Source organism: Coptis chinensis, chromosome 8 (assembly GCF_015680905.1).
Source record: "Coptis chinensis isolate HL-2020 chromosome 8, ASM1568090v1, whole genome shotgun sequence".
Lineage (NCBI taxonomy): Eukaryota > Viridiplantae > Streptophyta > Magnoliopsida > Ranunculales > Ranunculaceae > Coptis > Coptis chinensis.
In genome coordinates, this window is record NC_141463.1 from 73,154,323 (window position 1) to 73,297,834 (window position 143,512).

Below are 143,512 nucleotides of genomic sequence, written 5' to 3' on the forward strand. Positions count from 1 at the left end.
ACTCCCTTTAGAAGTTGTGTTTTTTTCGTTGTCTTGCAGATCATTTGATAAAAAGTTGTTTTGAAGATTGGATTGAATGTATCTACTAAAAGGGATTATGGAGAAGTTGGAAGAATATTAGGAAATGCATAGTAAATTACGTCATGTAAAAATTTTCAATGTATAACTCGTCTCGGATAAGTTTTCTGAAAAGCTTATGCATGCTGATATTGTCATCTACAATATTAACAAAGCTTCCTTTTGAATACGTACTTCTCAACATTTAGGATGAACTAATTTTGCGCCACTACTTTGTGCTATTACCTCTTCTTGGTCGTGTGTTACTTCATGCCTTCACTAATAGATTCACTATACCCTTCAATGAAAAAACTCCTTCATTCCTGATATTGCCTCCAATACCTAAAGAACCTGGTTTTCCCTTAAAAATCCCAACTCCATTCAAGACAACCCATCCACCAGAAGGTGCTTCCTCTTGAACAATAACTCTCGTAAGCATATTTTGATTATGCCTTAGTAAAAAAATTCAAATGAACAACATATGTATGTCACATTGTCAACTTGATGGTTCAACCACAAAATGTCAAAGCTTCTGTTGGTATTTACTCTTTTGCTTGCTTTACTTTCAGCTAGCTAGTCTTGAACTGTATATGTTGAGACATATTTGTTGTTCACCTGATCTTTTGATAACCCAGGACTCAAAATGGGATTTTATGTTGTTGGTAACTGTTGAAGTTATTCTATTTTATATCTCTATTACAACTATATGTGGAATTATATGACCAAACAATTTACTTAGAAGTTTCCCTCACATGGTTGTTTTAGAAGAATCAAGCTTTTCAGTATCTCACCAAATTCAAATATGTAATTCTTGATTACAAATTCAAATATGTAATTTTGATTTTCTAATTTCAGTAAGAGATTTCTTGTGGTCCTATCAGGAAAATATGAATGGAAATAGAGAAATATTGAATTTTACATATTAAATGTAGTAAAAGTACGTTGATTGTTTTCTGCTAAAGTTCGTGTACATGAACCTCTTATGGTGTCTAGTGCTTCATAACTCATAAAATGTAACAGTGTATCACATATGATACCCAACTCGTTGCCTATGATTGTTGCGACCTTGTGAGTGTCCAAATTACCTAATCTTTTGGAAAGTGATTCCTACAGGGTGTTTTGAATCATTTGAGCGTAGCAGACAAACTATCAAATGACATGACTAACTTCGTATTTAATTGAAAGTTGGATTCGCAAGTGTATAGCACCATACCGCCTGCTAACCTCTTCTCATAAGTCATAAATGTGGTGGCTCAAAGGATATATTCAATATATGATATTTGTGGTAGTTATCACAATGACCAAGGGTCGTCAATTAACGGTACCAGGGTGTCTGATGAACAAGAGAATGGGCTAGGAGCATCTTAGGGTTACCAACCTATACATAAATTTCTATCAGTTTGATGGTCAATGTTATGATAAGAGCCCAAAACTGTAGTTTTAACCCTTTTAACAATATCGCTTCTGACCAATTATGTGATTAATATGTAAGAGTTAGTACTGTTATCGTGTTCTTATGTATTTCAAGCATTGGAATCAAATATGTATGCAAATGCCCTTTTTAGATAAAGGAGCAAGCGAGGGTTGGTTCTTAAGAAGTTCTATGATTAAAGGCCAAGATTCAAGGAGAAAAGGCCTTTTTAAAGCCCGGTCAAAGCTGAAAAGTCAAAGTCAACGCGGGCAGAAATAACGCACAAAAGTTAATAGAACTTTCTGAAGCCGTATCTTTGGACTCAGACCTCAGAATTGGGCCTACCTTATGTCAAAACGACCGGCTCAGAACGAGCTTTCTAATTGTCTAAGCCTTTACCCAATCAGAGGAGAAGAAGTAGATGAAAAGGTTATTGAAGTCAAATCTAATTGAAAATCCCTTTGTGGACTGAAATAATAAGGTTTTGGGCTCGATTTTCCGACCCAAAACATGTCTCCTCGGCCCATGCACAAAATTGTGGATCTTGTCTCCTCCATATGGGAGACAAAGACTTAGCTCTTAAGTATCTAGTTTTTTAAGTTAGCAATTATCCAAGAACTTAGTTTGGGATCTAGTTTTTTTTACATTCAATAGAATTAGTTGCTATTGGAATAGAATTAGTGTTAGAACAAAGAAGATATATTATTTAGAATCAGATTTAGTTTTATAATAAATTATTAGTTTTCATTTCAATTTAGTTTATTGATTCAATTCTTATTTAGTTTTAGTTGTCTTAAATTCATAATTAGGTTGTCTTAATTTGATAATTAGTTAATCATCATCTTAGTTCTAGATTAGTTTTAATTTCAGTTGTAATCCATTTCAAATCATTAGATTATTATTCATTAGATCAATAAAGTTAGTTGGTTATTAATTATTACTTAGTTGTGAATTCAGTTTGAATCCTTGATTAGATCAATATATTAAACTTATAATCTTTTTACCATGTCTTGTTATTATTTATATATTAATGATAGTATAATGATTCAAGACTAAAACCTCCATTAGAGGGGTTTGAAGAAGCCTTGATGAAACTTGATTGTTGTTAACGTAGAATAGTTCGTAATATTCTATTCCATTCAAGAAATCAATTAGTTCACCATGAGAATGGGTTTGATTGTTTCACATGATAGTTGTTAGTTGGTAGAGATTACCATGAACAATTAGGGATTAAGAAGACCCAATTGCTATGCGAAAGCATTGCAATTCGGATTACGACAATTCCTCGCTAGTTGATTAAGTCGAATTAAGGTGGAATCAAATCCCCCTAATTCCTCCTCATATTGTCAAATTAGTAATTCCGTAGTTTGAATTATTGTATCTTGTTTAATATAATTTCCATCGTTACTTTCATCGACTTTGATAGAACTGATAATCTTAGTTAACGTGAATTCTAAAGAACTAGGAGTGGAACGAATTCTCTTAACTTATTGCAATAGCATCGAGAGTAGAAAACTTTGATAACATAAGCTGAAATTAGTTTTAGTTTTACTTGCATTTGAGTCTCGTTACTTATGCGTAGGTAAAACTATCGTTTTTACATTTTATCAAATGGCACCACTGCCATCTTAGTTCTGTTTAGAATTGTTTTCATAAGTATTGTTAGTCTTCTCAAAGTTCCATTAAACTCACCCACCCTTGTTTGGTTCTAACAGTGATTGTCTGGTTCATAAACTAAAAAAAAAAAATACCAGAAAAAGAATGAGCACGCACTGCGCCCATACAAGGCTACTTCAGAAGACGCTTATTTGAAGCACTGAACTCGAGTTGGACTGAAGCGACCACAGCCTATCAAGGCAAAGTTCGAAATGTTTGAAGTCGCCTAGAACTCGAAGTTGGACCTCGAAATACAACCCGCCTCTATCTAGGCTACTTGTGAAATTACCCGCATACCGACCTAAACACCCTAATTTTCATTTTCACGGTTAGTACAAACTTCCATTTCTTCAAGTTATTTAGTGTTTCTAACTTGTTAAATACACTGAGCTCGCATAAACAAGACATTATTCATAAGCGAAGCAAGGAGGCATTTAGGTACTTCTTTCTTCCACTCCTCGAATCTTCTGTCAGAGGAGTTCTTATACTAGCATACCAGGTTTGTTTTGATTGTTGTTGTGTTTCTTCAATATTGGACGTAGCCTTGCATGATATTAAGGTCAAGTAGAGAAAAAACGACTAACGTAATCTATCGTGAACGTCAACACACACACCTATCTAGTATACCCCACACTACACCTGAAATAATAGCTGAAGAAAGAGAGTCTCCTCTCTCTGACTTTTACAAAGCCTTGAACGATAGCCTGAAATCTTGCATTGTTCTTGCAGACCCAGTGGGGGATTTCCGAATCCCCCTAAATATATTTAATTTGTTACCCGTTTTTCATGGGTTAGACCATGAAAAGCTTATCAACATATATCTGTAGGATTGAACAAGTCCTTACCACATTCTATCATCCTACTTTTGGTGCAGAACAAATTAAACTGAGGGTGTTTCCTTTCACCCTAGCCAACAAAGCGGCGTCTTGCTTAACTGCCCAAGTGCCTAATTCTGTGGACTCATGGGCCAAACTTGTTCAACTATTTATGGAACATTTTTATCCACCACTGAAGACAGATGAAATGCTTTCCAAAATTCATTTTTTTAGACAAAATCCTCATGAATCCTTTTCAGAGGCTTGGAATCATTTCATTGACCTTCTTATAGAGTGTCCACATCATAACCTTGCGAAAGACACGTTAGTCTGTGCATTTTTCAAGGGACTTTTACACCACCATAAAGAGGTCCTAGATATAATGAATGGGGGTAGTTTCCTCAGTAAAAGAGCCTCATAGGCTTATAAATTTTTAGAAGATCAAACAAAGTGTAATAATAACTGGGGGGTAGTGACGATATCTCCCGCTCCGCTAGTTCTTTTTCAACAGTTAAGGCTACCAGCATGTTTGAGGTTAAATCCAATCCTGAGCTTAAAACTCTAATTGAATCCCTCACTAAAAAGTTAGAAGCTATTTCTATTCAACAAAAGCCTACCCCTGTCATGAATATCAACTCTATTCCATGTAATTTTTGTTTGAGTCCTGCGCATCCCGACTCCTATTGTCCTCTAGTCTATGAATAACAATCCGCACAGCCGAACAATATTTATTCCATTAATAGCGAACCTAACGCACCTTGGCGACAAAACCCCAACTACGGTTGACGAAATAATCAACAAGTTACACCTCCAGCGTATAATAATCAAAACGTTAGGCCAACAAACAATTACAATCAAGCTCCACCGAGACAAGGACAAGGACAAGGTAATTATAATAATTATAAAACTAATAATTATAATGCAAATAAAGGTATCATTCCAGTTAATCATAACTATCACAACCCATCTGTTAATAATCAACGTGACATAGTTCTTGTCACACAACCTATAGCAAACACTCCTCCACAACCGGATCGTTTTGACCCCTTTATGCAAACCCAACAACATATTTTGCAGTCCATCCAAGTTTCCTTACAGCAGTTAGCCCAAGAGAAAGTACAACCCAAAAGTGTGTTTTCAGGTCAAGCGATACCTAATCCTAAAACAACAAACACAGCCTTTGAGGTAAACGGTAATACTTGTAATGAAAATGGAAACGTAGGTGAGCTAAATGCCATCACCACTCTCCGTTCTGGCAGAGTGGTTGATAACGCTGTAACTATGCCTGTAGTTACCCCACCAGTAGTCCCTACACCGGATATTATACTAGATAATCAAGTAATAATCAAGATCCTACCCCAAAGAGGGTACCCGGTTAAACCACAACCTAAGAAACAAAAAGCCAAGGTTAGACATCATGTTGATCCATACGCTAAATATAGAGAGAAACCACTATTTCCCCAGAGATTAGCCATGTTAACCAAGGATATGAATTTCAATGAGATTAGGGAAGTTTTCAAAAATCTAACGATAAACCTTCCCTTTCTTGAAGCGATTAAAAAGTTACCTCACCATGCTAAGTTTCTTAAAGAGTTGTGCACTACTAGGCGTAAGACAAATATTCCTAAAGACGCCTTTTTAACTGAACAATTTCCAACCTTATCCGAACATAATGGAATCGTTAAGTACAAGGACCCTGGTCGTCCTACTATACAATGCACCTTAGGAGATTCTCACACGACGACCACGCTATTAGACTTGGGGGCAAATGTTAACTTACTCCTATATTATTTATATAAACAAATAGGTCTACAGGAGATACAACCTACTAAAATGACGTTGCAATTAGCGGATCGGTCTATTAAGTATCCTAAGGGTGTGGTTGAAAATGTGCTTGTTAAGGTTCAGGATTTCTACTATCCTGCTGATTTTATTATCCTCGATACATAAGTCGCTAACGAATCTGTTCCGATCATTTTAGGGCGTCCTTTCTTGGCTACTGCCAACGCGCTCATAAACTGCCGCAATGGTTCGATGTCCATGTCTTTTGGCCATCTTTCTGTTGAGGTAAATGTTTTTAAAATGATGAAACAATTCCCAGATACGACTTTGGATGGAGAGGTTAGCATGATCGAGAGCTTAGCTCAAGATTATTTCAAAACCACGTTTCCTGATAATCAGATGCACAAATTCCTTTCCTTTGGAAGTTCCAACTTCGACGATAACTCCCTGGAAGTTGAGGAAGATTTCCTTCGACTCTTTTGCAACTCTTCCTTGCCACCTCGTGAGTCCATCCCTGTCAACATCCATTCATCCCTTGACGCTATGACAGAAGATTAATTTTTCATCTTCTATCCCAGTGATTCTTTTGACCCACCTATTGAGGAATATCTTGCATATCTCAAGGCTTCTGATGATCTAGACCTGAGAGCTCTAGCTGAGCCCTATTCATCCACCTTACATCATCATGTCACTCATTCATCTTCCATCACCAATTTTTCCCACATTCCACCTTTTCGAAGGAACCTTGAGTTTGCACTTGACCCTCTTGTTTCTCCTGTGTTTCATGATTTTCTAAATCCTCCTAATACGGAAATAATTTACAAGGAAAAGGCACTTGACACCTTCATTTTCAGAATTGAGACAGTTCTTACCTACACCATGAATGAGTTTTGTGCTAAACCCACATTCCCATTTTTTCCATTCTTTTCTTCTAAAACTTATACATATCCAACAGATCTTCCACAAACATCCATTTTCTCACTATCTTTTACTTCGACACCCTTTCGTTCAATGATGAAGAAGAAGGTGTATGCTCGGTTACATTCTATGTCTATCAGACTTCGCTTTCATTTTATTAAGTTGTGTCATAGAAAATCTTGGTGCTTGATTCTATTTGGGGGTGCATTCCATGTTATTTATTTATGGAAAGATCCACAACTATTTCAATTGTTGATATATGGTAAACTGCATGTTCATTATATACATATGTTTTAGATATAGTCTTGAGTATCTGACTATAAAAGACTCACTTTGTTGTTTTGATGTTGTTTTTATTGTTTTTAGTAGATTGGATGTTAAGTTGTTAAATTCAATAGTTAAATTTGAATTCTGTAGCTAATTGTTATTTGAATTTCTATTTTAATTTAAATCAGGTTTTGTCTAAGCATGTGATGATTTTTGTGTAAATCCCACCTTTCCAAATTGTTTGGGGGTGGTATTATTATTTTTAGCATTGCTTTTATTTGATCCACCATTTTAGAAGTAATTTTGCAATAAATTGGTTGAGAATGTTGCCAATATTGGTGTGGCTAGGATTAGATATTGTGGTAGGATGACATTTCAATGAGTTAGGAAGTTGATATTCTAAATTCAATCTAAAAGATATTAGGTTTGTTTTGGAATAATGAATATGGGTTGTTTCCGTTTTAGGTTTTGGAAATATTTTGTTTTTGGCAATTGCCTTAAAAAATTTGGACAACTTGTTAATTCGGTTTAGAAACTAAAACCCTATATATACTTGGTTCATTCTACACTCACAACCCACACATCTCACGTGCATCTCTCACCTTGAATCTCTAAATTTTTCCTTTTGTTTTTCACTTCATCCTACTCAGAGCACACCTGAGCCTCTTGGGAAAAGGCCTGAACTCGAGTTAGAAAGGAGCGACCACGCCTCTTCAAAACGCCATTTCGAGCCGCATGCCCCCATGCCCCGCCTCGTAGCCATTGAAATTTTTGATTTTTTGTGAGTTGTTATAGGGTTGTTTGCAGCACTTCTAGAGTATTTATTGTGATGACATCTCCTACAATCATACCGGAGCAGTCTTTTGAAGATTTGTTCCAAATCGACACCTATGGCGCTTGGTTTCGCGAGGTGATCATACACGTAGGCTGGGAACCGCTAATGGTAAGACCTGATGAACATTATTCTGCGGCACTTACATCTTATTTTTATGATAATTGTAAGTTCTTTGATAGACCGGATGGAGAACAAGTGTTCTCCATCACCATTGAGGATGAACCAATGGAAATTATCAGGTTCTTGCTATCCTTTGTTCTTGGACTTGCTATGCCCATTGAAATACAAGACCCATGGGGCTATTGGGTAGATAATATGTATATCTACACCTATGAGTTTTTGCATGAGGTTTATGGGGGCAGAATTTTTCCGTGACGGACCACCGGGGAATATAACGCCGCCTTTGGTAGCCTTTGTCCATGAATGTGGCACTACTTTATGTTTTGGATCATGCTAAACATATTAGGGGAATGGCATTTTTCTTCTATGCTCTATGACCTTCCCCGAACCTTAGTTTCTAGTTTAGCGTGAGCCCATAACATGAGGCATAAGTACCTTCTTATGCCTATTTTAGTTTGCTGTATTATGTTGTGTTTCTTCCCTGTTTTTTGTACCCATTTCACGGATTGGGTTGGGGTCGACATTGTGAGACCCACCAATTGTATTATTCGACCTTTTCGTACAATGACTTGGCAAGGGTCGAGGATATAACCTCATCAGGTTGCACCTTACACCCCATCCGACCAAGTAGCGCTTAACAGGTTAGCGATCATAGATGATAAATGGCGTGGAAGCCTGGCAAATCATCATGGCGTGGCAGGATGCGAGGGAACCTCATTTCTTTATATGAAGAGGAGGAGGATGACGCTTAAACGCTGGAGAGGAGGTAAGTTTTTATTTTTGTTCGTGTCTTCTTATGTCCCAATCAATTTACTTCTTGTAACCCCATAACGGGTGGAACTCATATAAAGTTGCGTCCATTTTTATTTTTCTATATTACTATGTTTTAACCTTGTTTTGCATATATTCCAAAATTTCACGTGTTTCCATGGTATTTTTCTACCCTTTTTATTTCAATACTTTGATAACAAAGCATGCTTTTTGTTTGGGGGTGGCATAGAAACACGCGTAAATTAAGGCACCTGTTAGGATATAGATATGTACAATGCACTTGTTTTCTAGTAAAAAGTTCAAAAAAAATCAAAATAAATAAATAAAAAATAAATAAATAAAAAGTTATGCTATACACTTAGAAATATTGGTATTGTTTTCTTTCTCTATGCTTTTAATAATCTAGAAGTCTCACGTTAGCTTTTGCAATAGAATAGTTTTTAGAAACTTAGGTTAATATATAGGTAATAATCTTTGTATTTTTCTATAAATATATTACATGAGTATCTATCTATGATTGTTTGGCAATAAGTTTTCAAATCTAAAGCCAGAGTACTTATTCTACAAATCCTGTTAGAATATAGCCTAAAGCCTTATATAAGTGAAATATTTGAGAAATGACACAAGGAAGAAGTAAATTCGACGAGAAATCACACGTCCACTTGCTTGATCACTATACCATATCCTAAAAAGCGAGAATTTAGGCCTCTTTTTGATCGATATAGCCAAAAATTCAAACCTATGAATTATTTTCCGCTAGTCACCCCTCTGAGCCTTTCTTTAGCCTTTCATAAACCACAATTCCTTTACCCTTTTACAAAAACAAAACAAAATAAAAAATCAACATACCCATTTAAGAACGAGTCTGAGAATAGGATGAGTGAAGAAAAGAGAAGAGAAAAACCTGTGTAAACAAAAATTAATTAGTTACTTCTGAAAAGAGAAAGAAAATAAAAGAAAAAGAAAAAGAAAAATAGAAACAAAATAAAAACTCCAAAACTAGAATAAAATGGGTCAAAAAGCCAAAATAAAAAGGCTAAGGATGGAAACAAAGTGTAGAAGTAAAAGAACAAAGTTTCTCTAGTTACAGAATATGAAGATTCTATTATCTCATACTGGTTCTTTTTGAATATCCATTTCCTTCATTCTTAAACCATCACATAATTCCCGCAACACCTAATAAAGATCTCTAGCTCAATTAGGAATAGGTTAGTGTGATAGTAAGTGACAGATGTGTTTGATCGACTTCGGCTTTCTTGTGTGTCATTAAGATTGTAAGATAACGCAGCCCACCGCATTAATCGGAGTAGCAAAACTTGAGCGAAAAATCGAGTGTTTTTTGTCTTGACATTTATGTGAGGACCTACTTAAAGGCGTTATTCCAAAGTTTCAGAAACAGACCTGTTAGTGCATTCCATAGCTTTACTTATTGTATATATGTTTATTCGTAGATGATTGATTATTATACATATATTAGCTTAGGTTTCAACTTGATTATTCTGTATTCATTGCTAGTGAGGTGTATAGATAATTGAGACATAAATAAGGAAACAATAGTTATTTCTTAGTCGTTGTAGCATAGATGAAATTTATGAGTATTTTCACTGGAAAACTCTCACGAGGCTACAACTCATCTACTAGGGAATTCCTAGTGGTTTAAGGCATTGTTACATATGGTCAATGCAATCGCACTCGGCGAAACGAGATTAGTTAGAACTCCATTTTTGGTCACTTATTCTAATTTCTCATATTTGCTTGAGGACAAGCAAAATACTGTTTGGGGGTGGTTTGATAAGAGCCTAAAACTGTAGTTTTAACCCTTTTAACAATATCGCTTTTGACCAATTATGTGATTAATAAATAAGAATTAGTACTGTTATCGTGTTCTTATGTATTTCAGGCATTGGAGTCAAATATGTGCAGAAATGCGCCCCTTTTGCGAGATAAAGGAGCAAGGGTTGGTTGCTAAGAAGTTCTATGATTAAAGGCCAAGATTCAAGGAGAAAAAAACCTTTTTAAAGCCCGGTCAAAGCTAAAAAGTCAAAGTCAACACGGGTAGAAATAGCGCACAAAAGTCAGCAGAACTTCTGGAAGGCATATCTTTGGACTCAGACCTCAGAATTGGGCCTACCTTATGTCAAAACGACCGGCTCGGAACGAGATTTCTAATGGTCCAAGCCTTTACCCAATCAAAGGAGGCAAAGTGGATGAAAAGTCTGTTGAAGTCAAATCCAACTGAAAACCCCTTTGTGGACTGAAGTAATAAGGTTTTGGGCTAGATTTTCTGGCCCAAAACATGGCTCCTCAGCCCATGCACAAAATTGTGAATCTTGTCTCCTCCATATGGGAGACAAAGACTTAGCTCTTAAGCATCTAGTTTTTTTAGTTAGCAATTATCCAAGAACTTAGTTTGGGATCTAGTTTTTTTTTACATTCAATAGAATTAGTTGCTATTAGAATAGAATTAGTGTTAGAACAAAGAAGATATATTATTTAGAATCAGATTTAGTTTTATAATAAATTATTAGTTTTTCATTTCAATTTAGTTTATTGATTCAATTCTTATTTAGTTTTAGTTGTCTTAAATTCATAATTAGGTTATCTTAATTTGATAATTAGTTAATCATCATCTTAGTTCTAGATTAGTTTTAATTTCAGTTGTAATCCATTTCGAATCATTAGATTATTATTCATTAGATCAATAAAGTTAGTTGGTTATTAATCATTACTTAGTTGTGAATTCAGTTTGACTCCTTGATTAGATCAATATATTAAATTTATAATCTTTTTATCATGTCTTGTTATTATTTATATATTAATAATAGTATAATGATTTAAGGCTAAAACCTCCATTAGAGGGGTTTGAAGAAGCCTTGATGAAACTTGATTGTTGTTAACGTAGAATAGTTCGTAATATTCTATTCCATTCTAGAAAGCAATTAGTTTACTATGAGAATGGGTTTGATTGTTTCACATGCTAATTGTTAGTTGGTAGAGATTACCATGAACAATTAGGGATTAAGAAGACCCAATTGCTATGTGAAAGCATTGCAATTCGGATTACGACAATTTCTCACTAGTTGATTAAGTCGAATTAAGGTGGAATTAAATCCCCCTAATTCCTCCTCATATTGTCAATTTAGTAATTCCGAGTTTGAATTATCGTATTTTGTTTAGTATAATTTCCATCGTTACTCTCATCGACTTTGATAGAACTGATAATCTTAGTTAACGTGAATTCTAAAGAACTAGGAGTGGAACGAATTCTCTACTCCAACTTATTGCAATAGCATCGAGAGTAGAAAACTTTGTTAATATATAATAGGAAAATAGTTTTAGTTTTACTTGCGTTTGAGTCTCGTTACTTATACGTAGGTAAAACTATCATTTTTACATTTTATTATGTTATAAAAGATATAAATAAGTCTAGACTAACCATTTACTACTGGGTTCTCATTTTAGTTTCTTTGTATTAACCAACTGAAATGATTGTCCTCTTTTCTTGGTAAAGTTAGGATACAAAGAGCACATATTGCTGAATATGAATGCTTTGTTTTGCTCAGAAATATATTAGCTCATGGCCCAACTTACTTTCTGTGTTCAAGTGTCAACATGTCGACTGTGTCACTCCCATCTGCTTGCATGATCAAGAATGGAAGCCAGAGCAGAATCGTTGGTGCCTTGGTTAAGCATCCATCTTCATTGGGCTCCATCAAGTGTGTCTCAAAGGGATTCGGCTTGAAGATTTCATCCTTCAGGGTGTCCGCAATGGCAGTGTACAAGGTCAAGCTCATCCGCCCAGATGGCGAGGAGAATGAGTTTGAAGCTCCGGATGACTGTTATATTCTAGACTCAATTGAGAATGCGGGATTGGAGCTCCCTTACTCTTGCAAGGAAAGGGCATGCTCTACCTGTGTTGGGCAGATGGTTAAAAGTGTTGTTAATCAATCGGATGGATCTTTCCTTGATGATAATCAGATGGAAAAAAGGTATGTGCTGACTTGCGTCTCATACCCCACCTCTGACTGTGTGATTCACACACACAATGAAGGTGACCTCTACTAAGTTTGTTTTTCTGAACTATGTCCTTTGATCAAATGGGTATTGTTGTTGAAGTTGTGAACCAGATGTTTTTTAGAGTAGGTTTGGTTATCATTTTTCTCTCAATCTACCGCTAATGTGTTTGGTTTATCTTGAGTTATTCTGAGCCTCAAAACCAGTCTTGATAAGGCATGCAATCAAAAATATTTGGCATACAAATGCCCAAAGTAAGTGAATAAAAAGACAAAAACATGTCAGAAGAAATGGTTCATTGTAGATCATCGTCATCGAAAATAGAAAATAGAAAATAGAAAATAGAAAAAATTGAAAAGTGAAAATTGATGAAAAAGTTATATCTACAGTTATTTGTTAGAGGTTTAGACATATTTGCAGTCCTGTTTGGTTTATGCTTTATACGCTTTAAAGAAAAACTCTTTCAACTTATCTTTGGACTTTATTCTTTCAAAGTGACACAATCATCCTGGACCGGGAGTTCCTTAACAATGTCTCTTGGATAACCTTATCATGAAGAAAGTGGTGGAAACTGCTTTGTTTCCAGTAGTATGAATCGGTTGCTCCCACATATAAAGTACACATCTGACCTGTTTACACTTTACACTACTTTTTTCAGATCTTAATTATTATGATTATCTCTTACCTTTTAGCGTCTATAGGAGGCACTGTAACCTTGTTGGATATCTTTGTTAATCCATTATGCCTTTTCTTGATAAGAAACTATGCAACTTTGCTATGTAGCGGGAATGTTGTGTTATTGGGGTGCAAACCTAGCTGGCTTGTTAGCTGCCATAGTAATGCTCCATGAGCGTGACTGCGTGAGCTGTATTCCATGGCGAACACAAACTCCAGGAACTCTGTGTGTTTGGTTTCACTGCAAAACAATGAAAACTTACTTTCTACAATAACAAAACTTTGTGCAAAACTCAAATTACTGCAAAGAATGATTTGGCATCATTCTGATCTTTGTCCTCCTATACAATGGCGGAGCTAGGGGGGCCCAGGGTACGCCCTGGCTCACCCTCAATTTCTTCCAAAAAAGTGACTACTATATATATGAAAATGATTTTGTTACTAAACCCTCACCGTAACTGACCAAAAACTAAAAAGCCCCTTCCCCACATAAGAAAACTCTCCATTTCTAATTTTATGTATTTTGAGAAACAATACTTTTGGCAAGTGTTTTTCCTTGTTTGGAAAAACAAAAAAGATGAAAGAGAAAAAAAGAGTAATAACATTCTCAAGTCTCGAGTCCCAATAAGTCATATGTATGTTTATTGGTATGTTTTCTAAACCTTAATTCCCCAATCTCTTATTTTTTTAGTTTGTTTATAATGAATTTTATTAGTTATAATTCAATTTGTATGTAATGAATTCAATCCATCGGTTACTTGAGTCCATTATAATTTTAATTTGTTGCATAAAATTGTAGTAAATTTACTTTTGAATCTACTTAAGGCATTAATTGGAATTTCGGGATTTAATGAAAACGAAAACAATCTCTACTACTAGTATAGCCTATAATGATCGTGGCCTCTTAAATTCATCTGGGACTTTTTTTGACGCATAATAACCTTGATGAATAATAAAATCAGATGCCTACCTATTTATTAATGAGAACTACTTTGTCTTTTTATGTGTTTATAAATTTTCAGTACCAATATTGTCCTTAAATAAAACAAATGTTTAACACCTTTAAATAGGGCCAATCAGTCTTTTCATGTGGGAGTATATTAGAAAACCAAATCCACCCCATTCTCAATTGTACGCATTACTATAAATGCAATTTATTAATTATTAGTAATAATTGGGTTATGGTTATTTAATAAGAGGTTCATTTAATCAGAGAATACGAACCGATTCATTTCCCTTCTCTCCCATCTCTTCTCCCATCTCTTCTGTTTATCATCATTTTTTTTGCTCATAATGAAACTACTACAACCAAAAAAAATTCCAAAACTTCAAAACAATCCCAATTCTAGGAGGAAAACTGTTCGGTCTGCATTTTCTGCAAAACCCAACTTCTCCTTCTCGACTAATATAACTAGGACTTCTACATCTATCTCTCTTTGTTCTAATATTAATACCACAGGACCTAACGCCAACAGAAAGACATATTTTCTGTAAAGAGACAAAATTTAGTTCGTTTGGCTGCTAAGACTATATCTCTTGACATTAACGAGATCTGCACAAAGGGGTCAGATACTTTCCTAGAAATGAACTCCTTTCTATTTGTCTGATTTCAGTTATTGATTGGATTGAAAATTTTCAGGTATGATTTGGTCTCAATTCTTCTTGAGCGTTTGGTCCCTTGCTTCAATTGAATTGACACACTTGCTTCGATTGAAATTGCATTCTTCTGATAATGGCGTAGGTAACATGAAATGTACTGTAAACATGTAGGACCCTGGCCTGGGGTCTGCTGAGTGGGAATGACATTTGGGCCTAAACTGATACATTAAACGAAATATGGGGTTTTATGTGGAGGATACTACCTTTGTTTTATAATCCATTTATTATTGTTTATTATGCTTTTTTATGGTTACATTTTCAGCAAGAAAGGTGTGTGTCTAAGATTGTAGAAACTTTACTATGTGAGTTAATTTCTCTTATTCGAAGCTTCATTTTTATTCGTTGGCACAGTAGGTCATATGTCGAACTTGATATATTTTTGATAACTGCATGTTCCATTGGCAGGGAATTCGAAGGTTTTGATGATGACTCCGTCATTTTCTACATCAAATATTCAGTAAGGATGAACGCATACTTGCTTTATTGGCTATAATTGTGTTGTGCTCATTGTTCATTGTTTGTACTTTAGATATTCCGTGCAAGTGCAAACACCTATGAAATTGGAAGTAAACCGCATCGTTATTGTTTTGTGCTTGATTTTGCATAGGCCTTACTATGGAATGGAGTATCTTGATATAGCTATTGTTTTTTATGGATCCCAATGCTCACTTTTTCTAATAGGTATCATCGTATCGGCAGCTAAAGTGCTACCTCAAACAACACACAACACTATAACAACTAACGTCGTTATGGAATAGAAATCACCATTACTCGAGGCTACACCAATCCCGTCCCCATTGCTACTCTAATAGTGGTCGGCTAGCTGTCCCTGACTGATAGGGTAATCGTAACATGGGGCACTTAAGGAAATAAGGATGGTTTTGCTCCGGATTCTTTCTACAATACGTCAATACCATATGTAATTTTTAATGTTGGTTATGATTTTGCTTAGTGTGCATATGAACAACACAGATGCAATGTTTCAAAAATATAGTCTGCCCCTTGGAGTCATCCGCTCCTTATTTATTAGATCCATATCGTAAGGATAAGTGACTTCCCTTCTAGGATTCCTAAAGTCGTTTGCTAAAGTGAACCACAGTCAGTCGCATATCAGTGTGGCCTTCTTTAACTCATATTCTTATGGGATTTTCAAGCTATTTTTCATCATCTTATATTCTTATTATTGTCAAAATTATTTTAATTATCATTTATAGTATATGGTGATAACCCAAGAAGAAGGTTGGGGTGTTAAATTAGATTACATCTGTCTAATGAAGTAATGAACTGATAGAGTTCATTTAAGTAGTAATGTTCTATATAGTATGCCCGGCCAGTAACTTCAGTTAAAGGTGAAACCGCGAATCCCTTCTATAACTTCATCAACACAAGTACACAACAATGTAACGTCACTAAACCTTTCATAGTATTTAAGTGACTTATAAGCTTCATCTTAACAGGCAGATGTCCCATTTATACCCTTATTTGTTACGTTTGATAGTCGATAATTGCCTACTGCTGGAAAATAGTATGAACTGTGGAGTTATAAGCATATGGTTCCAAATCACAAAAGGGTTCAAAACCTCATATCTTTTCATATATCATAAATAGTATCTTTATTGTGTTGTTCTTTATATTGTTGTTATACGGTACTAGCAGATGGTAGGATGCCCCAAAACTGAATGTACTGGGAATTTAACTCTTTGTTGAAAATGACTCCGTCACAACACCTATTTTAAATAATTTGGGAATTTTAGGTTTGTTTTAGCATTAGACAGATCTTACCCTTAAGTGAGCCAGGAGGGTGTTCTAAGGACTATTTGAATTCATCCTGATATTTCAAGGAAAAGGTCTTTATGTGAAAAACTAATTAGCTGAGCCCTCAAAACTTGAATTCCGTCTTATACATGCTCTTATGTAATATTATAAATTGCATACTAAGTTTTTTTTTTTTTTGCGCATTGCCATTAAGATTTTTCAGCAAATATCTAAAAATGGCTCGAGGAGTTTAATACTTAGCCGGATGGTAGGGTGGGTTGATGGATGGATCGGTTTAAGTTTACGATCATTCATATCTGTAAGAAGGTTGGCCAAAGTTAAGTGGAAACAACCTTGAAGAAGGGGATATTTATGAATTTGAACCCGATTGAGGATGCAATCTGAAAGTTCACATCGTCTCAAAATATGAAGATGTGTCACCAACAACAAAAAACATGAAAGTTCTGCCCATTCATGAACAACATTTACGTGCTAATGCTTCTGTGCCTCCCAAAGAAAAAGATATAGCAATGGAAGCATCAAGAGCCTTGAAGCTTAAACATCCTTCCTTCGAAGTTGCTATGAAATTTCAATATGTGAAGCATGGTTTTTTGGTGAGCGTTCTCTTATCACAAAAACAGAAAAACAAAAACTCTATAGTAATACAAAGTACTCCACCAGGCATGATTGTTAGAAATTTATGTGTTCTATCATGTTGTGTTCTCTGTTTGGTTCTACTTTAGGAAATGTGTTTTGGAGACGCCAAGTATCCTCGGTCACACACACGAGTCTTCACTAAGTAGAAACCAAATTAAACCCACTATCTATACACAATCCAAATAAAGTAAAGACAACTACTCTGCCGTGAGATAGAATTATTTATAACAGTTCATAGATTCAGGGGAGTGAGGGATTGTGGAAATAGTCGGGATGGTGGGAATGGTGGGGATGGTAGGGATAGTATGGATTGTGGGGATGGTTAGGATGGTAGGGATTGTGGGCGTAGTTGCCAAGGATGAGTCTGAAGGAGGAGGAGTAGAGAGATCAGGCAATTCGGTTCCTGGAAGGGGCCTCAATGAACCCCCTAGCGTCATTGAACCTCCTGGCAACGTAGGAAATGGAGATGAACCCACTGGCGTCATTGAACCTCATGGCAACGTAGGAAATGGAGATGAACCCACTGGCATTATAGGAAATGAAGTGGAAGGAAATGGAAATGTGGGCATGGTGAAACCAGGAATTGTTGGAAACGTGGGCAATGTTGGCACTGTTGGAGCCAAAAGACGACATGCCGCAAGGCTGACATCGATGCTTGAACAGGACAGAGTGACTATGAAAATGACGATGAACCAATTGCGTGGTGCCATGGCTTGGTGGAATTCAAAGATAAGGTAAATGGTCTACAGATATAAAATGATATCTAAGGCAGAAGTCGAATTCTTTTTACTGAGGATGAAGACAGTACTCCTGGATTCTTATAGACTTCTGATTGGAGGCGTGGGAGGTATGTGAGTGGCATCAATATGCAGAGCCAAAGTTGTTGGAGTGATATTAATGTGTTTTTTGGCACAAACAAGAAAGCATTATGAGTCTGAATTGTTAGCTCAGCTTCTCATGTATTGAATCCAATGGCCTTAGTAAATGGTTGGGCATTTGGTGTCAGATATAACAGTTTTATGACCTCCAATGCCTTCATGATTTTAGCAAGACAATTCGAGTGAACGTTTTGAACACGTAATTTTATAAAATCGAATAGCAAACAGGCCGGCTTGCTAAGTTGACAGTTTTATTACCTGTTTTATAGTAAACAGTTTTATGACCTCTGATGCTCAATTGACTTGATTTGATGTATCAATATTAAAACTACTTGCTAAGGCACCTACACTCTCCAAGGCAACTGGAAGTCCAAGTTCTCATATAGTGTGTGATATATTAATTGTTTTCATCATGCATTAAAGTAACTATGGTTTCTCTTTATACTGAAATAGAGATTGGGTCTGTATCACTTTTGTGGAGAAATGCATTGATATTGACAGTTCCTCAATATCCTAGGTTGCACCAGTTTGCCACAGAATTTGCCGCAGAATGACTAAATCAATCAAAATATGGTCGAAAAATAGTGGTTATTATCCTGCCACTTTAGATGCAACTTAAAGACTATCACAGCATGTACATCTCATCATCGACCTTTGTTTTCATTCTAGATTGGAAGAGTATGAAAGTGACGCATAAGTCATCTTCAATTGTTCTTTCTTGATCGGATTGGAATGAGAATACTTTTTTTTATCTTGCTTTCACTTCTTTTGGATTTTCAGTTTGTCATTTGATTTATTAGTTGCAATGTACTCATTTTCTTCCATTGAATGAAAACCAATAGCTAAATACCTTTTCAATTATATTTTTACTTTTGTTCCTGTATAACTTTTTAAGCCATGTGGTTAACTCTTCATCTTTTATATCCCCCATCTCATTCTTAATTAAACTAATTCTATTGTTTACATATCATGTTCCAGCATTCAAACTCATTTCCAAACAAAGCATTTTTATGTAAAGGCTCAAATTTTTTTACTGAACTATTCTGCCTTTCTGTTTGCTAGCCCAATTATTGACATTGAATCTCTCAAATAAAAAAATTAACTATTTTCATAACACGTGCATCACACGTGCCCATTTACTAGTTAAAATAAATGCTAAAGTGACCACAAAAAAAATGTACTGGTGTCTAAACATGTTCCGTTTAAAACAATTGTGGGATTATAAACCATGTTGGCGCAACAAGCTAGTTTGAAAATCCAAATTTTGCTTACCCACTATGGATTTTTGAGAAAGCGTAAACATGAGAATTATATTCCCAATCCAGAATTTGTAAATGCTTTGTAAGTATGTAACACCATTTTTTGCTATTAATATTAATTGCCCTTTAGCCAAAAAAAAAAAAAAATCTAAACATTGTATAATATTCTTTGTTGCGCCTAAGTGCTTATTTTTTTTCCCCAATGCCTTTTGGACTATTTTCCTTACAATTCTAAAGAATTCATTGCTTTTTTCATTTGTGGAATTTTAAAGTGGTTTCCATAAGCATATATATTTGTAAGAAGCATATATTTGTAGGCACTTTCTTCTTAAGTTCCTAATTTTCTAAAGCTAAATGTCCGTGTATTTTTATTTTTATTTTTCTCCTAAATCGATCTATTAAGCAATCTAGTCTTTTGTAATTCCAAAATTTACATGTCTTTTGTGATGGGATTCGAATTGTGTTTTTTTCTTTTTTACTTTTAAAAAATATGCAAGGGAAAACAAAAATTCAACAAATTGGGTGTTATCTTATTTTAGTTTTTATATAGTGACTAGTTGTGACTCACCTTCACCCAATTTTCTGGCTCCGCCACTGCTCCTATATGGAAAGTTTTTTTGTGGAACTCTTCAAACTTTTAGGCAGCCTAAGCTAGACGTTTGCATCTAGTCAGGGATTTACCAATGGATCCTATTTCTTCTTGATTCCCATAATAAAAGTTTGGCGTCCTTCTAGTTTATACTTGTTATTCCTATCGGCATTTGAGTGGGTAATACAAATGTATGCAGATACTATCGTTATCCAAAGTAGGCATGGTTATGTTCAACCCCTTACCAACATGGTTTCTGCTATCAGAAATGCAGTGTCATTCCTTACATGTGTATGTGTTTTTGGTTTAAGTGAAACTGAGGTACTGTATATAGTGAAACGTCCGACATTTGAACTCTCAATTATCCAAAATTGTGGAATTATGACAACTAGATAAACATATTGTACGACTCTGATACTGAACTTACAAACAATGCCCGACTACTGAATAGTGCTGGTCATCGAGTCGAGCTGTTTGTGAGTAACTCGAGCTCAACTCGTCGAAGGCTCGACTCAAACTCGTCCGCACAAAGTATAAGTCGAGCTTGAGCTTAATTTAAAGCTCATTCTAGATAACGAGTAGTTCGAGTAGCTCGTGAGTTACTCGTGAGCTACTCAAGTCGACCGAGCTACTCGTTTTATAAGCCCATACGTAGTATATAATTTATAATTTATACGTCATTTTATATTTTATACCCAACTATAATTTACAATTTATACTAATTTTAATGTTTTATATACATTTTTTTCGAGTTTGAGCTCGAGTTCGAGTTCAAACGAGCATAAATGAACTCGAGTCGAGCTCGAACTATTAGTATAACTAGATGAGTCGAGCTTGAGCTTCAATATTAAGTTCGAATGCGAGATCGAATCGAGGTTCTACATGTGCAAGTCCAGTTCGAATATAGCAAAACTCGACTCGGATAGCTCGATGACCAGCCCTACTACTGAATACTTGAATTCTTTTTAAAACAATTCGTATATAGGGAAAATTTGACATAGTTATGTGGTTATTGCTTACTAGTTACTACAAAGCTTTTGTACAATTGTACTAGAACTAGCTAGGCCGGTAATGCAGTATATCATCGGTCTGCATGGTATAATACAAAAGTCATTGGGCAAACTTCCATGTAAGAGGCCACAGTTCCAGATTGTGAAAGAGATGAAGTGTAAATATTTGATTGATTGTTGAATGCTTGGCTAAAGCTAGGACTCTAGGAAGATTAACTCTTTGACTAATTCTGTTTACTCAAGTAACCGCTGCTAATCTGCTATTAGTGCTTTTGATCAATGCAACAATTGTTTTTTTTTTTGTGTTTGATGGTCCAAATTACTATTAATGTTGTTCTATGTTAGTTCTTGGACAGATCTGATGTCCAACCTTTAGTGATGTAAGTTATTTCTTATCACATCTAGTGGAGTCTAATCAGTGAACGCTTAGCAATATTTTCGCCATACCGTTCTTTTACTATATTAAATAAAATAATATAGAAAATGAGAAAAGTTTGTTGCTCTTTGGTTTATTCCGGATATTTTTCCACAATCAAACTTTATTAATTTATTAATGTTGTTGTTATCGTAGAAAAATATCCCAAATAAGCCAATAAGTGAAAAAAGCCAAAAAGTGCAAAAATAAAAATTCAGGACTTCATCGACATTGTTTTCGCGATAGTAAATTAAGAAATAAGAATAAGACTGATCAATAAAATGCACATGAATTAATTGATACCTTGATGATGTTGGCTCCTTAATCAGAGAAATCATTTAAAATGACTCCATAATAGCGACGCAGCCGTATTTTGGCTGATAAGGGCCTTTTCGAAAGGCCCGCAGCTTCAATTATACAAGCAATACTCCAGAGAAAATGACAAAGCGTCGGACTGGAGGATTTAGCAACTTTAAACAAGAGGACGGATTCTAAGGACGTGTGAAGCATAAAGTGCCCTTTCTACGAGAAAGTAGTAGTATAAAATAAATAAATAAATAATTGGAAGTAGCAGACAGAACAAATGAACATTCAGAGTATTGTTTAAGCAAAATCAGTGAGAACGCGAATTTTGGCCAATAATAAAATAATGAATAAGACTAGACTAAACCGTGTGTGCCAGAAAAGAAAATGGGGGTGTTTCATGTAGATTTACAAAATTGCAAGTATATAAAGCAAAATGGTTTTGCAAGTGTTTATATAAAACAATCTAGTATTTAGACGTGAATCAAACGCATACCATCAAATGATTCCATCCTTTAGCATTAAAACATATAAAATTTTTAGTTAAAAATGAAAGCATGCCCCATGCAATTATGCAAATTTTTAAATTTGCAAGTGTCATATGCATATACGCAAAGCCTTTTTTTTTTATAGGCAAATCCTTGAATGCATTACTTGACATAACCTAATTAAATAGTTACCATTGGCGTAGATAGACCATAGTTTGTGATTTTGATGAAATATTTGGAATTTCATTGAATATTTTGATTTTTGAAAAAATTGGAATTCTGGATCAAGAATCGAAAAATTCTAAATTTTAGAATGTTCTCCGAATATAACGGAATAAAAACCGAAATTCTAATTTTTAGATTTATCGGAATTTTAGAAATTCCAAAATCTTGAACTATGAGATAGACAGATAATACTATAATATTGGGTACTACATTATCGAAAAAATAAAAAAGAAAGACAGATAATACTTTAACATTATAAATTAGTATATATATGTTCTTCACAGTTTTACTCATTATTAGCAGATTGATGCGAAACTATAGTATATATTCGTGTAACTATGAACACCTCGAGATGGTGTCAAAAGAAAGATATTTAATCATTTTATTTGATCCCATTGTTAACCTACAAATTTTATTGGAAAAATAAAAATAAAAATGTCGACGAAAACAAGACCTTTTTCCTTTTGTAAAAGCCAGATCAAGTCGAGCAAAAATAAAACATTGTTTAAATCCTTCAAATCAAAAGGCAGCGAAAAAAAGAACAAATAATTCAATAGAAGAGATAATATCAGACATCCACAAGTCGGCACTTATATGAAAATGCTTCATTATCATTTCTCAAAAGACGGAATTAATAAATAACAAGCTTGGCTAACAAGAGGAAGATAATGTCCGGTTTGAGATTTCCACTCCAAACGGATTGCATTTGCAACAAAATGATGTGTTTACCTTATTTCTTGAAATGTGTATGGACAATAATACTAAAACATACATTATCATCAAAATTCATAAAAAACATTATTTTGCAAAGAAAATCAAATAACAACGAAATCAAATTTGTGCAAGTTGGGTATTAGGTGTATCAAGACTCGAGCAGCACATGTGTTCAAAGTCCAAACTAAGAGGATTGTATCAAAAAAAAATGTGACTTAAATTGAGATCAGTTCTGTCTGAACTCAAATCTTGAGTGTCAAAAGCAGAAACGTAACTGCGGTTGACCTCCGTGTTGATTAACTAAGAGTAAGGATGCTATTTGGGGGGTAGTATTTTAGAACCGCCACGCCGTATAACTGCTCAGCAATCAGGGGTTAGCCGACTTTTGGAGAAAGTCGGTTATCTACAGGTGGGTTTATTGGGTACACATGACATCACAACACCACTCCTACTGGTCTGCTTTTTGACCCTGCTTGTTCAAGTACCGAGGATGATACCGACCTATACTTGTAGCTCACGCAACGCTTGCCAGTGCACTAGGAAATTCGAATGAGGCCTAAATTTGGACAATGTGGATAGAAATCTATCTTTATCGCCCAATATATTTCTCATATTAGGCCAAGTCCCTGGCAGGCCAAAACACCAAATTTGATAGAAGTTGTGATTCAACATTGCGTCAAAACCTAGGCCCGCCAACACTATTATTATAAGTTTACCTATTTATACCGCTAATTTTAATGATATATATAGCGTATGGTCTGCACACTGATAAAAACGACAGCCAGAAAATTTGTTAGACAAAATTTATTTCAAAAATTTTAGTTTTGGTGAATTAATTTTGTATCTCTATTATTTTGTATTTGTACAACTAAAAAAATAAAGAACAAAATAAAAAAGAAAGAAAAAATTATTTCCCATACACCTTTGGGAGGGCCGACTAGAGAGTTGTAATATATATATATATATATATATATATATATATATATATATATATATATTGTCAAATTGTAAAGAAGAGTTTTTTGTGGGGGTTTTTGTACGCCATTGGAGAAAACCATTAGGTCTTCAAACGCTATCCCACTAATTCTATATACTATTCTCTCGTGGTTTGGTGCGATAGTGCACCAAACCATTGGACTTACCTTTAAGAAGTTAAGATATTATTCTTTATTCTTTATTTATTTTTGGTTGAACGCCCTAAAAATATTATCAGTGTATTATTGACTTACTTTTCAGCATTTTATGCACATCACATTTTGTATTCTTGACTTAGTATTTAAAATTTTGTGCACATCACATTTTCCTGATAATGCGATGAAGCCAAGATTTTCTCGTTGAAACAGGGACAGAAGCAGGACTGAGTATATGGACCCATAATTGAATTAGGAGGTAATGTGGAATTCTTGAGGGGGTGTGAATCCGGCCTTATAGTTTGGACTTGTTTTTCTTTTCTTACAAGACAATTTCCATAAGAATTTGCGAGATACTATTATATTTTTGTTTTTCTTTTCTTTCAAAGCAATTTCCATTAGAACCTAACATAAATATAAGAATTTTAAATAGGTTTATTTACTATTACTAAGAAAACATTTCCAAGTGAGATACAAGGTAGGCGGTAGCCATTGCTGTTTAAAATACTACTCTAGTTCAACTACTTAAGTGCGTTGCCAGCAAGCATCTCCCACTGTCTTCATGTTCAAGAAATTACCAATTAACTGTTTTAAAACTTAAAAGTGAAGCAGGAACGAAGTCAAAAACAAAACAGTCACACAGAAACCAACAAAACCAGTTGGTAAATCTCACATAAGAAGTTAGGAACTTAGGATCAGAAATCCACGTGGCGGCTAAACATTAGAGAATCTTCTGCTCTCCCATACTCTATTATAAGGTGCTCTGGGCATTTCATTCTATCACTTACTTTTCTTAAGTCGGTGAATGGTGAGCCAGATCAAGAAGAAGAGCAGAATATAATAAGTGCTACCTTCTGATGACAAGTTTTCTTGAATTACGCGCGCTTTTTCTCGTTCTTCTTCTTTCAGGTTTGCTATTCTCCATGCTTCTTTCTTGGGGATGCTCTGTTTTAAATCCACATTGATGGCTTTAGGAGTGGTTTCGTTATGATCTGTTTTCTTCGAGCTGAAAATGGTCTAGATTTCGATGTAGAATGTCAACTTGCTATAGTAGGAGTTACTTGGTTTTTGAGTATGTTCTGTTTATGTGATGATTTCAAGGATTTGCATGCATCAATTGTTATACTTTCTTGGCTTGTATATATAATAACTAGCTCATGTTTCACATTCCGTACGTATATTTGAGCTGCAGTAGTTATCTTAATCTACTTGTCAGCAAGCAAGCAAGCTGAATTTGTTGAATGGCTTTTTTTTTTTTGGAATTCTTTAAAAACTAAATATTTTTTCCTTGATCCACTTCTTTTGTGATCTGAAATTTTAAATATACAACTTTTTATTTCTTTTTTGGAATATCGTCTAGTGTCCTTTTCGTGTTTTCAAACTATGAAATAGAAGCAACTGAAAGTTTTTGATATGCTCTAGACAGTTGTTTAATTTGATGTCGCTTTGGTGTAATTTTTTCATAATTCAAGGCCAGATACGACTGAATACACATTTTTTGCTTTTTTTTTTTGGAAATGATTTGGGTTGAGGCAAGACCCTAACCTGTATTAATGAACATGTTACATATCTCCCTAATATTGAAATGTGATTCATTTTCAATGTGGATTTTGCCTATGATCTACTCAATTTTTCTCACGGTTTTTGGCACATAGATCTATGGGAAGGGAAACAAGCTCTGTCCTTCGGCAAACCAGAGCTAGCATTATTTTGGCCTTAGAGAGAATTTTCAGCAATTTATTGTACAAACCATTTCAGTTCCTATCTTTGTGAGAACTAATTCTGTTTACTCTTGGTTTCTTAGGTTCATTCGACCAAACTCATAGTCTTGGAGTTGGAATCAACTATGGTCAAATTGCGAATAATCTCCCATCTCCCTCCCGTGTCGCTGCCCTCCTTCAATCCGTTAGCATCAGTAGAGTTAAACTCTACGACGCTGATCCAAATGTCCTTACAGCTTTCTCCAATTCAGATGTGGAGTTCATTGTAGGAGTTGGAAATGAGAATATCTTGAATATGACTAACCCTACAAATGCTCAATCCTGGATTCAACAAAATGTTGTGCCACATCTTCCTGGGACCAAGATCACATGCATCACTGTTGGTAATGAGGTGTTTTCTAATAATGATACTCAGGCGATGTCCAATCTTCTTCCTGCGATGCAAACCATTTACAATGCTCTTGATTCCTTAGGATTGAAGGGACAAGTGAACGTATCGACTGCACATTCTCTTAACATTTTAGCAAACTCATTTCCGCCCTCTTCAGGCCTTTTTAGACAAGATCTTACGCAATATATCCAACCCCTAGTCGATTTCCATTCACAAACCAAGTCCCCTTTTCTCATAAATGCATATCCCTTCTTTGCCTACAAAAGTAACCCAAATGACGTTCCACTGGATTATGTTCTTTTTCAGCCTAACCCAGGGCAGATTGATCCTGTTACAAACTTAAATTATGATAACATGTTATATGCTCAAATTGATGCTGCTTACTCTGCAATCGAGGCAATGGGACACACCGATGTTGAATTAAAAATATCAGAGACTGGATGGCCCTCTATGGGTGATTCTGATGAAGTAGGAGCTACACCAGAGAATGCACGTATTTACAATGGTAACATACTACAACGGATAAAGGACAAACAAGGTACTCCAATGAAACCATCCGTTCCGATCGACGTTTTTGTTTTTGCACTTTTTAATGAGGATTTGAAGCGTGGACCAGCTTCAGAGCGTAATTACGGTCTGTTCTATCCCAATTGCCAACCGGTTTATAACATTGGCCTAGGTGGATATCTTCCATTGATAGCTTCAGCTTATAAGACTCAGGTTAGAGATAGAACACATCAATAAATGCTTTTGTTCAATACAATTTACCATCATAGCATTCTTGTTGTTGATTGAGTTATCAAGAACTGATGTATGGTTCATCCACAATATTTGTGTTATTCTTTTGTGTAGGTGGAATGCATCATTGCCATTTTGATCTCTATAACAACATTTCTACTTCATACCTGAGGACTACGTGTAATTTCAGAGATGAACTGCTGAGAATCTAACAAAAGCCCCTGAAGGCCATAGAGATATCCTAGTTTCTTCATACAAGTGAGTGATTCAAACTCCATTACACTCCAATACTTACAAGTGAGTGATTCAAAATCCATTACACTCCAATACTTTGTTGAGGAATTTAAATTTCAAACCTAGGAACAGACGAGTAATTTTCCAAGGATTTGCTTGTTCAATTCGTAGTCCTGCCTCCATCTATTTAATTTTGATGAACGAAATCACTCATGTTTTATAGGTCATTTCGCATGTTGCTTGAAAATTAGAGTGAAATCTATAAACCTCGAGTTGAGTTACAGTTTCAATTCGTCTATGTGTCACACATTGTACATGTAAAAAATGAATATTCATGAACGCATTTTAGGTGTAAAGATAGTCTACTGGTAGTATATATTCCTGTGTTTCCCCTTTTTTAGATATCTACCTCCCTCAATGCAAGAGTTCCCTGTTGTATAACTAGAGGAGTGTATCTGCTGATGATCTTATCGCTTAGCTCAATCATGCAGTGAATATTTCCTTCAACAGAGTCCAAGTTGTTTGTAACCAGACAAAAAAAATTCTTTCTAAACCACAAACCAACCATTAGGGATTCATCTTTTGTCTATCCTCATACCTTTATCTTTTGCTGAAATTGTCAAAGCTCAATTGTCGCTGTATTTTATTTTGTCTACTACATAAAAGAAATGTTCCATATCTCCTACAGTGACCTCTTGATCATCTTTCGGCTTTTCTTCTGTTCTCAAAAGAGAATTTACAACATCAGCTTTCATGGACTGATTCCGCATTTCGCTTTCCCTTGTCCCTCTAAAAGAGAATCTGGAACATCAGCATTGCGTAGATCGATTCCAATTCCACATCATAATGTCGCCTTCTTTCCCTTTCCGCTTGTGGAGAACCTTTTCAACCTTGGCATGAGTGTGACACCCACCGGAAATAAGATAAAGTTAGGACCGGGTTCTGTGAGAATGATTACTTGCTATGGGGATCATTGCAGAAAATGATGTCTGATTTGAAAGAATGAGCAGCTCATTATTGCAACAAAAAGTAGCCATAAAATTCAGGCGCACTTGGTCCTATAATATGCTGAGAGCGAAGGAGAAAAGGACCTGGGAACAAACTGTCAACATAAGTTGCTTATTTTACATCCTCACAGTTGATCACCTCATAAAAGATCCTCGGATTATCTGTTGCCTTTCTGCCTTTCGTTAATATGAAAACCCTCTCGTATCGTTGTTACTAGAGAAACATTTTCAAGTGAAACCAGTCACTTCAGAATCTGAAACTCAACCTCTGTAGACACAGATTTTAGAGTATAGTCAACACTAATGTCTTGCTGCCTCCGCTTTTTGCAGGAAATAGGAGCAAAAGGTGCTACTCTGCCCTCTTATATTGTTTGGCCGGAGTTTCAGACTGAAGCAATTTTCTAAGCTAACAACTTGAGTTTATTTGCCACAACCAATATTCTTATTAGCAGACCATTCAGAAAGGTTAACTGATCAAGTATAGATACGACTTCAGTATTAGTAGACAATGAGATTCAGCTGCTGGTATAATATAAATGTTCCATTCATACATTCAACATGTAATAAAAAGAGCTTCAGAATATAGAGATCGAGCATAACATGTACATCATACCTTGACGGCTTATAGGATATTTTGTTATTTTAGAATTTTAAGGCCTATGTGCACTTCGAGATTATCTGCATTTGTCAGTGTTTCTAATTGAAATGAAAATCAGTATGAATCGAAATTGTCAACAATTATAGAATTAATAACCACCTCATTGCTTTATATTATCAAGAGTCAAGGAATAACTGAAATCCTAGTTGATTTTTTCCTTTCTGGACAATTCATTAAGAATAAAAAATTGAGAACGTTTTCCTTGTCTGTCATTTTTTTCATCCCCATATTTTATGGATCAATGATCTCCCAAAACTTTGTCTCGTAAGCCCTGACTAGGAGCGACGTGGACAGAAGAATAGCTTTCACTTCTTTCATGATGGGAAATGTATAACAACTGCATCCTCTGTGATTTGATGGTGATGTTGTGGGCAGAAAATCTTCACGGCATCCTCACTACCTTTGTAGGGGAGTGATATTCTCTATCCAGCACACGCTTAATATGGTGGAACTAATACACCGACCTATGGTCTCAGGTCGCATCCATGAGCCAACATCGGCTTACGGGACGGTCGCAACATCATGCGCGAACTACGCCAGTAAAGTGCCGATACGCACCCCCTATCCATAAGCAATCATCATGGTGAAGGTGTACTTGCACTCATCCCCGACCACAATCCATCGGTCACGGCCGCAAGCTACTTGCCCAGACTGCCACTCCTCATCATCACAGCAGACCTATGTAGATATTTCTCACGTGCTCCCATGATCCACACCCCACGTTGGTGACATCCTTTACACGTGGAGGGTTAGGATACACTTTCAATCTCTATAAATACCTCTCCTATGAACTACGCCAGACCTGATTCTACTCTGACCCCAAGAACCCAGAGTAAGATAATGAGGCGGTTAAGCTCTCAAAGCCGAACTTCGGTCTCACCTATCCATCCATACCCCCCCCGAGAGACCGCTTTGTAAGGAATATCACACCACACCTTTACATTGGCCGTCTGTGGTCTCGATTACTTGAGAAACCAAACCACTTTACAATCAGTAGCCAAAAATCAAAACAAAAGATTTTCAAGCCCACGAAGCATGGTAAGCCTCGAAGCTCAATTCCACACTTTGGCAAGCCAGCTAGGAACAATGAATGAACAAATTGCCCAACTCAGGCAAAAAAACGTCACATTACGCGCACAAGTTGATACACAAAGCCCACTAGCTGGCACCGCAAAAGACGACGTCATCAACGTCAGTCAACAGATCACCGAGCTAAACCAAAGGCTCGACAAGAATGCGGTCAAGAAAGATTCCACCCGGATAGTGCGAAAATGCCGAAAACCTATCGCGATCTCCATTTGTCGTTGAAGTACTTCACAAGGTCTCCCCTCCGGACTTTGTCCAACCACGGTTCCCACTATTATATGACGGTCGCGACATGCACAAAGCCAAAGATATAGCACGATATGCTCAAAGCCTTGCACTCTACAAGTTCGACCATCTCCGATGCAGCTCTTTCCAAAGAAGCTTAAAGGACGCCCACTCGATTGGTTCTTCTCCCTCGAGCCGACTCCATAAGAAGCTTTGAACGGCTTTACCGACATTGTTCATGAGCCAAGATTACCTGACAACAGGTGATCTCAATTCACTCTTCCAAATTTCCGCCTGGGCAAGGAGGAAACCTACACTCTTCTTAAGCCGGTTCAAAACGTAACTCTTGGACATGGAAAGCGGCCTCAAGGAATCATTTGCTCATGGCTTTTCACAACCGCCTTGCCGCGACCCCAAAACACCGACCTAACCAACGGTTGCTCTTGAAAGACCAACCCGAACGTTGGCGAAATGACGCCGAGTGGATAAATACATCAAGTTGCAAGAGGCTTTGCTAAAGCAGAAATGAAGAAGAAGAAGAAAAACGTAAGAGGGAGAGGTTTTACGGCGAGCATCATCCTCTAGGAAACGACCCGACAACAAGGGCAACCCTCCGCATCCAAACCAAGAAATGATCGAATTACCAGGCTCACTAGATCTCCTAGTTACATACTAGAAAAGATCAAGCGAAGTTGCATTCTACCGACCGTAGATAAGGCGACCAGAACGAATCGCCCGCACCCTATTACTTGCGCTTTTCATCGCCAATTGCCACGACCGACGTATCTTTGGGGCTCAAACATTATTTGCGGGATCCGGTCAAGCCGGGCACATCAAGCAAGACACCAATATACCGGACGGCGAATTTGGCCACAAACCGATGGCCCGCCAATACGCAGTTGTCCCCCCGGCGAGCGCTCGAGGCCTCAAAGCCGCCTCGGCCGGTGATCGTTCCAGAGAACGCCAACCGGCCAAGATCGCCGCCAACCATCAAGAGGCGCGAAAGTACGCATGTAACCATCCACATGATCACACTACAGATTCGATTCCGCCTCCGAGTTCGCTAAAAAAAGAAGCGTGGGTGCCCCTCCATGAAGTGTACAACTTCTCTTCACAAGCCGCGACCCGCCATGCAGCTCAAGGCGTAGAACGAGAGACATCATTTTTCGCTCGAGGCCGACCTCAACAAGGTCCGCCTCCCGCGATAACGACGCGACTCGTGGTCCACGCCAAAATCGGTGATCGGACCGGCAAGCGAAGTTTTGATCGATCCCCGGTAGCTCTTGTGATATTTTGTTCTACCACACGCATCCAAGAGATGAACTTGCCAAAGTCGGTCTTCATAGACCCCATCGCACCCCTCTTTCGATTCAACGGCTCCGAGCCGATCCAATAGGAGACATCATCCTCCCAGCCTCGGTGATCCCGAAGACAAAGTCGCCTTTCAACACGCGCCAAATGTCCCTAGATACCAAGTCGCCCTACAACGCCATTCTAGGACGACGGTGGATACATCGATGCGCGGGCGCATCGGCCCACGCCGCACCAAGTCATCCGCTTTCCCGGCCCAAGGGAATGATGGAACTTCGAAGCAACCACCGAGGCCCATCATTGTAACCGTATCATCGCAAAAACAAGACCATTTAACCTCCCATCCGCCGAGAACGAGCCTACCAAAGCTATCTGATGGCCAAAGATTTAGTGGTCGAGGTGAGAGCTAAGCCTTGAACAAAACGAGCGGCTGGGCTCCAACAAGAGTTTCCACTCACCACCGATCTCAATTTTACTACCAAAGCAAAGAAGCGCATTAACAAGATAAATCCCGAGGTCGCCCCATTGAAAGCATCACTTAACAAGCAAAGTCTCGCGGATACCACCACCACCTCCCTCCAACCGAAGAATGGCGGGGAACTACCCCAGCTTCTTGTTGTCACAACAACAAAGAAGCATTTCGACTTCGTTGTCGCGACCACGCTGGGCGTTCAGTTCCTCCCTCCGCTACTCGGCTAGCCGAACCAACACCGAAGTCCGCAAAGAGTAATCCTCCGTGAGAACGCCAAAACGCACAAGACCAAGCATCGGCTCGGAAAACAGCGAAGTGAACTCGGGAACGTAAGACGACCCCAAACTCGCTTCTGCGCCGGCTAACCTCGACCCCACGCTTTAAAGCTCATCTTGTAAATTTTCTCGTCCATGAATAAAGATGTGTTCGCTTGGTCGATATCGATGTGCACGGTATAGACCCTAAGTTGCATGCCACCGGTTAAACGTCCAACCCCGGTGCCAAACCACCGACAAATGACCTAGAAGATTGTCTCTACGCTTTCAAAAAGCAAATAACGATGAGGTTGATAAGCTCAAACAAGTAGGGTTCATCCGCAAGGTTGACTACCCAGTGGGTCGCAAACATAGTGGCCGCTCCAAAGAAGAATGGTAATACCACCGCCCAGGCCGACTTCACCAACGCCAACCAAGAAACTCCAAATGACAAACTTCCCCGCCTTAATCGACCAACTTGTTGACCGGACCGCGGACACGAAATGTTATCATTCATGGACGCCGATAGTGGGTACAATCGATACCACTAGTCAAGAAGATCGAGAAGACATCGCTCATCAATCGAAAGCAAGGAATTTATTGTTACAACGTTCTCCCGCTTCGACTAAAGAACGCAGGAGCCGACCTATCAGCGGCTAGTAACTAACATGTTCCAGGACATGTTAGGGGACACCATGGAGGTCTACATCGACGATATGGTTGTCAAAAGCAAGAAAGCAGGCGACCACCTTACTCACCTCGAGCAAGCGTTCTCCAGACTACGACGAACCGGAATGAAGCTGAACCCAGAGAAGTGTCTTTTCGGAGCATCCTCCGGAAAATTTCTGGATATCGTCTCGCAACGAGGTATCGGCAAATCCAGATCGATTCGGGCGTTCTTAGACATGCCCGACCAGCAAAACAAAGAAACAGATACGGTTTGTCGCATGGTCGCGGCACTCAACCGGTTCATATCAAGAGCATCCGATAAGTGCCGACCGCTCCTACAGATACTAAAGAAAGGCGAAAGCAATTCTCATGGAACGATCAATGCCACCAAGCATTCGCCACCCTTAAGGAGTACCTCATTAACACCTCCCGGCCCTAGCCAAACCAACAGACGGAGAAACTCTCGGGGCTCTATCCGGCGGTATCCGATTTCGCCATCGGGGTCCTATTCAAGGACGAAGCAATCAGAAAAAGCCGATCTACTTCACAAGCAAGACACTCACTCCAAAAGAAAGAACTACTCTTACATAGAAAGAGCGGTCCTTGCTTTGTTATACTCGGCAAGGAAATTCGATCGATTTCCGTGCTCATCCAATCAAAGTACTTAGCGACCTCCCTTTGAAGAGGATTCTCCACAAAAAAACAAGACTACTAGGATGGCAATATGGGTCGAAGAGTCGGCGAAGCACCACATGGACTTCGGCCCGCCGCGATATCGCGAAGGGGTCGTCGCTTCTTGACTTCCTAGCAGATTTCCCAAATGCGACTAATTGGGAGGTCAAAACAGAGGTCGCGACCCAAGAAAGCGAGCATGCAAAACAAATTGGTCTCTACGCCGATGGTTCCAAAGAACCCCGAGGCGTTGGTATGGAATCGCTTTAGTCTCCCCGAGGGAGCTATGGTAGAGAAGGCGCCAGATAGACTTCGCAACGCCCAACAACGGCAGAGTAGTACCTAAGCACTAATAATGGGAATGCTACGATCCGATCCAAAATGGAGTAAAGGAGATCCAAATCTTTAGTGACTTCCTGCGAATCGGGTCGCTCGCCAAAGTTGCAAAAGAGTACACTACCGTAATGTAACCTCTCCAAATACCTTCAAGTTGTTAACGATTTGCTTCCGCCATTTAGCGAGCGACGATACACCATTTTTGCGTGGACGAAACCGCCACGCAGATAGCTTGGCATACTTAGCCACTCGGACACCGAATCGCGGCTCCCCTAGACAACCGATTATCGGCGTAGTCGATCGACCGGCTTTACCGCGGACCAAGTCTTAACAATTAGCGACTGCTCCCACTCTCTCAAGATCGACGAGTCAAACCTCGATGCGACCTATTATACAAGATCCAAGACGCACACTCCCGTGATGAGCGCCAAAGCCAAGAAGGTTCCACACCAAGCACGTAGCTATTGTTTGGTGAACGGCAGATTATTCCGCAACTACGGGGGACCTCATCCGAGATGTATCGGTCGAGCAAGGCCGGCTAATTTTTGCTGAAATTCACGGCGAGAGTCACGGCAACCATGCCGGAGGTCGATCATTAGCCCACAAAGCGATCTCCCAAAGGGTACTTCGGCCTCAGATGCGATTGATGCTAAAGCGTATGTCATCAAGTGTGTCAAATGCCAAACATTTGGTCACAACATCATACAACCCTTTCGCGAATTGATTAACATCGCGAGCCCTCGCCGCTCCACATGTGGGGCATGGACATTATGGGACCATTCGTCCCTCAGAAGAGCACCGGCTTCCGCTTCGTCCTTGTTGCCACAGATTACTTCACTAAGTGGGTTGAAGCAATTCCATTAGCACACGTCAAAGAATCACACGTCAGAAATTTCATTTGGACTCATATCATCACCCGGTTTGGCTTACCACATACACTGGTGATGGACAATGGCTCCCAGTTCAAGGGAAAAATAGTCAAAGAGTTTCTGGCCAAATGGAAGATCGTTCATGCATTCTCTACACTACAGTACGCTCAAAGCAATGGACAAGCAGAGGCCAGCAACAAAGCCATTCTGGAGAATTTGAAGAAGAAAATTGAAAAGAACAAGAGCCGCTGGCCAAATCACCGGAGAACATACTATGGGCTCATCGCGACTACAAACTTCGCCAAACCGGGCGAAGTCACCATTTTCCCCGTATATGGCATTAAATCCATCCCCACCGAAATGACAATCACGACAACCCGATCCGAACTTGTCGAATCAGGGCCTTAATGACTCGGGTTCTAGCTCGAGATCGATCGACCTCCTCGAGGAACGCGCCGACCTAGCGACCATCGGTGGTGGCAAAATTTCTACCAACAGTCCTCAAGAGATCTTACAACAAACGAAGTACATCCACGGTCTTTTTCAACCGGGGATCTCGCTTTGAAGAAAACTCAAGATGACGCTTAAGCTAGCACCAACGTGGAAGGCCCTTACATATGGAACGCGCCGGGTAACGCCACATATTGATTAAAACCCAAGAAGGAAAGTTGTCGCCCACGACCATGGAACACATACTTGCTAAAGCAATTTTACCAATAGTTGTATTACGATTGTAATTCCCGCTCCTGTGCACTACAAAGTTCATAAGAAAGAAACTCAAGATTATTATCATAAATGGCGGATCTACTCACATCTCCAAACCATACCTCTCACACGAAAGCTCCATACCAAACACGCCTCATGCGAAAGCAGACGCCTTCTCGAGCTTACAGCTTATCGCTTCTCGAAGTCTCGCCACCGAGGACCTATACTTCTAGGATCAACTCAGTTAATGCCCTCGGGGCTAAACACGCCTCGAAGCGTAACGCCCTCGTGGGCTAAACACGCCTCATGCGAAAGCAGACGCCTCGAGGAGCTTACAGCTTATCGCCTCTCCGAAGTCTCGCCATTGAGGACCTATACTTCTAGGATCAACTCGGCGAACGCTCTTCGGAGCTTACAGGCTCATAGCCTCTTTGATCCTCACTAGACGAGGACCGATACTCCTGGGTTAACCAAAGAAGAACGCCCCTCGAAAAAAACATAACCCACGAACTTCGCGGGGGCACGGCCCCTTTCGTCCAAAAAAGATCAAACATTTACATGTCGCGTTCCCGCATTATTATCATACCAAATTTTAACATATAACGAGAATACATCTCGTAAGCAAAATCCATAGACGTAATCAAAGCCATGAACAATCGGACCAAAAAGTATATACCATTAATCAAGTACTCACCAAAAGGAACACACATTTCGATCCAGGGAAATCAGTTTTAAAGCACCGACCTGCTGGTCTACCCGTAAAATCCGTGTCGGCTACCAAATTACAAAACCAAAAGTTAACGAATCGCCACTTTCGTGGAAACCAGCCCAAATTCAAAAGAAGCGAACCGCCGCAAGCCCAAAAACGCAGCTCTAGTGTTTAACCCTCGTAGGGGCAAAGAAGACACACGCTCAGATCAAACACAAAACAAATTCTCACCGGAAGATGTAATCGGCATCACGGAGCAAAGAACCACATGTTTATCCTCGGGAGCGGCGGTTGAGGGAACATGCCCGGCGTACCGCAGCCTTAGCACCAAACAAGGGAAACGGGTTCAAAAATAGCAGAGAACTAACCTGAAGATTGATGCGCTAATGAAGTTCTCTCTACCGCATCAAGTGAAGTCTCAAAAGCAAGTAAAAATTTTTGAACAACCGCCCCTCCAGTTTCCAAGGCATTATGATTACATCCTAGCCCTAGCCGCCCACGACTTCCAAACAACTGTCTTGTCTTTTCACATCCCGAAAAAACGGTGCGCCACATTTTCTTCTCTGCGAATCGCCAGATCCTCGCGTCTTTTGCCGCACACGTCACACGATCGCACCAACTAGCTCACGCGGTTAACACTAGTCGTTTCTACACCGATCGTGGGCGATTCCCACCTATCACATAGTACGCCAGCGTGCCGTTTCTCTCGCCAGGTCGTTATCACAACCTACCGAGAGGGCCGTAGGGGAGTGATATTCTCTATCCAAAGACGCTTAACATGGTGGAACTAATACACCGACCTATGGTCTCGTGTCGCATCCATGAACCAACATCGCGCCACGACATCGCAACATCATGCGAACTACGCCGCCGCGGGACCACCCACTCCATCCATAAGCAATCATGACCGGGGTGTACTTGCACTCATCCCCGATTTGTCCATCGGGTCACGCCGCACATTACTTTGCCCGCATCGCCACTTCTCATCATCACGCCGGACCTATGTAGATATTTCTCACGTGCTCCCATGATCCACACCCCACATTGGTGACATCCTTTACACGTGGAGGGTTAGGATACACTTTCAATCTCTATAAATACCTCTCCTATGAACTACGCCAGACCTGATTCTACTCTGACCCCAAGAACCCGTTAAGATCGTAAAATAGCTTTAAGCTCTCAAAGCCGAACTCGGTCTCACCCATCCATCCATACCAGTCCCCCAGAGACTCTTTGTAAGGGAATATCACACCACACCTTTACAACCTTCATGTAATTGCTTGAAATACTATGATTATTCCCCATTGTGGACTGTGGGCCAACTGATGTTTCATGTTCATCACGTTTCTAATTCAAGTTTTCAAGGAACACATTACACATGGAAAGTTTTACAAGGAACACTAGCGCAGTAGTACAGACATGAAGACAAATGACTAATCACGTCCAGGTACTCGGCAACAAGTAACAAAGTCAGTTTTTTTCTCACTTGTTTACTTTTACTTTACAGATTCAAGTTCAACACAGTGAGAATCAGAACAGACGGAAAAATAGATGAGGTTCAACGAGAAAGTAGGCCTAATGTCATCTTCTTTTGTCTCATCACTTTTCATTACGTTACTTAACCAAACACATCTACAACTACTTTCACTGAAAAAATGAAACTCCATCACGACAACCTGCATCTGATATCCATTTTGGGGACTTCTTTTCTTTCCCACATGCCACCTGTAATCCAAGACATAGTATGCATGAAAACAACGACAATTTGGAATAATAACAAAGCCTTCCAAGAGTAAGGGTGGAATTCGAGCTAAACAAGCCGAGCTTTACCATGCTCAAGCTCGGCTCGCTAATTACACGAGCTTTAAATTGAGCTCGAGCTCGGCTCATATAGTTAAACGAGTGAGCTTGAGCCGAGCTTAAACGAGCCGAGCCCAAGCCGAGCTCCGAGCCCAAGGTTATTTTACACTATAAATATGCTATTTGAACTAAACGAGCCGAGCTTCATCAAGCTCATTTGTCACACGAGCTTTTATTTGAGCTTGAGCTCGGCTCATATAGTAAACGAGCGAGCTCGAGCCGAGATTAAACGAGCCAAGCCCAAGCCGAGCTCCAAACCCTCGGCTCAAATTCCACCCTTATCCAAGAGACACCAATCTCAGACTCAATCAACAATAACGTGCACCTTCAATATGTACATATATTTCACAGAGCTTCATTGCGTCTTTAAGCCATATAGCATAAAATTAGCCATAGCATCTCCCGTTTTTCCCACAGCAATTAACTTCCAAAACGCAAAGCGTCACACATGTTGAACTCTTATCTTATTTTCCCTAAACTGAAGAAGTGAATAGCTTCCAAGAGAATTAGACATGTTTAACATCGATCACTACTACCTTAGGCGACGCAGGTAAAAACCTATAATAGTAGGCTGCGGCTGAATTCCTTGACAATTTTATCCTAAACAAAATCAATTATCAAGACAATATTCTATAATTCCACAAGTTCTGTAGCTTAAGCCCTTGAGAGTTAATTGAGTAGCTCTTTCCGCAGCATGATTATATTGGTCTTTCAAATATAGTTCGGAGTTAAATTCTATCTAAATTACGACCCTGAACAAAATCTGTTCTATAGGCTTGTACCTCTATCTACTTGAGTAATATCGATAAAAAAAATAAAAAAATATACATTACGTTTATATAATTGCTAGCTGAAAAGAACCTAGGCAATGGAGTTCCCAGAACAGACTTGGGAGCACATTGATGATTTATCTTAAAGCTTTCCTATATATTCGCTATTCGTGACTAGCAAGCTACATAAAAATGACAAAAGAGTCAACAATGTCAATCATAACAATAACAGTACAATTTTTTTTTAACGATTTTCTTGCGACTCTAATTTGGTTATGCCTCTATAGGAGCACACTAGAGATACAAAAGATGTAGTAATATGATGAAGTACACTTAGCTCAGGCCTGTAAAAAATTTACATGGTGATCATTATGGCTGATTGGGTTCACAATGAAAATTCCTGTGTTACCCTTTTCTCAATAATCAAATCATGACCACAAATCCTCATTTTGGATCCGGTTTTCCTTTAATTTGTGCAAGGAAATAACATTACTCAGATTACAGCTGGGTATTCTCACCTCCTAGTCCCTATTCCTGTAGCAGGTTGTATTGCAATTTGGTAAAATCTATAATACACTAACAGAAATCAGTATAATTGTTATAATACAGTATACCTTTTGAGAGGAAATCACACTTTAACTCTCTGATATGCTTCTATATCTCCATTTGAATGCACTTGTTAATTTTATCTCATCAGACAAATGTCAGTTGCTTAAGAGATTGTGGCTTATTCTCAATCCGATTTCTCTAGCTCCCGAAACCTCTGATCCCACTCGCGAGCATCATAGTCTTGATCGTACAAGTCTTTTTCCGTACTGTACACAATTCGGTCTTGCCCAATGACTGTCTTTTGGGCCATGTCTCGAGCACTTAGAAGCTGAATCCATTTAAAAAGTATAAGCTAATTAGGGCCACAAAAATGTATGCATATGGAATAACATCAGGTGCAATGAACATATGAAACAATTATGGTTGTTGCCGATAGGCTTCTTTTCTTTCTTCCTAAACTGTTATCATTATGACACTCAAATACAGGACGGAAATGAGTTTGATCTGACTAGATCTATATCATTTAAACAGGTATGGATCCAACTCTGACCCTAGAGTCCTAGACTACAACCATCATTAACTACTTTCATTTGGGGTCAGGATTCGATTGAATCACATAACAAATAATACTTACTGTTTGTTTGCACAAAAAAATATAAAACAAATGGAAATTAATCAAATTATAATTTTTGAAGGGCTGCAAGAAAAGGAATTAAGAGAGAGCTAAGATGAGTGATATTATAGTTACAATTCGATATCTTTACAAAAGGTATTTTTAGAATATAACAGAAAACCTCCGAGATAATTAGTTCATTGGAATCTAATTTTCTCTTTACCCCTTTTTCTATCCTATTCACTTGAGGAATCGTAACCTGTTAAGATTAGATTCTGATTGGGTTGAATCTCAGGTCAAACCTGACCTTTTCCATCCCTCCACCATAACTAAGGGACCAGACCTTGGGGATTTGAAAAGGGAAATAAAGAGTGCAACGTTTTTTTTTTCAGATAAATACCTTCTTTCTCAAAGACAGATCTGGTGATTCAAGTAATTGAGCTCGCTGTTGTCTTGCCTTGTTCCTCTTTTCAATTTCAGCATTTGACTTCTGAAGAAGGAACCATCGGACTAGAGGAAAAGCGAAGAAGGAGCCAGCATAAATCTGCATTCACTTTCTATATTTAGATTTGTAAAAGGAAAAGGCTAAACCAAACACAAAATGAAATATATTTTTTTAGATTTCTACATGTTCAGATATATCCAATTTCACCTGTAGCAGAGGAAATATGTCGGCAACAAATGAAATAAATCCACTTGGCGCAATTGCAGTACTACTTCAGATGGAAGATAATGAAGATGTGTTAGAGCCTAGATGTAGCATAAAGTTGAGCCAGTAAGAAAAGTTAACGCAGCAGAACCATACTTTAACATGGTCCCAAGAATAATAACCCCAAAGAGATTGAGCCCTCCCAAACCAATAACCATCGCTTTCTCTGTGTTCTTTGTTTTACTGTCAAATTGCAAAAACGGTTTAGAAGAGCTAACGAGCTACACTACATTATTTAAACACTGATCATTCTGGGACATGCAAAACCTGAATTGCCATTTGTTCTCCTTGAAAATTTTATCAACTCCTCCAACGAAATCAGTCCATCTTTTCCCAACATATTCTTTCCTTCGACTCCTCTGAGATGAAGCTGTTCTCTGTAGCGAAGGAAAACGATACAGAATATTTCCCTGTCATACAGCATATGTAATTTGTAAGAATGTGGTTCGTCATGTGCAGTGTAATCCAGATTAAAACAATTCCATGATCACACTTTTTTGTCGTTAACTAAAAGATACATCAATGAGAGCTAGCATAGCATTAGGAGTAAGAGAGGGGGTGTCCAGGCATCGACATGGAAAGTAAGAGCATCTTTAATGGAGACACCAATTCCTGTCCAAACACCAAATTCTTGAAAATTTGGTTAAAAACCATCTTTAGTGGAGACACCAATTCATTTCAACATCAAACCAATTCATTTGGTGTTTGGTTTGATGCTTAACCAAATGTCCCAGGCGGTTTTTAAAAAACCCGTGCAGCTTTTCGAACACTGCGTGTGCTTTGGGCTCCTCTGTGGGCTTATGTGCGCGGTTTTAAGAAAGCTGTGTGGGCTTAAAGTTCAGGCCCACATGGTTTTTCACGTGGCTTACTAAAAGCAGAGTGGGCTTGGGCCTTCCAGTTTGGGATTAATGGCACGGTTTTCCAAAAACAGCATGGGATTGGACGCGCAGTTTATCCAAAGCAGTGTGGTTTGGTGTTGAATCTTTGATGCTTGGACTGAAGATGTTTGGTGTTTGAGTGATTTGGTATTTGGTTTGATAAAAAAATTAGGTGTTTTTTAGCTTGCACCATTAAAGATGCTCTAAGGCATCCAAACTAGATAGGGACCTATATCTCACTTATCAATTGCCATCTCACCACTCATGATGAAATGTCCCCTTAAGAAGGCACTAGAGGAAGATTTCTATCTAAAAGTGGATTGGCAATCAAATACATTATCATGAAACAGATCCCTCTAAACAAGTCCATGTTCTCCCTCAATTAGTTTGAGGGTATAACAGAAATCTTGCTGGAGATATGGTTCAAACAACCATTAAGGTCTGACATCATAATTTGGTAAATGTAAGACGTGGTTAGTGAATGTGATATTTCACTATACTGCCCAAAAAAATATGTGGTTGGTTGAACGTGACAAGTTTCACCTGACATATTTCTTGGACGAGTATATCAATCGTTAAAGAAAAAAAAAAGAGCAATTATAGAAAGAAATCCAGATAAAAATACTAGAAGCTTACAACAAAGAAAGAAATATTAAACATGTTAACAAAATGCAACAAATCTGGGACTGTTCATCAAAATATGTGGAGATCAAATGTGTGTGTCAAAGTGTTTATGGTTAGTAATCTAGGATGACTGCGATGATAGTAATGGTAAAATTAATTTTTGGGTTTTGAAAGCAAGTTTAGGATTCTAAGATTCTTTTTGCAATATTGTAGTTGGAGGTGGTGGTAGTTGAAATGAAGATGGTGGTAGTTGAAACGAAGATGGAGTAAAGATGGTGATGGTGGTGGAGATGGTGGTGTTGGTAATGAATGTGGTGATGGTGGTGAAGACTGAGAAGACTAAGAGCTGATGGGGGAAGAAGCATGTGCTTCCCACATGCCTGCTGGTTTGATTTGGATAACTTACTTCCAACTAAAAATATTTCTAACCGTGTAATAAGCAGATTTTTTTTTGAAAAATATGAAAATGTTGCACTTGTGAGTCCCTCACTCTATTCCTTGGTTAGGAATGGTAGGAAGTTAGCTGCTCAGTTTTATGAGAAGTCAGACCTTACTCTACTCCTTCCTCACATCTGGAATAAAGTTGCCAGGGCTATTTTATGTCCACGGCATCTTAACGGATTCCTTGATTGAGGAAAGGAAATCAAAAGCACGTATATCGGATTGACGTGAAAAAAGTTTGTATACCATTTCAAAACTATGTGAGATACGCTGTTCTTTTTTATAATATACCACGTAACTAAGAGAACACACATTATTTCCTTCAAGCGGGGAACCTTATAAAATTGTACTACAGCTTGTTCCTGATCATAGCATGACTAACATTATCATAAAGAATAAAGTTCTACTAAGAAGAGAAAGAATAAATGACAGTGCTAATTCAATGTATGAGATATAAACTAAGACAAAGCACCCTGTTCATGGAAAAACATGGACGGCTAGAGTTGTATGTTCAGTACCACATGTCATATTATCCAGAAGTACTAAAAATCTAAACACACCTCTTCATCTACTTCTGGTTGCCCATCAAACCGTAACAGCACGGGTAAAATATATGATTCATCGTCCTGCTGTAACATCAGATGTAAAAGTTGAAGAAAAACAAAAAAATGACGAAATTATTTGCAGTATAATCATAAGAAAAAACATTTTCAAAAGAGTTCAAAGGGATATTTCCGAGGGCGCCTAAGGGCCTTGGCCCAGCCCAACATTACTTCCCCATGTTGCTTGCCGTGGTCGCCCCCGATCTGAGATTCCTTTTAGGATAAGCCCTATCATTTTCCTATATAATATATAGATGTGTAAGAGAAGGCTGAAACAAATTAAGGGCGTATATTCTCTTCTCTCTTCTTCAGATTTCCTCCTCCTCTTACTCAATAGATAAAATATAATTTAACTAGAGTCTTCAGTATGCCACATCAAAGCCTTGCTTTGGATGTTGACTTCTCAGCATAATGAAAGGAGGGTATATTCCTTGCAAGGACTTAAGGTAGATGTCTGGTGTAACCTAGTTTCTCTTTCTTCTTTTTCTTTTCCATTTCTAGCTTGTACCTGCAAGTCTCTCTCCACACTTTTTTAACCAATAAGACACAGATTAATTTTGAAAAAAAGAAAAAAAGAAGACTTTCAGATGTGTGTGTGTGAGATGAGGGATGAGTGATATACATGATTAACAAATGCTTTAAGAAAAAAAGAAACATTACGACCTTACGAACTGAAAATTTGATTATATATATGTTACTGCAGTACGAAACATTGATCAAGATCACATACCATAGTTTCATCTTTTGACGGTACATCAAGATAGGGAGCAAGCTCTTCTGCAGAGACAACACCCCCATTCGAAGCTATGTATTCACCAATCTGCAAAGAAGTTAAAAAAACAATAGTTATTAATACTTGACTACTGTACAGTTTAGTGTATGGACTATTATAGAATTCTGCCACGAGCACTTAAGTCTCAATAATATACTATAGTTTTGAGTATGGGGCAGCCAAAGTCAAGGGAGGTGGACCACCCAAAAATATTAAAAATCATTTACTAGGTCTACAACTTTGGGCCTATGGGTTGTGACTTATACCAAAATATGACCATTAACGCCCACAGACTATACTCAGCTTTAACTAATCCGAAAAATTATTGGACAGAGACTTAACATTGTCTGGGTGTGGAAGAATCATTCTAGATCCGGTGTTTCTCTAATTGCAGTTATTTCCTTTTGGATTTTAGTTTTGTGTTAAAGAGTTTAAATTTTAACCAATAGAAAATTTTGGGCTTAAATTTCAATCAAACAGAACCCTTGTAGTATTTGCTTCATCATTGATTCATTGAGTTTTAATGGAGATTCAATATTTTTCTTTTTCTTTTTTGTTTTCTGTGGATTGTTCTTGTTAGTTATCTTCAATGTGTTTGTCTATGTTTCTGTATTAAGTTCTGTGATTCATTGAGACTGTTATACTACTAGAGTCCACGTACCAAAATCCGTTATCTCAGTTAATACTCGGAATCTTAAAGCTGTGTGCTTATTAAATGGTGGAAATAAAGACACTAAGTTTTAGATAGTACACAGAAGAGGCTACAATAAGCAATAACACGGAGTAGAGCTATTTACCAATTTCCACCTCTCTTCTTCTATTCCTTGGTTTGGATCCCCATCACCAAATACAAATGAGAAAACCTACAAACAGCATAGGCATTACTAATTGAAAAAAAGGATTTACAACTTTGGAAACATAGACCTGAAGGTAAACGGACAAGTGAACTTTGTCACGTACTGATTCAATAAAATTCATCCCATTGTCATCACTTTTTGTCTGCCGCCTTTTATAATAGTAGGGATCCCAAAACCTAAACAGTGTACACATTCGTAAGGCAAAACAATATGAAAAGTAAAAATCCTTCCATGTCCAGTGATGTTGCGCATTTGAGAGGAGATGCCAGTTTTCAAAGTTAGACAAGATTATTCACTCCCAGAGTTGGGTTCCAAGTCTAACTTCTTTTTTACATTTCAATCGTCTCTAACAAGCTAATGGTGGTCAGTATACCAACAATTAAAATTCATTGCTGAATGGTCCACGTGAGTGCAGTTTTTCACCAATAGGTAAAAAGAAGGTGGTACTTTTTTGGTAACCAATAAATTAAGGGTACTGGAAAAAAGAAGAAGAAAATAAAGAAGATAAGGATATGGTTTTTCAGCCAGTTCCATTTCTTGTTGAATAGACAAAAGAGAAAAAGACCAAAGGACTGGTGATGTCTGATACTTAGTTACTGATAATAAGATCCAAAAATAAAAATGACCAGACATGACTCAGCATCTCATTAAATAATCCCATTTTTTTATGGCATGCCACAAATGGTGATAGAGTCTAGGAAATGAATCACATACTAAAGAGCAAGGCAATGACTACAGATTCAAGACAGGACCAACCAGATCTTATATATTTATTAAATTGCTTTCCACTCTGCAATGATGTGTGTGTGGGGCGGGGGTATTACGTACAAAGATCATTGATTGAGCCATTGAGGTGCTTGTAGGGTGGATTTTTTGAGGATGTCCTTTTCATTTTGGTTTTCCCTTATTTCTTGCACTTTAAGTTTTCCTCGGCCTATTTGTTCTAATGAAAATCGTAACTTAACTGGGTTTTTTTTTAACAAAGAAATAAATAAGTATCTAAACAAAGTTGTTACCAAAACAAATCAGTTGGACGGAAGAAGAAAGTAAACCCAGAATCATATGATCTGCCTCCACGCCTTCCACGATTGTCTTCGTCACTGTTACAAGGGAGAAAAAGCCAAGTAAGGTCATATAATTACTGTCAAAATTGGATCTAGTATAGGTCATGTACTGTAACAAAACGTCGTGAAAATAGAAGTGTCAAATCTACTATTCTTTCTATGATACGTTAGGTAGTAAATATTAATTTGTCAGAAGAATATATAATTATCATGCACAATAAGAAAAGTAGATAGAGTGCTGAAGAAACAACATCGAAAAAGAAGTACCTTCTACTACTACTTGAAAGAAGAGCAATAATTGTGGTGTAAACAATAACGATTGAAGCAATAAGTGCTGTTCCAAAAGAGACTCTTATTACATACTCAGCTGCAGACTGTAAAACATAGTATTAGCATCTATACATCTCCTTACATAAATGTGATGAAGTTTTGGATGGAATAGAAATTTCATAGCAAATCAACAAGTATAATACCTTAGACTTCTCTAGCAAAGGCTCAATCTTCATCCTAAAAGATTTCGCTGCAAGCCTAGAGCGATAATCCTTCGGAAACACATATAGAACATCGCCTTCATCTGAAACCTGTAAATACCATCTTAAAAAAGATTGCAGTCACGAAATCAAGAGAGAGTACATAATTGCTAAAAAAAACAAAAATTGGAAAAAAACATATTGTGCATTATAAAAAATATCAAGTTGTAAACATATGAAGCGCAAAAGATTTAGGTACCGCAAGATAGCTATAATCCGTGAGCGTGAGCGAACTCTTGAGGTGGGTTTGGAAAGGGGGGTGAAATGACGTTTGGTCACTGTCTGTCTGTATACCCCCCTCTCTCACAACTTTTTTTGCTCTTTCCTCTCTTCCGCCACTCATTTCACTGCTCTCCTCTTCCTTATTTTCTCATCTACCCCACTCTCTCTCTCTCTCTTTCACCCAAAACTAGAAATCACCCCACGCAATAATCTCTACAGAACTAGAAATTGGCACAAGGAAGAAGCTGATTGCCCCACTGCAATGCAGTATACTAGTAGTATAATGACAGGAAAGAGTGTTGTTACCATATGTAAAACAAGTGATAACTATTCTTTTCTTTGTTTACTTTGTCCTTATTGCGATTTTTTTTTTTTGAAGGACGAAAACAAGATCAAAATCAGTGAAAAGTGGCTTCTTAATCATTCAAATCCTTCCAGAAAATCAATCTTAGGGAGTTCAAAATTATTACTCACACAATCCAATGTGAAATTGTAATATGAAAGATGCAAAGAGGAGAAAATGCCCCAGGGAGGAAGTTTTAAACATGTAGATATATGACAGAATGAGTAGCGTTAAACAAGCTGTATATTTCACTGAATCATTATAAGTTTAGTGCAATGAAAGGTTACATTGTCTACCTCTAGAAAGCCAGCAGTATCAGAAGCAAGAGCCTGTAAAGCTTTTTGAGACTGGTCTAATTTTAAACCAGCTTTACTAGAAACATCACCAATAGTAACTCTCCCACCAAAAGAATCAACAGCATCCATCGCACGTGTCCTAACATCCGTAGGTAAACTATCTGTTTCAACTCGGCTACCTGGTTTTATTGCTGTTCCAATATCTACACCTGCTGCTCTTATACTAGGTACTGAAACTCGTTTTAGCCGGTTTCGTAAGTGGATTGGAGATGAGGGTTTTTTTAAAGTGTGGTAAAATTTTGGGGTTATAGAGAAACAGGTGGCCATTGAAGCCATCATGACTGGAGGGGTAGTTTAGGTATTCGACATTTGACGCTCTTCTTCTGTTCTGTTTGTTTTTCGTATGTGGCTTGCATTCAAGATTTGTCGTTCAGGATTGCAGTGATGACTCAAATAGCGAAATGAGTTTGACATTTTGACAGTTTGACATTTTCAATTGCACCGATATATATCGGAAGTTTACAACGGTCTGGGCCTTGGACCCAATGAGTTTACAATAAATTGGGCTAGAAACCTTTATTCACATATTTTTTGAATTTGCCTAAGCTCACGTACTGATTGTCTGAGTGTAGTGAATTTGAATTTTGTCAAATTAAGCTCAAGTTTGTGTTCGATGTTTGACATCTCAAGTTACCAGAGCCTCAAGCGCTAAAAATGTAAGAATCCAAAAAATGTAAAAAATGAGATATTGGATCCTGATTTTCCAATTGCTATCATATCAGGCCCCTGGTTTTGTCGTGCTAAAGACTAGAGAACATACGTTTAAGAAGGCATTTTATTTTCACATCATTAACACAAAATAGTCTGTTTTTTGGTGACGTATGTAATGTTTATGCAAGTAATTTGTATCCAAAAGAAAATTGGTAAGAACTCAGTAGAATTGTTGAAACCTGGTATTCAGAACTACACTCAAACTCAAAGTAGAGCTTATAATTTGGAAAGGTAGCAAGAAAATTAATGTAAAATTTTGAACCAACAATAATGGTTCAGGTCTCAAAAACTCCAGATGTGAAATGAAACCAATTCATGTACCTGAGTTGCAATAGCAACATCAAACATGTCAGCACTAAACACAACAACAGTTGGGACATAAAACATTGAAATTGCAATTGGTGCAACTCTTTGACTCTTTCCCTCCTCTAGTAAACGAGTGGCCTACATTTCTTCTGTGTGCAGAGTTTCCAGAAGCACAACTTCAGATAGCAAATCTCTCTGACATACAGTCAGTCCTGTAATCATAATTAACTTCCACTAAACAAGAGAGAGAGAGAGAAGCAATGCTTCTGTGCAAAACTTGGACAACTTCTCAATCAGTATTCAAGGGTACGACATTCTTGGTCCCCAGAAAAACTTCTACTATTACAGCAATGGCCACGAACAGAAGTGTTGTGGCTTCTAAGAGAAAGATATCAGCGGATGAAGCTAGAATCTCTCTTGTATTTGCCTTAGCTTCTCAAGCTTCATCTGTTTCGCAGAGACGTAAATGTTCATATAATAAAACCCAAGCATTTTTGCTTGTGACTCTTTAAATTTGCTTATGAAGCTTTTCTGAATGATGTTATGTGTTTCTTTATGCAGTTTTATTAGAGTTGGCTAATGAATCTGCGAAGTATCTTTTTCCGCGGAGATTTCAAAGTTCTAATTTGGAGGAAGCCTTGATGTCAGGTAGTTTCTAGCATTTGATCTGTGTTCAATTATCTGTATGCGTTTTTCGTAATACTGTTTTTGTTTATGTAGTACCTGATCTTGAAACTGTGAAGTTTACTGTATTGAGGCGAACAGAACAGTACGAAATTAGAGAAGTTGAGGTATCATATATTTATCTTCTTTCCACTTAATCAAGAGTTCCTCTTGCATATTTGCTCCTCTTAAACCTGATAACAAGGCGATCATGTTGGGAAGACGGGAACATGAATGCATTCAATATGTTTGAGGTGCGACTAGTTTGCAGCCCCATTTTATTGAGCCTGTTGACATATATGAGCCTCTAATATATTAATAGAATTGACCATTCACATAACTTCGAGCTTATGGAGAAATTGGCAATTTAACATGGTATCAGAACCACTTGGTTTCTGAGAGGTGTCTCGGGTTCAACTCCTACCAGTGAAGATGTCCAGTCTTTCTACATGTGTATTTACAGCGTATCCCGCTGAAGGGGAGTGTTAACATATATGAGTTCCTTGTAGTGCCGCCTAGTGTGGGGTTCTGAACTCTTAATAAAAAAATCTGCTTTCTTGTTCCACCAATGACCAATGGTTCACTCCTCTTGGTAGTGTAGCTCCTGTCTTGGCACAGTGGTCGGTGCCAGAATTCACTTCTCTCCGAGTACTTGCGAAGATGATCCAGTCAGTTTTGCTTTGATTGCCACCCACTGAGTCTTGACCTTCTAGTGAACCAAGTTTGTCTGAAATGCTCTTACAGCTGGTCTGGAGTCAGACTCTACCCATATTTTCGTCCATACCATCTCTATAGCTTTTGTTATAGGCCCCCAATATATGTCCCTAGAGTATGTAGTTCCATTGTGAACCCTCATTAGTACCCCCAACCTGCAATTCTGGGATTTCCTCTTGAACGTGCAACATTGTTAAGCTTGATTATACCAGCCGGTAGAGAGTTCCAATGACACTTGATAATCTTTCGGATTCTTTTGATATTGTTTAAAGTCCTGCAGCCTTCAAAGTAGAAAAGTCTTGCATTGTGTAATCCATGTTTGCTCAGCGTGATTGTTTGTAGGCTCAAAATCCTAACAACTCAATCCTCTTGAGATTTTCTTCTTGTTTGTTGTTTGACAATATTTTGATTCAAGTTTGAAGTTCCAATATTCATGAACAAACACTCAACAGTGGATTGCATTATTGAACAGCCTTACTTTGTAGCGGAAACAACAATGCCTGGGCAGGATGGATTTGATTTCGGTGGCTCATCTCAAGGTTTCAATGTCTTAGCTGAATATCTTTTCGGTAAGGTATGATAACAATTCCCCGAAGAGAAAAACAAAGTTGAATTATATCATTAGAGGTGTACTGTGTACATCACAACTTTATGCTGAATCTGAACCTTGTGATATTCACAGAATAATGCAAGCGACAAAATGGAGATGACTACTCCTGTCATTACTCGGAAAGCTGAGTTGAATGGCGAGAAAATGGAGATGACAACACCTGTGATAACAAAGCAGGTATTGACTTATTGCCTGGCATTATGAATTTTAGGGAAGATCCTAATTTCTTTGCAGTAGTTAAATAAATACTTTCCCTGCTCATACATACTCTTAATAGCATTGTCTAACATATGGATAATTCAACTGTCTGCTTTTGTTGTACTACATTCTACTCATTATCTGTTTTGGTTTTGTTATTAAGTCGGGAGATCAAAAAAAACTGGAAGATGTCATTTGTCATGCCTTCCAAGTATGGCGCCATCTTGCCGCTACCCAAGGATCCCTCTGTGAGGATTCAAGAAGTCCCCAAGAAAATTGTTGCAGTTGCTGCATTTTCGGGTTTGTTGTTATTCTTTTCCATAAATAGCACCCTGGAAACAGATCTACATCCTAACCCTTCATGCTCAGTATCTACGAGAAACATTATCCTCTGTCTTTCCATTTAATTGATAAAAGAACCAGAATATATATAAGAGAAATAAAGGTTGTTTCATGTAATTACTGCCACAAGTTTTTAGTGTGCAGCTTCTGACAAATGTTTGTTCTTATCGAAACTTACAATTCAAATGCTTGATTTAATCTGATTCATTGTAAGGTCATTAGTGTGCAGCAGAACTTGGACATTATAAATTCAGAATATATATCCAATGATATTTACCTATCTTCATGTCTAGTTCCTGTATAATTTATAATTTAGATATGCATAGAGAACACTAACATTTTCTTATGATGACACTATGTTGTCTTCAAGAATCAAAAACCACTCTGAAGAATTTTGTACTCAACACATGAGAAACATTCCATGCAAGATACGCCAAGAAGTAAAGTTAGGAAATGCTATTTTGAATTACTGTAATTTTAGAGTGTGACAGATCTCCTTTTCCGATTGCTACAGGTTTTGTTACAGATAGAGAAGTTAAAAGTCGAGAAGTAAAGTTAAGGGATGCTTTAAGAAGTGATATGCAATTCGAAGTAAAAGAGGGTGCCCTGGTGGAGGTTGCACAGGTGAGATCACACGTCCTACTGTCAAATTGTATATTATCATATGTATGACAGAATGCCATTTTGCAGTACAATCCTCCATTTACACTTCCATTTACACGTCGCAATGAGATTGCACTGGAAGTTGAACGGAAGCAAGACTAGGGGCCTCACCTGTACAAATATCAAGTGCCTCATCCCCAATTTGATACACTAAAGATACATAAGAAAATGCATACAACACACTTAGACTCAATAAGTTGGGATGTATCTATGTACATAAGTACCATGCCCAGGGCAGGGGGTGAACTGAAGGAGCTCTTTACTGTAGCTGGCGTGCTTATGTTCTTATATGTTGATTTGTATTCAATATAATCTACGTGAAAACTGAAAATCCAAAATAGTTCGATAATTTTTAATGTATTAATGTTGCAGAGTCATGATAATGGCTAGAATTTATCAATTCTATGGATCTACCAACATTTCGTTTGTAACTCTATATATAGATTGAAAGATGAAAAATGTCAAAAGATCCAATAACATCCTTCCACTAGGACCATTTAGTAGGCCACAATTATTGGGAATCAGTCCACGACAACAGAGACCAATTTGATTTCCTTTTTCCAGTTTCTATAACAGCCGTAAATAGGATGTACACGCGGCTAATAATGCGGCCGACACGGTTACGTGGACCAATAAATCTGTTCTTACTGTTTCTTATATAGTTATATCATCAGCAAAAAAAAAAAAAGGTAACATTTGAAACTGACACCTGAGGAACGGTTTCTTCAGTAATACCACCTCTCAAAAGTCAAAACCCCCCCAATTCTAGATTCCATCTCCAAAAAAATTTATATCAATCAATGGATTCTTTCAATAGATACACCTCTCAAAACTACGCACCATCAGCACCCACGTTACCCGATAATTACGGACAAGAACCACTTTCTCCTCCAACCCACCAACCCTCTTCTTCTCCTTACAAGTCTCACGGGTCGGGAAAGCCCAATTACTCCCAGCCACAAGCGGGTCATGGGCCACCATCGTCTTCATATGGATCCACTTACGGGCAAGAACCCACATCCTCTTCTCTGTACAAGTCTCATGGGCCGGGACAGCCCAATTACTCACAGTCCCAACCACCACCGTCGGTGTATGGGTATTCTTCTGGGCCAAGTTATGGAGGGAATTTTGCAGCTGGAACAGATCCAGAAGTTATTAGGAGTTTTCAAATGGTTGATAAGGATAGGAGTGGGTTTATTGATGAGAGAGAGTTGCAAGAAGCACTTTCTTTTGGGTATCAGAAGTTTAGTATTAGAACTGTTCAGTTACTTATGTTTCTTTTTAGAAATCCAATGGAGCCTTCTAAAATGGGTGAGTTTAGTCTTCTTGATTTGTTTATGGTAATGTTTTTTCCCCCTATGTTTAATGGCTTTGTTTTCAGGACCTAAGGAATTTTCTGCATTGTGGAAGTGTCTTGGAGAATGGCGTGTAAGTGCTTATACTTGGTTGTTTTAGTATTGAGTTCAAAAACCAATGTTAGGGTAGTGGTGTCAATCTGGACTTTTTGTGAAAGGTGTACTAGTTCATACAGTGACGGACGACATGAGAGACAAACAAGCCAGCTCGTGAATTGTGAGCAAATTTCCCGCAGGTCAACACCCAAAAATAATAAAAAAGAGGGGGGGAAAATCTAGTCAGTAAAAATGTAAAATACGATATTTGAAATTCTTCTCCAACACACTTTGGCAGTTTGTCTTCCAGCTTTCTTCCCTAACACTGTTTTCTCCCCAAAAAATATATATTCATGCTCTCATTTTAAACTTGCAATTTTCTCTCGTGGCGATCTTTTCTTTATTATGGACTCAATTTCTTTCTCTCTATCTCTTTTTATTATTGGTTTTTTTTCCTAGCCTAACCTTTAGGTATCCTCGCAATTGTTTGGTATTCAAATGGAAAATGAGGAAGTTAGTGGGGTAAATACTGAGGTCTATATTCCCCAAGTGTTGTAATGTCATGCCCATAAAAGGTCAAGATTTTGAGTCACTAGTTGATTCTAATTTTTTTTTTTGCAATGGTTATGCAAAAGAAACTGGATTTAGTATTCAATGTTGGTCGGAGAGGAAAAAAGATGACGATATCATAAGAATATAATGAGAAATGAGTACGTTTGTTACAAGCAAAGAAAATGTTTACTAATAGCGGATAGTGACACAAAAAAACATCGAGACAATTCAAAAAGATATTGTAGCAAAAAATTGCAGTACGGAAGTAAGCATCTGGTGTGTTTGTAGTCAGTGTATTCATTGGATTCATTGAGGGGCATAGCCACCAGTTGGCAACCCCACAAGAATTCACCTTCTAATATCTCATCGTGGAGTTTCTGGTGCACAAATATGCTTAAGTCAACAACTTAAATTGGTATTAATAGCATCACATCAACAATTCAGTCTTGGAGTGCATTTTGGGGAATTCTACATAAAGAGATTTAAATTACATTCGTAGGGATGAGTGTAATGAGATGAAGAGGCATGAAGGAGCTATGTTTCATGAGTATTTAAAATAGGGGCAAAGTAAAAATCTTTCATATCCCCTTTAAGATTGTAGATGATGAACGAAGAATTACCCATTGTAAGTGTTTTTGGACCGATATGACGTCTAACGAGCTTACAATTATTTATTCTTCGTTCATCATTTCATCTTCTGCCTCAATCTTAAAAGTGAATGAAAGACTTTTAGTTTCTTCCAATTTTAAATACTTGTGAAACATATCTCCATCATACCCTTTCATCTCATTACGTTTATCCATACGAAGGCTATGTAAATCTTTTCGTATAAAACCAATATGCTCTACTCTTGCACTCCAGTAAAATTGAATTGTTCAATAAATACACTGACCACAAACGCACTAGATGCTAACCTCCGTACTACAATTTTTGTTATATAATCTTCTTTTGAGTTACCTCGACGCCTTTTTGTGTCAATGTCTGCTGTTAGTGAATATGTTCCTTACTTGTAATAAATGTATTCCTATCTTTCTTCTTTTCCAACCAACTTCGAATACTAAACCCAGCTTCTTTCGCTTAAGCGTTGTAAAAAAATTTAGAATCAACTAGCGTCTCTTTTTCAACTAGTATCCCTATTTTTAGGTTAGATATTAAAGATACTTGGAGAATATAACCTTAAGTATTTTCCCAACACCACTCACTATGTAGTACTTTGAATTCCTCATTTTCCATTTGAATACCAGAGTGCAAAGATACCCAAAGGTTGGGCTAGGGAAAAAAAAATAAAGAATACAAAGAAAGTGAGAGAGAAAGAGATTGAGTCCGTAATAGATATCGAGAGAGACAATTGTTAGTTTAAAATGAGTGCATGATTTTTTTATTTTTTTTTGGGAGAAACTATTACTGGGAAGAAAGGTGGGAGACGGCGAAATACCGAAGTGTGTTAGAGAAGAATTGTAAATCCCATATGTTACTAGATATTTTTCTTTCCATATATTTTTTTTCTCTTTTTTTTTTCCTTATTTTTGGGTGTTGACCTGCGGGACCTACCACCTATGAAAATTACTCACAATTCACTGAAATTGCTTGGTTCTCTCCCATGTCCGTTTAGGAACAGTCCATCCTTGGACAGGACTTCTAGTTCATAACTTCATATGGTTGGTAAACTCTAAGTATATTGATTTAGAATGATTGTTTCTGAAAAGCATTTTGTTATCATGTGTGAATCTTTATTGATTGACGTTTTTATAAGACTACATATTAGAAAAAAGAATTAACTGTGCTAAGGTGGTAGCCTTGAGTAGTCATGTTAATTACTAAGGACAAAGTGCTGTATAAAAAGTTGGAGAATGGGATTTCTTGAGTCGCCCCTTGACTATTAGTAAATTGGAACAAGGGTAAACGTCATGTTTATTGTAGTGTGTTGGACTGTCGGTGATCGGTATAATGAGTGTTTTTTTTTAATTTACTTAAAGGATGTGTGCTAAGAGAAGTTACTAGTATATACTGTTAGCTTCTGAGCAGTTTTTAGACTTTAGACTATAGATGGACTGTCAAATATCTATATATTGCACACTAGGAGGGCAACAATAGGTGGTGAATGGTTGTTGACTCGGATTAAGGCATTATATTAACTCCAAAACAGCTGAGAAAAAAATATCATGCGGTGGTAAATGATATACATTACATTTTAAGGTAGTCTCTACTTGGTTGAAAGCTGGGTGTCATGGCTATTGTGGACTGATATTCCTAATCCAAGGTATCTTTATTTGCAAACGGTAACGTGATCGTTATCCTTCTGAATTCTGATTAGATAGATATCTGAACTTTTCCAACTAAAAGAAGTTTTAAGAGCAATTCTATCTTGAACATCTTAATATAGGGTTATAACATAAATTATAAACTGATGTGTGCAACCTCCTCGCCACCCTTTCTATTAATGTGCTCTGTTGAAAGTGTACTCTTATGATATTTGGTATTCACTATTTTAATTTGTTCACTTTCTTAGGCCATATTCGAGAGATTTGACAAAGACCGCAGTGGAAAAATCGACACAACGGAACTGCGGGATGCTCTTTACAGTCTAGGATATGCAGTACCACATTCTGTCCTCCAAGTTCTGATATCAAAGTACGATGATGGAAGTGGCAGGAGGGGTGAACTAAATTTTGACAGCTTTGTAGAGTAAGTTATTGTTATCCTGTTCTTGTAGTGCATAAAATTTAGCGACACTTTTTATGTGACTGCTTTGCTGATATATTTTGTTTGGATGTACAGGTGTGGGATGATTGTAAAGGTGAAACAATAAATTTGTATAAACAACAACTTTTTGAAAGGAGTGTTAGGGACTATATTTCTTACATATGTGGGGCTACTGTACAACTGTTAACGGTTGTTACCTTCTTGTGTTCTTACAGGGTTTGACAGAGAAGTTTAAGGAGAAAGATACGCGTTACACTGGATCAGCAACACTCGATTATAATACTTTCATGACCATAGTCATCCCATTTATTGTACCGTGAATTCTTTTGACAACCTTTTCTTTGTGCACTATTGGTCCTGTCATCTTTTCTTTCGTGTTTCTTTGACGGATTAGGTTTTTGCTCTTTTCTTTTGGTGAAGAGTTAAAATATAGGGGCTTTGTGTAAATTAGTGAAAGTTACTGTTGATGATTGTTGTATATGTTTATGAAATACCTAAACTAATTGATATTCTTGTATTCTGAACAAAACTATTCGAAGGACAATGATTTAGATTGCAGGTTATTTCTGCGATTTACATATTTGGGAATTAATTAGAATTTCGAATCTTGGGTAATGGTGGGTGTTGATTTAAAACAATCCAAACATGATGAATGTCAATCATATGATTGCTCATGTATTTCCTCGCAAGTAGAGCAGATAACCACGGTATAAGGCCTGGAAGATAGCAGGAGTCTTTCAGTGAAAGACAAATTACTGTATCTGTTCTAAACCTGCTGAATTTGATATGCTGCTGAGTGCTGGCTAAGTTGCTCTCCCTAGTGAACCTTGTATGGTATTTGCCTTGTATATATGCGCATCCTTTACATTTCGTTGTATGTTCTCTGGATTGATGTGTTTTAATGTTTCATAAAGGAGTACCTGAGTTCTCGAGACCGTTTCCAAAGACTAGAACTCACAAATGGCATTTACAGGACATCTCTTAATTGCTGCACAAGAGCTGGCCGAGTGGCCGGCCTAGCACTCAGTTGATTGAAAAAACAACCATAAGGTTTAGGTTATACGATAACAGCCAATTTGAGTACTATAATCAAATTTCTGATTCTTAGACAGTTGGACCCAACTACTGTTTTTTTTGGTAACAAGACCCAACCATTGTTACTCCATTTTTTAGCTGGCAGTGATATGTTGACTACACAATGCTAATATCTTCGCAGTCATGTCTAGTCTTCCAAAGTTGCTTAGAGTCCTAGACAAGAAGCTGCAGTTTGGTGCGGTTAAACATCATTAAGAATATGGAATGCTGAAGATTATACATAACACAAAAGGCAATGTTACAATTTTAAATTGGGTACCCTTTTAAATTCGTGTTTTCTTTTATCAGGTGTTACTGGCCTAGAGAAACAAGGTTATCTCTCTTTTTTTTTTTTATGGTGGGGACCGTGGAATACACGGGTTACCTAGAGAAACAAGGTTATCGGCCCTATTGGAAAAGTGGAGTTCTAGCAGGCAATGGTAAGTTAATACTAGTAAAACTACTGCAGTTTCAATAAATTTTCATGAAACCTAGACCAGATCAGCCCGAGCTGTGCTTGGCCTAAATAGGCAGAATGTTGGTTGGATCCTGTTTTTGTAGCTTGACAAAACAGGAGTTGCTAGGGCTAATTGAGGGATAGGAACAATATTTTGACGAGTAAATCGGCAGACGATCTCCTATCTTGATCTGAATAGGGAAAAAACGGGGAACATTTCCCGATTGATCCTGTAATTCACTTTAAAGAGGACTTTGAAATCATTGCTCGATTACACAGCAATAGTCATTTTGCATGAAAAGATGGTTGTATTTGCAGTTTTGCACTAAGAACTCCTTTGCAGCGCCTTTGTAGAGCGACTGAGTGACTAGGCTATATGCCTGTATTATCAAATATTTTTAGCCATTGACTGACATAGTAGCATTCAACAATAACACTCTGTTTTCGACTACTTCACGTTCAACAATCACAATTGATACATATTTAGGATATATAAATTAATTACAAAAAAAAAAGTACAAAACAAAAATGGTCCATTGAACGGGCAGAAAAATAATATAGATTAAGTATGAAAAAGTAGCATGGGAGTGATTTCCATATGAAAGAACACCACTTTCTAGTCTAAAATTCAAGAAATATGAGCATCCATGGGGAATTTCAATCAGCAAATGCAATAAAGAAAAACTGTCTCGCTTGATTGCGTGATTGCTTACTATAAACGTGAAAGTGATGATCCAATTGGGAAGTAGGACACCAGAATGGGAGCTTTACTTTTGACCTTCTTCAATCCATTTGTGGAATTTACAACTTCACTTCCATTTGATTTATTCACCTGAGTGCTAACTTTCTCTTCTGACGAGACTCGGCTAGAACCAATAAAGCAGCTCAATAAACTAGAGGAAATGGCCATTGAGATTAGCTTGAGAGAGCTGAGAAAGATTAGTTTATTTACTAATTAAGTATGATCAACTGTGTTCTTGCCCTTTCAATACAGACACAAAAGTCTATATTTATAGCACTACATTTCTATGTTTTCTTGGTTGCCAAGTAAAATTTGGAATAGAGAGTGGCTTTTATTGACTAAATTTTCGTCAGTTGGTGGTCTATTATTCAGTCACATGAGTTTCCTCAACATTTCTTCTTTTACGTCGCATTAAGTGAGGAGCAGATCCTAGGCAATATTAGTAGCCATCAATGAAGGACAATTTCGGATTTGCATAGGCTTGAGCTAATTTCTAATATAATAGAACTCTTGACGAAAAGTGACCAAAGATGTTCCCCATCACTATCAAGAAGTGTGGATGATTTTGATGAAGTCACCGTACCAATTAGAAATTGCCGTGTGCGGCAGTCAACCTTTGTGGACAGATATGACGAGCCTCTCATAGAACTTCTGAATGAAATGACCAATAAGGATATATATATATATATATATATAAACCCCATAAAAGTTACTAAAATAAGGAGGTTTTAAGTGTTTATAAGTTGTTCTAGTAATCAACCCGAACATGTCGAAGCATTTGGCATATATGAGACATAACCAGCTTGACAGGAGAGGCTCAAGATATTTGGGGGCCCTAAACAAAATCCGAATACTAATGGATGGGAAGAGTTTTTTGGTTGGAGAAGGGCGATGAAAACGTAGAATAGAACGAGGAAACGAAGGGTTTTAGAACTAATTTAATTTTCTAATTTCCATTTTAAAACGTTATAAACCGTTAAAATAATGGGCTGAAAAATAATAGTGAGCTAAATTATATTGGGGGCCTTGGGCTGCGGGCCCTAAACAGTTGCTTATTTGGCTATAGGATAGAGCGGTCCCTGCAGCGTTGATCAAACCATGGTGAGGACCTGATTAACCTTGAATTATGTTAATATAAAACTTTGACGTAACTTTTATATCGGGCACTTCTACATTCTCCAACCATTTCTAACAATTTCATTATTGCTTATTTTCTTTCTTTTTTTTCGTAATAGTTTAACAAAGTCTTCTTGATGATAATATGGTCCAAGGTGAAGTCATAAAAATATATAATCCTTTTTTTTGCTAAGTAAGTTAAAAATTCTATTAAAGAAAAGGATTATACAAGTACATTAACAGGACATCACTCCCCCTAATCTACTTGGTTCAAGCAAATCGCGTAAAGGTTTGATAAGGCACCTCCCATTTATGAATCCATGGGGGTTTCTCATTACAAACAATTAACTGATCTTTCTCTAGGTTTGAGGCTTTTTTGGCTATGGCATCCACCACGGTATTCCCTTCCCTCCATATGTGAGAGAGGTAAAAGAAATGTAGTCTCTTCATGCAATTACGCCATCCGTATTCATCATCGCCACGGCATTGAATTGAAGTGTAAGCGAAACCGCAGAGTCGCGATCCGATTCCACCCACACATTCACCATCCTTTCTCAATAGCGATTTCCACACTTTCCAAGATACCAATGCTCTCGCCTAATAACTTGTAGCTTCGCCCGACCCCTTTTCCACTTAATTAGCGTAAAAATTCCCATCCCCGATCCCTAAAGGTCGACTCATACCCCACCCGCGACTGGATTACCTTTTAGCGGCACCATCGGTATTAATTTTGATCGACCATAGGCGGGGCGAAAAAATGCCCTCATGGACCCTCTGGCTACTTGTGGGTCTCATGCTCAATCCCCAAGTTCGGTAATCTCCAGTTCTTGTAAAGAGTTATGGGTGTGAGTCGTCGAGAGTAGCCGCAATATGGATCTCTTTTCAATCCGATTGAAACAATCTTGAAGTGTGGGAGTTCTTCCTTCAAAGTCGCTCTATTTCTAACTTTCCAAATAGCAACCATGCCACCACTAAATCGCCACCGTCCCACAACCGTTTCAGAAAGGGACTCACTTGTTGGGACCGACTTATTGCATCTCTGCCTGTTTCTAAAGCTTGCTCAATTTGAACTTTCCCCGCCACCAATTCCAAGTCTTATCGGCAAAATCACATTGCCACAAGAGATGGTTCAGTCCTCTTCTTTTGTCCACATAGCTTACATTTTGACGCTTAGCCGATGCCCTTCTTCTTAGTTGCTAAATCTGTCATTTGCTCTTCCACTATAAAGTTTCAAAGCGTTAGCCGCTAGCTTGGGATGAGTAAAGCGATTCCAAACAACTCCATGCCAATGAACCCTTACTCCTTTATTTCTAATAGCTTCAAAAGCCGAGGCTGTAGAAAATCACCCTTTAACTTCGGTAGCCATATTAGTGTATCCTCCTCACCTCTTCATGTCGTTAATGCTTAGACCCGACTTTTTGTATCACTCTAGGATAGCAGGTGGGCAATATATGTGACCGTTACCAATGATAGCGCTTTTACTCTAGAGGAGCGACTCTCGAAGTTCCTTTGTCGGTAAGATGGAGTGCTTCCTGGATCGAGCGTGTGCCTGCCCATCTGTCCCTCCAAAAATCAATCCTACTGCCTGACCCCACTACCCATTGGCTTCTTGAATCGATATCATTCAGGGCTCTCCTGATCCCAGGCCAAATGGAAGAGTACTTGTGGTAACCAATTTGGGCTCCATCCGTCGTTAGGTACTTGAGTCGCATGAACTTTGCAAAATCATCCGAACCACATTTAAAGTTCCAGGCAAGTTTCATCAACATGGCAAGGTTAATTTCTTTAAGCTTTTTTATCCCCAAGCCTCCTTCCTCAACTGGTTTACAAACCTGTTCCCATTTCACTGTGATTGCCATCTTTTTACTCGAATCCCCTGACCACAAGAAGTTTCTCATAGCTCACTCCGCTTCTTTAATGATACTCGCTGGCCATTTGTACAAAGCCATGTTATGTATAGGTATACTGGAAAGCACTGCCTTGATCATGATGCTTCTCCCTTGAAAGGATAGTAGCCTTCCCCTCCAATTGGCCATTTTCGATCTGATTTTATCAAGCAGTATGTGAACCCCTGCTCTAGTAACTCTTCCTTTCGACAACGGTACACCCAAATATTTCTCTGGAAGAGCCCCTTCTGCTATACCAAACTCCTCAGATATAGCCCTTCTCCGCGCAAGTGTGATGCCACCCAAGATGAGCTTGCATTTAGCCTTGTTGAGAAACCGCCTGCTTGTTTGTTGGTATCTAAAAAGCAAATCTGAAATATGTCTCAAAATTTCTCGGATCTTACCATTCGCAAAGATGATTATGTCGTCCGCCAAAAGAGTAGGTGTGAAGGCCCCATCGCCCCTCGTTAATCACCATCGATCCTACCAGGTCTCTTGTTTCTCAATTCTAGGATATTTCTACTCGGAACCTCTTCACTAATGCAAAGAGGAGCGGTGATAAGGGATCTCCTTGCCTTTAGACCCTTTCCACCTGAAAAGAAGCCGCAAGGCCCACCATTGATAAGGACCGACATTTTAGGCCGACTTTTAGAATACAAGTGAATCCAGTTGATGAATCTAATTGGGAAACCAAATCAAGCGAGAACTTGAAATAAGAATTCCCAACTTAGAGTATCGAAGGCTTGAGAGATATCAATCTTCATCACCACATTCCTCCAAATCTGCTTATATCCACTCATTCACCATTTTCGATGCAAGCCCTATATTGGAGTGCACACTTCTCCCCGAATAAAACCTGCTTGCTGTGGAGATATGATCCCCCCAATGAACTTATTTAGTCTAACTTGGAGGATCTTAGAAATAATCTTCATGTTGAAGTTACTCAAACATATTGGCCTGAAATGGATCAGTTTGACCGCGTTTCTCTCCTTCGGGATGAGTGACAAGAAGTTAGAGTTGAAACCTTGTGGGATTCTTGGATCAACAAAAAAGGACTGTATAGCAAAACACACATCGATCCTAATAATAGACCAACAAGCATGGTAGAAGCCCCCTGAGAATCCATCTGGCCCTGGAGAGCTGTCCGGGTTCATCATAAACACCACTTATTGAATTTCTTCGTAAGTGGGGGTTTGGGACAAGAGCATTGCATCCATAGCCGAAAGAGAAGGCTGGATGGGACAAGAGCATTGCATCCATAAAAATATATAATCCACGCAATGAGACAGCGCGCAATATCATGTTAAAATTCATGTATATATGCCAATTAGAAACAAGGAAGTCTCGATCTCCACTATGTCCATATGATAGTTACTAATATTGTCTAAAATCAGGTCGACTATATACACGTATAACGAAAAGAAATGTGGAGGAAAGTAATAAAAATAGTTGCGGTCTTTATTTATCTAGTCAAGAAACTTCAACCTTTATTTTGAAAATTCAACTCCATTTTACTTGGCAGCCCTGCAAGGAACATACTTCCTTTGGACATAGTATATATATATATATATACTAGTTACTGTGCACATGGTACCCACGTGGGATCCACAATTTTTTTTTTTTTTTTTTTTTTTATAAACACTAAATTACTATTTTGCCCCTAAAATGTTAAAATAATAATAATAAAATATAAAATGACCAAAATGTCCCTACGTCCACGCACATTCACTATTTATTCGACCCCTCGTTTTTCTATATATTAAAAATATATAAAAAAAAATAGCACAGAAAATTAGAAGTAAAAATACTCATTTGTTTACTTTTTTATTTTTATTTTTTTTAGTCTTCATGACTCAAAACCCCATAAAAGTTACTAAAATAAGCAGGTTTTAAGTGTTTATAAGTTGTTCTAGTACTCAACCCGAACATGTCAAAGCATTTGGCATATATGAGACATAACCAGCTTGACAGGGGCGGCTCAAGATATTTGGGGCCCTAAACAAAATCTGAATACTAATGGATGGGAAGAGTTTTTTTGTTGGAGAAGGGCGATAAAAACGTAGAATAGAGCGAGGGAAACGAAGGGTTTTAGAACTAATTTAATTTTCTAATTTCCATTTTAAAACATTATAAACCGTTAAAATAATGGGCTGAAAAATAATAGTGGGCTAAATTATATTGGGGGCCTTGGGTTGCGGGGCCCTAAACAGTTGCTTATTTGGCTATAGGGTAGAACGGAGGGTTGATCAAATCATGGTGAGGACCTGATTAACCTTGAATTATGTTAATATAAAACTTTGACATAACTTTTATATCGGGCACTTCTGCATTCTCGAACCATTTCTAACAATTTCATTATTGCTTATTTTCTTTTTTTTTTCGTAATAGTTTAACAAAGTCTTCTTGATGATAATATGGTCCAGAGTGAAGTCATAAAAATATATAATCCACGCAATAAGATAGCGCGCAATATCATGTTAAAATTCATGTATATATGCCAATTAGAAACAAGGAAGTCTCCATCTCCACTACGTCCATATGATAGTTACTGATATTGTCTAAAATCAGGTCGACCATATAGACACGTATAACGAAAAGAAATGTGGAGGAAAGTAATAAAAATAGTTGTGGTCTTTATTGATCTAGTCAAGAAACTTCAGCTTTCATTTTGAAAATTCAACTCCATTTTCTTGGACATATATATATATATAGGAAGTATGGGCTTGCAAAACATATATGAACTAGCGCAGTTGATCTTGTTAAGCTAAACCTGCTCTTTGTTCTCAACCTTTTCAGCTTAAAAAAAGTATATATACATGGCCTTCTCATTTAGCTTCTTCAGTTGTTTGGGTGGTTCTAATCGAGTCTCGTCCGAGGAGAAGGTTAGCTCCAAAATTAGTAAATCAAACTCAAAAAAATCAGTTAATTTGAAAATGTCCAAGAGTAGAGCTCCCATTACGGTGTCCTACTTCCCAGTCGGATCATCGATTTCTCGGTTATAAAAGCAGCTTGTTAGTTAAACATTTATCTTCGATCTGTATTGTTTAGATTTTGATCACATTTCTCTTTGTACACATTCTTTTGTTCTTCATGTGAGAAAATACTCTAGCTAATTAACGCTTCATACTGAACTTGTGTAATCTCTTTGTACACAATCTTTGTAATCTCGTCTTAATACAATACATTTAATTTGTTCATTACTATATGAATCAAGTTCTTCCCAGATGTTCTATCCCCCCGCCCCTTCACTGAAAAAAGAAAACACACACACAAACACACGGTCATCCCAATTAGACTATTTTTTTTATGTGTATTTTAGGGGGAGACCCGAATTTCCCATCTAAGGGGGGATGGGATGGGGATGGGATGGGGATTGGGATTGGGATTCTAGTGTGTGTATGGGTGGTGGTACTAGTTAATAACCCAACCTTAATTATTTTAGCTGTTTGATGGTGGATAATGAAGATATAGACCAAAGCTATGAAAAACCTTGCACCCATGAAAGTCTCGAGAAGATACAGATTAACCTTGATCAAAAGCCCTCTGCTTCTGCTTATCAATTAACTGCATCTTTTGGGCAACAAATCAAGTACTTTTTGTGATAATCATATCACGTCATTAGAGATTTCAACAATCATTTCAGCAAGTCGAAGCATAATCCAAACTTGCAGTGTCTGAAGGAATTTTCGGAAAGAACCACAAAAAGTAAGGAATAAAGAGAATTCACAATAAACGATACGACCAGCCAGTAATCAGGTCTAGTAGAAAAATCATGAATACTGTAGGAGAGTGATATTCTCTATCCAGCACGCGCTTAACATGGTGGAAATAACACATCGACCTATGGAGACAGGTCGCATCCATGAGCCAGTAGAACGCTACAGCCAGATCGCAATATCAGGCGAACCACGCTAGGAAGTGACACAGATCCCCTATCCATAAGCAATCATGACTAAAGAGTACTTGTACATATCTTGACCGTCAGCCACTGATCACCGCCGCAAGCTACTTGTACAGACTGCCACTCCACATCATTACATCAGACCTATGAGAACAGTTCTCACATGCCATCCTAATCTCCACCTCACGTTTAGGACACCCTTTACACGTGGAGAGCAAGGATATACGCTCAATCTCTATAAATACCTCTCCTATGAACTACGCCAGACCTGATTCTACTCTCCCCCTTGGAATCCAGAGTAAGATACGTAGGCAGTTCGCTCTCAAGTCGAACTCGGTCTCATCCAATTATCTATTTCCAGTCCCCTAAAGACTGTTTGTAAGGGAAAACCATATCACACCTTTACAAATACTATTCCAAAATAACGGAAAAAAGAGTGAAAGGCATATCAGCCGAACAATATGTGAAGGTTCAAGACACAGCTTAACATAAACATCCCCTGAGACCAAACAGTGAGCAGTAAATAAATGAATTTTTACACTCACAAAATGACAAGCCTACATTGCCAAGATAGTATATCAGTTTTCTTTCTGACATAACATACATATCCTAACTTATTGCCACCATTAATTTAAGCAACTCCGAGACTGGCGATCATTCTGAAGTAAGAGCGTTGTTTTCGACAATCCCGTTGCATTCTGATCTTTATAATAACTGTGAAAGAAAGAATCCTCCATAAGAATACTTCCGTAAGAGCTAGATTTTCCATCATTTTAAATAAAGGACCACATCGAATACCTAGGCTTACATGCCATAGGTTTACAAAAAATTTAAGGGATAAGATCTGACAATCAGAGTGGCCTAGTGGAGTTTTAGGAAAATGCGCGCTCTTCGATTTCTGACCATCTATCTTAGGAAAAAAATCACACCACCAAATGGTTATCTAATTTGGTAAGCTGACAGCAAGCAAGCTCAAAGTGGTAGCTAACACCACAATGCATCCCAAGTGAAATTCACATTTCAGTGAGGATGAACGTATCTAAAAAGTAAGGCAGGAGTTCTTTAGATAAGAACTAAGCAGCAAAGGTAGAAAACTGACATGAAAAGAAATAATGAAGGAAGGAAAACTGGATAAGAGATTCGATTTGGCAGTTGGTACTTACGGCAGAAACTTGATAATCTTCAGAAATTGTTAGACTACAAGCCACTAGCAAGCATTTGAAACTCTTCAGAATTTGTTTCCTCTCTATGTTTCACATTTTGTCGTTATTTTCACAGTCATCAGCTTATTATCAATGACTGTTGCATTTTGTATCAAAAACTTAACGAACTGTCCATGAAAAGTTCTTGATGTCAACTACCTTCAGGTGTGACAAAAACCAGTCAGGAGTTGTTCCAATTATTTCACCGTGTTTACTGATTACAAACAAACCAATCCCCTGTGTAGGAAAAATAAAAACAACTTTATAATGGAATGTGAAGCCACAATCAAGGGGAACAATTTATCATCTTTGAAGAGACGAGCGAGACTTTCTGCATAAATCTTAAACAGACATTTAGCGGAAAGAGTATTCAACTTTTCGTGTATTACTAACATCTGAAGTGTGGGAGCAGAAATGTTGACGGCCTTGATTTTCCACCATGCACAATTATTCATAACAAATTAATTCTTCTAAGACACGTAAATAAAAGTGGCTTTCCCCCTTTCCTGATCTTCCTCGATACCTGAAACACTCATATTTTTAAGATCCAAGATCTTCAGGCTTGACAAATAAACTGAAGCAGGAATTTTCATCGGTATCCATTCAAATTTCAATACCCTGAACGAGTCACAAGTAAAGAGGCTAGATGGAATAGGTGGTACTGGTACGTGACTTGTAGAACAAGTTGTTGAACTTTACATCTTATTGTTGGGAGATTTCACTAGAAGGTCACACCTCAATCTAGCTACTTTCTATCCCAAATGATTTCAACTTGGAGATCACACCAAGGAAATCACCCACCCAAGACTTTGGTAGTTATCACAACAACCTCAACCAAGCAAAACCACTACTGTATCATTACAATTCATAGCAACAATAATAATGGAAGTAAATATGCAAAGAGACACAAAGATTTAGGTGGTTCAGTAAATGTTACCTACATCCACACACAAGAGCCGAGTTTCCTTTATAACAAAGATTGGAGAGTTTACAAGAGATCAAGAATCAATAAGAAGAGGCCTCACTCAAACCCTAGCTCAATAGAGCTCCCACAATACCCTAGAAATGAATCTCTCAAAGTTGTACTTCAAAACCCTAATCTATTTCCTTTATATAGGTGTACATAGACAAAGGGGAAGTAAAATGGGCTTGGGCCGCAATTCTGGAGCTTGAGCGTGGGCGCGCCCATAGGTGAGCGCGAGCGCCCTCTTCATCAGAGCATGAGCCGAGTCCGCCTTAAAGTGGTGGCCCAGCCTTCTTCTTCGTGACATCAGTTAGCTTGCACGACGAGCGAAGGCGCCATGGACGACGACGATGGCAGCCTCTTCATCGTTCGTAATCGTAGAGTGGTGAACGGACACCGGAGCAAAGCTCGACGGTTCCAACAACCCAACAATCTCCCACTTGGAACCTTCGAGATTCTTCATGCACATCACATCTCAATTGTAACCACTCAATCCAAATCCAATATACTAAAGAAACACTCGGCTCATCCATCATGGTCTTCAAGCAAGAAGACCAACCCGGGTTGAACACAACTTCAACTTCTCGAGAGGGCACGGCCTTGGTCAACATATCCGGATTCTCACCCCTTGGATCTTCTCAAGTGCCAAGACCTCATCCTCCAACAGAGATCGGATAAAATGATACCGAGACCAATGTGCTTGGTCCTAGAATGAAAGGCGGAATTCTTGGCAAGATGTATAGCACTCACCGTATCACGTGTAACACACTTCTCTCTTGCTTCATCCCAAGCTCTTCCATCAATCCACAGAAACCGGATCATCTCTTTGCTTGCCTCCTCAGAACGCCACATACTCGCCTCGTGGTAGACAAAGCAACAATCTTCAGAATCGAAAATCCAACTCATCGCGGTAGCACCCCACCGTAAAGACATAACCAAGAGTGCTTCTTCGCGATCTACTTCTCCCCGCAAAATCGCATCCACATACCCTTGCGTTCACAACACCCTTCCATAACATAGGCATTTCTCAGAGTACCTCCGATATCTCAATATCCACTTCACGGCTTCCCAATGTTGCTTGCCAGATTAGACATAAATCTATCGACAACTCCCAATCGCTGGGCTATATCCCGACGTGTGCAAACCATGGCATACATAAGACTTCCAATGGCGGGCGTGATGGTACCTTGGCCATGAAGTTTCTTTCCTCAACAATCTTGGGAGAAGTGTTCCTTGACAACTTGAAGTGAATCGCCAAAGGTGTGCAAACCGGTTTCGCGACTACCCATACTTGAACCTCTTCAATACCTTCTCAATATACTCACCGGTGACAACCCGAAATACCTTTCTCGCCTATCTCTTCCGATCCTCATCCCTATAACTGCTTTCACACCCCAAATCCTTCATAGAGAACTCACTTGCTAACTTCTTTTCAATCTCCCAATTTCGACATATCGTAACTCGCTACTAACATATCATCAACATATAGCAACAGATGATGTAGCCGAGTCGAACCTCTTGAAGTAGCAACAATGGTCACGTTGCACTTATAGTAGCCATTTCCTTGCATGAAGTTATCAAACTTCCCGTACCCACGCCTAGGGGCTTGTTTCAAACCATACAAGCTCTTTTCGAGCCCGCAAGCATACCATATTCTCTTTACCCTTCTTGATGAAACCCTCCGGTTGCTACATATAAATTTCCTCAACTAGGTCACCATGGAGGGAAGGCGGTTTTAACATCCAACCGCCAAGATATAAATCTTCCACGCAACAATACTCAACACCGATCGAATAGTATTCGGTTTCACCACCGGGAGAGAATATCTCTGTGAAGTCAATGCCCGCTTTCTGCTGAAAACCCTTGACTACTAGCCTTGCCTTGTATCTCTCGAACCATCATGTTCCTCTTTGACTCTAAACACCCATTTGTTCTCAGAGCCTTCTTGCCCACGGGTAGTTTGGCTAACTCCCACGTGCCACAAGAGATGAGGGACTTCATCTCATCTTGCATAGCAAGCTCCCACTTGCTTGCATCACTCACCTCCAATGCTTCATCATAGCATTGGTGGCTCGCCACCATCGATAAGTAGCAAGTAATTCACATAGGTTGAGGGCGGATATCTCAAACTTCGGTACATGTAGCCTGATGTCTTCCTTGGGGCACGAGGGTGGAGATGGACTCGGTGGTGGTGTGGTATCCTCATTATTCTCTCGAGTCACTACTACCGTCCTCCTCCGACCGTGGAGCTCCCACTATACCACGACTTACATCAAAGTCTTCCAACTCAACATACTCGTGGCTCTCTCTCACTGCCCGATTCCTTGGTTTGTGGCTTCATCTCGTCCTTGTACATCACCTTTTCATTAAACACAACATCTCTACTACTTTATGATTTTCTGATTTTGATCATCCCAAAAGCGATACCCAAAATCATCACCGCCATAGCCAATGAAGGTGCACTTTAGTGACTTAGCATCAAGCTTGCTTCTAGCTTGGTCACTAATGTGGACATAGGACACACAACCAAACACCTTCAAATGGGAAAGGTTCACATCCTTCCCCGCTCCACACTTCCTCCCGAATCTTAAAATCCAAAGGTACCGATGGTCCTCTATTGATCGGGGTAAGCGTTGCTAACACTTTCTCGCCTAAACTGTTTGGGCAAGCCTCGCTAGTGTACGATACACCTAGCTCTCTCTCTCGGGTTGTTCTATTCATTCGCTTCTGCAACCCCATTCTCACTGAGGTGTCCCCGCAAAGTCTTTTCCATCTTGATGCCATTGTCAAGACAAGATTTTAAAACCTGAATCCTCATACTTCCACCGTTGTCGGATCTCAAATTTTTACTTTCAAGCTTGTCTCATTCTCAACCATGGCCTTCCAAGTCTTGAACACTTCAAATACTTCCGACTTGTGTCTCAAGAAATAGACCCACACCTTCTTAGTATGGTCATCAATGAAAGTCACAAAATATGACTTTCCGCCAAGTGAAGAGACATTAGCTGGCCCCGGACATCCTCAGATGTATCAACTCGAGCCTTCTAGCTTTCGAGTCGACCCATTCTCTCAAAAACTCACCCGCTTCGCTTTCCAAATACACAGCTCACGAAGTCAATTTCATCGACTATAACTTTGGGAGTTTACCGTAAGAGTGAAGGATTTTCATTCCTTTCTCACTCATGTGACCAAGTCTCATGGTGCCAAACATTCGGATCCTCTTTGCCATGTGCCCGCGGCAATTGACTCACAACCATGTGCGATCATGTAGAGAGTACCATCTTTCTTACCATTTGCAACAATCAATGAACCCTTCGAGACCTTCCAAGTATCACCGTAAAGATCAGAACAAATCCTTCACTTGCCAATTGCCCCACGAAATCAAATTCTTCCTCAACCCGAACATGTCCGACGTCCCTCAATAACCATGACGAGCCATTCATCTTGATATGCACATCACCCTTGCCGACAATGTCACAAGGTTGGTCATCATCACCGAGAAAGACCGTTCCAAGGTCACCTTCGTGTAGTTCTCAAGGAACTCTCGATGTGAGGTAGCATGGAAAGATGCGCCGAATCAAGTACCCAAGACTCCTTCAGGCTCCATCGAACATATCAAAGCGTCATCTACCATCTCAACAACATTAGCTTCTTGATTCTTTTTCTTGTTCTTATTAATGTTGTTGTTGTTTCTTGGTGCCGGCAATTGGGGCTATAGTGGCCGTGCCTACCACAATTATAGCACACCACTTCACTCATGTCTCGAGGTTTGTGTTCAACGCTTTGCAATTGGGAGGCTTGAGATTTCGATCTCCCCCTCCACTTCTTCTTACTACGACTCCTGTTTGACTTTCTTCCCCTACTTTCAGTGCTCAATGCCGACCACGGTTGATCCCGAAGATGACGGACAATCCTGTCTCCGGATTTCCTCAGTTAGTACCATACTAACAACGTGCTCAAACTTCAACTTGGTCATTCCCGCAGAGCCACTAATAGCCGCCATAGTCGCATTCCAACTTGGAGGCAATTGTCCAAGTATCGCCAAAGCTAGCACCTCATCACTAAATGTAATCTCAACCGACTCCAATTGGTCCTTAGTTTGGTTGAATTCATTTAGGTGATCCTCAAGGAGGTCCCTCCAACATTTTCATACTAAATAGCTTGGTGATCAAATAGACTTTGTTTGCGGCCGAGGGTTGTTCATACATCGTAGTAAGTGCCTCCATGAGAGACTTCGCCGTCTTCTCAGTCTTAATATTGAAGGCTACCGACTTCGAAAGACTCAATCGGATTGTGGCCAAGGCCTTTCTATCTTGCAAATCCCATTTATCTTGCGGAATCTCATCGGGCTTCTCACATATCAATGTTTCCATCAAATCCTTTTGATAGAGAACATCCTCAATTTGCATCTTCCAATAGCCGAAGTTTGTTCCGTCAAACTTCTCTATCTTGTAGCTTTCCTTTTCGGTCGTCATGACTTCCACTTGAACCAACACAACGGTGGAGACTCTCTCAGAGGAATTTCTTCAAACACCTAGCCTCAAATGCTAAAGGTGGAAACTTTCCTCACACACCTTGTTCCAATGATTCAAAACCGTGCTCCGATACCACTTGTTGGGAGATTTCACTAGAAGGTCACACCTCAATCTAGCTACTTTCTATCCCAAATGATTTCAACTTGGAGATCACACCAAGGAAATCACCCACCCAAGACTTTGGTAGTTATCACAACAACCTCAACCAAGCAAAACCACTACTGTATCATTACAATTCATAGCAACAATAATAATGGAAGTAAATATGCAAAGAGACACAAAGATTTAGGTGGTTCGGTAAATGTTACCTACATCCACACACAAGAGCCGAGTTTCCTTTATAACAAAGATTGGAGAGTTTACAAGAGATCAAGAATCAATAAGAAGAGGCCTCACTCAAACCCTAGCTCAATAGAGCTCCCACAATACCCTAGAAATGAATCTCTCAAAGTTGTACTTCAAAACCCTAATCTATTTCCTTTATATAGGTGTACATAGACAAAGGGGAAGTAAAATGGGCTTGGGCCGCAATTCTGGAGCTTGAGCGCGGGCGCGCCCATAGGTGAGCGCGAGCGCCCTCTTCATCAGAGCATGAGCGCGAGTCCGCCTTTTAGGTGTGGCGAAGCCTTCTTCTTCTTCGACATCAAGAGTTGCATGAGCCTTGGCCTGCCATGGACGAAGCGTCGCCGTCGCCCTCTTCATCGTTTCGAATGTAGAGTGGTGAACGGACACCGGAGCAAAGCTCGACGGTTCCAACAACCCAACACTTATTAGGGTCGAGATCCATGAATTGAGCTTATCTTCATCAGAATTACCAATGAAGAGACTGAACGCTTGTCTATATTTGACGCATGACTCATGAATGAGATGTGACACTCTGTCCACAAATCTACAGAGTTTTTCCTGTTGAGGGCTGGAAGTCCAAAAGTTCTTCCACGAGTACGAACTGCATATTTTGTAGGAACAAAGGAGAGTATGAAACAAAGAACATCTCCAGGTAAATTGCTAAACATACTTTCTCTCTGACCCAATTGTACACACCTGTTGAGAAATGGAAAGCAGAAATAATTTGGCATAATCCAAAACATTAGTTTTTTCTACTTCAACTTTACTTCTTTCTTCAAAATTTAATCAATTACTTTGTTTACCAACATTTCATCAGCTTTCAGAACTCTAGTTATGCTGAAATTATTTAGTTTCCCAAAATATCGTAAAATTATTAAACAAGAGAATATCTTAATTTCAGAAAAAATAAAGTTAGAGAAGACAAAATAGTAAACCAATCTTTCCATGGACACATCTCAGAGAACATAAACCATGCAAAGATTAGGCCAAACCAGCGAGTTGAGTATTCTAATTGTACCATGTGCATACATTCGGAAGTTTTTTATAAAAAACCAAAGGTCTAGACCCAAAACCATATATTGTTTCTATCACAAAAGTTCTTCACATGTCTTGGTCTTTGGAATCCCCAAAACTTGACTTTAGCTACCATCAGCTCAAACTCCCATCGGTTTGAGCAGGGGCGGCTCAAGACAATCAGGGGCCCTAGGCAAAGTTCAAATGTCAATGGATGCGAGGAATTTTTTTGGTCAGAGAACGCCAAATGCCAATGGATGTGAGGAATTTTTTTGGTGAGAACGCGAGAGAAACGTTGGAGAAGGTGAGGGAAACAAATGGTTATCTACCGTTATTTCATAGATTCCAATGTACGTTATCTAACCCTTAAATAAGGGCCAGAAAAACGATTGTAGGCTGAAAAGAAAGCATTGGGCTGAATTATATTGGGGCCCCTTAGGCTGCGGGGCCCTAAGCAGCTGCCTATTTTGTTAGGGGGTTGAGCCGGCCCTGGGTTTGAGTTTAGCTACTAAAACTCTTCGGGCATCTCCAAGATTGGATAACGCCACCGGAAACTTGCCTCCCGTGATCCCTGAAAATAAAACGTACACAAAAACGTCATGGTCTGACAATAAGGTAAGAACATTATTACGGAACATGTATCATTCTGATATTTTGAATAACAGTGGAAGTTGACAATGCAATTTGTCTAGCACCAATTAATAACATGGAACAGAAACTAACACGACCTCAGAATGGACAATGGAGTGACCAACAACCTTGAATTGTAATATGATTTCACTCAAGCTCAAGTACACAATTTAACTTTCTAGCCAGCATTTGTAACGATTCAACATTGCTGCGCTTTGTAGCAACCTGATACAATGGGGGCCCCCTAATTTTGACAGTCAGTTTCTCCATCACTGCTGCGCTTTCCATCAAAAACTTAACAAACCATTGCTCCTTCTCGCTCCATAAAAATACTGGAAGGCGAACTAAAATAAGGTGTGACAGAAAAGACGGAGGAGTTGTTCCAATTATCCGACCGTTTCCTTTGAATTGGAATGAACCAAGTCCCTACGTGAAACAAAATCAACAGCACTTCAGAATGGTAATAGCATGAAATACCAATTTTCTACAAAATCAAAATCAAAATCAAAAGAAAAACGTACTAGATAAGGTACTTACATCAGGAAAGATAAGAGATTTGATGTTATGCACGTTAGAAAGGAAGTCAATCAATTGCCTACCACTCGTACATCCATCGGAGAGCACACTCAAGTGGACCAAGTGAGAAAACGTCGGCAGAAGGGCCGAAATAGCAGGATGAGAGAGAGTCTAGAAAGATCAAGTCACAAATAATCATTAGTACTCAAGAAAAAATATACATGACATGTTACGAATAAATATAACCTTCAAAATTTTAAACTACAAAAGGAGGCTTACCATAAAGTTACAATTTAGATTCTTTACGTTACGCATCCCTCTTAGAACATACCCGCGTGCACATAGAGAAAGGTTTCAGGAAAATGTCTGACATTAAAATATGCATCAACAACAGATGATAGGTTGCCTAAAGAGTACTTATAGAGAACATTCGTACTCAGATTTAATGATATGAGACTCTCTGCATAAATTTTTACTTCACAATCATCTTGGAATGAGTTACTACCCTTGCATTCGGTTATTGTTAACATTTTAAGTTTTGGAGCAAAAATTTCGACAGATTTCATCTCCGGCCACTGACAATCTTCTAGAGCAAAATCCTCCAGGATAGGGAAACTGAAAGAAACATTCTGAAATGTATCTTCAGCAGAAAATACAACATGTTTAAAATGCAAGACCTCGAGGCTTAATAAAAAGTTTGAAGTGGAAATTGCAATAGAAGCTCCAGGCACATCAATTTTCAGTACCTTCAACGATTCATAAGTTAAAAGGGGAGAAGGTAGTATATAGGAATCTCCACAATAAACTTTGAGAATGAGTTCTTGGACGTTAAGCCTCAATGCTGTAGAGACCCATGCACTTAGGTGAGCTGCATCACATTGTACACATTGAAGGGAAAATTTGTTTATATTTATAACAGCAAGGTGATGCAACACTACTCCGTCCACAAAGCTACAGAAGTTCGTCGAGATTTGGGATTGAAGTCCAAAGGTCCTTCCATCCTTTTGATAGGACAGTTGTACCAACAACCTCTTTCGTAGGAAGAAATGAGAGAATGTAATGAACATTGTATTAATTAGTTGGTACCATTCTACTTCATGATATCCAACCTTATGGAATAAAATAAGTCTAGCATATTAACATGCTGTACTTATTCTTAAACTTTTAGCAAAACTAAACTTACAGCCATACTGCAATCATCCAATCATCCAATCACTCGAAAAAATAATAATAAATAAGAAAAGAAAACTGGGAAAGATACCTTATTAGCTATTGAGAGAGAGAGAGAGAGGGTTCGCGCGAACCGGGGATTAATTGTATCCATTCAGATACATCTTTTCTTAGCAATATTTTATCAAAATTAGCTTTGATGTGTTTATTCTTTTTCAGACTCCTACTCTTCTATATATATATATATAAAAGCTCGCGCACATTCTCTCTCCTCACCATATCGCTCCATTTTGCACCTAGAGCAATATGATTGGCTCCTAAAAAATCGGATGGAATAATAATTAGTGACACCTCATCAGATCTGTTTAAATCTCCCTAATCTATTCTTAATTTTTTATGGACTCCTCAATTTTTTTAAAAAAAAATAACAAATTAAATAAACTTATACAAATTCTACCAAAAACCTAACAAAGAAGAAATAACGAAAAAAAAAACAAAGAGATACACAAACTAAACAAAAGAAAAACCATTCCCTAATCATAAATACTCGGAACACTATTCTTTGTATCTCTTTTTTTAAAAGCTTATAACCAATGATGTTGAAGGAGCTCTCGCCCCTGCTAATTGGAAAAGCACAAGCAAGGTTAGTGAAACCAATCTGCAATCAAGTCGAACTCGGGCACTCGGCTTTTAGTTAGTGATGGTTCGAAATGAAAACAAGCTCAGTTCAAACTTCGGTGATTAACCACATGTTCTAATTTTGTAGGTTCGGTCAAACTTATTCCTGGAGATGTATAACTTTTGGTAAAGTTGAAAAGCGATAACGTGTGAGATAACAAATCCACCCAAATCTTCCGACCTTTCTCAACATTCAGCAGATGATATTCATACATCTGCTCCTGAACAATTGCTTCCAAGTATGGAACCACACTCTTATGCAGATTCGACCCGTAGATATCTCCTTGGACTCGGGTGACGTAAGCTCCTCTCGTTGATACCGATGGTCGTTAATGAGTCTATATCGGAACCTCCCAAGCAATAGAAGGGGTGTTGCACATATAACCTTGGCGAGATGAAGACAATGAAAATGCAGGACCAAAAGCGGCAGATAAAATTGACCCTTTGCCCGTGAAGCAACAAATGTAAAAGCCAACTATTAAGAAAAAGCCAACTGTCAAAGGAAGATCACATAAGTCTCCAAAGTCGAACATTCCCCGATCGCGAAAGAGGTAGACTATGCATACATGTCGTGTTCGGTTCTTAATGCTAACTATAGGTCTGGAAACACATTCTTCACATTTCCTGCTTGTTGTGAAGATTGAAGGTCAAGGAGAAGGCTATTCTAGCAGATGTCTTCTCAAGTATGGGGAAAAAGGTTCACCGGCATTAACAAAAGAGCTAACGTAGAATAATGCGAAGCCATTAGACAAATGTTATGTCAACACCTAAACTTTTATTGTTAGGTTAGTAGGTGTACAATTAAGTGAAGTACGATGCTATCGGTCGAGCTAAACCTAGAACTCTATTGGTCTTTTTGTAAGAATGATTCTAACTATGTAATTGATGGGATATGATGGCATCAATCTGAACTAAACCCGATCATTACAGGGAACTATACCGGCCCCAAAAATGTAATTGATGGGATATTTTGTTGTTATTTGGTTGTACTTGATTTTGAAACCTTTTTAGACAATTTAATAGCTTTTGAAGAAATTTCCTTAGAAAGTGTTGGTTATGGCATTTTATTTAGAACTTGGTTATGAAATTTCCTTAGAACTTGGTTACTATGACAATAATAGAAAGTGAGTTGTTTCCTTAGAAAGCAGACGCTTTACTTTTTAGCCGAAAGTGATTGATAGTTTTGCTTGACTATTCTGAAATAATATATTGTTGCAATGTTCAGTCTTAGATAATGATATTGACACCATAAGCTTGCATAAACCACTACTTATTTGTATTTATTTAACCAGTCATATGTTGCACTAGATGATAGATCAAGTAGGGTATACTTGCATATGTTAAAAGCCAAAGCCAGTTCGCGGTATGCCTACACACCATTCACACATCCGTCAACGATGCATTATGGTTGCCTTCAATAACTAAGTACATACTTGAGCTCGACCATTTTTGCAAAGTTGCATGAACATGTTTATTCACCCACCATCATATTTAATTGGAATAATAGTAATTCCAATACATCCTAAGCTTTCTTCAGATGTTGGTGATTCATCCAAGAAGTCTTCACGCCTATCGACATCTCTCGGCCAATGCCAAAATTGATTCTTCAGGTAGTTCGTCATTCTTTTTGCAAGCTTATGAGAGTGCAGGTTTGAAATGGTGTCATACAATTATCGTTTTCAAATGTGTTTTATGCAAGTTTATGGGACATTAAATCATCTTAACTTGACTTAATAGTACGGCAGCTTATGCAAAGAACCAAAAAAAAACTCGCGAGTTTGTCAGTCTCTCCAAAAAGATAAATTGAAAATGATCGGTTACTACCTCTACTTTTGAAGGTGCCCTCTTCGATACTTGATAGATCATAACTGAAGGTAGTTCTAAATTGCAATGATTTACTTTTCAGGTTTTCTTTTCCTTTTTTTAAAAAAAATAAATTAAATCTTGAGGTTTTCTATTTTCGGTATAACTCTTGATGGAATTCAGTGTCATTTCACAAACTACTTGGACTTAAATGATAAAAGTTTCAAGAATCAATATGGAAAATTCTGGTGGCATATCTAGGTATATGAGTGACGAAAAGTCACTCATTTCAAAAGTTGTGTATTTTGTTAACGAAACAGTTTTTCAAGTCCAAATCACCATTTAAAAGCTAAATGAGACCAAGACATGATATTTCTCCCATTTCCCGCCAGAATACAATGACTCTCTAAAGTTGTACTTCAGTGATTTTTTTCTCAATTTCATGAAGCGCCCCTTAAAGTTTGGCAGGTTTCATGATTTTCAACCAAGGTTTGCTTGAAATCATATTATGCAAATGATTTAGTGTGTGGGTCTCAAAAACTTAAAAACATTTTCAAGCAAGTTCATGGCAAGAAGAACAAGGTGTATGGCCAGAATCTGTGTTGTTTGGCAAAATTGTTTCTTGATCACAAGACTCTTTATTATGATGTCGATCTGTTTCTCCTTAATGTTTTATGTGAATGTGATGAGCGAGGATGCCACATGGTTGGATACTTTTCCAAGCTAATACATTTTGTTTTAAGGTAGTCGCCTGCTAAATAAATGAAAAAATATACAAAGAGCCATCTTTGTATGTTTATCTTTATTTTATTTTCCTAGGTGTTTGCAACATATATAATCTCAGTACATGATTTGATGAAAAATAGGTTGAACAAGCTAGCTACTATACTAGAGAAGCATTGTATATACTTTAGATGATCCGACTCTTGTTTATTTTTTTGATCTCTTTATAAATGTTATAGTTGTTTTTGTTTTGGTAATGATGCTTCAATATGTGGTGATGAGAAACAGAAACGACAAGGGATAAAACCTTTATCAATTATTGTTAATATTGTGTTAGGTACCTCACATGCTCACACGTACTCCTGAATTCATCCACGGACAATACCAAACTGAAAACCCATCTCGGAAAAAATTTGGGTGTGTTTGTTGGTTTGTGCTCTTTCAATCTCCCGCAAGGTAACTAGCAACTAGGTATGGTCCTCTTCTTCGAACCAAATAGTGCAACATACTATATTTAGTATTCTCATTTTAGATTCATTATCCCTATTTTATGATGTTATAAGGTGTAAAATTGTAGCCTTTATGGGTTCTGATTTTATCATTGTTTGTGTTGAATTGATTTGGGTCTAAGTGTTTGTGACAATGTCTCACTGAGTAGGAGAAAAAAAAACAAAGAAGGGAACATCATAACTAAGTCAGTGATTTATTATTTCTACTAAAGCTGAAACGTTGTTAAGAAGCGGAAGTTCATGCATAAATGTTTTTTTTTCCAACTTTAATGATATGAGGGATGCTACAGTTCTTCTACATAGTTCGAGGCATCTAAATCTGGAAGAACGAAGAGATTAAATGCATATCGTTTTTCTTATTTTGAGAAAGAAGTAAGAACGACTTTGATTTGTTCATAAACTTTATGTTGTTCTTTTGTGATTTCATCTTGAGATAGGGCGTCCAAAGTTTATGTGTCACCTCAATAAACTTTTACCTTGACCCTATAATCAATCAATTTCTACACTATTAAATTTATTTTCCTCCATATTGACTATTTTCAATTCTTTTCTGTTTTGATTGATAATTAGTGTAGCCTTAGCCCTTAGTTGAATTCATTGTGGTACTTTAAGGTTTCACCCAATATAGTTAGAGGTAGTGAGACCAAAATGTATGGTGATTGTTGTGCCCTTATTGATTGTTTTCTCTACTTTAGGAAGGATTTAGCTTTCGAGTCATGGCATTTTCTTGAACTAAATTAGATACATTAGAAAATGAGGAAGTGTGAGACCATTCTTCTCAAGAGTAAGTTTTAGAGGTTTTCATATTGCATTGACATAGCATGGGTAGTTTATAAGGTGACCATGCACACATTGGTTAGTTATTGACTAGCCGTGCTCACTGTATAAGTTTCATGACTAGACTTAAATATCAATGCATGTGTCTTTCTTTGTTTTGTGACACAATGTCAACAAGTACTATCACTATTGAATCAAAAAAATGTTTTCACTTGCATTACCTTAAATCTATATCTGAGCTTTTCAATTTGGTTTATTTCTGATTCTGTTCTTTTTTTCTTTAAAAGCGTTGGAAAATCTAGACTTTGTGCCTGTCAGTCTGTCACCAATGGTAATATTCCTGTCTCAGTTACAAGATGACTTTATGCTTACCACCAAGCAAGTACACCATTCTAAACTACAAGGTTATATAATTGCAATAAGGTTACCTAACGATCCCAAGTTAGGATGTGCGGGTCAAGTAGTGGTTACATGGTCAGAACTGTCGACATTCGCAACTTAGATAACAATTTATCCTTATAAATAAATGTTTTGGTATTTTTCTTTTCAATCAGTGGTTGCCTTCCTACGGATTTTAATTCTCATATTTGAATGAGTTTTAATTATGTTTTATCACTTCTCATGTAGGAGGAAGGTGTTGGGGTTTCCTTACAATTTAGTGTGTCATTGCATGCCTTCGTCAACAACAACAAAAAAGGAAGTTTGCGCACACAAGAAATCAGGGGACGAAAAATGGAAACAAAACCTACAAATTAAATGAATCCACGGTAAACAAAACACTAACTAATAAGTAATAACTAATCCACCATACTTCTTCCCAAAACCCGTAACTTTTCTTCCTCTCCCATCCCATGAATATTAATCTACTAAGAATTAACTTGATAATGGCGGGCTTAAATATTCACGTATAACTTGCAGGGACTAAACACACTGCTTCCATTAATCGCGAGGTAAAAGCAAGTTTTTTATTTTTTTATTTTTTTCCCCAACTTTGCGTTTTTGGTTGTGGGTTTTCTCTTCTTTGACAGGGGTTATTTTTTTTAGCTGTCATGATTGCATCTGTTGACAGGTTTGAATTTGCATCACTACATAATTGTATGTGCTATCACTACAGAATTGTGCCATCACTTAATTGCGCATTAGTCATATATCGGAATTTGAACACTTTAACTCAAGCCAGTCGGAGACGTTTGCAGGAATCTAACTAAACGAATTATCATAATGCACCCTTCCAAATTAACTCCACAACTATTTTATTTAAATAATGGAGTTGGTGTTTTGTTGGTTGTGAATTGTGATTATTTGTGTTTTTGTATGCATCTGCTTTCGGGAACAAACATTCTTTTCGACAAAGTGTGTTAATCTTGAAAAAGAAAGAAAGGTAATAACACTTGGTTTTCTTCTTTAATATTTAAGTTGGTTTTAACACTTAATAAAGTATCTGATATGCTCGGCGAATGCTTAGGTTAGCCTGAAATTGTATAACGTTGTGTATACTTTTCTATTGAAGCATACACACCATATCTTGCACAAGTTCTATTACAATAGGTTGTGGGAAATGTAATAAGCTCTTAATCCAGTTCCCTTTTAAATGATATATTCCCGAGGTTTGGCTATAATAGATATGCTCAAAGCTGACCTTAGAAGAATCCCAACATAGATGAGCATAGAATGGAATACCAAGTTGTCTTCATAAATGATAATATACGACTTATAGGCTCACCGTTTGCCCTACTGCCGCCAATAGTTATTTATCTAATTGTATGCAGAAATTGTCCTCTCATGATGTTGCATAGGGATATTACCAGTCAAAAGAGTTCCACTACGCAGTGGCGGAGCCAGGGGTTGAGGTTACACCCTGGCTAACCCTGTACTCCACCATTCTAACTTTCCATATTGTACTCCACTACTCCACACTCTACATTTAATATTTGGAATTTGGAATCTAATTGTCCAGTACTACTTTGTTCCACAATGAGTCCTTCCACAATTAACTCTTAGCGATATTAATTAATACTTTGAGTGTGTCACTCAAAAATTGGTTACTCTAAACTTACTAAACCAATTATCATAATGCACCATTCCAAATTAGCTCCCCAACTGTTTTATTTAAATAATGGAGTACGTTGGTGTTTTGTTGGTTGTGAATTGTGATTATTTGTGTTTTTGTATGTAGTCTGCTCAGGAACAAGATTCTTTCGACAAAGTGCGTTAATCTCCGAAAAAGAGAAAGAGAAGGTAATAACACTTGGTTTTCTTGATGTATTTAAGTTGGTTTTTAACACTTGATAAAGTATACGATATGCTATGACTTTCTTGCTGTATTTAAGTTGGTTTTTAACACTTAATAAAGTATACGCAATATGCTTTGACAAATGCTTAGGTTAACCTGAAATTGTATAACATTGTGTATACTTTTCTATTGAAGTATACACACCATATCTTGCACAAGTTCTATTACAATAGGTTGTGGGAAATGTAATAAACTCTTAATCCAGTTCCCTTTTAAATAATATATTCCCGAGGTTTAGCTGTAATAGATATGCGCAAAGCTGACCTAGCTTGGAAGAATCCCAACATAGATGAGCATAGGATGGAATACCAAGTTGTCTTCATAAACGATAATATACGACTTATAGGCTCACCGTTTGCCCTACTGCCCGGCCGGCAATAGTTATTTATCTAATTGTATGTGGAAATTGTCCTCTCATGATGTTGCATAGGGATATTACCAGTCAAAAGAGTTCCACTACGCAGTGGCGGAGCCAGGGGGTTGAGGTTACGCCTGGTTAACCCTGTACTCCACCATTCTAACTTTCCACATTGTACTCCACTACTCCACACTCCACACTCTACATTTAATATTTGGAATTTGGAATCTAATTGTCCAGTACTACTTTGTTCCACAATGAGTCCTTCCACAATTAACTCTTAATGATATTAATTAATACTTTGAGTGTGTCACTCAAAAATTGGTTACCCTAAACTTATAAACACATATTCCAATTCCTTTTTTGTTTTTTTTAAGCCTTTTTCCATTGTTTCTTTTTCTGGATACAAGGCCATGTACTGTGCCAATTGTTCTTGATTGTTTGTAAAAAAAAAAGTAGGAATCAAATTCTTTGAGAATGGAAGTTAGGCACTTATAGTCTAATAATCTACAAATCTTATGAGTACTACTAAGGATCTACAAATCATATGACTAATATTTTATTACCTTTTTAAGAAAAATAAGGAAAAATAAAAAGAAGGAATCAAATGAGCACGATTTCCACGAGAGAATTTAACTAAAACCCATACAATATTTTAATAGGTACTTAAGTGAGAGCTTTTGTTGGTATACGATTTTCCTGTCCGATGGTAATCTCGACAAATTCCCCTTCGATCAATCTAAGCCTATACTTAAGTTTGGCGCCCTTTTACTTGCATCAACAATGGCTATAAGTGGTTATTCATAGAGATGTAAAAGTGTAATATACTACTCCCAAAGTTAGGGGACTTCGGCCTTGCTAAATTATGTGATCATGGAGTTGATCTTCAAACTTCTTGCCATGCAGGTGCTCTCGATTATATTGCACAAAAACTTACTAGAACTGGCAAAGCAAGTGCACATATTGATGTGTATCCATTTGGAGCATTTCTCACTACCGTTCTAAGTCAAGGTATGCGTTTTCTTCTTTCTTTATAAAATTTATGTTTTGTAATTAAACCAACATCTTTAATCAGGGTATTCGATCACATTCTCCAGCTCCACTAAGGTGTTTTTTTCATTGAAATTGATTGGATTTTTATAGGATTGAACTTTTAGGATTTATTTGGGTATAAATGATTAGAAAATGGAACATTTAGATCTGATTTAGCTAATAAAAAATTGGGATTTCGGTGCTATGTTGATTTTGTTTGGGAGTGTCAAGTTGTGGGTCACCTATAGCTCAAGTAATTCCCTCTATTCATAACTACAAACCATTAGGTCGTTGGAAGTCTATTCAATGTTATCAAGTTTTGAAATACACTAATGTATCTAACGAACATTCAATTCCCCTATCAATGCATCATATTGTAATAAAAGTGCATTCCATTTGGTAAGATCAAGTAGAAGACCTTTGTTTTCTTCACCAATAATTGTTAGAGCAGGAAACTTGACATCCTAAAAGTGTTACAAATACGATGTTAGTTTTAAGAGATTAGTATTAAGCTAGGCAATAGAGAAATTGCTACAAAAAACTCACGACAAACAATATACTATCTAATAAACCCACCGTACCTCTTTCCATAACCCATTATTTTTCCTCCTCTCCCCTCCCATGAAGATTAATCAAACAGTCCAAAGTTTTTCATTTGATTTTTTTTTTGGCTTGATAATGTGTTGTGGTTCTCTCTCTTTACTCTGTTTTCTCTCTTTGATCATGTAGCAAGGTGCTTGAATTTCGACTGTTAAGGTTTTCTAGAACAAGATGTTTGATCACCATATTTACCATCTTCATCAACTTCTCAATCTCTTAAAAAAATTCAATACTAATACTCAATTTCTGTGAAAACCCATGATTTCTTTTTGAGGTTAGGGGTTGCACAATTTATGTTTTTTTAATTTGCTTACCTTCGATTTTGTTGCAAAATTACTATAAATAATCAATGTTGTGATTACAATGATCTAGATTGAATTTTCATATGCACCAACTGAACTAAAATCCTATAAAATTTAATTGTGTTTTCATCTTTTTTTTTCATCTTCTTTTCTGCAGCCAATTAAATGCATTTAAATATAATCAAACGTAGACTAAACTCGCACAACAATAGGTATTTTAACTACAATTGAAACATTTTTTTCCTTACAGTTTTTTGGTCGCTTTAATTTCTTTGTAAGTTAGGTTTCTAAGCTAAATATGTGCTTGGATCGGATCATGCCTCTAGGTTTTGGCTTCCTCAGTTTGCACCCCCCTTGCAAATTGTGTAGGGTGAGATGTGCTAATGGTCGGTGTCATTTCTTAAAATATTTGAATGAAGTGAATAGTTTTACTAACATAAATGTGCTTCCTCAGAGTCCTTATGACAAGAATATAACTATTAGTTATTAAACTATTAGTGCAGATGAATTTTTGTGAACTTACTTATATTCATATTGTTGAATACGAAGTATATTGATTGTTTATAAATATCAGTTTATAGATGGTCACAGAATATTAAGGAAAATTTATCAAAGAGCTGTATAACCTGGATCTAGAATGTTAACTGGAATGGTTTTTCATGGTGTGTTTGCCTTAAAGAAAGAGAAGTTTAGTTTATGGAAGATGTTGTATGAAGGACTTCATTAAGGTGTTCAGAAATTTAATGGAACATTTGGTGGCAAACGTATGTATGTTGGTGTAGGTATTAACAATTGTTAAACTTCAACACTATGTTACGTAAGCATGTGCCATGTAGTGCTTCAGGGCATTTGTGATTGTTTAGTGAATCGTGTCTACTAAGTATTGTCATACTGTCTCAAGGCATTACAATTTACAAGTCTAAACAAGCCAATTGTCCAAGACAAGCTTTACATGCATTTTTATAGTTTTGTTCCTGTCTTATTGGGAGAACTTCTTTCTGATTACTACTTCCTTTTCGTTGTCAATTTAATTAAGACTCTACCAGCATGTTCGATACCATGATCGAATAGTCAATTATTTGGTTTCTTATAAAGACTATCGAAAACTTTTATGATTGATGTGTCCACGAAACCCCAATGAAGTACCTTAGATTGCCATCGTTTAAAGTTTAAGTTTGTTTCTTAAATGTCCAGTTATGCAAGAATACTGATGTGGCATTTTGTTTCTCAAAATAATTGTTCAAAAATAAGCTACATATAGAATTTTGTACATAGACAATGCATGTCATGCCCTATGATGAAAGAAACTTAATGGTAAGTTTAGTAGCTACAAGACTGCACTGTTGAGATCTCATTGGGTGAAAACTTCAAAATTGTTCCAGAAGTAAATTCCTAGGCATCCTAAGGATGGACTCAGGGTTAAGACAACTTCAAGGGACGTGGTAATTTATGTAGAGTGAATCATTAGATATGAAAGATACAATAGTTGACTTTTGGAAAATAATAAGAAGACTTGGTCCGATTTAATCTCATTCCTTATCATTAGATCATTATTCAAGTTTGGATTGTAAACGGGTTGAAACTCATAGGTCATGGCGACGCACTTCCAAGATGAGGCTCTTAGTAACTATTTGTCTTTAGGAGTTTTTTGTTTCTAACATTCAATCACTTGATTTTGCTTTCATTCTCATTAGATTCCTCACTACATCTACTACATGCTTCCATTAGCCATATACTCTCTCTCTCAGGTCATTCACTTGGTTATTTACATGAATTTTCAGACAAAGGAAGCTTCAACTTTACATACTCGAGGAGATTATAGTGCCAACCCAAAAGGAATTATGGCCACGACACTTTCTACTAATTTATTGAGGTATTTTTGTTAATATTTCATTTAACTTATTCTCTCTCTCTCTCTCTGTATGCCTTTGTTTAGTAAGATGAGATAGTTAATGATTTGTATTATCGTCCATGTCATGTCCAATGTAAATATTCATATTGATCATCCTTTCAATTCTTGGATACAAGAAGAGCTGAAGAACAACACAATTACCATGGTGGAGAATATCAAGTTTCTAATTAATAAGCCTGCAAACAAACGTACTTCTTGAGGGAGCGCTCTTTGATACACTTCACCAACACTCAAGTAAGTATGGTTGGTATTGCTTGCTTCATTTTTTCTGTGTAGATCAATTATTATTTTTTCATGTGTATCACATGATTAGTGAAATATGCAATATACTAATAGAAATCAAGATAATTTTTGTCCCTTTACGAAGTTTCTAGATGGTTGTCTCAAGTTTAAATTATATTCCCTCATTGTAGCATTCTAATGTCATGCACAATTCTAGCACTTGAGGCATATTAATCAGCTTGGGAGCCAACTATAGGGATAAAATGGGTAAATTTATTTAGAGCGTACGTAATGTAGTTGGTATTAGACTATTAGCTATATCACTAGCAAGTGTGGGATCACCTGGATTTGTACCCCATAAGGAAGGGTCGATCCTTCTTTTCCCACGTACTCATGTCCCCTCCCTCTTCGATCTCCTCCCCTAAGGGCAGCACATGCTATTGTGGATGAATATGAGAGATACTTGCTTTGCATGGGGATGTTGCTAACTAGAAACTGCTACCTTCTGGCGATCACAACCGGCCGCTATACACACAAGTATTATGTCCGAACCTTGAAGCGGGGACTTGCCGGATAGTGAAATCACATCCTTACTACCTTCAAACTTTTAAAGGTATACTTAGCTTTTCCTTTTCCTTTATGTGTGTCTGCATGCCTTCTTTTAGCTTGCTAACATTTTCCATTTTCCCCTCATTATTGCTTCTGACATAGCAAGGGCAATCATTTGGAAGTAAAAGCATCGATGAGTGCACTCTGCTATACCAGACTGAAGTTATAGTTACGATGAAGTCAATGGGATAAGCAGCTTTTTTTTTATGAATGTGTTCTAAAGCCAGTCAACTTCTATCTAATAAAACACAATGGTGTGGGGCCCGCAAGGCCTCCATCCAGTGGTTACCATTGTCTTTTCTAAGTTGTGACATGGCAAAATAAGCCAATCCCAAAGAGTATGCTCCCTTATGCCCTAACACTGGGATCTATTGGATCTTATTCTTCAAACAAACTATGTATGCCCTATCCTAGCATTCATTCTTCCTGCCGCCGTCACTCTAGAGTTCATTCTTCCAAGAACCAAGATTCGTCGAATACTTTCGCCGTGTAAGTATTGCATTGCAAGGACGGACCAAACTATCTATTCATATTTTTAATGATGCCAATATTGCTTTTGATAACCAAGAGTATTTATTTATTTTCCTATTTCAGGCAACGCCAGAGTTGGAATATGGTCGGATGAACATTGGGAGTCGTCCATCAAAGAGAAAGCCAATTGGTGGAATTGAATCACTTCGTGCTATCCCGTGGATTTTTGCATGGACTCAGACGAGGTTTCATCTCCCTGTCTGGCTTGGTTTTGGGGTTGCTTTTAAAATTATCATTGAAAGAGACATCAGGAATTTCCATATCATTGAATGGCCATTCTTCAGGGTCGCGATTGACTTAGTTGAAATGGTGTTTGCTAAGGAGATCCAGGCATTGCTGCTTTATATGACAAGCTTTTAGTGTCAGAGGATTTGTGGTCGTTTGGAGAGAAGTTGAGAACCAATCATGAAGAAACTAAGAGCCTCCTCCTGAAGGTAAAATGAAACACTGCTATTTTCGTTCTTATGACTACGATCATAACAGGTTCTCATTTAGCTGTTTCAACTCATTACTTATTCTTCTGTATTGTCTTTGTAGATTGCTGGTCACAAGGAGATCTCTAGAAAGAAGATGCAAATTCAGATAAACACCAAAAGTTTCACTGGATATATATACTTATACTTTGATACAGGTTTTGATTGTAGAACACCTACAAGCCCTTCCATTATCCCCTGTTTTAGCTGAAATAAATTCACAAAGTTAACAATCACAGCCTTAGGTTCAGTTGAAGGACGACCCATTTCCGTGAAACTTTAATTGTGGGTTAGTCAGGTTTTGAATCAAGTATGACCCATTTTTATTGCACTGATCAGTAATTTTTTGTTTACAAATTTTCTTTCAAATTTATATCTTCTGAAAGGTTTATAAATTTCTAGGTGTCTCCAAAATTCTGGAAATTGATAAAAGATTTCAACAAAGTTTTTATACTTGATACGTTGTGGTACACTAGCCCTCTATCAGAAGCTCGAAGAATGTGCCACAGGTGTGGCCGGTTCATGCGTGCCGGAGGGCACGGGCAAACCCTAGTATTTAACAATAGACATCTTTGTCTATTATTTAACAATAGACATATTTTGCCATTATTGTTTTTGTAGTTAGTTCAATAGTCATATCCCGATGCTTTAATTATTTTAGTTGTTTAAAAAAATTGTACAACACAACCAATAATCAATACAAGTCTTCGATCTTCCCTCCGAAAGGGCTTTGGTTTTAACTTTGGTATACGACATGAGACGTTGTTTTCTTATGGGGTAGCAATGATCCATATCTACATTTTAGAATGGAGGGGTTCTATGAAGATCAATTGTGTGTTATTAAATTGTTATTGTGCGCTTTCATATGGTTTTTAAATTGATTGTGCAAAATTTTATTTTACAATCAATGAAATCCTTTCCTCTAGGATTTGGGTACACAAGATATTAGTACTTGGAAATGTCAACATTAGTGTTCCCCAAATATATAGAGCTATATGAATGGCAATACATTGTTCAACCGTGAAATCTAATTAATTACTTGAAATAAAAGATAGTCGATATCATAAGATGCGTTATTTAGCAGCATAATAGACATCATATCTTTGTGTTCGTGTTGGAGTGAAACTCAAATATTTAACAATACAACATAGTTCCAATGCTCTTTTTTTTTTGGATAGTGAATAGTTCCAATGCTTGCGTATATAATTTCATAGAACACTACTCTTATGAAACTCTAAGAGATTAAGAGATTGCAAGATCAAGAGATTGCATAGGTTGTAGGTGATTTGAACTACTGGAAAGTAACCACGGTAGTTTTTGGAAAGTGTTAATTAAGATGAAATACTTATAAACATTCAGTGGTTGTATGTCTTTATTTGTAGTGTGGACTCAAGAGCTTCTTCTCTTAAAATATAAATGTCTTGCATAATTATTTATTGTTTATCATTTTCCTTATTATTTGAAGTCTAGAATGAAATCTGGCAAATAATTGGCGTTGGGAACTTTGACCAATTAATTTATTGTATGAGTTTTATTATAGTTTGGAAGTAAGTTTTTGATACATAGTAATAAAATGAAAAAAATTATATAAAAACGGACCCCGGTCGTTGATCGGGTCCAAAAATCTAGTTCTAATTCAATTGAGAGAATGTCTTTCAAATTTAGAACGCTTCTAATTCAACACAATTTAATCTTAAAATATAAATGCTACTTATTCAGTTATTCTTAAACAAGAAAATACCCTACTTACAGCATACTTGGCATCTATCTATCTATATATACTAGTTAATGGCAGGTGCGTTGCACGTGTTGTTATGAAGATAGTAAAATTTTAATCTGGGAAGAAGGATGGCAGCACAACAATGGTTCTAGTGGGACAAAATACGACAATAGATCCTCGAACATTAAAATCATAAATATATAATAGCATTTGATGGTTCAATACTTCAGTTAAATGAAGATTTTGTATGTATGGTCAATATGATATTATGATCCCATATATAATAGCTATAAAATTGTGTTCCAAAATCATTCAAACGAATTTCTTCTAAAATAATTCCTGGTTTAAAAATTGAAGGTTAAATTATTTGATGTTGTTATCAATTAATTTATACAATTATACAAACAAATTAATATAAATCCGTCAGAGAAATTCGGGAATAACAATTGGAATTTGTAATAGTAAATATTATGCAGACACTTGTTAAATTTCTGAGAAGAATATATAGGAAAAACAAATATAAAATGATGTTCGTTGGTATTGACATGCGTGAGGCAGTTGTTGTTGGAGTCATCAAGAGTGTGAATCCTAATGGAGGCAAGTTCACCAATTATGTTGCCAAGAAAAATTGCACCTGTGGGAGTTTGCTGGGAGGCCGAGGGTCAAAGTGATCTATTAGGTCCCTATTCATTGTCCAACAGACATGCCATCTTTAAGTCCCTCTATTTTGTGTACGTCTAGTTGCAAGAACCAAACTCCTAGGAACACCGAAACAACTGTACACATAAAAAAGCTAAGAAACTTGAATAAATAAATTCATCATATAAGTGTAGCAACAAAAACAGTTTCTACACGTAAAGTAGATTCCTACCAATACTGTAACTCGTGTAATTATGATCTTAAATGTTTGGGACCAGCACTTACATAATTGTACTGTCATGGTGATTTGCATTGTAGAAGTGAATTCTTCAATTCATAGAGTGATCCACGCGACTCAGAGAAGAATCCTACATCTTACTTACCTGTTCTGATTGAACTCACCTAACGGGAGACTCAACTTGACTTCATCTTCTGCGGAATCATTGAAAAATAATTAATGTAGTAAGAATGTACATACACTGAAAACAATTAATTTAGTGGACACCTGGACCGTCTCTCCAAGTATTACAGTTGAGGCCCTAGGCCTCAAACTCCATGGAAGTTGAGATGTACCATAAGCAAAGGATAAATACGCAACTTACCTGAGTCGAGTCTAATTCGATGCATAAATCCTTTCATAATTCAATCCCATGCTGATAGCCTCTTCAATGCTTTCTATGATTGCCAAAGACGTACTCCAATTAATGTTTCTGCAAAAAAACCTGGAGAATCTCGCATTTACTATTTCTAAAAATTGCACCATATCCTGCAGGGCCAGGATTTCCATGAGAATTGAGAAGAAGTGAAGAACCATGCGCGCACATTTATCGTTATCACCCCTTCATCCAAATTCGTTAAAAAGATTATTTTTCTTCTTAAGGTCAATGAATGCAATTACTTATATCTTAAGCCGGCCTCTTGTTTATTTTATTTTTCCTATTTCTACTTGTGAAAAGGAAGTGACTGTGACTCACTCAGGTGAGGAACATGGTTCTTAACATTAATAATCCTTATTTTCTTTTAATGTGTCAATACTGTATTATGATTCTTTGGAGTCTAGATACTATCTTCAATGGATTATGGATGTCAGAACTTGGAGTTCTATTCCTCCAGCAAAAATTTACGTTGCATGGGCTTGAAAACTAAGTTTCTAATTAGATGGCTTCAGGGGGAAAAAAACGAAAAACAAAATAAAAAATAAAAGAAAAAATTGAAAGAATGTGTTTAATTCCAATTTGAAAGGTAAGAGCCAAACTGCTTAGGGAAATTTAGGTGCCATCAGGTACGGTTGATGTTCTGATTCTTAGGTGCGAACAGTGGCTTACGAGAAACTGGGGCATGGGTTGCGGTTGGAGCATGCATACATATCGATAATTGTGGGGTGACCTGCCTATACCACACATCATGAGATGGTGTATGATAAAATTTAAAGCGCACTCTTTGTGGCATGCACGCAGTCAACTTAATCTTGGGCTGCTTCTCAAGTGACTGTATATTTAGATGCTAATGAAAGTACAACCATAGTGACCAATAATGCTACAACATTTTTCAGATGCATATTTGCTGCTTTAATTCTTTCTCTTTCTATTTTGTTGATGAAGGTGATGGTTTAGCTATATGATTAAATGTGATGAATGTAGTTGTAAACAATGAAAAATAAATAGCAAATGCTAAGGTGCAAACCTGCAAAAGCTTCCATGCATTACTCAATATAAGCTCCCTGCCACCAGATTCTGCCAAAACATAGCCAATAGGACCAATACTTATCTACATTTATTTTCTCTATACATTTTAACATTAATGAAAAATGAAATTTATAAACAGGACTAAGTGAATTACAAACCAATGATGCCAACTTGAATGTATTGAAAATTTCCTAGTAAAGCTGAAACTCCATATATATAGCCGATGTTTGGATCAGTAGCAGAAGGCATTAAGCTCCAATCCACTAACTTCGATTAAGGTAACTGTCAAAAATATGTAAGCGACACAAATATATGAGACTGAAAAGGAGCTACAAACAAATACCTAGACACCTAGTGCAGGAATAGTAAGAGATTTTAAGCTTCTAGTAGATCCCTTGTGCTATCTTAAAGCAGTCCTCTAGGGAAAAAAAACAAATTATAAATAAATACCAAATTGGCAGGCTTCAAGACATCAACATATAGAGCTCAATTTTCTAAACATTTTTGAATAAGTCTAACATGCAAACCTTCAGCTCCAATTTTTAGTTTTAAAATTCCGAGCAATTTAAACCTCCGGTAAATTGCACAGTATCTAATTGAAGTCGGAATTGAATCCAATCAACGACAAATTGAAACGAAATATTGAGAACCCAGCATTCCATGTCTCAAAATGTGGACCACTATTCTATTTTCTTAAAAAAAAAAACAACAACAACGAAATATTCCCTACAACAAACGTGCTTCACAAAGTATAAGGAAAATTCAGTGAAAGAGTAAGAACAAACCGGGAGGCCAACAACTCTACTAATCTTTCATATTCATGAAGTCGAAGTACGATATCGATACCGACAGTTCAAGTCCCAAACAAACTGCTCTAGCAAAAGGACAGTAGCCAAATGGAAGACTTGATATAATGACATTGGTAAGTTGAAATCACGAAAGTAAATGTTAATGGTTCATCAACACATGTGCCATGAGGTGCTGAAATTGGCTTGGGTTTGCCCAACTTTTAGAATAGTGAATAGAACGTATGAACTCCTTTCTCTCATGTCTAGCCAAAAAAAAAAATATCCTTGCTCTCATGTGATTCTAAAGAAATTATTGCTGGAGAATCAAAATGTTATACGGAATTAGGAACTAATAGTACATGATAACCATAACTAACTGCTCTATGCACAGGGCTGTGAGCATATTTCAATACATCAACAGCCACCATGACGAAACCCCAACTTCGAAACCAATCCAATTCACAAATATACTTTACACCAAAATCTCAATTCTCCCTAAAAGTCCCAACCGACAGCTAGAATCACAAAAATGAAACATACCCACATCACAATTACACACAAAAACTCCAAATTTCAACAAAATAAACCGCCCCAAAATCTATAAACGTTTCACACCCATTTTCATAACAAATTAAACAACAACAAACTCACTAATCAAAGACATCAGTGGGGATTGTTTGGGATGCAGGATGTGATCAAAACATGACTATGCTTAGTATCATATTACTAATGTGAAAAAAATTATACTAAGCCAATCTAATTCAGAATCTACAATCAGGAGATAAGGTTGCGCAAGATTGTGTATGTTAGCCTTCCTTGTATTCTCCCCAGTTGGATTATACTTTTTCAAATGAAGGCAATGCTATCTAACTGTGAATTCCAAAGAAGCTAAATTAAACTTGCTATTCACTATTGGAGTAACCAAAATCGAAACCATACCTGCAAGCAGCCGGTAATTCATTAGGATCCAGTGGAGCAGGGGTAAAAATCTCGATAGTTAAGGTGTCCCTCCAATTAGCAACTTTAGATGTATAAAGATCGAAGTTACTATTAAACCTCACTCTTTTCTTTCGATCATGACTATAAAACTGTTTCCTTACCTCATCATCGTGTTCATTAAATCTTATCACCCCTTTAATCATCTCATCCAACACACTTAATGGCACCCCATGATTCACAACTTGAAAAAAATCCCCACTTCTCTGATGCAAATTTTATCTCATCAACCACTTTTTTACGATCTCCTTGAAGGTCTATCAACGGAATGTGGAAGCGGGTCGGATTGGAATCTGAGTTATGCTTAAGTTCATTTGCAGAAAAGACCCAAGTTTGAAAGAAGCATCGAGACATCAGTTACTTTGATTTGAAAGTAGGGATTTATATATAATAAAATTGTTTTTTTTTGTTCTTGATGAAGAATTGGGATTGTTTTGAAGAATTGGATTTTTTGTTGGTTGTTGGGAGAGAGAAGAAGAAGAGAAGAAGAAAAGAGACTGTTGGTTTCTTTGAATTTAATTTCGGTATAAAAAGTAATTATTTGGCAATTAATGAAGGGTAAGTGGCGAACAATTGAATAGGGGCGTATAGTTGATTTTCTACCTGAATTTACACATACATCCTTAAGTTACTATATAATCTTAAGGGTATAGATGGTAGTAAATTTTGAAATTACTAAGTAGTCCTTCTTAAAGGCATTGAATAATTAATTTTAATATTTTATTAAGGGTATTTCATGGTAGAAAAAAGGCTGGTCCAATTTAAATGTCCATGTTAATTATGGTATACTCTACTAATTGAGATATATATATATATATATATATATATATATATATATATATATATATATATATATATATATATAAAAAGCTCGTGCACATTCTCTCTCCTCACCATATCGCTCTATTTTGCACCTCAAGCAATATGATTGGTTCCTAAAAAAGCCCCAAAAAAAAGGTAGTAGTGTTAATAGTAATTAATTCCGCTTCAGTCTCTACTTTCTAAAGAAGTTTGGAAAGCAAACCTAAATTAAAGCAAGCCCAAAATATCGAATTCGGTGAATATTTTGGTATATCCAAAAACCGATATATATCGGATATATCGGATATATCTATTTTTTTCTGTGACCAGTCCAAATTATCTAAAATATCGGGATTTTCGGTAAAAAAAATATCATAAAATATCAGATATATCGGATATTTATATTAAAAAATGGTCAAAAGTCAAACGATATATATTGTAAATATCACATATATCAGTCATATCGGCGATATAAAGTTTTATATCAGAAATTCTGATATATATCGAAAAAATTCAATATTCGGTGGATATATATTGGATATATCGATGTTAGTGTACCAAAAAAATGATATATAACGGCAATATATCGATATATCAGCGATATTTTGGGCCTTGGATTAAAGAGATGTGAATCATTAAAGCCTAGACGTAGGTTGACAAAGTCTATCCCATTTGCACAAGTCAAGTGGATTAATTCCGCTCATCTAAATGCCTCCACAACCGAAATTCCTACACATGTTATCAATCTTTGTGACGATTTCTATAGGAATATTGAATGTAGACATAGAATACACATGCATAGTGTATATGACCTATTGATGACATGTGGAGTCATAGGTAGCAAAAGGGTCGTACGCAGAGTTGCGAAGAGGAGACATGATGCAGCGGATCAGGTCCGCGGTAACCTAACTGCCGAGAACTGCCATATAGGGAGTAGGACAGGTAAAGAGCTGAAGGGTGTATGATGGAGAGGAGATGAACGAACCTGATGAGAAGGGAAGTTAGGAAAAAAGAGATAGTATATAAAGAATAGGGTGAGAAAAAGAAAGAGGAGGAGATCCATTAGGTTGTAATTTTTTGAGTATACATTTTGGCGCCATCTGTGGGGAGAGCGAGATAAAATGGCCACCATAACAAAAAAGGGAGTAGGAAGACCTAGAAAACAAATTGTTCGAGAGGTAGTAGAGGAAGTGGTGAGCGAAGAAAGAGAGGTGGGTGGAGAGGAAGAGATATCTGATGTGGCGGCAGACGCCACCAGACTTATGCAAGAAGAAATAGTCAGGTTGAGGAACGAGAATGACGAGTTGAGAAAGGAAAGAGACACCGCACAGGAGGACATGGAACGTGGGGATCATCGGGAAAGTGAGATGGAAGGGGAAAATGAGGAATACCAGCCCCGGGGAGTAGATCCAGTAGAGGGCAGCACATCACGCTGGAGGTAGTACAGGCAATGATTGAGAAAGATAGAGAAGTGAACCATGCGGTTGAAAAAGTGAACCAAAGTGCCGCTCAAAAGGAGGTTGCTAACCTCAATAAGAATCCACTGGCGGATTCGATCTGGAATTCGGAGGTACCTAAGAGATTCAGTCAACCAAGATTTGAAAGGTATGATAGAAAGGGCGACCCAACTGATCATTTGCATCACTTTAGACAACAGATGTCATTGTGGCAGGAAAGTAAGTATGATGGACTGCGCTGCATGATGTTCCCTGCCAGCCTTAAGGGGGGAGCCTCGGATTGATATTACCGCTTATCTTCGCAGAGCATCAGTAGATTTGATCGAAGAGCTAGAGCGTGCCTTCATGGACCATTTCATCCACCAGAAAATGAGGGTAGTGGATATCGCGGCCTTATTCAGCATCAAGCAGAGGTCAGCGGAATCGTTAAGGGAATTTATGTGTAGATTCAAAGAAGAGACCCTGAGGGTGGAAAATATGGATGAGCATACATCGGTCATTGCATTTCAGCACGGCTTGAGGCAGGGGACTAGGGTCCACGAGTCGGTGTCCAAAATCGAAATCACCACTCTGCACGCTCTGTACCCAAAGGTAGAAAACTATATTTGGTATGAGGATATAATGCAGAGAAATGCGAGGGAACAAAAGAGATCTGGGATGGCAGTGCAGGCGGTGGATAAAGATGATTGAAGAGATAGGGGCAAGAGAGAAGGGGGATCCTACAGAGGGGAAAGTCGTGGACCCGAAAGAACTGGAGATCGGAACAGGAGAGATATTCGCGAAAAGAAAGTCATACCGTGAGATAGAACAGACACCTCTTAATAGGCCATTAGAGGAAATCTTGCCACTCATCAAGGGGTTGCATCATTATGAAGGACCGCGGAATACACTTAGAGAGATAGAGGGGAAACCTTTTTGTGCCTATCATCAGATTAGGAACCATGCCACTAACGAATGTTATGCTTTGAAGTGGCTGGTGGAAAGAATGATTGAGAAGGGGATGCTCAGAAAATATGTTTTGGAGGTTCGTCATGCGGATAGAGGGCAGGCTCCTGCTAGGATCTTAGGAACAATAAATGTCATTTACAATGAAGAGACACTCGGAAGAAATGCCCACCGAGACAAGATAAGAAAGACAGCGAGCTTACATCAGGTAAATGAGGTGGCAAGCACGCCGCGGTTAGTGCTGGGAACCGCGATGGGCGAAGGAAATATAATGTTCACACCGAAAGACTTGGAATCAGTGATTTTGCCGCATGAGGATGCTTTGGTGATTACCATAGCAATGGGTAATTATCTAGTGAAGCGGGTGCTGATAGACTGTGGAAGTTCGGTAGATCTGTTATTTAAAGGGGCCATGGAAGAGATGAACATAGATAGAGATCAGTTAAAGGTTCCTCAGACCAATTTGTATGGCTTCAATGGAAGCATGACAGAGCCTATGGGGGAGTTAACGTTACCAGTAACAGCAGGTCCGACGATGGTATTCACCAGGTTTATGGTGGTAGATACTAGGTCCCAATATAATGTCATTCTAGGGAGAAGATGGATTCATGAAATGAAGGCCATTCCGTCGACCTATTATCAGATGATCCGCTTCCCCGCGAAGGGGGGATGTACGAAATAAGGAGGGATCAAGTCGCCGCGCAGAATATACATCAGGTGACGGTAAAAAATATGGTCCGCGGAACAGGAGGGGAAAAACCGACACGCGAGAAAGGAGAAGCGTAGCAATTACGAGGCGGACTTAACTGGCGAAGGATACGAAGTCTCCTCGGGGACCAAAACTCGATGAGATTGAGATCGTGAACCTCAAAGGTGGGAGAGGAAGAGAAGTTTACTTCGGTCGGATCGGACTTGCCAGAGGAATGGAAAATCAAGCTGGTACAATTATTGACAGAGAATGCTGACATATTTGCATGGGCGATTGAAGATATCACAGGGATAGATCCAGAGTTTGCTTGTCATCACTTGCATATGAAGGAAGATGCGAAGCCTGTAAGACAAAAGATGAGAAGCGTAAGACCCAAATACGCGGAGGGGATTCGCGAGGAGGTTATACGGCTTAAGGGCGCGGGGATAATCAGGGATGTGGAATGTACGAAATGGCTGTCCAACATTGTCGCTGTTCCAATAAAAGAACGACAATGTCAGAATGTGTGTTGACTTTATAGACGTGAATAAAGAGTGCCCAAAAGACTATTATCCTATGCCGCGAGTGGATGAGTTAGTAGATAGAACTGCTGGTTTCAAGGTGTTCTCTTTCATGGATGCGTCCATGGGATATAACCAGGTCGCGATGTTCGGCCCAGATCAAGAGAAGACAACCTTCGTGGTGGAAGGAGGTACTTACTGTTATACAAGAATGCCTTTTGGTTTGAAGAATGCGGGGGCTACATTTCAGCGGTTGGGGGAAAAAATGTTTGAAGACAAGATTAGGAAGGGCATGGAAATATATATTGATGATATGGTGGAAAAAAAGCATGTCAGAAGAGGAACATTTGAGGGGTCTCCAAGAAACTTTTCACATACTTCGGAGGCATAGGCTGAAACTCAACCCCGAGAAATGCACATTCGGGGTATCTTTGGGAAAGTTCTTGGGTTACATAGTCACGTACCGTGGAATAGAGGCCAATCCCGAGCAGATTAGGTCACTAGTTGAGATGCTGTCCCCTCAGAATGTGAAGGAGGTGCAACGGTTGGCAGGAAGGGTCGCGGCATTGAACAGATTTATATCTAAATCATCGGACAAATGTAGACTGTTGTATCGGTTGCTGAGGAAAATGCCAGATTTCCGATGGACCACTGAGTGTGAGGAAGCCTTTCAAGAGTTGAAGGTTTATTTAGAACAAGCACTTTTGCTATCGCGACCGGAGCAAGGAGAGAGGTTGTATCTTTATTTGGGGGTTTCAGAGTACGCGATAAGCTCAGTCCTGGTGCGTGTTGTAGAAAAAGTAGAGAAGCCAGTTTACTTTCAGAGTAAAACCATGCTAGACGCAGAGACGCGATACAGTAGAATTGAGAAGTATGCCTTGGCGTTGATTTTCTCTGCATTGAAGTTGAAACCCTATTTCAAGGCTCACTCAGTGGTGGTGATAACAAATCTGCCCCTCAAGCAAGCGTTGAAGGCAGAAAAGTCAGGCAGAATGCTAAAATGGGCAGTGATGCTTAGTTACAAAATCCAATATCAAATTAGAACGGCGGAAAAGGCGCAAGCCATGGCGGAGTTCCTAACAGAATTTCCAGCCGAGGATCCCACTTGGGGAGAGGAAATGGTCATGGATTAGGAGGGAGAATCTAAACGTGATCCCTTGGACCCTTGGGATATGCGCAATGGATGGAGAGTATTCGCGGATGGATCAGCTACAGATACCGGGAATGGAATTGGCGTGGTTTTGGTGACTCCTGAGAACACATGGCTGGAGTTGTCAATGAAACTGGGATTCGTGGCTTTCTAATAATGAGTCCGAATATGAAGCAAAGGATAGCGGGTTTAGATTTGGCACAAGATCTGGGAGTAAGCGAGTTATCGGTGTTCTCTGACTCTAACTTGGTTATTTGTCAGATGAATGGGGGGTTTGTGGCGCGTTGTCCAAGGATGGCGCGATATCTAGAGGTTCTACAACGAAAAGCCAGCAAGTTCAAAAAGATTCAGTTTGCCCATTTGGGCCGCGGTGAAAACAGACATGCTGACGCTTTAGCATATGTGGCTACTGTGCTTCCAGGAACAGAGGGTCATTCTATTGAAGTAAGAGTTTTGAGCAGGCCAAGTACATCAGAAGAGGAGGGTGTGTGTCTCACCATTGAGAGGGAGGCAGGTTGGATGACGCCTATAAAAACTTTTCTGATGGGAGTAGAGATAAAGAATACAAAGGAGAGACGAAAGATGGAGCAAGTAAGTCAGAGATACGTTCTGTTAGATGGGGATTTGTACAGGAAGAGTTTTAGTGGGCCACTGTTGAGATGCATAGGGCCACAGCATGTGCAAGAAGTGTTAGCCGAGGTACATGAAGGTGATTGTGGAAGTCACTCAGCTGGACGAACAACAACCCACAGATTGATATCTCAAGGGTATTTTTGGCCCCATATGAAAAGGGATGTAACAGAGTATGCAACAACTTGTGAGAAATGCCAGAGGTTTGCACAACTCATACATTCCCCAGCTGAGCCGTTGCATAATGTGTTTAGTCCGTGGCCATTCGCCATGTGGGCACTGGATATAGTGGGGCCCTTGCCCATGGCAAGCGGCAAAAGAAGATTTATGGTTGGCGGGCACTACTAAAAGAAGGGCTTTTTGTGTCACTTTTTAAGTGACACAAGAAGTCACTTGTGTCACTTTTGAAACTAATTCTGAAGTGACCTATAAGCCCCCAACACATAAAGTTCTACCAAAAGTGACACAAAAGCCTTACTAAATGTGTCACTTTTTGTTAATAAAAGTGACACTTAAGAATAGCCTCTTGTGTCACTTTTAAGAAAGAGTGTCACCTGCTTGTAAAAAGTACACTAGTTGTATTTGTTTTGGACCAGAGCGGGATATAATTTCGGCAAAAGTGACACATTAATTATACTAGTTGTGTCACTTTTGGACTAGAGTGAGACATAAGTACGTCAAAAGTGACACATTAAGTATACTAGTTGTGTCACTTTTGGACCAGAGTGAGATATAATTACGTCAAAAGCGACACATTAAGTATACTAGTTGTGTCACTTTTGGACCAAAGTGAGACACAAGTACGTCAAAAACGACACAAAAGCTCCTTACTTCTTGTGTCACTTTTGGGAATCAACTCCATGTAACTCGTATGAAAATGAAAGCGACACATAAGAGTGGGCAGTTGTGTCACTTTTAATAGATATTATGTCACTTTTTCCAAAAGTGAGACAAATGAAAATAATTTTTTTTTTTAAAACTTTTTCTCATTTTTGTATTCAATCGTCTTCATTTCTCAACCTGCATCCTATACGTCATAACCAAAATCCCATTAACCTGTTTTATGATAGAAACAACATCCACATACATTTATCAAAACATCACAACCAAAATCACTTTAACCTGCTTTGTGATATGGAAACAACATCCACTCGGGGAAAAAAAAAACATTCAAAACAATTAACTTCTATTGATTTCATGGATCAAACCTAGTATCTATTATCTAGTTTGACTCCCAACAAAATAAGTCATTCTAATACCAAAATAATCACAATAAATTAAAGCAAAGTAAAGCAAAAAAAAACTAAATGACACCAACGCTATCCTAGTAATATCTTAGCTTGTTGTGCGCACTTCCAACACCAAAAAACCTAGCTGTCATCTATTCATTTGTTAATCGATCCATGCACCTGCATCATATCATGAAGTCGTCATTCCACTATGACTAGTATATAAAATTAAAAAGCAAATGAATCAAGAAAGGTATATTACACAAGTAAGAAAAAAAAATCGATAAGAAAAGTAAATATACATAAATAAAGGGAAAATATGGAAGCCCACTTACCCAAATTAACTACTCATATAAATTGTTGGATAAGGTCGATGAATTCAAGACGAACTTCATCTATTTTAGTGGTGTAACTCTTCTTGCTAGAGAACTCCAATACCTGTTCGACGAAAGATATATTATAAATATTATGAAAATGAATAATGCATGCAATGCATTGCCTACTATATTTACCTTATGTTGAAAGGAATTAAAAACACACGATCACCGTGTTCTTCAGCCAACTTCTGAATATATCGAGCCTTCTCATCATCCTTTGTATAAATAGTAAAACTTTCTGGATTACCAAATGCGTACTTTGCTCGAGCAATTCCAAAAGTCGAATATAAATATCTACATCATATATATACATTTTGTTAAAAAGTTAAATTATAACTAACACAAATAAGTTCACCAAATTATTCATACCTCATGTAGGAGATAATGCAACTAACATTTAACATTCTCTTCTCACACACTATGCTCGAATCTGATAGGAACCTTGCAAATTCCGATATTGTGGTCAGTATTCCAGTTTTTTTCCTTTGCAGAAATCCGCGGATTTTGAAATCCCAAACTATGCTCGAGGCTCACTGCCTCTGCAAGGCTTAAGGCAAGGCTCAGAGGCTCTTGAGGCTTAAGCCTCAATAAATATAAAAATAATAAAGGAGAACAAGGAAAAATCAGGAAGCTTGGAATTCCTAATCGAATGAGCTGTTTTGATGCTAAAAACAAAACTTCTTGTCTTTAATCTTTTGAAAAGTTAAGAGGGAGATAAGTATAAAAAAATTGGAAAAAAAAATGGGAAGAGAATAGAAAGATGTGAGGCTTAAGCCTTAAGGCGCTAAATAAAAGGGAATTTGTAAAAGGGAATCCCGACCAGCATATTTGGAGTAGACAATTTGTGCTCCATTCTAGGCAACAAGGAAAAAAAAACAATATTAACAAGAATACTCAAACCACTCTCTCATCTGGAATGGATAACAAGAATTCCTTTGGTAGTATAAAAGATGGAACAATGATGAAGCAGTGAAGTGAAGAAAGTCCTGTGGAAAATACATAATGGAATGTGATTGATTACTTATGGCTTGACCCTAGCTTGGACACAAATCCTCTTCATCATAGTTGCCACTTGTAAAATTGTTAGGATGGTGGAGTATGTAAGAGGTTTTACGTAACATTTATAATTCTTTTTGCACAACATAAACCGAGATGTCTATTGCACACAATCATTATAAAGAAAAGAGCAAGCATTCCATTAAAGAAGGCTACATAAACACAAGAAAAGCGTGCATCAAAACACAGTGCAAGAATTCCTGTCAACAGATCTCTTTGCGACAAAACTTAGTCTATTAGTTCGGTGGGAGGGGATTGAGTATGAACCGAAAGCTCAAGCGGTGCATGACCAAAACTAGGAGATCAAAACCACTACCATATCCCTCCTCTCTAAGTCTGTAATAGCCACAACTGCTTTAACAACAATCTCGGCCAAAGTGCGCTTGCAACGATTCACAATCTTTGAAGATAAAGTCGTCATGCAAGTCTGAACCAAAGGCTCAATGTTGGTGGCATCAAAAACAAACTTCTATGCAATGTTCTCTAAATGTTCAACAGATATCCTAGAAGCCATTTCATAGAATTCTGCTACCCGAATAGGATGCACACCACGTTCTAATAATCTCTCAGCCTGCTCTAGAAGTGCACCAGCCATGACAACAACTCCAGTAGTCCCATCACCAATTTCATAATCTTGACTCCTAGACAACTCAAGCATCAGTTTTGCTATCTATTTATCAACATCCATCTGCTCCAAGATTGTCGCACCATCATTGGTTATAGTGACGTCGCTATCAGGACTCTGAAGCATTTTATCCATGCCTTTAGGACCAAGAGAAGTATGTAGAATCCTAGCAACAGCTTTACTAGCAGAGATGTGTGATTTCTGAGCATCGATTCCTCTTAATCTAGTCTTCTGTTCTTGATCTCTTAATCAAGGCATGGTGGACACACATGCCTGATTTCTTATCGAAGTTAGAAGACTCAAATTGTACCTACTATAGGTTCATTTGGTGGCAGAGCCATGGATTAAGACCGTAGGCATTCTTAATGTACCTATTCTGCTTTCTCTGTTACTTTTGTTTTACTTGTATTTCCCTTTTTCAATTTATACAACTATCCTTTAGCAAAAAAAAAAAAAAAAAAAAAAAACTTCTTTTTTCAGGCTCTTGACAATATGTAATTGGTTAGGCGGATCGACAAAAACAACAATGACAAGTTCTTAACCACCAATCCCCCAACAACTTAACACACACACACCCCCCCATGACCCACCTTCTATATCCTAAGAAGTGGCAGATGAAGTACCAAAATTTTAGGTAGTCTAATAATACCAGCAGTAGCACAAATAGAAAAACTAGTTAACTTTTCACAAAGTACACAACTATAGAAACAACCTGAGCGGCAACAAGACTAAGAAAGGCTAGCTGCTAAGAATTGAATTACCTGGATGTACAATTTTTGCAGTTATTGGCATATTCTGAAGATGAAAGAAACTATATGTGCCTGCCGCTTGTCCTTTATTTAGATTCAAGAAGCTTCACATTCGAAAAACGAAGTCCTTCAACACAGCTAATTGATGAATCAATTACTTGTCCAATTAAAACCTAGTGAGAGATTTAATGAGGATTGGGTTTGGAGAAATGAGGAAATGGCTGGAAAAGCCTAGAGAGAGAGAGATGGAGAACGAGGGATGGGTAGAGCGAGAGACCGCTGGGTGTGGGAGAGCGCACGCGGTGAGGTCTAACGAACGCCGGTGAGAATTAGTTGGGAGGGAGGACGCGGTGAGGTCTGCTAGACTTCAGTGTTTTTGGGAGACAGAGTTTTTCTTTTCTATTTTTTTTTTCTTTTTTAATCCAACGGACTTCAGTTTATTCTCTTTTTATTTATTTTTCTTTTCCGTAACCTAAAATTATAGCCGTACGCTCAAATCGGGGCAACTTGAGTTTCAGTAGCATAGAATTACTTGTGTCGCTTATTTATTTTGACAGTATGTTAATTTTGTTTTCATTTTCTGTTACACCCAGAAATGACACAACAAGCCAAACCAATAGTGTCACTTTCAAATAATGTGACACAAAAAATAAAATTACATGTGTCACTTTTCCTAGAAGCAACACATCAGCCCTCATTCCATAGAAAAGTGACACATCAAAACTCTATGTGTCATTTTTTTCTAGTAAGTGACACGAGACATAAAAAAAAGTGACACAAAAAGCCCTTCTTTTAGTAGCCGCCACTGATTATTTCACCAAGTGGGTGATGGGAGTGGCACTACAACAAGTCAAAGAAGAGAATGTGAAGAAGTTCCTTTGGGAGAACATCATATGCAGATTCGGATTGCCATATACAATCATTGCAGATAATGGAACACAATTTACTGGGGGAAAGGTGCGTCAATTCCTTCAAGCCTACAAAGTGAAACAAGGGTTCTCGGCGCCATACAATCCGGAGGAGAATGGTCAAGCGGAGGCATCAAACAAAATCATCATGGACAATTTAAAGAGAAAGTTGGAGGACAGAAAGGGAGCGTGGGCTGATGAATTGAATCATGTTTTATGGGCTTATCGTACCACACCGCGAACCTCCACGAATGAATCACCATTCGCAATGGCATACGGAGTAGAGGCTGTCATACCTGTGGAAATGATAGAGAAAACGACAAGAACCAGGGCCGTGGAAATGGGTCTAAATGAGAAGATATTAGCCATTGAGTTGAATGTAATTGAGGAAAAAAGATATATAGCTTGCATGCGATTGGAGGAGTACCATCGAAGGCTATAGAGACAGTATGATAGACGAGTAAAGCCGCGTGCATTCATGATTGGGGATTTGGTGCTGCGAAAGGTTACCCCGGCCATTAAGAAGGAGAATGACGGCAAACTAGGACCCAACTGGGAAAGACCGTATGTCGTGACAGAGAAGGGAATTTCTGGCACCTACAAGATTGAGACGCCAGCAGGGGCAACGATTGAGAAACGATGGAATATAAGAATGCTGAAGAAATTCCATGAAAGAAGCAGTGTTTAGCTTTCCGGTGGGACAAGAATTTTTTTTTTGTATATATAGAGCGATTAAAAATGTATTGTGTGTGGAATTCTAAGTCAATGAAATAAAGAATGCATTTACGCCATATATGAATAATCTTGGTTGATCAAAGATAGCGGGGGGAATGAGCCCTTCGCGGATCTAACGTCAAAATCAAACCGGGGCAAAATGAGTCGCTGCCCCATCAGGGCTCACAACCGCTCAAAGAGAGCGGGGACGAAGAGCCCTTCGCGGACTTCACGTCCGAATCAATCAAGGGGCAAAATGAGCTGCCACACATTAGGCTTCACAGCCGTTCAAAGACAGCGGGGAGGATGAGCCCTTCGCGGACACAACGTCCGAATCAAACTGGAGGCAAAATGAGCTGCCCCAATCAGGCTTCACAGCCGTTCAAAGAGAGCGGGGGACGAGCCCTTCGCGGACTTCACGTCCAAATCAATCAAGGGGCAAAATGAGCTGCCCCGCATTAGGCTTCACAGCCGTTCAAAGACAGCGGGGGGGATGAGCCCTTCGCGGACGCAATGTTCGAATCAAACTAGGGACAAAATCAGTTGCCCCCATCAGGCTTCACAGCCGTTCAAAGACAGCGGGGGGGATGAGCCTTTCGCGGACGCAACGTCCGAATCAAACTTGGGGCAAAATGAGCTGCCCCCATCAGGCGTCACAGCCGTTCAAAGACAGCAGGGGGGGATGATCCCTTCGCAGAGTACACGCCCGAATCAAACTTAGGGCAAAATGAGCTGCCCCATTAGGCTTCACAGCTGATCAAAGACAGCAGGGGGATGAGCCTTCGCGGACTGAATGTCCAAATCAATTATGAAGCAAAATTAGGTAAGACAGAAACAAACTCCAACGCTAAAGAGATCAAAAGTACATTCAATAAGAATTAGATTTGCTAACAAGGAACTCGGGAATGCAAAACAACTGACATTAAAAACCTGCTAGACATACCCAGAAAACCAGGCAAAAGATATAATACAAAAAGTGCAATAAGTCAAAGTATAGGGATTACAAAAACACAAGTTTCACTTAGATAAAGACATAAATTCAAATGAGTTACTGCTGCCCTTCGGTCGCATCCTTCGGAGTGGATGCCAAATCCCCTTCACTAGAGGAAGGAGGATCGTTATCCAAGTCAATGGGAGAGGCAATCATACTGGATGTGGGTAGAGGCAATCACACTGGATGTGGGTAGAGGCATCACTTGAGTAGCAGCATTAGTGGGGGAAGTGACCTGAGAGGGAGCGGGCAAGGGAACAGAGGTTGGAATATCCGCTACTGGAGGGGGAACGGGAAGAAGACGGCCAGACGCAGTGAGATTTTCAAGCTGTTGTTTAAGTTCACGGCTAATCTTCTTCTCGGCTAGACTACGAAAACGGTCTGCAGCCTCCGTCACGGCCTTGTCTACAGCGGCTTGAGTGGCTATCTTACCCGCCGCTTTTTGGCCCTTAAGTTTGGATGTCACACCGGCCACATAGTCCCGATGCTTGTCTTCAGCCACCTGGAGCGCCTTTTGAGCCTTCACGGCTATAATTCGAAAATCGTCACGATCCTTCTCTAACTTGGCATATTTAGCCTTCCAGCCATCAGGGCCTTCAATCTCTTGCTTCACGGTCTCCAGCGATTCCAGTGTGTTGGTTAAGCCGCGCACCACATAGCCAATGTCCAAACTCAGCTGAAAAGAATGATTGGTTACCAAACTATCCAAATGAAAAGATAGGTTACAAGGAGAAAAATTTAAACCTTTTCCCAGCCATGGTAGATGGAAGCTTTATGCGAAGCGAACGTGCCATAGTCTCAATATGCTTGATCTTTGGGAAGATGCGAGCTGAAGAAAAGAGAGGCCGCAACAGCGGTGTTTTCTAGGGCCGAGTCACGAGTTGTTATATCCCGATCCCTGGCCCTGAATTGAGGGCGCCATATGTCAATGGCACCACATGGCAAAGGCCCAGATGGGTAAGGGTCTTTACCAGGATGGCGTGAAGGAGCAATAGGCCGCAACGGTACAGATACAGTTTCAGTGAATGCCGGAGCAGTGGTTCTAGCCTTTTTGGCTGGGGGACTCTTGGCCGCAACTTCGGTGACCTCCTCCCCGTCTTAGTCACTTTCCCAAAGTTTGAGCTTATTAGTGGCCATGGCAGCTTCAGTTATAGCGGATGAGGGTTGAGTAAAGTCGTCTTCCCAATCCGCCACGGCAGAGTAGGAAGAGGGGGCGGTATTAGGAGTAGCGGTATGAGATTGAGCGGCAGCTCGTTGGGCAACGACTTTGGAGTGGTATATCTTGTTGGTGTACTTGAAGGACTTGAAGGCCTTTCTTTTAGGGCGAGGGGAGGATTTGGAAAGTCTTTCTTTGGGTGGTGCTGGGCGGTAGAGCGGACCTTGATAGTTACCAATGCTTTTCAACGAAGGATCAAGGAGAAGATGGTTGCCCTTTTCTGAATCTATACCAAGAACTTCACACTGGGCACTTCCCAAATCACGAAGCCTTTGGAAAATTGCTGATGAGACGCTGGTGTAAATTTTAGATCGCGAATCAGGGCTCCAACTTGTGTCACAGAAGAAAGACAAGTTAAAATTAAGCAAGTTAGGAAAGGGTACTGCGAACCAAAAGATGTTACGTACCACTAGAAAGGAAACTGAGATGCCTTAGAGAAACTTCAGATGAAAGATCCACGGATAGAAAACTACCGGACACATATAACGGATAATAATGTCATACTTTGTCAGAGGTAGTAATGTGGAGGACAAAAGACTTCTTCTGTGGACGGGTACAAAAGGATTGGTATCCTACACTACCAAATTTGGTGCTTTTCTTTATATAATAATGAGCTATTATGTCGCAGAGTTGGATTTTGGGTGAATTGGTTTTGTTGTAGTGATTCGCGGCGTATAAGATGCGCCAAAAGTTACCAATGCCTTGACATGGAGGGATGTTGAAGTGGTTACATACCTCGACATCTAGAGGAGTTAAGGGAAACCGCAAGCCTGCGGCTATCTGACCTACGGTAGCGATGAGACAACCGGGCCGCGGTGTGACTAGATATGGGAAATGGGTGACGTCAGGCACGTGCTCAAAGATCACGCGTCGGCCGGGATGTAAATAGCGCTTTAACGGCATCTAAGTTGGGTCTACAAATATATGAAGGGGAAGAGTGGCTTTCCTTCCTGAAGTGGAAGGTTCCGCGACAGGGCTAAAAGTGTCAGAAGCCGTTGACTCAGATCGTTCCGCGGTATGACCGCTAGATCTGGAGGTGGAGGACGCCGATCCATCAAAGCGAGTACCTGAGGTACTCACAGATTCGGATTCCGACATGATAGAATCAAACAAATTGGAAAGCTCCAACTGACAAGGGGGAAAATAAACCACGAAGGAAAATGAAAGAACAGTAACACGAATAAGAGTAATTGGGTACAAAGGATAGGAACAAAGGGGATGAAGACAAACCTGAGGTAATAAGCAGCAAAGAGCAACAAAAACGAAGAACAGTGAAGAAAACTCGAACCTTGAGCGGCCAAAGATCCACCGGAAACGAAGAACAGTGAGAAGGATGGAGCAGAGTGAGAAAAGTGAGAGGGTTTAGATGCAAAAGTGGGGTTTTGAAGAAAGAGAGATGTTTGAGCGGGATACTATGCGATAGGGGTAAAAACGTAATATCAAAAGAAAAAAGGACCAGAGGAAAAAGGACACGAGGGTCCTCGAAAATCGAAAAGGCAGGTTCGATGCGCGTGCGCCGAAAAGACAGGTTTCATATACGTGCGCCTTGGACACGTGGATGATGGCGCACATGCAAAGGAGATATGTGAAATGGAATATTTGGAGGGGAGGTTTGGGTGGATTCTCGGAACCGTAGACGGTCCGCGGACCATAAATGATACCGCGGAATGTCAACGGGACCGAGAGGGGCATCTGTATAGGACCTATTGATGACATGTGGAGTCATAGGTAGCAAAAGAGTCGTACGCAGAGTTGCAAAGAGGAGACATGATGCAACGGATCAGGTCCGCAGTAACCTAACTGCCGAAAACTACCATATAGGGAGTGGGACAGGTGGAGAGCTGAAGGGCGCAATGGAGAGGAGATGAACGAACCTGATGAGAAGGGAAGTTAGGAAAAAAAAGATAGTATATAAAGAATAGGATGAGAAAAATAAAGAGGAGGAGATCCATTAGGTTGTAATTTTTTGAGTATACACATAGCTTGTGCCACTGTCTTGATTAGAGTCCTCCTCCGGTCCTCCCAGTGATAATAGCACCCCTTGCCAGCCAGCAGCTGCTCCCCCTTGGATGCAGTAAAAACGTAAGGGTAGTCAAGGTTTTATCTTTGATGGTCATAGAGTTGACACCAAGGACCTGCTTGTACAGAACTCAGCTACAATTTTTCTCCCCACACCAATCAAGACTTCATTAATTAAATAAGAAACTATATCTCCCTTTGATGTTCAACATCACAACCAAGTCACCAATTCTTTATTCAGCCTCCAGCAATTTGTCAAAGTCCCCATACACAAGCTCCAGATTATTACCCAGTTCAGATTTGCTAATTCAGCCTTTCAGACCACTCAGTTTACGTATATCAAACTGTACCAAACCCATATGCATTTAAGAAATCTGTGAGCCTATCATTTGCTTTTGCTATCCATTTACAGTGCAGTTGAATAAAACAGGATAATCATATTTGGACATGCACTCACTAATTCAGCCGCCAATAAGTAGGGTAGTTACCTAATCACAACATTACATTCTGAATTCCGATCCAGATATAGGCCCAGAAGCTCAAACCAGGGTTGGTGAGTTGGTGAGAAACAAGGAAATCAAAAATTAAACTGAACCATGGCAATGCAAGGTTATTCCAAGTCATAGCTCATTCCTTCTCCATTCAAAATCCTGAATATCAACTACCTTCAGGTTTGACAGAAAACTTTGAGGAGTTGTTCTGATAATCCGGCCATATCCTTGAAATGAAAAGTAATCAAATCCCTGAAAACAAAAAAGTTTAGGGTGTGTTTGTTATGATGGAAACACTATGGAAAGGAAAGGAAAATAAGAGTGGTCCACCTTTTCCATAGTTTATAAGGTGTTTGTTTACACATGGAAAGGAAATGGGCTTTTCCATATGGAAACAAAATTATTGAAATGGAAAAGGTTTTGTGTCCTTAGCTAACCTCTGAAATTTTTGTGGAAAGGAAAGGAAAAGAAATAAATAGATAGGGACTTACTACTAATACACCTATGACCCAACAATACAATTATTCCTTTCCATAGTTTTTGCAAACAAACATGATTATTCCTTTCCCCAGTTTTTACTTTCCTTTCCCCAATTTACCAAACACATACCATTTAAAATTATTTCCTTTCCATTCCATAGTGGACCACCCATTTTATTTCCTTTCCTTTCCATGAGTTAAAATTTAACAAACACACCCTTAATACTTTAAAAGGTCATTAGCTTAATCTAAAAACAATAAATAACAGAGAACAGATATAGGGCCTTACATTAGGAAAGGAAAGGATTTCAATATTAGGCATGTTAACAAGGAAATCTACCAAACTCCTGCCACTTACAACACCGCAAGTTAATCTGAACAGCACCCTCAGATGGTTCAAACCAGAAAGTGAAAGCAAATATGTTGAGACATCTGGACGGGAGAGAGTCTAGAAACACCAGACGAGAACAATAATGATGGAAAGGAAAGGAAACACTATGGAAAGGAAAGGAAAATAAGAGTGGTCCACCTTTTCCATAGTTTTTAAGGCGTTTGTTTACCCATGGAAAGAAATGGGCTTTTCCATATGGAAACAAATGGAAAAGGTTTTGTGTCTTTAGCTAACCCCCTGAAATTTTGTGGAAAGGAAAGGAAAGGAAATAGATAAATAGGAACTTACTACTAATACACTCCACTCAACAATACAATTATTCCTTTCCATAGCTTTTGCAAACAAACATGATTATTCCTTTCCCCTAGTTTTACTTTCCTTTCCCACAAACACATACCATTTAAAAATATTTCCTTTCCATTCCATTCCATAGTGGACCACCCATTTTATTTCCTTTCCTTTCCATGAGTTAAAATTTAACAAACACACACTAAGTACCACAAAACGACTAAACCTAAAAACTTTCCAGTGTGTTTGATTCACATGGGACATTTCCGCACTTTAGCTGAGAATCTGAAGGACAGATACACAGTGGGAAAATTTGCCACTACTAAACTACATTCAGGCCTATGTTTGTAAGAGTTTCATTTAAGGGAGGGCGCCCGACAAAATTAACGAAGATTATATATAACCTCTTTCGTAGGGGAATACAACCATAATCAACTCTGTCGTTTCCTTAAAATCTTCCACTTTGTGAGAAATTCCAATGGGAATCAAGCACACGTGAACTGTATTCATCTCACTTATTATTTTACAAAAGCAATTAAGCTCTAAAGGAAACATACCTAAATGCTAGGAGCAGATAACTGAAGACTCTTTACGTTGCAGATCCCCCTAAGAAGTGAGGCCACATGGTGAACATGTATCGTTTCATTGTAACAAGTAAGATGAATATAAGGATCAGTAAGAGATGGTAGGTTGCATATAGAATACTCGTAACAAAGACAACTTCTTAACACTAATGAGTAATGATACGAGACTCTCTGCATAGATCTTTATTTCACAATCAGTTAAACCGATATTCTCCCAGTCTTCTATTTCTAACAGCTGAAGTTTGGGAGCAGAAATGTACATTGACGGTCTTGAGCTCTAACCAAGTACAACCCTCTATAATGAATTCTTCCAAGTTAGGACAGCTTAAAGAGACTTTCTGAAGCGACTGATCACTAGATAAAATGATATCTTTAAGATGCAGAATCTTGAGGCTTGGAAAACAAATCGACGAAGGAAGATTGATAGAGAGCTTAGTTCCCCCTTCCCAATACCACGACGAATCGATTTTCAACACCCTTAAAGATCCACAAATAAATAAGTGAAGGGGGAATGTTACGGACCGAATCGGGATGATTGGGCCCAAAGGTTTGGAACAGCCCATGGGCTGATGGGTCACCGCGGACTGAGGTAGGCAGCAATCCTAGGGCAGAAATTGAGGAAGAGCGCAAAAGGTGAGGACAGGTGCGCGAAGTCAGAGAAGACACGTGGGTTTATGAGAACCGAGGGATGGAAAGAAGATGAACGGTAGAGCACAGACTAGGGGTGGAAGGAAGTATAAAGAAAGGGGGAACCCTAAAGAAAAGGGGAGGAAAAATCTAGAAAAGAGAATTAGGTCACAACAATTGGCGCCGTCCGAGGGGACTGAACTGACGACCACACCGGTTAAAAACCACGGTTCTAGGAGAAGAGATGGCACCATCGAAAAGAAAAGCAAGAGCGGAGACAGAAACGGAGGTAGGGGAAGCAAATGGTATATGAGTGGTCAACCAAGTAGAGGAGGTAGGAGGAGAAACAGATCTGACGGCGGTGGAGAGAATGAGAGAGATGGAGGTAGAGATGGGTAGGCTGGGGGAAGAGAATGAAAAGTTTAGAAGAGAGAGGGAAGCGGAAGAAACAAGAAGAGAGGAAAACATCATAGAAGATGAGTCTGATGAAGAAAGCTCAGATGGGGAACCTGTGCAGCCGTTAGATGGAATAGAGAAGGGAGTAGAGCTAGATCCACAAATGGAAGGCGGTGGAATAGCAGATGGAGTCACATTACAGCAAGTTCAACACATGTTTGAAAGGGAAAGGGAAGCCGTCCGACCAGTGCAGCAGGAGAGCAGAGGAACGACAAACCAAGTAATAGCGGCGCTCAGTCACAACCCGTTGGTGGCGGTGGTGAGGTCAACGGAGGTACCAAGGCGGTTCACACAACCCAGATTCGATAGATTTGATGGAAAGGGAGACCCGGTGCATCACATACAACATTTTCGCCAACAGTTAGCTTTATGGCAAGAGGATAAGTTTAATGGTTTATGGTGTATGCTCTTTCCGGCGAGTTTGAAAGATGGAGCTTCCGATTGGTTTTATCGGTTGCCAGCTGGAAGTATAGAGAAGTTCAGTGAACTAGAAAAGGCATTCGTCACTCATTACATTCATCAAAAGAAAAGAGCGGTAGACGTGTCCGCGCTGTTTTATGTGAAACAAGAAGACGGGGAATCATTAAGGAAGTTTGTGTCCAGGTTCAACGCGGAGGCCATGAAAGTGGAAAATTTAGATGAGAAAACTGCAGTGATAGCTTTTAGGAATGGAGTTCGCCAAGGAAGTAAAGTACACATGTCCATAGTAAAAAATGAAGAGGTGATATCTAACTTGGCGGAACTGTATCCTAGATTGGAGAAGTATATAAGGTGTGAGGATTATATACCGCGGTCTACTAAAAAAGGGGGAAAAGGGGTCAATACAGTGGAGAAAGATGATGAAAGGAGAGGCAAAATGGACTACAAGGGAAAGGGGTACAAGGCGGAACAGCCTAGGGAAAGAGAACGAAAGGAAGAAAGGGTCAGAAAACCATATCAGGAAAAGATATATACACGGTTGAACAAGCCTTTGGAGGAAATCTTTAGGGTTATAAGAGATCGACAGGATTACATACCACCGCGGAATTACCCAGAGGAGAGGGCGGACAAGCCTTATTGCCAGCATCATCAGTTACGAAACCACGGCACCAACGAATGTTATGCTTTGAGGTGGTTGGTGCAGAAGATGATTGATGAAGGTCACTTGAGGGAGTTTATCGCGGACAACAGAGAAGAGGGTAGGATACCTGAAGATTGCAGAATTATGGGAACTATCAACGTCATTTATAGCGGTGAAGTACCGACTCGGAATGGTCAAAGGGACAAGGTAAAGGCGGGACGATTCGATTCAGCGAAATGTCACGAGGTAAACTTGATGCCAAGAGCTATACCACAGAGTCCGACCGGCTACAACAACATAGCGTTCACGGAGGAGGATAGAGGGAGAGGGTCAACCTTCCTCATGATGATGCATTGGTGGTAACTCTGGTAGTAGGTAACTATCTTACTAAAAGAATTTTAATTGATTGTGGTAGTTCAATAGATTTATTGTTCCGTTTTGCCCTAGACGAAATGCATATAGAGACATCGGCCTTGAAACCAGCTAGAAATAATTTGTTTGGTTTTAATGGGAGTATGACTGAACCCATAGGAGAAATAGAATTGCCCGTATCTGCAGGCCCAGTCACAGTAATGACCACGTTCATAGTAGTGGACTCCGCGTCCCAGTATAATATGATTCTGGGACGCAAATGGATTCATGCGATGAAAGCCGTCCCATCCACTTATTATCAGGTCGTAAGGTTTCCTTCGTCAAATGGGACGTATGAGATCAGGGGAGATCAGTTTGCGGCACAGTCAAGTCATTTTGCCACAATAAAAGATATGTTGAAAAGAAGTGCACGATCGGAAGGTCCGAAACACCCAAGGAAAGCATAGCAATTACAGATAGGTCTGTCCGCGGACACACCTATACCGCGGATAGAGTCCAAGACAATGGAAGAGGTAGAAATGGTTAACTTAGGAGAAACGGAGGAGGAGAAACTAACGGGTGTAGGATCGTTGTTACCAGAGACATGGAAAAAAGAGCTGATAGGATTTTTGAGCAGGAACAAGGATGTGTTTGCTTGGTCTGTGGAGGAGATATCCGGAATAGACCCTGAGATTGCATGTCATCGGTTGAACATGAATGAAGATGCAAGGCCAGTGAAACAGAGGCCACGAAGTGTCGCCTGATATGAAGATAGTATCAAAGAAGAGATTGGAAAATTACTAAGGGCAGGAATCATAAAAGACAATGTGTACCCCACTTGGCTCTCCAATATTGTGGCAGTACCAAAGAAGAATGGCAAGGTGCGCATGTGCGTGGACTTCATAGATGTTAACAGAGAATGCCCAAAAGACAGTTATCCGATGCCCAAGGTGAACGAGCTGGTGGACCGAACAGCCGGGTTCAAAATATTCTCATTTCTTGACGCTTCCATGGGGTACAACTAAGTGGAGATGTATGAACCAGATCAGATTAAGACCGGATTTGTCGTTAATGGAGGGACTTATTGTTATACTCGGATGCCCTTTGGTCTTAAGAATGCAGGTGCAACATTTCAGAGGTTAGGGGAAAAAATGTTCGCGGACAAGATAAGAAAAAAGATGGAAGTTTACATCGACGATATGGTAGAAAAAAGCATGACGGAGGAAGAACATATGAAAGGTCTGGAGGAAACTTTTGGGATATTAAGGAAGCACAGAATGAAGTTGAATCCGGAAAAATGCACATTTGGGGTGTCGTCTAGGAAATTTTTGGGCTATATAGTTACTCAGAGGGGAATCGAAGCCAATCCAGAACAGATTAGATCTTTGGACAAAATGCCATCACCGCGGACTAAGAAAGATGTGCAGGTATTGGCGGGAAGAATAACAGCGTTGAACAAATTCATTTTAAAATCGTCTGACAAATGCAAGCCTTTGTATCAGTTGCTTAAGAAGACGACTGACTTCGAATGGACAGAGGAATGTGAACGAGCCTTCCAAGAACTCAAGAAGTATATGGGACAAGCACCAATACTTTTGAGGCCATGCCCAGGTGAAAAGCTCTATTTATACCTCGCGGTGTCAGAATTTGCAATCAGCTCTGTGTTGGTTCGTCTAGAGAACGGAGTAGAGTATCCGGTATACTTTCAAAGTAAAACATTAATAGATGCAGAGACAAGATACAGTAGGATAGAGAGATTTGCTCTGGCGCTAGTATTCTCTGCACTAAAACTAAAACCTTATTTTGAATCTCATTCAGTTATTGTCGTGACTAATTTGCCTTTAAAGCAGGTTCTGAAAGCAGAAAAATCAGGGAGAATGCTCAAGTGGGCTGTTTTGTTGGGTCCATATGAGATAGAATACCAAGCTCGGATCGCGGAGAAAGCTCAAGCAGTGGCAGAATTTCTAGCAGAATTCCTTGCGGAGGACCCAACGTGGGGTGCATTACCGCGAAATCGAAAGGGTGAAGCCATGGAGGTTTCTTGATCGAAAACGATCCGTGGAACAAAAAGAATGGCTGGAGGGTATTCACGGACGGATCATCCGCTGATATTGGGAGTGGAGTTGGCGTGGTGCTGGTTACTCTAGCGAACACAAGGTTAGAACTTTCTATGAAACTTGGATTCAATGCATCTAACAATGAAACAGAATACGAGGCAGTATTAGCAGGATTGGAGTTGGCAGAGAAAGTGGGAGTCACAGAGTTAACAGTCTATACCGATTCGAATTTGGTAGTTTGCCAAGTCAATGGAGGATTCACAGCTAGATGTCTGAGGATGGTTAAATATTTACATGAGTTGAACATGGCGGCAAAATGGGTTCCATCAATCAAGTTTGTGCATTTGAACGAGAGGAGAGAACAGAACGCTGGATCGCTACCGCTTATGTCGCAAAGAATGATAGAAGGGACAGAAGGCAGAACAATTAATGTTCAATATATGAAACATCCGAGAACCTGGCATGAAGTGGCAACAGTGATACAGGATGATGTAGAGCCTAAGGACTGGTCAGAGGAAATGAAAGGCTTCTTGGAAGGAAGAGAAATAGAAGACCAGAAAGAAAAAAGGAGACTGGAACAAATCGCTAGGAGATACACTATGGTGGATGGGGATTTGTATAGAAAAAATTCTGGAGGACCGTTGCTTCGATGCCTAAACCCAAAGCAAGCAAACGAGGTTTTGGCGGAGTTTCACGAAGGAGAGTGTGGTAGTCACTCCGCAGGAAGAACCACCGCGCATCGTCTTTTAAGTCAAGGGTACTATTGGCCACATATGAAAAGAGATTCTACGACATACTCCCAGAAGTGTGTCAAGTGTCAGATGCATGCAAAACTAATCTTCACTCCAGTAGAGCCTCTACATAACATTTTCAGTCCGTGGCCTTTTGCAATGTGGGGGATGGATGTTGTTGGACCAATGCCTATGGCACCAGGGAAAAGGCGTTTCATGTTGGTCGCCACTGACTATTTTACAAAATGGGTTGAAGCGGTGGCCCTACAACAAGTTAAGGAGCAAAGATGTGATAAAGTTTCTATGGGGAAAACATTGTGTGCGCAGATTCGCCTACCATATAAGGTTATAGCTGATAATGGTAGCCAGTTCCGCGGATCTAAAGTCAAAGCTTTTCTTCAATCTTACGGAATCAAACAAGGTTTTTCAACACCCGGAAACCCAAAAGGTAATGGACAAGCAGAAGCTTCTAACAAGTGTATCTTGGACAATTTGAAACGCAAATTGGAAGATAGGAAAGGACAATGGGCGGACGACCTGTATAGTGTACTCTGGGCGTATAGGACAACACCGCGGAGTTCAACTGAGGAATCACCGTTCGTGCTATCATATGGTATGGAGGCAGTTATACCACCTAAAATGATCGCCTCGACCACCAAATCGAAAGCGGTGGAGTCAGGTCTTAATGAAGCTATCATTCGAAAAGATTTGGTGTTGGCTGAAGAAGTAAGGGCGGTAGCTCGAATGAAATTGATAAACTATCATAGAAGGATCCAGAAAAGATACAACAAACACACAAGGGAACGAAAGTTCATAGCAGGGGACATGGTGCTGCGAAGAGTAATGGGAAACACCAAGGAGTCGAAGGATGGGAAGTTAGGACCGAATTGGGAGGGATCGTACCTCGTAACTGGTATAGGTCCTAATGGAACTTACAAGCTGAAGTATCCCAATGGACCAGAGATAGAAAAATTGTGGAACATAAGGTTATTAAAAAAGTTTTATATGTAATGGATGGTAGTACCTCCTCAAAAGAAGTCTGCGACCTGGACATGTACATAGTATCTAGATACATCGATATATATATATATATATATATATATATATATATATATATATATATATATATATAGGATGTTAAATCTTGATTATCGGAAAGGTGTTATGGTGTATTGCAAATGAGATATAAGAAAAATGATATTAGGGTATTGTAAATCGGTTATCGAAATCGCGGATATTAGTTGTCCCGACTTCGGTCTTGTGACCATCCAAAACAAGACTGGGGCAGATATTAGTTGTCCCGGACTCGTTGCGGCGGACCAGTCCAAAACACAACTGGGGCAGATATTAGTTGCCTCGGACTTGGTATGGCAAACCCGGTCAAAACTAAATCAAGATATTAGTTGTCTCGGACACGGTGTGGCAAACCAGTCCAAAACAAAACTGGGGCAGATATTAGTTGTCCCGGACACGGTGTGGCAGACCAGTCCAAAACAAAACTGGGGCAGATATTAGTTGTCCCGGACACGGTGTGGCAAACCAGTCCAAAACAAAACTGGGGCAGATATTAATTGTCCCGGACATGGTGTGGCAAACCAGTCCAAAACAAAACTGGGGCAGATATTAGTTGTCCCGACACGGTATGACATATGTCATACCTGTCTAAAACAGAACAGGGGCAGATATTAGTTGTCCCGGACAAGGTATGGCAAACCGGTCCAAAACACAACTGGGGGCAGGTATTAGTTGTCCCTGGATTCGGCATTGGTGTAAGAATATAAACAAATAGTACGAGTCCATGAAGAGTTGGAATGCAAAATGGGTTAAAGGGATAGTTTGCAATGTATGTGTAAAAGAAGCACGAAAGGGATAGATATAATGTTAAAGTCATAAAATGAATATGAATCACGAAACAGAACAGGTTCACGGTATGAATTCCGTTGTATTTTCTTTAGCTCCAATCTCTAATAACTACGTCTTAATCAGATTCACTTGGATACAAGAACATCCGAATTGTTAGGTGCATTGAAGGGGCTTCACGATAAGCATAATGTTAAGCAAATCAAGAAATAACAAATTATAGGTGAGATAGTTTTCGCCAATTTCATACATATAGAAACCGCACAAAAATTAGGGGGCATAGCGGGGAAACAAGTATAGGCAAACAAGAGACTTAGACATTTAAAGTTGTTCAAAAGTGGAATATTAAACAGGAAAAAGAGACCGGCGTGCCTGGAATACCAGGAAGTACACGATGGCCAAAATTAGACAATCTAAGTGGAATACAAAATTCAAAATAAGCATCACAGACAAGAGTCAGCTTCGCATGTCTCCATCACGGACAATAGTCAGATGCGCATGTCTCCATCACGGACAATGGTCAGCTTCGCATGCCTCCATCACAGACAAGGAGTCATCTTCGCATGCCTCCGTCACGGACAAGGGTTCCTGGACAGTATTGACTGCGGTCAAAGGTTCAGGAACAACATCTATCGCGGTGGACAAGTCCACAAGTGTGTTATCAGACGTCTCTTGAGGGATCACGAAAGGGTTGGGAGGAAGTTCGGTAACAACAAGGGATGGCAGAGTGGAATCCACAGGAGAGGGTCTTGGTGCTAGGACTGACTTTTTCGGACCTGTTAATTCTTTGCAGACCTGCTTAACTGCTAAAGCAGTGTGCTCCTCAGCTTCTTTCTGGTACTCTTCGCAGATACGAGTAATTTCCTTAGAATACAGCTTCTGAAGTTCAACCTCTCTATCTTTTAGGCACTTCTTCAAGGCTTTATCTTGAGACTTCAAAAGATTTTCCTTTTCAGTGCGTAGGGTCTCGATCTCGAAGTCGAAAGCATCCCTTTCAACAAGGAGTCGATCACATTTGGCGCCGAAGACGGACTTACCATCAAGATCAGTAGAGTTACGCTTTCATCCTTCGACCCTGGCTAGCGTAGAGGTTGAAAGCACGAACAAGGTGGAGAGAATCCAGATATGCCTGCAGGCAAATTTAACATAAGTAGCAAGCAGAACCATGCGAATGTATAGTGAAATGAAAGAGGTCAGAACCGACGATAGCCTAGTTATCACTTGTACCAACGACAGACGAAGGATATGTACCAAAACAAAGCCGTTTGTACTCTATGGCGTAGATTTGACAGCAAGGGAGTTTATATGTAAAGCATGAGGAACTACTTGTGTCACTAGCTAGAAAAAGTCATAAAAAGCTTACAAAATTTTACATGTTATCTTAGGATAGTGACAAGAAGGGTATTCAGGTATGAAATACCATACAATAAGGCTTCACTTTACAGAAAAACCAAATTGCTTCTTGGACATTCAAAACGAGGTAGCTTCAAAGCAAACTTTATGTCAATGACGCCCAATACAAGCTTTAACCATCACCAGTTCACCGACCACATCCGATTGAGTGCACCCATGATTGAATCTCATCTCATCCATCTACAAAATTGTTTTTGTTTCACTAGTTTCGATAATCCAAGTGTATGCAAATTATTAAGAATTATGAGAGGTGTTCAAACATTTGGGGCGTAACCAGATTATTGGAGTTTCACCTCATATTATTGAGAGATCAAATCTTGGTATAGACGAGGCTTCATGAACCCTCCCAAACTAATTCTAGCGTACAGGGATTCGGGAAATGCAATAATCTAATCTATCCATCGTGGTGAGAAGTGAAGAAAATTGAATTAATCTCGTACTAAAACTAGAATAATATGCAACTAACCAACCAGAAATATAAAAGGATACTTACACGTTCTAGGCTTTGATAGAGAGAAGTGCAGTGGTCCGCAGTGAGACCATCAGTGGCATAAGCCAAATCAGCTGGGAGGTGAGCCCCATGAAACATAGCGGAAGCTACATCAGGGTCCTGTAAAGCTGAATCTGAAGAAGTAAGAGGACGAGTAGGAAGCTTGACAGAAGAAAGAGGATGGGCATCACTGACAACTTTAGCCCTATAGCCACCACGGTTATCTGTAGAGTCTTTCTCTTTTTCGCGAAGCCGAAGGGGAGACGTGCTTCTGCGAGAGGAATCCAGCAAAGCCAAAGAGGAGCCAACTTCGGTTCGAGGCCTTTTAGCCAAATTTGGGGCCGCGACGACCCCTTGATCATCACTATCTGAGTCATGGTTAACACTGGGGAAAAGCTTAGGAGCTGGGGCAAACTTCATGGTCTTAGAAGGAGACAGGTGTGGATCAATGGCCGGGTGTTCTTCCCACTCACGTAGCGCCGCAAAACTCTGATCAAAAGGGGGTTCACTGTCCGATAAAACAGTGGGAGAACATGAAACACTATCCGCTATTCTTTTCTTGCGGGGTGGAGCTTGATGGCTCTTAGTTGTATGCTCAGACGGGACCTCACACCGAGAAGCAGGAGACTGGAATGGAAGACGGTAGAGGGGGTGCTTGTGCTCCCTAATGCAATATAGATTATCGTCGGAGAGAATAGGATATCCTGTATTTGCAGACAAACCGAGAAATAGATACTGAGCACTCCCTAGATCTCTTATGCGTTGTAGCAACGAAGATATCCCACCTGGTCCGCCTTTGGAGTCTGCGTACCAACTTGTGAATCAAGAACAACAAACTAAGACATGGGTAAACTATGAATAATAAAGGGAGTATAGCTATAACTCACCCCCAAAACGGAATTTGGAATAATTCAAACGAACACGAGGTTCAGCTTCCGCAGACTTCCAGTTGCCAGACAAATATAAAGGAAATAATTCCCAGTCTTTATCAGAGCCAGGGAGATTTATAATAAACGACTTCCTACCAGAACGAGAGCAGAAATAATGATAGCCGACGCCCTTAGCTTTGGTGGTTCTCTTCAGGTAGTAATTTGAAGATAGGTCGCGACAACTAATTTTAGTAGAATTATGCTTGTTGTAAAAATTGGCCGCGAACAAGACTCTCCAGAAGTTGCCAGTCCCTTGACTAGGGGATATACGATAGAAATTGCACACTTCGCGGTCTAGGTCGGTTAAAGGAAAGCGCAAGCCGGCCGCGATTTGGTCAACTGTAGCTACCAGGCGGCGTCCCTTTTGAAAAGGGGCTAAGTGCGGAAATTGAGTTAACTTTGGCACAAACTCGACTCCAACATTGTCAGGGATTTCAAATGCTGCGCGAACAGCCTCGAGGTCAGGCCGTCTAAGAGTGGCAGCCGAGAGTTCGAGGACTGACTGTTATGAAGTGGATGAATTTGATCGCGAGAGGGAATGGGGTGAAAGATTTGCCATGAACTAGTTATGTGACAGCCCTATTGATTACAAAAGGATAAAAATGAGATGGCGGCTAACCACTACAAAGCCCAACACTAAAAAGACGGCTGCTGGGGATGGAGAATGAAGTTTTGGAGAGAGAGATTTTGACAAAAACGAAATAGATAAAGCAAAATTAAAACAATGAAAAGAATAAAAAGGAGTAAGATGAGCTGATCTAACCTTGAAGCAACTAGAAAAGCTTGAAGAACTTCATTCCCACGCCGGCAAACAAAGATAGTTCACCAAATGGTGAGAGGGGTGGAAAAAGGTCAGAGATTGGGGAGACTAAATGTAGTTTGAGATGGGAGAAAGAATGAAGAGAGAAACAACTTAAGAGTGAAGAAGTAATGGAGGTGGCTCGGGTCCCTAGAGGATTTTCAAAAACAATCTAAGAAAAATCGACACCTGGCCTTATAGTACAAAGAGAGTCAGTGGGTGGAAAAGCATTTTGGTGTTCTTGGCATCGCAGCCCAGCATGGTCCACGCTCCCAAGAAGGGGCAACTGTTACGGACCGAATCGGGATGATTGGGCCCAAAGGTTCGGAACAGCCCATGGGCTGATGGGTCACCGCGGACTGGGGTAGGCAGCAATCCTAGGGCAGAAATTGAGGAAGAGCGCAAAAGGTGAGGACAGGTGCGCGAAGTCAGAGAAGACACGTGGGTTTATGAGAACCGAGGGATGGAAAGAAGATGAATGGTAGAGCGCATACTAGGGGAGGAAGGAAGTATAAAGAAAGGGGGAACCCTAAAGAAAAGGGGAGGAAAAATCTAGGAAAGAGAATTAGGTCACAACAGGGAACATGTAAGGAATGTTCATTGTAATTGAGAGAATGAGCTCTTGAACCTTCAACTTTTTTGCTGTATCAATTCGTCGACCTGAGCTGCATCAAACTCCTCACATGTGAGGCTGAATTTCACCATATTTGAAACATCAAGGAGACATAGCACTCTGTCTACAAAGTTAATAAAGATCCTCTTTCTGCTCAATATATGCTTCCTCGCATTTGAGGTGGAATATGACAGCCTTTCGCAAAAGTCGAGATTGTGGATAGAGAAGTCCAAAGGTACTTCCTGTTAGAATTTTTCTCTTTAAGGGTACCTACATAGATCATACACATTACACAATTGTTAATTGTCGAACTACGTCCAAGTGACATTAAGAAGACTCACTAAACCGTAATCTTAAAATAACATGACCGAGTTATTTACATGTCTCAAATCACACGTGTCAGGTCATGACATGTGTATAAAGTGAGTATGGGCTTAACTATATGTGCAGATACTTTTTTGGGCTTAAGCGTATTTCTATTATCATGATGGGCTATAATAGAAATATACCCATAATATATAAGTTGAAGTCCCCACCCCAAACCCTATTCTGATTCTCATAAGTTTTCCATCCACTGTGAGAGAACACAAGAAGGGTTTTGGAGTGGAAAACAACAACGTTCCATACTACTTATAGGACTTGCTTGATTAACGCTATGACTTCCTATTATTATTTGGTTTTCTTTATTGATTGACATGTATTCTGGGTATTGGAGAAATCATAACACTTCCATCTTTTGGATAATACACTAGTACCAACTACCAACTGCATATTTTGTAGGAAGAAATTACAGGTTGTAATGAAGAATGTGTTCAGGTAAATTGCTAACTCTATCACCACTCTTACTCTTATGCTGCCCTTCACACAAAAATTTAATTTCCGTTGAAGCACATGCATCCATGGCTATGAAGTTCCTCCTGAGATACTTCATAGTTCAGGATTCTAATTAAAATGTAAGCATAAAACGTTCCGAGAAATTCAAAGGGAATTGTTTTAAAGGAAAGAAAATATGAAATGGCTGAGACTTGATGCTGATTGGGTTAGATATCAAGTTATAATCAACGGCGTTCCAATTATTAAGTAAAAATTCACCAAGAATATTAGCACTACAGAATTAAAAAAATGAAAACTCTAAAAATTGACTGAACTAATAAATAATAAGCACGATTTTCTTCAAACTAAGTTAAGCAAAAAAATCCGATTGCCCGGCCTACAATAGCTCAATCCACATAAAAAATTATGACAATGATTTCAGAAGTGGGGGTATATATGCCTACGCTCTTCTTGGAATCTGGGGGAGAAAGATGGAACTGTTGAGTTTTGAAGAGAGGAGTGCCAAAATTTCTATTATTCCATTATTATCTACGTGCATTTTAAGATGTATGGACCCATACATAATCCGTCATGGCTCCATTAATGGTGTCCCACACTCCCACACAGACAGTTACTCAGTTAGACGTGCATTAAGTGTGGAATCTCTCACCTCAACTCCCCACACCATGACCACGTCAAGTGGGCGAAAACTAGAAAACATCCACGTAAGCTACTCCAACCGCAAAAACCAGATACTTTCTGTACAGCTGTTTCTGCGTATCACACATTGACACAAGGACACAGGTAAAATCAAGCTGAAAAGTATTTGGTTTGACACTACTGAATGGGAAATAAGTCGAAATTTGTAACGCTCCAAACCCACTATATCCAAACTAACCGGCCCAACACATAATGAGTCGGAGAATCTAACTATTTAACCGTCTCGACAAGTATCATAGTAGTCAAGTAACCGGTTTACAAAATAAAGCCATTACAATAAGTCAAATACGGATGATCACTAATAAATATAAAATAAAAACAAAGAGTTCAAACTCTAACCAAATAAGATCTCAACTCGTCTCTCTATGTGATCAAGTATCAAACATCTGCAAAATCTGTAAGGGCGTTAAAACCACGCGCCCAGCAAGCCAACTCTACAAAAAGTCTAAAGAAACTTCCAAAGGAGTAGGACCCCAAAACCATAAATGCAACATCAAGTTAAACGACACATCATTTTCATTATTAAGGATATTTATGACCATTCATAAGAGTAACATGAGTACGGGACTTAACCACTAAAATATACAATATAAGTAAACACTAGCCTTCGTCCTATATTTCTCTTCACAACTTCATTACTAATCAGTATACCACCAATGACATATAAGAAGAACTTCTTGACATCAGTTCATACAGACATACAATGGACTACTCATACACCATAGTACAAAGCACAAATCGAATAATAAATAGCAAACCCACATAAGCATAACAAGCAACAATATCAATATAGCAACACAATGAAAGAGACAGACCATTCATAAAAGAATCATCACGAACAATATGTTTCAAAATAATAAACCATAGCAACAAATAGAGTTGAACAACTAACACACCAAAGCCAATATCATATAAAACCAAGTAAATAACAAAATCTACATATATGCATCATAGGTCATATATATATTCTAGCATGTATAACCAAAACTTAGACCTTAACTACACCTAATTCATCACGTAATCAACATATTACCCTTAATTATGGGAATACAACAAGTCAATATGAAATACGGGATGCACCCAAATGTATATTGAATCACAAGCACTACACCCAAGTTAGAATCCAAGGCATACAAGTAGAGAAGACCTGCCTGAAATCAATAAAAACCATATATTTAGTGTCTCCAATGACCTGAACGAATTCCTCCAACTTCCTCCAAAACTCGTCAGTTATCGTCCATGTTTCAAACCCTCCAACGAACTGAATTTTTGACGCATCTTATCATGAACCTACTACTAAACCATATACCATTGGAAAGCTACGGGAATCTTCTTTCTAAAGCACCAAACCGCATACAAAAGCGAGTTATGTAGCGAAAGACATGCCCTTTTTAGTAACATGTGATAAATCTGATTTGTATTTCGAATTTCCCCATTCAAATTAGAACAAGAGTAAAGTCTGCTGGTGGCTTTATTGAACACCCATGAGAAGAAGAAGAAGAAGTGGTTGAGCCTTATCTGTTTTCTCCTTATTATTCTTATCCAATTGGGTTTTCACGAAACAGATAGAAACTAACAGAGTTCGAGAGAGAGAAACAAACGTGTGTTCTCATTCCAGCACAATCCCATGGGTTCTATCATTTGCCAAGCATTAATCCACTGTATGGCCACTATGGAAAGTAAAATCCCAACTCAACCCAAGACCCAAACAAATTTCAAAATTTGAACTTCACATGACACACTATGTTTGCTGTCAAACAGGAGTTCTACTCATATGTTGCTTCCACAGTTCCACTGGCATTAACTCAGTTACCTTTAGTTTACGGATGACAACTCTTGAGCAAAACCATCATTGCTGACTACCACCATAAACTTACCAACAAGATTCCTAAAATACAATTTAGACCACATTGTGACTTAACAGCCACACGAAATGCCAAACCAAATACCTTTGTACAATTATGAAATCCACAGACATTGTCCTAATGAAGTTTGCAAAACAATTCAAATATGCATAAGAACAACAGAACTTAAGAATTGTAGTTACAAGAGGATCAAAAGTTATAAGCCGCATAGTATTTATAAGCACTCAGGAGCTTACATCGGGAAAGGGAAGAGACTCAGAATTAAACTACATCCTCTGAACACTCTCAGATGGAACAAGATATAAGGGTTACCATATGTATTGAGGTCTCCGGAAGGGACTCTATAGAGATACCAAATCAAAATGAATCGCTTTTCCAAAAAAAAAAAATCAAAATGAATCAAGACCAGAAAATTCTTCCCATGACCAGTGATCCACTGGCAAGACCTTGGTAATTGTTTAGCTGCAATAAGTCTTCAGCACTTTGAAGAGCAGACACTGCTACGAGAAGCTTGCAACCTAGACCCTGAAATACAACTTAAAGCTGATTATGACTGTTGTGAATAATTAACTGCGGAAACAACGTTACCCACACCAAACGGATCAATCCTACACAAAGATTGATCTTTCTCAATAGACAAGACTTCAACACCCTCCAGGCAATATCCCAACACTTCTCAATATCAAATAACAAGCATATGAAATAAAACAATCAATGTAAAAGAAGAACAAACCACAAGACGAGATATATCGTGGTTCGGCAATTTTGCCTACTTCCACACCGCGAGTTCCAAGCTTTACTAGATGTCCGAGTAACCGATTACAAGTCTCTCTCAATTCACTCACAAAGAATGAACACTCAACTCACAAAGAATTGTTCTCTTGTAATCACTCTCTTTCTTGGTTTTGGAAAAAGTTAGGTTTTCCAAAAAACTGATTTTGTTTTATACCAAAAAACCAAAAGTCGCGGTTACTGTAGCGAGGCCCGCAAAAAACTGAAGCGCTGGCATATTAAAGCCATGGCGCTGGCGCTTTTCTTTGAGCGGGCGCTTAAATCATCGAAACGGCCGTGAGAAACGAAAATTTCTCTACATTCTCCACCTCGGTGAGGTTTTAACACATAAAACCAAGCCGAACACATCCAAAGAAGATCACATCCAAACTTACCGAAATAACCGCCTAATATGCCCACACAGGCTCTTTCAAACATGTAGGATTTGGAGCAAGTCCAAACAAAGTTGGAACTTAACTCCGGTGACAACTTTCCGACATATCGCCAGGGGTTGTCATGGGTGTCTACTTTCTCAAAGTGCTAATCACCATCCTCAACGACATCCCGGTATAAAGTGATATCGGACATCAATATGCTTGGTCCGACCATGATGAACTTGGTTCTTCGCCAAATGAATAGCACTCGACTATCACAATACATACAAAGAACAATTGCGCTCAATACCCAATCATCTAGAAGACCTCGGAAGCCATAAGGCCTCTTTCATCAAATTTGCCATATACTCTGCAAAAAAAACAGTAAAGCATAGACCTCCAACTAACCGTGCACCATGCATCATAAACACATAACCGGTCGATCGTCGCCTATCTAGATCACTGATAATCAATCCACAAACCCAATCGACATAACAAGTGCCTCCACCATAAGCTAATCCCACATCCAAAGTACCCTTCAAGTACCTTAGTACCCATTTCATCGCTTCTCCCAATGTCGCTTCCCGGATTTGCCATATACACGCTCACAACACTAACCGCCTGCGGAAATGTCCGGCGTTGCACACCATAGCATACATCAAACTACCCGGACTTGCATAAGAACATTAGCCATATGCTTTTGTTCCTCCAAAACTAGGAGAGAACTTAGTGAAATAAAGGAGTAGAAACCGACTTTGCATTCTCCATACCAAATCGAAATTACTTTCACAATGTATTTCTTCCGAGATACAACTATCCGTCCGCTTCTTCCTATCTCATCAATCTCCATGCCCGGTATCTTCTTGGCTCCACCTAAGTCTTTCATCTCAAACTCGCAGCTAAGTTGAGATTTCAACTTGTCTATCTCCACCATGCTTTTGGAAGCAATAAGCATGTCATCCACATAAAGCAGGGAGATAGATGAAGTCATTACCACGAAACCTTCTAAAGTAGACACAAAAGAGTCATACTTCGCCGGGTGTACTCATGTTGCATCATGAATGTGTCAAAGCGAAACCCGCATAAATATTCAATTTGCATACATAATCTTCTCTTTCGTATCCACAAACCCTTCAGTTGTCTCATATAGATCTCTTCTTCCAAGTCCCCATGCAAGAAAGCGGTTTTCACATCAAGTTGCTCTAACTCCCAAATAGTGAGCAACTAAACTTAATAACAACGAATGGATGGAATGTTTTGACCACCAGGGGAAAATACCTCATTGTATCAACTCCTTCCTTATGAAAAACCCTTTGCTACCACTCTTGCCTTGTACCCGATCTTGTCGGATCGGGAAGGACCTCTTTCTTCTCGAACACCCATTTCACGCCGATAGTCCTTTTGCCGCTTTGGCAATAAAACTAGGTCCCATGTTGTGATTTTTATCAAGAGATTCCATCTCGCTTGCATAGCTACCAACCAATCTCATAACGACTTCCTTTGAAGCTATCCGCTCATCATCTTCGATATTTCAAGGTATGCCACTAAATCCACCAACCATAGTGTTTCACCGCTTTTCTTTAACTTGTCTCTGTGGCTAGGTCACCACTACAAGTTCGGGATGCTCTTGCTCTTCTTCCCGTTGTCGCGTGGTTCCCATGATGTGGTATCTCATCATGATCTAACCAATCATCAGAGTTCGAACAACTCGAGCAAGAGGTTGCGAACTTCATAGACTCACCATTCTCGCCCGTTTTATAAGAACTTTCATCGAAAGATAACAAAGTCTCATCAAAAGTAACATCTCTGTGAACTTGTGGGCTTCTAGACACCACAATCATCCCTTTACCCCATTTGGCGAAACTTCTAAGAATATGGCCTTCTTAGCTTGTAGATCTAGCTTGTCGTCCTCACATGGTAGTAAGTCTGTCAATCCAAAACACTCGCAAGATACTATAATCACCGTTGGGTTACGACCACACCTCATAAGGTGTCCTCGCGCATCTATAGTCGGGTAATACTGGTGACCTATTGTGCATTAACACGCCATGGACACCAAAACAAAATTAGACAATAAACATCTTCTCTTTCAAGCAAAGTTCTATTCATCCTTCTCTGCCATTCCATTCTCACGCGTGGCGTGCTCGACCGTCCAAAGATTAATACAATTCCCTGTAGTTCTTTTTGGTCCATAGGTATACTTTCACTACCATTGTCGGGGCCCGTAATGTCTTTACCTTCCTATCCGTGATTCTCAACCCTTGCCTTCCACTTCTTAAATGTCTCAAACACTTCATCTTTCATTTCATCATATACACCCACACATACAGTATGATCATCAATGAATGAGACATAATAGCGATTACCTCCCTTGAAGCCACCACGAGGTCCCCAAACATCCGTATGCACATAATCAAGGATGCACTTTGTCGAGACTGATTTCCCATAGACCTTGATGCTCCGCGGAACCCCATACTTGGCTTCTTCTGTTCTTCAAGAACCCCAAACGCACAACTCGGACAAACCGCTTTTCACTCATATGCCCTAAACGATATGCCACATCTTAGTGCACTTTTCGATCATTACTTCATGCACCCACCGCTACATCGCCATCACCGTACTACCAATCGTAGTATACAAGGTTCCATATTTTTGACCCTTCATAACAATTAAAGAGCCATTAACAATATTTAGGACTCCACCTTCTCCCACAAACTTGTGGCCTTTGGAATCAAGGTACCAAGAGAAATAAGACTTTTCTTTAGCTCGAACATGTCTCACATCGGTTAGAGTCCTCACTACACCATCATACATCTTGACCCATAGTTCCAATTCCTACCGCCTTACAAGCAACGCCATTACCCATTAAAAACGGAACCACCATCAATGCTCTCATAAGAAGTAAACCACTTTCTATTAGGGCACATATGATAGGAACATCCGAATCAAGAATCCACCTCTCGGTCATATAGTCTTGTGTGGACACACAAAGATCTAACTCATCCTCTTCAGAGCCACGGCATAATTTGCCTCAAATTTTGCCTTTACCTTTCTTTCCACCATCTCTTGTTCTCTTTCTTGGTGGGGACAATTACTTGCGTAATGTCCTTTTTCATTGCAATTGTAGCACTTACATGTTTTAAAGGCTTCTTTGACTTGGACCTAGAATTATCATTACTTGAATAATTACGTTCTTGCCACTAGCCCCCCGACTTGCATCAATGCTATTCTCTACACGTGTTCTTCTTCATTAACTCATAAGAAAGAAGAGCACTCAACTTCGTCAAGATCGGCGACTTCTCTCTCTCATGAATGTAGTCATTAGATGCTCATAGCTTTCGGCAAGGAGAATATTAAACATGCCGCTTGATCCTCATCATCCATCTTCATACCAACATTCAAATAATCCGCTAGGCGTCGACGGAACTCACTCACGTGCTCTTGCATCGTTGAACCATCGACCATCATGTACCGATAAAGACTCTTAAGGTACATCTTGTTCGCTCATGCTCTTGGTCATATACATATAAGAAATACCCGATTTTCTCCCATCACACTATACATGACCTCATTAGCAAGACATAACCGGATTGATGAACAAGCTCCAAGATCGAACTCTTCCCAATCATCATTACTCATACTTCGCTTTAGATTTAATCCCTTCAAAGCCTTAAAAACCTTTGTTGGATGAGGATGTCCTTTACTTGGACTTGCCAAATCCCAAAGTTATTCTTCCCATTAAACTTCTAATTCAAACCTTTGCGTTTGACATCTTGGGAGCCATCTTTCAAGTTACACACAATAACTCAAAAAGAAACAGTTTCACCTCGAATTTAATCGAACACCTTGTCTACACAAATTTTAGTACTAAACTCAAAATCCTAGTGGTATACCTACGCCCCGATACCAATTGTTGTGAATAATTAATCATTAAACAACGTTACCCATTACCAAACGGATCAATCCTACACAAAGATTGATCTTTCTCAATAGACAAGACTTGACACCCTCCGTGCAATATCCCAACACTTCTCAATATCAAATAACAAGCATATGAAATAAAACAATCAATGTAAAAGAAGAACAAACCACAAGACGAGAGATATATCGTGGTTCGCAATTTGCCTACTTCCACAATCGCGAGTTCCAAGCTTTACTAGATGTCCGAGTAACCGACACAAGTCTCTCTCAATTCAATTCACTCAAAAGAATGAACACTCAACTCACAAAGAATTGTTCTCTTGTAATCACTCTTTTCTTGGTTTTGGAAAAGTTAGGTTTTCCAAAAACTGATTTTGTTTTATACCAAAACCAAAAATCGCGATTCTCAGAATTAAAAAAGACTTCGGCCTATACAGTATTAAAAGCCATGGCCTGGCGCCTTTCTTTGTATCTGAGTAGTGGCGAAGTCGCTGCTTCTATCGAAGGCGCTTTCCCGACCGTGAGAAACAGAAATTTTCTCTACAATGACCTATGCATAAAAAACATTTATTATATCCGTAACTCCATGTACAATCGTCAGAATTTATTTGATATTGATTCTATAAACAATGAAAAACTCTTGTTGAAATACTAAATTTCATCAACCAGTAAAAAGCATGACATTTGATGTTCTAATGAATAGTCAATCTACCATGTGAGTAAAAAACCAACCCATGGACTTGGTTAATAATCTGAGGAGACCAAAGAGCTAAATGCTAAAAGTATATCACAAGATGGAATAGTGAGTAAGTTAGAAACTTAAATTACCACCATACCACCAATAATCGCAGTGGAATTTACATTTACACTTCATTGAATGAAAATAATTGTAACAGTACAGTAGAAAACCCTGCATGGCAGGAAAAAACTGGAATGAACTGTAATAATGGAATGGGAAATAGAGAGGACAGGTTAAGCTTTGTACTTACAAGTCTTAACCTTAATACTTTATATGAACTCAAATGCACAATTCGAATCTCTAGCAAGCAACTGTAACTCTTCGGGAGCACTTCTTCCCATATTGTACTTCCCCAGGAAATGTGGGCATGTTGTCACTTTAATAGTCAGTTTATCCATGACTCTTGCACTTTTCATCAAAAATCTAACAAACCACATCTCATTATTTTTCCACGTAAAGTATTTGATGTGAACTAACTTCAGGTGTGACAAAAAAGAACGTGGAGTTGTTCCCATTAGTCGACCATGTCCTTTAAATGCAACTTGTTTAATTCCCTGAAAACACACACACAAACAGAAGTTTATAATGGTGATGACAAGAAGATTAATGCATTACAAATTCAAAGACAAATGAAATAGAATCCAGAATTTACATTGGGAAAGAACATAGATTCAATATTAGGCATGTTGCAGAGGAAATCTATCAGTTGCCTTCCACTAGGAGCATCAATTCCTGAAGCACGCAGCTTCACTCTCAGACAAGTCAAGCGAGAAAGTGAACGCATATGAGCCGATAAATCTGGATGAGAGAGAATCTAGAAGTACCAATCCGAAAATATCAGTATCGGAAATTGACAACACTTAATACAACAGTTATTCATCTCACATGCTATTAATGACTCTATGAGAATCTAGACAAGCTAGGAAAGGCAAAAGGAGGCTTACCGGAATACTTTTACCGGCTAGTTGTAAATCCTTTACATTATGGATCCCACTAAGAAGTGAACCCAGATTGGGAACAGTTTCATTAGAACAACTTAAATGGAGAAATGCATTAGCAAGAGATGATAGGTTGCATAGAAAATACTCGTAAGAAAGACAACTTTCTAACTCAAGTGATACAAGACTTTCTGCATAAATCTTTACTTTGCAATCACGTAAACCAACATTCCACCAGTCTTTTATTTTTAACTTCTGAAGTTTGGGAGCAGAAATGTGGACGTTCTTGATGCCCAACCATGTACAACCCTCCAAGAGGCATTCTTCTAGAATAGGGAAAGTTAAATAGACATCCTGAGTCGACTGCTCACTAGAAACAGGGATAAATATAAGATGCAGAACCCTGAGGTTTGGAAAACAAGTCGAATCAGGAATGTTCACCGACACATACATTTTTGTTTGAGAAGCCCAATCAGTACCAAGTTTCAAAACTTTCAATGATTCAAAATTAAAACGGCAGAAGGGGAACACATAAGGACGGTCCAAATTAATGGAGAGAATGAGCTCATTAACATTACACCTTATTGCAGTAGAGATCCATTTGTTGACGTAAGATATATCAAATTCCATACATGAGAGCCTGAATTTGAGTATATTTGAAACATCAAGGAGAGGCAGCACTCTGTCTACAAAGTCAATAAAGATCAGCTTTCTTCTCAATATGTTCTTTCTCGCAAATGAGGAGGAATATGAAAGCTGTTCACAAAAGTCAAGGTTGTGGATTCCCGTCCAAAGGTACTTCCATCTTGATGATAATACACTAGTACCAACAGCGTATTTTGTAGGAAGAAAGGAAAGGATGTAATGAAGAATATTTTCAGGTAAATTGCTGATTCTATCACCAATCTCACTACTACTCTGCCCTTCAAATGTTTTTTTCACTATAGAATTTTCTGATGAATCACTTTCATCCATGATATACTGCAATATCAACACCAGAAAAGACGTTAATAGAATAATGCGAGCAAAGACCAAATATTGCAACAATGAAAACACATGAAACCTAGAAAAAACTTCAAAAGACATAGTTTAACATTTGATAGGTTTCCAAAGGATAACTAACCAATACAGATTATTCAGAAAATTTTTACCAAAGTATCAGCCTTACCTAGCATGTTCCCAAAATATAATAATAATAATAATAATAAAAAAAAAAAAACTTGTTGATTAATCCTACAAAGAAAATCTAAAACTCCTGTAACCTCGACGCAACAATATAAACTAAAATGGGCAGTGTTAAAATTTCCAAATAAAACATATAAAATGGTTTAAATCTTGCAATTCATGGTTTCTCAAGGAAAAACACCTACACATATTATCGCTCACAAAACTTACATGTGTACCAATGTATCAACCTTTTGAATAATAATCCCAAAACATACATTCAACCCCTAAAAAGTTTTTAAGAAAGTAAAAAAAAAAATGTGTTGTTCGAATATTTCTAAACGCAACCTAACTCAAACTCAAGGCAAAAGGTTTGTGAAGTATGGTGTTATATGGAGTTGTCATAACTGATGTAGTGGGCGGCGTAAACTGGACAATGGTATAGTAGTCATTCATTTTGGTATGCATTAATTCAAAAAATGTATATGTGTGGATGCGACAGGTATGAATTTGAGAGTCTTACCTTATATAGTTATGCACTTATGCCCATAGTTCTTTCAATTTTCGGAACGGTTTCATTAAATTTCTAAGTTGTATTCGAATTTGATAATTCGAATTTCATATTTCGGTTCGATGTTTTTTGAAAACCAAATTCACCGGTTCCGTTCGAATCACGACTATGCTTATGGTTTTTGAAGAGAGATTTGAGAGAAGACGGGGATGTCCATCCAAACCGGACCGGTTTTCCAAACCCGACCCGTTTTCGGGTCGGATTCGGATTGAGCCGTCTTTTGTTGAAAAATGTGACCAAACCCTATTCTAATCCTATATTTCGGGTATCCATCAGGCTTGGGTTCGAATTTCGGATAGAATAAAACCCGGTATAAATGAAGAAAGAAAACAATAAAAAACTTTATTTGAAATATATATCTATATTTTATTCTTTCTTCGGCTATCCATCAATCTTTCAAACAAAATAAAACTTCTAATGAATTTGGAAGTAATTATCACCTATATTCGGACATAATTATTTGATATGATTTAAAAATTGATGAACTCGGAATGAACTATAAACACATGATCACGTGCAATTACTAAAAAATTGGAAATCCCAACATAAATTGTTTCATAATCCAATATATTAAATAACTCATCATTGTAAACATGAATGAGATCATAATCCAAATATTTATCTAACTCATTCTTTTATATGGGATTAGTAGCATGCAATTGAAATCGGATTTGGGGTTCGGTTTCGGTCTAGATTCGGTTTCGGGTTTTAACCGTTTTAACAGATTTAGGGCTAAATTCTCAAGTCGGTCCGGGCTTAGAAAATGTGACCAAACTCCATCCTATGTATTTCGGTTTGAGTTCGGGTTTGGATTTTGTCAATTCAGTGCGGGTATTTTGTTCGGGTTTTGGGTTGGGCAAGATGGACATCCCTTGGTAAAGAGGAAACTGTTTAAAAGAGGGCGGGAAAGTCTTTTAGTGAAAAAATGAGCGCGAACGAAGCGGGAAAAACAGTTTTATTTGGTTTTGGGCTAATTTCCTGTCTCCAGGAGGCATACACAACTTTCTTTGGGACACAAAATGTAAAGTCAAACTCCTTGGTTTCTAGTTTCTACACCTTGATAATGTGGACCAAGTGAGAACAGAAAATCAATTGCATTTGCATTCTCGTCGTCTCACGGATAATCAACAAGGAAATGTGATCAAATTTATGAGTTTTGCTCAAGCGTTTGGAAGATGACAATGAGGCCAGAACTATGCATATGGCCATATTGAATGAGTTCAAATACAGGAAATTTTCTCATGTTGTCAGTAAAACATGCATCATATATAACACAACTGTGAATGGAGAAAACCAAGCTAAAGATTTTACACCGCCATAAAAGCAAGTCTTCAACCCCACAATCCAATAAGGTGCCTCTCTGAACGCAATGTTCTCAGATACCAACATACTGCTTCCACTAACGCCAAGACCATCAGTCCATCAGCTTCACTTACTGAGACCTCCTACATTGTACATATCGCTTCCACTAATGTGAAGGCCAACAGCTTTAGTTACCTTGAACTTTTGAGCAACTCCAACATAATCCACTGCCACTGACAATGCCAACATGATCCCTGGAATACACTGAGAGCACATTATAAAGGTGAACCACCATATTTCTAACATAAGAATATTTATGGCTGTTGTCGTTCTAATGAATTAGAAATAAAATTTGTAAGTCTTATTACAGGAAGCAGAGAAAAGGATAACTACTAGCATAGGTGACAAAATTTAATGTCAAATAACCCACCAGGTGACTAGGTAAGGCCTAAGCTTTGCCTTCGCTTCAAATCGCACCACATATATGTGGCAAGAGGGCATAATGTGAGTTCACCAAACTCACTTCCACGAATCATCCTCATGAAATTTACATTACACCACACCAGAGTTGGTCTGTAGTCTGAACTTCAACTCGAGTCTCGAGGGTTACCAAGTAACGTAGACCCAGTGACAACAGAGAACAATTCATTTACATTCTCATTGTCTCACAGATAATCAATGAGGAATGTGATCAAAATTTTAAGTTTCGTTCAAAGGTTTGAGGGAAGACAACAAGACCCTACACTCCTAGGTAACACTAGTGTGAATGGAGAAAAAAAATCGCTCTAAATTTTACAACATAAAAGCAAGTCTTCAACCCCAGAAATCTAATATGGTGCCTTCTGTTCTCGGACAAAATGTTCTTTAGATGTCGGGTTCTCTCATACTGCTTCCACTAACGAGAGACCATCAGCTTTAGTTACTGAGACCTCCTACATTAGTACATACCGTTAACGCCAAGACCATCAGCTTTAGTTACTGAGACCTCCTGCATAGTACATATTGCTTCCACTATCACCAAGGCCCACTTTAGTTACCTTAAACTCCTGAGTAACTCCAAGAGATTAACCACTGCCACTTAAATTGCAAACATGTTCCCTGAAATACAACTCAAAGCACCACATTATAAAGGTGAACCATATTTCTCGTACTAGAAAATCTATGGACGTTGCCATTCTAATGAATTAGAAATCAAATCTATAGTAGTCTTATTACAGGAAGCAGAGAAAGCATGACTACTGGCAGGTGACTTAATATTCCACGTTGATTTCTCAAGGAGAATTAATCCGCCAGGTAACGCCTAAGATTGGACTTTGCTAAACCACCTAAGGGATGAGACCGCACCACATAATGCTACTATTATATGGCAAGAGGGCATAATGAGAGTTCAGACAAACTCAGCTCTACGAATCATCCACGTAAAATTTACATTACACCACAGCAGGGTTGGTCTGGAATTCTGGATTCTGAACTTGAACTCTAGGGTTACCATATCTGTCTTAAGTGAGACTTTAGCAAACAGAAGCATATCTAAAAAGTAAGCTCACAGCCCTTTATAGTTTATACATATGCTGAAACAAAAAGGGACAAAATTCACATGAAAAAACAAAGGATAGGAAAACTAAATAAAAAAAGGATTGATAAACCAATTGGCACTTACAAGTCTGCGAAACAACGCTTTATGCCAAGTCAAACACACAATCTGAGTCTCTAGCAACCACCTGTAACTCTTCAATATCCCCCATTTTTATATTGGACCGGCTCAAAAAATGTGGGCACGTTGTCACTTTGATTGTCAATTTATCGACGACTCTAGTACTTTTCATCAAAAATTTGACAAACCACATCTCATTCTTTTTCCATGAAAAGGATTTGATGTCAACTAACTTCAGGTGAGAAAGAAAACATATTGGAGTTGTTCCAATTATTTGACCATGTCCACTAAATGGAATTTCATTTATGCCCTATGTTTGAACAAGCAGCAACAAAAGAATCAGAAGCATGTAGTCATGACGATGAATAAGTTAAAGACTAAAAGGAAAACAAATAGAATAAAAAGTTACATGGGGAAAGTATATAGATTCAATATTAGGCATGTTGCACAGCAAATCTACAAATTGCCTTCCACTTGCACCAGTGCTCCCAATTCCATATCCGTACATCAACACACTCAGATGTGTCAAGAAGGAAAGTGAACGCATATGAGCTGATACATTGGGGTGCGAGAGAGTCTAGAAAAACCAAACAAAAGTATCAGTACTTGAAATCGACAAAAATCTAAAAACCAGATGCATTTGCCTTACGTGATATGAATGATTCTAATATAATCTAGACAACTTAGAATACACAGACCAGAAACATACCCGAATACTAGCTACAGCTAAGTGCAGATTCTTTAAGTGAAAGATCCCTCTAAGGAGTGGACCCAGACGCTTAACAGTTCCATTATAACAAGTTAGATGAATAAATGCGTCAACAAGAGATGACAGGTCGTGTAGAGAATACTTATAACAAAGACGACTTCTGAAATGCAATGACATGAGACTCTCTGCAGAAACTTTTATTTCACAATCACGAAAACTTCTGCTAGTCCACCCATCGTCTATAGTTAACATCTGAAGCTTGGGAGCAGAAATGTCAATGTTCTTGATTCCCAACCAAGTACAACCCTTTATAATGAATTCTTCCATTGTAGGGAAGCTTAAGGAGACTTTCTGAAGGGACCGGTCAAAAGAGATAGTAATATATTGAAGACGCAGAACCTTAAGGGTTGCAAAACAAAACGAAGAAGGAATACTGATCGAAACTACAGTTTCTGTTTTCGAGAACCGCTCTGAACCAATTTCCAGAACCTTCAAAGATTCACTGGTGAAAAGGCAAAGGGGGAACACGTAACGGCAGTTCAGTGAAATAGTTAAAAGGAGCTCTTCAACATTACACTTTTTTGCTGTAGTGATCCAGCGGATAATGTGAGCTGCATCAAATTCTCTACACTTAAGGCTAAACTTGATTATATTCGAAACATCAAGGAGAGGCAGCACTCTGTCTACAAAATCAATAAAGATCTGCTTTCTTTTCAATAAATTATTTCTTGCTCTAGATTTGGAATATGAAAGCTGTTCACAAAAGTCAAGATTGTGGATTCCAGTCCAAAGGCACTTCCATCTATTTGATAACACACTAGTACCAACAGCATATTTTGTAGGAAGCAAGGAGAGGATGTAATGAATAATATTATCAGGTAAATTGCTGATTCTATCACCAATCTCTCTGCTACTTTGTCCTTGAAATACTTTTTTCATTTTAGAATTTTCCATTGAAGCATTTTCATCCATGATATACTGCAATATCAAGAATGGAAAAAATAATAAACTCAGTTAGTAGTCACTAAGAAATTATCTTAGGCATTCATTCAAACATATATATGTGTGGACGCAGTTAGACATGTATGCGTTAGAAAGAAAGAACAAAATGAAGTTTCAGAGTTATACCTATGACTTCTTCAGACGATCATTGCCAAATGAGAGAGAGAGAGAGAGAGAGAGAGAGAGAGTGATTACTGGGGAAGGTAAAGAGAAACTGGACGAAAATAGCGCGCCAGAAATGGGCTCCAATAACGAAAGCGGGAAGCGAGAAGGAGAAGGGAGGAAAGACTGAATTTGCAATCGTTATTTTATTTATTTTTCTTTTTCAGAAGTTCAGATAAACAGTTCAAACAAACACAAGGTTAACAAGTCTGTCACAGGAACTCACAACTCAAAAACCTATTTGGGTTTATCCAAAAAAAAAAAAAAAAACTTTTGGGGGATATTTTACATACAAATATCGGGATAGATATATTTAAACTATTGATATTTATTGATATATCATGTATATTTATTTAAAATATAATGGTAAATATTAAATAAAATTATTATCTAAATAAAATATCACCAAATCACAATATATCATAATATATCAAAAATATCAAAAATATCATTGACATATCACTAATATTTGTAGTTGTATATATCTATAAACTTATCACAATATTTATATATCTTTTGCTGAAATTTTGATATTTATCGCGATATTTTATACTATTACAACACGATATTTTGTACTATAGTCACAACACCCACAAATGCTATGTCTCAACTAAGAATCCCATATGGTGCATTTGCCTTTGTGGCTCTCAATCTTTCTACATACTGCTTCCACCAACGCCAAAACATGATCACCTTAAGTTACCTTGAACTCTTGAGCAGTTCCAAAGTCAACTAAAATCTAAAAGGGTTGATTGTGTTTTATTTGTATGTATTTGGGGGAGATCCTAATTTTCCCATCTAGTAGGGGGAAATCCTAATTGGCTTATTATAAAGGGGTATGATCCATATAGAACACAACTCAAGAATCTGCCAACCGACCACAAAGCTTTGCCACAAACAATCCAAAAAATAAACGCACACCAATTAATATTTGTATTTTATGGCAAGAGTGCATAATGTAAGTCCAGACTCACTAAAAGTCTAAAACGCGGCATCCAATTGAGAATTATATCACACCACACCAGAGCTGGTCTAAGCTACACCAAGATTTTTACCATATGACTTAAGTGACACTTTAATAAACAGATAACCCTTCAAATAAGTGTTAAAGTTATGAAGGATAAAAACTGACGTGAAATTATGGAAAGATAAATATGTTTCAATATGGAAATTGGTAGTTACACGACTGCAAAATAATCCTTTATTCTAATTCCAACACACAATTCGAGTCTCTAGCAAGCTTCTGTAACTTTTCGATATCCGTCCTTTTAATACCGTGCGAGATTGTCATTTTGACAGTCAGTTTATCCACAACTCTTGCACTTTTCATCAAAAATTTAACAAACCACATCTCATTTGTGTTTCCTGAAAAGCATTTGATGTCGACTACCTTCAGGTGAGACAGAAAATAAGAGGGAGTCTTTCCAATTATCCGACCATGTCCCTTAAAATCAAGCAGTTTCATTCCCTATGTTTGAAAAGAAAAAATAAAATAAAATAAAGGGTTAACTAGTATTACCCCCACTAGATGAGCCAATTAGGATTCTACTAGATGGGAAATTAGGGTCTCCACTAAATACACACAAAAAAAAAAAATCAAAGTGGGTTGACCAAATTTTTTTGTGTGTATTTTAGGGAGACCCTAATTTCCCATCTAAAAAGGGAAATCCTAATTGGCTATCTAGTTGGGGGTAACACTAGTTCACCCTAAAATAAATCATAAGTTTATAAAAATTATGACATGAAACGTAGGAATTAGAAACTAAAAAGGAAAATGAGTAAACTAAAACTTACTTGGAGAAAGGAAATAGATTCAACATTAGGCAAGTTATAGAGAAAATTTATAAATTGCCTTCCACTTGGACCATTAAGCCCAATTGCTGGACCGTACATCTTCACACTGAGATGAATCAGGGAGGAAAATGAAAGCATATGAGCTGAGACATAGGGGTGTGAGAGACTGTAAGAAAACAAAATGTATCTACCAAATTCATGACCATGGGGATGACATGTCTCAAAGACCGAGGTAACTTAAGAAACCAGGGAGTGAGAGTACAGGATATAGGCCACCTGTATTTGAGAGGCAAGAGTGGACGGTTAGCTGTTATGAAACTGGTGAGGTGGAGATCGTGGAATCGAAGCGCTTAAGTTAGGAGTATAAGAGAGAGAGAAAGAGAGAAAAGAAGAAAAAAAGAAAACCGAGAGAGAGAGAAGAAAGAGGTCAGAAGATCGAGGTTTACCTAGGGATTTCAAAGGTTGTAAAATCTGATTATACATTTACCGCCACCGGGGACACACGAAAGTGACCCACGGTTTAGAGACAAGAAGAAAGCGGTTATAGGATGGCAACGATGACTAAGAAAGGGAGAGGGAGACCAAAAAAAAAGAGAGAGGGAATCGATGAGGG

General features: G+C 38.6%; 9 protein-coding genes and 6 long non-coding RNA genes across 30 annotated transcripts; 8 read left to right on the plus strand and 7 right to left on the minus strand.

The window, feature by feature from the left end:
* Window positions 1-8,183: 8,183 nt before the first annotated feature.
* On the plus strand, window positions 8,184-11,173 carry LOC147482885 (uncharacterized). The gene is made up of 2 exons (XR_015203706.1): window positions 8,184-8,627; window positions 10,533-11,173. It is a non-coding gene; the product is annotated as an uncharacterized LOC147482885 (long non-coding RNA).
* A 312-nt stretch (window positions 11,174-11,485) lies between these two features.
* LOC147482886 (uncharacterized) lies at window positions 11,486-22,105 on the minus strand. The gene is made up of 2 exons (XR_015203707.1): window positions 21,847-22,105; window positions 11,486-13,562 (listed from the first exon to the last, which is right to left on the minus strand). It is a non-coding gene; the product is annotated as an uncharacterized LOC147482886 (long non-coding RNA).
* On the plus strand, window positions 12,245-15,636 carry LOC147482887 (ferredoxin-3, chloroplastic-like). The gene is made up of 2 exons (XM_086575809.1): window positions 12,245-12,621; window positions 15,386-15,636. The coding sequence occupies exons 1-2, from the start codon at window positions 12,245-12,247 to the stop codon at window positions 15,471-15,473; spliced, it is 465 nt and encodes a 154-aa protein (XP_086431935.1). The 3' UTR covers window positions 15,474-15,636.
* A 2,624-nt stretch (window positions 22,106-24,729) lies between the features above and the next one.
* LOC147482888 (Glycosyl hydrolase superfamily protein) lies at window positions 24,730-29,232 on the plus strand. Of its 3 annotated transcripts, none has more exons than XM_086581530.1 (4): window positions 24,730-25,312; window positions 26,208-27,235; window positions 27,368-27,511; window positions 28,825-29,232. In XM_086581530.1, exons 1-3 carry the CDS (start codon window positions 25,261-25,263, stop codon window positions 27,422-27,424), a joined length of 1,137 nt encoding a protein of 378 aa, XP_086437656.1. In that variant the 5' UTR covers window positions 24,730-25,260; the 3' UTR covers window positions 27,425-27,511; window positions 28,825-29,232. The 3 variants fall into 3 exon arrangements, with proteins under 3 accessions (XP_086437656.1, XP_086437657.1, XP_086437658.1); XM_086581531.1 differs by having other exon boundaries at window positions 24,851-25,312; window positions 27,368-27,550; XM_086581532.1 differs by having other exon boundaries at window positions 24,851-25,312; window positions 28,832-29,232.
* Window positions 29,233-37,920: 8,688 nt separating this feature from the next.
* LOC147482889 (Iron-sulfur cluster biosynthesis family protein) lies at window positions 37,921-48,034 on the minus strand. 6 transcript variants are annotated; one of them, XR_015206998.1, is made up of 14 exons: window positions 47,591-48,034; window positions 46,673-46,780; window positions 46,467-46,573; window positions 46,152-46,235; window positions 45,239-45,311; window positions 45,076-45,141; window positions 44,237-44,326; window positions 43,465-43,533; window positions 41,229-41,371; window positions 41,058-41,144; window positions 40,905-40,965; window positions 40,653-40,796; window positions 39,705-39,967; window positions 37,921-38,185 (listed from the first exon to the last, which is right to left on the minus strand). XR_015206998.1 is itself a non-coding variant. In XM_086581528.1 (13 exons), the coding sequence occupies exons 1-13, from the start codon at window positions 47,927-47,929 to the stop codon at window positions 39,824-39,826; spliced, it is 1,515 nt and encodes a 504-aa protein (XP_086437654.1). In that variant the 5' UTR covers window positions 47,930-48,034; the 3' UTR covers window positions 39,432-39,823. The 6 variants fall into 6 exon arrangements, 4 of the variants coding, with proteins under 4 accessions (XP_086437654.1, XP_086437653.1, XP_086437651.1 ...); XR_015206997.1 differs by having other exon boundaries at window positions 40,905-40,968; XM_086581528.1 differs by lacking the exon at window positions 37,921-38,185 and having other exon boundaries at window positions 39,432-39,967; window positions 40,905-40,968; window positions 43,465-43,530.
* Window positions 48,035-48,734: 700 nt separating this feature from the next.
* Window positions 48,735-52,257, plus strand: LOC147482890 (heme-binding-like protein At3g10130, chloroplastic). Of its 2 annotated transcripts, none has more exons than XR_015206999.1 (8): window positions 48,735-49,129; window positions 49,229-49,315; window positions 49,388-49,458; window positions 50,517-50,618; window positions 50,727-50,831; window positions 51,016-51,152; window positions 51,709-51,818; window positions 51,885-52,257. XR_015206999.1 is itself a non-coding variant. In XM_086581535.1 (8 exons), the coding sequence occupies exons 1-8, from the start codon at window positions 48,928-48,930 to the stop codon at window positions 51,957-51,959; spliced, it is 882 nt and encodes a 293-aa protein (XP_086437661.1). In that variant the 5' UTR covers window positions 48,780-48,927; the 3' UTR covers window positions 51,960-52,257. The 2 variants fall into 2 exon arrangements, 1 of the variants encoding a protein (XP_086437661.1); XM_086581535.1 differs by having other exon boundaries at window positions 48,780-49,129; window positions 51,023-51,152.
* A 264-nt stretch (window positions 52,258-52,521) lies between these two features.
* Window positions 52,522-57,081, plus strand: LOC147482891 (putative calcium-binding protein CML48). Its single transcript, XM_086581533.1, has 5 exons — window positions 52,522-53,168; window positions 53,239-53,285; window positions 56,310-56,485; window positions 56,579-56,597; window positions 56,719-57,081. The coding sequence occupies exons 1-5, from the start codon at window positions 52,658-52,660 to the stop codon at window positions 56,821-56,823; spliced, it is 858 nt and encodes a 285-aa protein (XP_086437659.1). The 5' UTR covers window positions 52,522-52,657; the 3' UTR covers window positions 56,824-57,081.
* A 4,712-nt stretch (window positions 57,082-61,793) lies between these two features.
* On the minus strand, window positions 61,794-62,413 carry LOC147482892 (uncharacterized). Its single transcript, XM_086579445.1, has 2 exons — window positions 62,254-62,413; window positions 61,794-62,149 (listed from the first exon to the last, which is right to left on the minus strand). The coding sequence occupies exons 1-2, from the start codon at window positions 62,411-62,413 to the stop codon at window positions 61,794-61,796; spliced, it is 516 nt and encodes a 171-aa protein (XP_086435571.1).
* An 11,302-nt stretch (window positions 62,414-73,715) lies between these two features.
* On the minus strand, window positions 73,716-76,274 carry LOC147482893 (uncharacterized). Of its 2 annotated transcripts, none has more exons than XR_015205837.1 (4): window positions 76,147-76,274; window positions 74,907-75,056; window positions 74,498-74,795; window positions 73,716-74,310 (listed from the first exon to the last, which is right to left on the minus strand). It is a non-coding gene; the product is annotated as an uncharacterized LOC147482893 (long non-coding RNA). The 2 variants fall into 2 exon arrangements; XR_015205838.1 differs by lacking the exon at window positions 76,147-76,274 and adding an exon at window positions 75,165-76,055.
* An 11,951-nt stretch (window positions 76,275-88,225) lies between these two features.
* Window positions 88,226-89,246, plus strand: LOC147482894 (uncharacterized). Its single transcript, XR_015205736.1, has 3 exons — window positions 88,226-88,362; window positions 88,468-88,838; window positions 88,942-89,246. It is a non-coding gene; the product is annotated as an uncharacterized LOC147482894 (long non-coding RNA).
* A 1,777-nt stretch (window positions 89,247-91,023) lies between these two features.
* On the minus strand, window positions 91,024-92,065 carry LOC147482895 (uncharacterized). Its single transcript, XR_015206978.1, has 3 exons — window positions 91,839-92,065; window positions 91,522-91,668; window positions 91,024-91,355 (listed from the first exon to the last, which is right to left on the minus strand). It is a non-coding gene; the product is annotated as an uncharacterized LOC147482895 (long non-coding RNA).
* Window positions 92,066-100,378: 8,313 nt separating this feature from the next.
* On the plus strand, window positions 100,379-101,245 carry LOC147482896 (uncharacterized). Its single transcript, XM_086579446.1, has one exon. The coding sequence runs from the start codon at window positions 100,379-100,381 to the stop codon at window positions 101,243-101,245; it is 867 nt and encodes a 288-aa protein (XP_086435572.1).
* A 9,996-nt stretch (window positions 101,246-111,241) lies between these two features.
* LOC147482897 (uncharacterized) lies at window positions 111,242-113,504 on the minus strand. The gene is made up of 3 exons (XR_015205420.1): window positions 112,988-113,504; window positions 112,041-112,199; window positions 111,242-111,524 (listed from the first exon to the last, which is right to left on the minus strand). It is a non-coding gene; the product is annotated as an uncharacterized LOC147482897 (long non-coding RNA).
* Window positions 113,505-114,020: 516 nt separating this feature from the next.
* LOC147482898 (uncharacterized) lies at window positions 114,021-115,520 on the plus strand. Its single transcript, XM_086579447.1, has one exon. The coding sequence runs from the start codon at window positions 114,021-114,023 to the stop codon at window positions 115,518-115,520; it is 1,500 nt and encodes a 499-aa protein (XP_086435573.1).
* Window positions 115,521-127,992: 12,472 nt separating this feature from the next.
* On the minus strand, window positions 127,993-141,519 carry LOC147482899 (F-box/LRR-repeat protein At3g58900-like). 7 transcript variants are annotated; one of them, XR_015205117.1, is made up of 6 exons: window positions 141,070-141,518; window positions 139,942-140,919; window positions 139,642-139,809; window positions 139,239-139,542; window positions 138,527-138,676; window positions 137,415-137,832 (listed from the first exon to the last, which is right to left on the minus strand). XR_015205117.1 is itself a non-coding variant. In XM_086578133.1 (5 exons), the coding sequence occupies exons 2-4, from the start codon at window positions 135,514-135,516 to the stop codon at window positions 133,873-133,875; spliced, it is 1,416 nt and encodes a 471-aa protein (XP_086434259.1). In that variant the 5' UTR covers window positions 135,517-135,522; window positions 139,239-139,376; the 3' UTR covers window positions 127,993-128,323; window positions 133,854-133,872. The 7 variants fall into 7 exon arrangements, 5 of the variants coding, with proteins under 5 accessions (XP_086434259.1, XP_086434260.1, XP_086434258.1 ...); XR_015205116.1 differs by having other exon boundaries at window positions 138,009-138,676; XM_086578133.1 differs by lacking the exons at window positions 137,415-137,832; window positions 138,527-138,676; window positions 139,642-139,809; window positions 139,942-140,919; window positions 141,070-141,518 and adding exons at window positions 127,993-128,323; window positions 133,854-134,157; window positions 134,256-134,417; window positions 134,548-135,522 and having other exon boundaries at window positions 139,239-139,376.
* Between the last annotated feature and the right edge of the window lie 1,993 nt (window positions 141,520-143,512).

Bases quoted from the DNA above. Each gene is read 5' to 3' on its own strand.
- LOC147482891 (XM_086581533.1), top strand. From the start codon at position 52,658: ATGGATTCTTTCAATAGATACACCTCTCAAAACTACGCACCATCAGCA. The intron at 53,169-53,238 runs GTGAGTTTAGTC...CTTTGTTTTCAG, and splicing joins AATGGAGCCTTCTAAAATGG to GACCTAAGGAATTTTCTGCA. The intron at 53,286-56,309 runs GTAAGTGCTTAT...TCACTTTCTTAG, and splicing joins AGTGTCTTGGAGAATGGCGT to GCCATATTCGAGAGATTTGA.
- LOC147482892 (XM_086579445.1), bottom strand. From the start codon at position 62,413: ATGTCGGTCCTTATCAATGGTGGGCCTTGCGGCTTCTTTTCAGGTGGA. The intron at 62,150-62,253 runs GTGATTAACGAG...GACATATTTCAG, and splicing joins GAGACCTGGTAGGATCGATG to ATTTGCTTTTTAGATACCAA.
- LOC147482899 (XM_086578132.1), bottom strand. From the start codon at position 140,913: ATGGATGAAAATGCTTCAATGGAAAATTCTAAAATGAAAAAAGTATTT. The intron at 139,810-139,941 runs GTATGTTTCTGG...TGGTTTTTCTAG, and splicing joins TAGCTGTAGCTAGTATTCGG to ACTCTCTCGCACCCCAATGT. The intron at 139,543-139,641 runs GTAACTTTTTAT...GTTCAAACATAG, and splicing joins AATCTATATACTTTCCCCAT to GGCATAAATGAAATTCCATT.
- LOC147482890 (XM_086581535.1), top strand. From the start codon at position 48,928: ATGCTTCTGTGCAAAACTTGGACAACTTCTCAATCAGTATTCAAGGGT. The intron at 50,832-51,022 runs GTATTGACTTAT...TTAAGTCGGGAG, and splicing joins CACCTGTGATAACAAAGCAG to ATCAAAAAAAACTGGAAGAT. The intron at 51,153-51,708 runs GTTTGTTGTTAT...CGATTGCTACAG, and splicing joins TGCAGTTGCTGCATTTTCGG to GTTTTGTTACAGATAGAGAA.
- LOC147482898 (XM_086579447.1), top strand. From the start codon at position 114,021: ATGGAGGTAGAGATGGGTAGGCTGGGGGAAGAGAATGAAAAGTTTAGA.
- LOC147482889 (XM_086581525.1), bottom strand. From the start codon at position 47,929: ATGATGGCTTCAATGGCCACCTGTTTCTCTATAACCCCAAAATTTTAC. The intron at 46,781-47,590 runs GTAGACAATGTA...TGGTATTTACAG, and splicing joins ATACTGCTGGCTTTCTAGAG to GTTTCAGATGAAGGCGATGT. The intron at 46,574-46,672 runs GTATTATACTTG...TATGTTTTACAG, and splicing joins CTTTGCTAGAGAAGTCTAAG to TCTGCAGCTGAGTATGTAAT.
- LOC147482896 (XM_086579446.1), top strand. From the start codon at position 100,379: ATGGCTGGAGTTGTCAATGAAACTGGGATTCGTGGCTTTCTAATAATG.
- LOC147482888 (XM_086581530.1), top strand. From the start codon at position 25,261: ATGACAAGTTTTCTTGAATTACGCGCGCTTTTTCTCGTTCTTCTTCTT. The intron at 25,313-26,207 runs GTTTGCTATTCT...TTGGTTTCTTAG, and splicing joins TCTCGTTCTTCTTCTTTCAG to GTTCATTCGACCAAACTCAT. The intron at 27,236-27,367 runs GTTAGAGATAGA...TCTTTTGTGTAG, and splicing joins CTTCAGCTTATAAGACTCAG to GTGGAATGCATCATTGCCAT.
- LOC147482887 (XM_086575809.1), top strand. From the start codon at position 12,245: ATGTCGACTGTGTCACTCCCATCTGCTTGCATGATCAAGAATGGAAGC. The intron at 12,622-15,385 runs GTATGTGCTGAC...TTCCATTGGCAG, and splicing joins GATAATCAGATGGAAAAAAG to GGAATTCGAAGGTTTTGATG.